At 38.9% G+C, this 144,179-nt stretch overlaps 4 protein-coding genes across 7 annotated transcripts; 2 read left to right on the top strand and 2 right to left on the bottom strand.

Moving 5' to 3' along the window:
• Positions 1 to 711: 711 nt before the first annotated feature.
• LOC117316071 (diacylglycerol kinase theta-like) lies at positions 712 to 70,284 on the top strand. Of its 4 annotated transcripts, XR_004529815.1 has the most exons (24): positions 712 to 1,081; positions 14,863 to 14,942; positions 15,490 to 15,592; positions 22,663 to 22,751; positions 26,005 to 26,136; positions 26,913 to 27,057; positions 27,541 to 27,549; positions 39,189 to 39,305; positions 39,822 to 39,992; positions 42,808 to 42,961; positions 43,421 to 43,511; positions 47,190 to 47,303; positions 47,729 to 47,879; positions 48,761 to 48,918; positions 49,401 to 49,552; positions 50,989 to 51,137; positions 51,649 to 51,757; positions 55,070 to 55,273; positions 55,945 to 56,100; positions 56,657 to 56,822; positions 60,323 to 60,421; positions 61,474 to 61,601; positions 62,216 to 64,516; positions 64,585 to 70,284. XR_004529815.1 is itself a non-coding variant. In XM_033870554.1 (23 exons), exons 1-22 carry the CDS (start codon positions 838 to 840, stop codon positions 61,594 to 61,596), a joined length of 2,916 nt encoding a protein of 971 aa, XP_033726445.1. In that variant the 5' UTR covers positions 712 to 837; the 3' UTR covers positions 61,597 to 61,601; positions 62,216 to 70,284. The 4 variants fall into 4 exon arrangements, 3 of the variants coding, with proteins under 3 accessions (XP_033726445.1, XP_033726447.1, XP_033726446.1); XM_033870554.1 differs by having other exon boundaries at positions 62,216 to 70,284; XM_033870556.1 differs by having other exon boundaries at positions 42,823 to 42,961; positions 62,216 to 70,284.
• A 13,062-nt stretch (positions 70,285 to 83,346) lies between these two features.
• On the top strand, positions 83,347 to 94,390 carry LOC117317075 (leucine-rich repeat protein SHOC-2-like). Its single transcript, XM_033871862.1, has 2 exons — positions 83,347 to 83,591; positions 89,961 to 94,390. Exon 2 carries the CDS (start codon positions 89,999 to 90,001, stop codon positions 92,333 to 92,335), a length of 2,337 nt encoding a protein of 778 aa, XP_033727753.1. The 5' UTR covers positions 83,347 to 83,591; positions 89,961 to 89,998; the 3' UTR covers positions 92,336 to 94,390.
• Positions 94,391 to 99,157: 4,767 nt separating this feature from the next.
• LOC117317076 (zinc finger protein 91-like) lies at positions 99,158 to 139,970 on the bottom strand. Its single transcript, XM_033871863.1, has 6 exons — positions 139,842 to 139,970; positions 119,781 to 120,036; positions 116,412 to 116,901; positions 115,245 to 115,387; positions 114,176 to 114,678; positions 99,158 to 107,786 (listed from the first exon to the last, which is right to left on the bottom strand). The coding sequence occupies exons 2-5, from the start codon at positions 120,032 to 120,034 to the stop codon at positions 114,192 to 114,194; spliced, it is 1,374 nt and encodes a 457-aa protein (XP_033727754.1). The 5' UTR covers positions 120,035 to 120,036; positions 139,842 to 139,970; the 3' UTR covers positions 99,158 to 107,786; positions 114,176 to 114,191.
• On the bottom strand, positions 121,257 to 123,191 carry LOC117316288. The gene has a single exon (XM_033870826.1). The coding sequence runs from the start codon at positions 123,189 to 123,191 to the stop codon at positions 121,257 to 121,259; it is 1,935 nt and encodes a 644-aa protein (XP_033726717.1).
• Positions 139,971 to 144,179: the final 4,209 nt, after the last annotated feature.

Consider the following 144,179-nt stretch of genomic DNA (forward strand, 5'->3'; position numbering starts at 1 on the left):
AATTATAAAGTCACAATCCAAACTGTCTTATTAACGCTTGGATGCTTTGTCACCACGCAATTTGAAAAAAAAAAATCAGTCTTCTTTACCGGATAAATCAGCACCAACTGAAAAGATCATCTTTCCTCTGTATATGTTTCAACCTAATTATATTAACAAAATAGTTTTTATTACTGATAATGAGACATTTGACTTTTGAATGGCATGACATACTTCACTGACAAGATGAAGATAAACATGTATTGAGAGATACTAAGTCGATACCGAGAAAACCAAAATTATAGATATAAAGACCAAATATGAATATGATAATAGTTACCACGTTATGTTACATCATAGACGTCCCTGGTTACACGTTTTAAAATATTGATAATATATGGATATACAGAGACATATATACATCTGTATATATGTATATATGTCTCTGGGATATATAATCATTCTTATCTAGATTCTAATTGGAAAAAAAAATATTTTGAATATTTTTGATTTTTTTTTTTGCGTTAAAAACACGCCGGGAACTATTTGCACAGTTGCCTGTGTGTCCGTGTACAGGGCCGAAGTCTGTACATATAGGCCTACATACGGCCGTGTAGGTGAGAGATGTACCATCGACCAGTCAGTCTCAGCAACCGGCATCGTAGAATCTCTCCGCGGATTCTCTCCGAGCCTCGTTCCCGAACACTTTCCCTCATTTCCGCACATGACAGATTTGGCAAATGGAAGTGATGTATAGTAGAAGTGGCGGAGAAGATACGATGGTTTTATCAGCTATGCTTGCCACCGTCTCTCCATCTCGTCCTAGCGTTTGTTGTGAATTCCCCAGTTTTCGTTCGGATGTTATGTCGGAGGTTAAATAGGACGAGGCGAGCACGCGACAGGAAATCTATAACACCAACACGAATAGCATCCATGGATGACTCTACCCTTGCGGAAAACAACATGTTACAGTGTGGAACAGATCCGGACGAGCATGGTCATGGACATTTCTTTATCAAGAAAACATTTCACAAACCAACATACTGCCATCACTGTACCGACATGTTGTGGGGACTCATTGGGCAGGGCTTTGTTTGTGAAGGTAGGTGATCTAGTCTCGCCCTATATCCGCCACTCGCTAATTTATGGTGAAAACGAAATGCGCTTATGTGTGTGTGTGTGTGTATTTTGTCCGGCCTTAACGTTTCGCCAGGGGGCCGGGGTGGGGATTAATGGTATGGGTTGTGGGGGTAGGGTGCAATGTGGGGTTGGCTTTAATTAATGCATGCGTACACAGCCCCGAGATGACGACAGGCGCTCTCCACATCGATCACGGCTACGGACACCCCATGTTAGCTGCGGCACTGAATGGCTGCTAGTATCGATCGACTCAATGCCGGGAAGTAGTCTTCCAACCACATAACGGGCACACATCTACTGTCATACTGGTCGTACACATCTACTGTCATACTGGTCCTACACATCTACTGTCATACCTACACATCTACTGTCATACCTACACATCTACTGTCATACTGGTCGTACACATCTACTGTCATACCTACACATCTACTGTCATACTGGTCGTACACATCTACTGTCATACCTACACATCTACTGTCATACCTACACATCTACTGTCATACTGGTCGTACACATCTACTGTCATACTGGTCGTACACATCTACTGTCATACTGGTCGTACACATCTACTGTCATACCTACACATCTACTGTCATACCTACACATCTACTGTCATACCTACACATCTACTGTCATACCTACACATCTACTGTCATACCTACACATCTACTGTCATACCTACACATCTACTGTCATACTGGTCGTACACATCTACTGTCATACTGGTCGTACACATCTACTGTCATACCTACACATCTACTGTCATACCTACACATCTACTGTCATACTGGTCGTACACATCTACTGTCATACCTACACATCTACTGTCATACCTACACATCTACTGTCATACTGGTCCTACACATCTACTGTCATACCTACACATCTACTGTCATACCTACACATCTACTGTCATACCTACACATCTACTGTCATACTGGTCCTACACATCTACTGTCATACCTACACATCTACTGTCATACTGGTCGTACACATCTACTGTCATACCTACACATCTACTGTCATACCTACACATCTACTGTCATACCTACACATCTACTGTCATACCTACACATCTACTGTCATACCTACACATCTACTGTCATACCTACACATCTACTGTCATACCTACACATCTACTGTCATACTGGTCGTACACATCTACTGTCATACTGGTCGTACACATCTACTGTCATACTGGTCGTACACATCTACTGTCATACTGGTCCTACACATCTACTGTCATACTGGTCCTACACATCTACTGTCATACCTACACATCTACTGTCATACTGGTCCTACACATCTACTGTCAATATGGTCCTACAAAATCCCCGTCATACCCAAACAAACACTGTATACTGGGCCTACACATCTACTGTTTTAAATTTGGGCCCCCCCATCTACGTCCAAATGGTCCCCACACATCTACGGTCCTACCCCCTTTTCACATCTACTGTCATAAAATTGGGCTAAACATCACTGTCTAATGGGCCTAAACATCTACTGTTTTACTGGTCGGACACATTACTGGTCCCATACTGGTTCCCCACACATCTACTGTATACCCCCTTTTTTCTACCCCCCATCTATTCTACTGGTTTTCCCACACATCTACTGTCATACTGGTCCTACACATCTAATGTCATACCTACACATCTTTTGTCAACCCCAAAAATATACTGGCCATAAATGGTCCTACACATTACTGTTATCCTTTCACATCTACTGTCATACCTACACCTCTACTGCATAACCTTCCTAACACCCACTGTCAAACCACAAATTACTTTTAACTGGTCCTCCCCATCTACTGTCATACCTACACATCTACTGTCATACCTACACATCTACTGTCATACTGGTCGTACACATCTACTGTCATACCTACACATCTACTGTCATACCCACACATCTACTGTCATACTGGTCGTACACATCTACTGTTATACCTACACATCTACTGTCATACCTACACATCTACTGTCATACCTACACATCTACTGTCATACCTACACATCTACTGTCATACCTACACATCTACTGTCATACCTACACATCTACTGTCATACTGGTCCTACACATCTACTGTCATACTGGTCCTACACATCTACTGTTATACCTACACATCTACTGTCATACCTACACATCTACTGTCATACCCACACATCTACTGTCATACTGGTCGTACACATCTACTGTCATACTGGTCGTACACATCTACTGTCATACCCACACATCTACTGTCATACCCACACATCTACTGTCATACCCACACATCTACTGTTTAAAAAAAACCCCCCTCTATTTTCTACCTACCCATGGGCATAAAAAATTTAGGGAAAAATTAAGGGGATAACTGGGGGAAACAAAGGTCCCAAGGAACAACTGGGGGGAAAAAAAAAAATTTAAGCAAGGGGGGTAAAATCCAAGGGGACATTAAATGGGCGGAAAAAATCCCAAAAAAAAGGGTAATACCTAAAAAATTACTGAACTGGGGGGGGTAAATCTATGCAACCTTAAAAAACCCCAATTTACTGGGGGGGCAAATGGGGTGTAACAAAAATTTTAAAAAATTTTCAAAATAAAAAAAATGGTAATGGGGCATGGCCTTTCAAAAAACTCCTGTAAGGGGCGTAAAAACATTAAACTGTAACTGGAAAAACACCAATTTTGTAACTGGTTTGGGAAAAAAGGGGGGTTATACAAACCCCAAAACTATGGTTTTAAAAAACCAAAAAAAACAAAAAACCAATGTCAGAAAAAATGGGGCTAAAAAACAAAGGGCCAAAAAACCCAATTACTTGTTAAACAATTTTTTAATTGGGGGGAACCAAAAAAATCTAAAAAAAAAGGGGGAAAAAAAATTTGGGCTTAAAAATCACTATAAAAACCAAAAATCAGGTTCCCAAAAGGTGGGGGGAAAAAAAAATTAGGGAAAAAGGGGTACCATTAAAAAATTGGGGGGGGGGAAAAAAAAATGGGGGGGGGCCCCCCCTCCCCCTTCCTTTTTCCCCCACCCCTACGTTCCATAATGGTCGTACACATCTACGGGATACGGTCGTACCACATCTTTACTGTCATTACCTACACATCTACTGTCATACTGGTCGTACACATCTACTGTCATACTGGTCGTACACATCTACTGTCATACCTACACATCTACTGTCATACCTACACATCTACTGTCATACCTACACATCTACTGTCATACCTACACATCTACTGTCATACCTACACATCTACTGTCATACTGGTCGTACACATCTACTGTCATACCTACACATCTACTGTCATACCTACACATCTACTGTCATACTGGTCGTACACATCTACTGTCATACCTACACATCTACTGTCATACCTACACATCTACTGTCATACCTACACATCTACTGTCATACCTACACATCTACTGTCATACTGGTCGTACACATCTACTGTCATACCTACACATCTACTGTCATACCTACACATCTACTGTCATACCTACACATCTACTGTCATACTGGTCGTACACATCTACTGTCATACCCTACACATCTACTGTCATACTGGTCGTACACATCTACTGTCATACCTACACATCTACTGTCATACCTACATCTACTGTCATACCCTACACATCTACTGTCATACCCTACACATCTACTGTCATACTGGTCGTACACATCTACTGTCATACCTACACATCTACTGTCATACTGGTCGTACACATCTACTGTCATACTGGTCGTACACATCTACTGTCATACCTACACATCTACTGTCATACCTACACATCTACTGTCATACTGTCCTAAAACCCCCTCTTTATTGTTTCATTAATGGGGCCTTTTCACATCTCTGTCATACCCACCATCTACTGTCATACTGGTCCTACACATCACTGTTTTAAAATGGTTCGGGACCCACATCTACGGTCAACTTCCAATCACTGTCATCCCTACCATCTACTGTATTCCACAACCACCCTTTTTTTACTGGTCCTACACATCTACTGTCATACCTACACATCTACTTTTCCTACCTACCCCATTTAATGTCCACCACACCCCTCCCATGGCTCCCCCGCCACACTTATACCTTTCCCCCCTTTCCTAACTTTTCCCCCACCTCCCCTCACCCGTCAAAACCCACACATCTATGTCATTTCTGGGCCTAAAACATCTCCCGTCATACCCCACACATTACTGTCCCCTACTTTTCCCACACATCTACTGTCCCTACCACCCCGTTCGGTCCTACCCACTAAATTAACCTCCCCATTTTTCCAACCTCCCCCCGGTCTACAACTACTGTCATACCTACACATCTACTGTCATACTGGTCCTACACATCTACTGTCATACCTAAACATCTACTGTCATACCTACACAGCTACTGTCATAAGTACCTACACATCTACTGTCATACCCTACACATCTACTGTCATACTGGTCCTACACATCTACTGTCATACGCTACACATCTACTGTCATACTGGTCTACACATCTACTGTCAGACCTACACATCTACTGTCTACCTACACATCTACTGTCATACTGGTCTACACATCTACTGTCATAACCTACACATCTACTGTCATACTGGTCTACACATCTACTGTCATACCTACACAATCTACTGTCATACTGGTCGTACAATCTACTGTCAGACCTACACATCTACTGTCATACTGGTCCTACACATCTACTGTCATACTGGTCGTACACATCTACTGTCATACTGGTCTTACACATCCTACTGTCATAGCCTACACAGCTACTGTCATACTGGTCCTACACATCTACTGTCATACTGGTCTTAAACTTACTTAATTTCTACACATCTCTTTTCCCTACGGTCCCCAAAACATCTAAAGTCATACTTCCACAATTTCGGGCTTTCTGGTTTCCCACCCATCTTTCTGGTTTATACCTACACAACCACTGTCATACCTACACATCTACTGTCATACTGGGCCGGAAAACACTACTGTTTCCCCTTTCTGTTTAACCACATCTACTGGCAAACCTACAAATCACTGTCATACCTACCAAACTACTGGGCATACTGGTTTTTACACATCTACTGGGCAACCTACAAAATCTCTGTTTCCCCCAAAAAAAGGTTCCCCACACATCATGTATACCCACACATTATGTTAAAACCTACACCCCTTTCGGGCATCTGGGCGTTTTTTAAACCTAAAAAACTGTCATACCTACACATTACTGTCATTTTGGGTTTTACACATCTCCGGGATACCTACACATCTTTCTGTCATACCTAAAACATCTTGTCCCCCACACAATTTTCTGTCATAATAACACACCTTCTGGGCATACCAACCTCTACGGGCCCTACTGGGCGTACACATCTACTGGCCTACACAATCTCGTCATACCTACACATCTACGTCAATACTGGTCGTACACACTACGGAATACCTTTCACATCTACTGTTAAACCCACACATCTACGGGCATACTGGTCCTCCCCATCTGTTAACCCCCATTACTGGTTTTTACCCACAAATCTACTGTCAAAACCTACACATCTACTGTCCCTACCTACAATCTACTTTTCCCCTTTTGGTTCGTTACACATCACTGTCATACTGGTCCACACCCCTACTGTTATAACCCACAAATTACTGTCATACCTAACTCTAATTCATACCCACAATTACTGTCATACTGGTTTTTACCATTACTGTTTATACTTTGGGCCTACACATCTTTCGGGATACCCAAAAATCCCACTGTCATACCCACACAAACTACTGTCATACCCCACAAACTACCTAATGGTTCCCTACTGTCATACACAATCTACTGTCATACCCCTACACATTCTACTGTCATACCTACACATCTACTGTCATACCTACACATCTTACTGCTCATACCTACACATCTACTGTCTTACTGTTCCTACACATCTACTGTCATACCCCTACACATCTACTGTCATCTAATGGTCCTATACATCTACTGTCATACTGGTCGTACACAATCTACTGTCATCATACCTACACATCTCCTGTCATACCTACACATCTACTGTCATACTGGTCGTACACATCTACTGTCATACTGTCGTACACATCACTGTCATACATGGCGTGACACCTGCTACTGTCCCCTATGGCGTACACATCTACTGTCATACTGTCCTACACATCGACTGTCATACTGTCCTACACATCTACTGTCATACTGGTCGTACACATCTACTGTCATACCTACACATCTACTGTCATAACACTCCACATCTACTGTCATACTTCCGTACACATCTACTGTCATACTGGTCCTACACATCTACTGTCATACCTACACATCTACTGTCATACTAGTCATATACATCTACTGTCATACCTACACATCTACTGTCATACTGGTCCTACACATCTACTGTCATACTGGTCCTACACATCTACTGTCATACTGGTCGTACACATCTACTGTCATACTGGTCCTACACATCTACTGTCATACTGGTCCTACACATCTACTGTCATACCTACACATCTACTGTCATACCTACACATCTACTGTCATACTAGTCGTACATCTACTGTCATACCTACACATCTACTGTCATACTGGTCCTACACATCTACTGTCATACCTACACATCTACTGTCATACTGGTCGTACACATCTACTGTCATACTGGTCCTACACATCTACTGTCATACCTACACATCTACTGTCATACCTACACATCTACTGTCATACTAGTCGTACACATCTACTGTCATACCTACACATCTACTGTCATACCTACACATCTACTGTCATACCTACACATCTACTGTCATACTGGTCCTACACATCTACTGTCTACTGGGGCCTACAATCTTGTATACTGGTTCCTTTCACATCTACTGTCATGGGGCCACCCAATCTACTGTCATACGGTTTTACACATCTACGCATTAACCCCACACATCTACTGTCATAACACACACTACTGCATCCCCTTAAACATCTACTGCCCTACCTAAGGTTTTTGTATTTGGTTTTTTATTTATTCCCATGGTTTGGGTGAAATTGAACCAAATTTTGCAAAAACCCCCCCCACCCTGCAACCCACAAATTTTGCAAAAACAATCCTGCCATAGTGGTCACCTCAAAAATTCCTTTAAAAACCCTTTTCTGGGATAACCAAAAACCCAAAACCCTATGCATGAATTATTTGGCGGAACGTAATTTCATATACCCCCCTTTCTGTTCCAAAAGGAAATACCTTAACCGATAATTTCCCAAAAACCTTAGAAAACTTCTTGTCTCCCAAATTAAAGGCCAGGCTAACAAAAAACCGTTATAAAACTGGGTTACCCCCAACAGTCCATTTCCCCCTTTTTTATAACCCCCACTAGTACTTTAAATTTTGAATAATTATTAAAACATATGTTAAAATAAATTTTCTGGTTAAATTATTTCCCAAATTTTGTTGGGTTTTTTTGTTTTTTTTTCTTCCCCCAAAATTATCCCCCTCAAAAGCCCAATAAACCCTGTAAAAATTGGGGAAATGAACCTAAAATTTTGATGGCAAATTAGTTACCTTTCCAATTGGGTTAAACCAATTTCCATTTAAAATCTATGGCCCAAGGGCCTACCCACTAATTACCCCTTTTTTTTTCCTTACATTAGGAAAAACCCCAAAATTTAACCACAATTAATTTTAAAATGGGTTTAAATTTTTATATACAAACATTAAAATTGCCTAATACCCAAATTTTTCCATTAAATTTAAATACTTGAAAAATCTTTTGTTTAAAACGGGTAATTAAAGTTAAAATTTTAACCAACAACATTCCGGCCCTAATCATTAAGTATTTTAAAACCATGTTATTTACCTCCTGGGGCGTAGTTAAAATTTTTTTTAAAACCAATTAAAAACCCAAATTTTCTGGTGGTAACCAAAAACCTTTTTCCTCAAGTAATTGGGGATTTACAATACTTTTATAAAAATTTTTGTTTACCAATTTAAAACCCTCCCACATCACGGTCCCTCGCGTAATTTGTGTTTACCCTAACCATGCCATCCCCATGCAATGGGAACTTATTTTTACACTTAAAAATGCCAACCCCCCCACACTTCATAGGCACCAATTTTTTTTACCTAACCATGGCCCCCCCTCCACAATTCTGGCCACCTAAATTTGTTTACCCCAACCATGCAAAAATCACACTACCCGGGCCATATTTTACCCTTACCAATGGCCAACACAGCTTAAAAGGCATAAGGGTTCCCTACCATTTCCAACCTCACACTACTTTTCCCAACCTTTTAAATTTTGTTACCCCAACCAATGCCAAAATTTTACACCCTGGACGTTAAAATTTTTTTACCCTTTCCCCGCAACCCCACACACATGGCTACCCCAATTTTGTTTTCCCCAAAAAACCCATCACGCAACCCCCACATTATTTTTTTTCCCAATTTTAAAAACCCCACACCTATGTTTATCCGCTAATTTTTTCCCCCCCCCCCCCCCCCCCCCCCCCCCAAAACCCCCCCCCCCCCCCCCCCCCCCCCCCCCCCCCCCCCCCACCCCCCCCCCCCCCCCCCCCCCCCCCCCCCCCCCCCCCCCCCCCTCCCTCCCACAACCCTCTCGTTTTTTTTTTTGTTTACCCTAAACCTGCCACTTCCGTACACATTTTTATTTTTTTACAAAACCCTCCCACAATCACGTCAAGGGCGTAATTTTGTTTCCCACCCTAAACCCTCCCCCCATCCCGCTAATGGGCCCTAATTTGTTACCCAACCATCCAAAAAATCCATACTGGGCGGAATTTGTTACCCCAACCATGCCAAAATCACTTTTGCTTAACACTATGGGTTTTAACCCCCCCCTAACCATGCAACCCCCACACATCAGGGGAAGGGTTTACCCTAAACCCTCCACATCCTTCTGGGTAAAAATCACGTTATATTTTTTTTTGGGCTTACCCTAAACCCTACCACAATTACCTTTTTGGTTTCCCCCACTATTATAAGGGTTACCCTAAAATGGCCACAACACATCTTCTTCAACCACCAAATTTTTTAATTGGTTCCCCAACCATTTTCCCCACACATCTTCTGGCATATAACCCCTTTGTTACCCTAAAACCAATGGCCCCCCATCAGTTCATGGCCACACCCCTTATAATTTGTCTACCCTAAACCTTTTCCCAAAATCACACTTGTTTTCCCCCGTATATGGTTTTCCCCAACCATGCCAAAAATCCACTATGCTTCTGGCCCCCCTCTATTTTTTTCCCAAACCCAATGGCCACACACTCTTCTTCCCTCACGTATATTTGGGTTTCTTTGTCCCCCAACCTGGCCACATTAAAAACCCCCCACAACTTTTCATCCCCTTAATGTTTGGGTTTTCCCTAAACCCCCACAATCACGCTACTGGAACGTTAATTTTGTTTTTACCCTGTTAAAATTGACACATCCAACTTCAATTGGGGGACCTTAAAAAAAGGGGACCCTAAACCCTCCCACACATCTTCTGGCAACTGGTTAAATTTGTTTACCCAACCATGCCCCTAAAGGTGTTTCATGGCAAGGCGAAATTTCTTTATTTCCCAACCAAAGCCCACACACTAATGCTTTGGCCCCGAGTTATAGGTTGTTAAAACTAACCCTCCACACACTACTTCATCCAACCTTATGTTTTACCCCAACCATGCCCCACATCTATGCTTTTCAATTATTGGGTTTTCCCAACATCCAAAATTTTACACACTTCAAGGTTATAAAATTTGTTTACCCCAACCAGCCCCCCAAAATCACGCTTCCCCCTCAACGTATTATGGTTTTTTTTTAACCTAAACATGCAAAATCCCCCCAAACTTCATCCCCCCCCTATTTTATAGTTCCCCCCAACTTTTAAAAACCCCCCCTTTTTTCCCTTGGCCACATCAACTTCATCCAACTTATTGTTTACCCAAAAACCATATCCCCCATCAAAGGGCCCCCACACATAGTTTGTTTACCCTAACCATGCCACATCACTATGCTTCATGGCAGCGTATAGTTTGTTTACCCTAACCATGCCACATCACTATGCTTACATGGCAGCGTATAGTTTGTTTACCCTAACCATGCCACATCATTATGCTTCATGGCAGCGTATAGTTTGTTTGTACCCTAACCATGCTGAAATTTGGCCCCAAATCGGCCCCAAAAAAGTCCTGTCCAGTATTCAGAAATCGTTTCTGAGATCTTTATATGTATTCCCCTAATCTATGATAACAAAGTATGTTCCAGTCATTGTATCTAAGGAAGTACCAACATATCAGTTTTTGCTCTGCTTGGAGACTCCTGCCCTGATCCAATCCGGATCCCTTTAAAACTGGAAAACTGGCGAGGCTTTTTCTGAGGGATTTTTGGGGCCGGTAATTGGCCCCATTCCCAATTGAAAGTATAAGCTCACCTTGAGCTTATATTTAATCCATACCGTCACGTGACGTCCAGCGACCGTCAGTCTGTCAACAATTTACTTTTTCTTCAGAACAACTAATTGGAATTAAACAAAATTTGACTGGTTGCATCATTATAGGGTGGGGATTCAAAACTGTACAAATGGTTGGGCTGTGTGGTAAATTTGAAACGTTGAGATCCTGACCACATAATTATATAACCTTATACAGCATTGCTGAGCATAATATAAAGAGATGTAAACATATATAGGCCCAGGGGTCTTTCTCCATGCCAAGGGACTCAGTTTCTTTAAACACAATCATGTAAAACGATCCCTGGGGTCTTTCCACACCCCTAGGGAGTCTGGACTTCGCTTCTGGGTTTATCTTTGAAGCAGTTGAGATCCCTTCCCCATAGCCACATATAGCATTGTTTGACATCAACAAATTAAATACAGCTATTAACAATTTGAACATGAACATATTTTGACGTTTGGTAAAATCCAACCAGGTGAGCGATACAGGCCCTCTGGGCCTATTGTTTCATATTAAAGCCAAATTCCTAAGATTTGCAGTTTACTCCTGAAAAAAATCTTTCCCAATTCACCCAAAGGTGGGGTCTCAAAATGGCCTTTGGGGAAAATACTACAATATCAATTCTTCATTTTTTTTGGAGAAAAATATAATAACATGTTAGATATAATATATGCAAAGCAAAAAGTTACAATTTTGAATACTTTAGATACAGAAGGTAAAAATGTGATGGATTTTGAGTAAGAACATGCTCTTTTTATATTAAGCGAAATTTTCTAAAGGTTGAAAATACAACTTTTCTTACTTATAATTATGTGCTAAATATATAGTTGTCCAAACAGTATAAAATTAATCACCCTAAAATAGTGATGAGGAGTTTTGTGCAAAAGTAATCAAGATTGATTGACAATATCGCTGTGATTTTTAAAGGAAAAACAAGCATGGGGAAATATGTTTTACTTTGAAATATTGTAAAGTGAACTTTAAATAAAATGTTTAGACTTGGTTTCGTTAGTACACAGGGACTGACACCTAAACTAATAACCAACTAAAGTGATATTTTCACTTTCAAAATGGCCACCATGTTTAACCACATGTACAAGTATAATATGTTCTTACAACTGCGCATGTTGAATCAATTATCTGACAAGAACGCTACATGATAGATTTATGTTGGTTTACACATTAAACCACCTAATCTGGAATCAAATATGGCTTCCTCGTCCTAGAATAATCTGATTGGCCATGTCGGTGTTGGTCTACATCGTAGTTCTAATTGTCCAAGTCGACCATATACACAATTCCTGGAAGATGACAGTTTGTAGCGAAATCTACATTACTTGAGGATTTTCTTTAAACCTTTTACTTTTGATTGCAACTTGGCTTACTGGTTCCCAAATGTGTCCTAAATCCTAAATATTATATGATACTGGCTGCATTGGCACATACATACCCCAATGGTTCGCTGTCCATTTGGTTCTTTATGGGCAAACTGTCATGCTCGATCCAAACATTGTATTTTACACTCCTCATATGCCTCGAGTGGCTCTGACATTGTACAATGTCCCTGAAAGCCAAGAGATCAGGATCTCATGGTCACCATCATCACTGAGGTACTCACTGATGTAGCCATGCCAGTTGCCAGTGATATTTGGTATGTGCCACAGGAGATTGTCTGAAGGTATTCCATGTCTAACTTTGGATAGTCACAATTATCCACAGTTGCATCTAGTTTGACAAATAGTGACTTTGCCCTTCTGGTAAGACCTGACTCATCTTTCACACGCTGAACTAATATAAGGTGTAGTGAACACTAAGGCACTTTCATTTGGTCAGCCAGTGTCCTATATATCCTTTGCTTCTCGTTCTGGTGTTCTAACATATATGGGTCCTCGTATTCCGTTCAGACAGACTGTTACTATTCTAACAAGGCTATGGCATCAATGAAACAGTTGGAGGCAAGTTGTGTTTTGAAAAACAGACATTGCTTAAAGCTTCTGTGATATGACTCCACAACCCATCTGGATTTAGTTATGGATCTATCAATGTTAGCTTGCAGGTCGTCATGTTGAGTCCGCCAGGTTTTAGATAAGATGGAATCATTTTTGTCAAACCATGTGATTCCAAATTCGGCAAAACATTCCTAAACCCTCAATCAACACCGACATTGTCATCTTTCTCAAGCCAGGGGAGATATAGCCATGATGGCTTTTGTAAACTTTCGCATCATTATTGCTTCCAGGAAAAGGTCCTACTCTATCCAGAATGTAACCATTAGGCAGGGCTAGCAATGCTCATGAACTTCAAATAGTTCCGCTTCTTCAGATGGCCACAGTAGGAGTTTCTCTGGAGCTTGTGATCACAACTCAGGAATAAAGATATATTTACCCTCAAGTATGACAGTCGCTAGCTTGCCAAAAAGTGCTTCGGATAACACTGTGTTGTGCTCAAGAATGTTTCTCTTGAAAGATTTCACTTCCATGGAAAAATGGAACAATAGTTATGTATATCTAGATCTAATGCTTTGCTTTTACTATGGAATGAAATATTTTCAATCTACTGGAAATTGATATGTTAAAAAGAGTTGAACACTGTTTTCAGGATATGTTTGTTTTCACTTTTACCCAAAACAACAGCAGTGCATCCTCGTTGTCTGGAGTGTAGATACCAGTGTCAATACAGGGGACGAACAATGTGGAAGAATTTCTTGAAACTGTGTTCTTGTCCAGCCTGTCCAGGCTTTACAATCTGCATCATCCAGAGAGGAGAAATGCGAAAGAACAACCTCTACTAATATCTCTAAAAGATCATTGTTCAGAATTCCCAAATTTTGTTCTGGAAATTTGTTTCCTGGTTTGACCTGGACAATTAAAGATGTTTGGTTATAAGGAGACCAGATCTGACAACAGTATTCTTACTGACTGCTGACAAGACTTGCCTATAAAGACCTTGTAACATATTTGTGTTAAACTTAAACATTCACATAGATTTGGAAACAGGATGTCTAATATGAGTTACTAATTGAACAGGCAATTCTCTTTCTGTAATTACCTTAACATCATCAGATTGTGGGCTATGTAAATTGTAGTCCGTGGTCCATCAGTAAACAATACTTGTTATCACTATTTTTCTAAACTTCACATGTAGGTTCTCCTTGGTCCCCAGCTAGTCGTGTTTGTTACAGATGAGTCTTCATTTTCCTGATTCAATGACTACTAGCTTTGTGTGGCTTCTGATAGAAATTTTGTCTGATTAAAGTATGAATTTCTTTGTTTTACTTTATTTCAGTCTGTAACTTTGTGGTACATGAACGCTGTCTGAAGACAGTTGTCTCCCCTTGCTCCAGCATTGCCACCAATCTGATCAAGGTATGTATATTTATGAAGCATAACTTATTCCTATTAAGAAGAAATATGTACTAAACAGCTTTGTGTTCATTATGTAAATGTTTTTGGATAAAGTTTAGAATCATATGAATTTTACAGGTATAGATGTAGATGAAAAACATTTGCAGAGCTTGTTTAATGGGTTATTACTACTCAACATTTTCTCTTTTCATTTTAATTTAGAGATTTATCAATAGCTCTGATTAACGATTTATAGTGTGTGTGTGTGTGTTATATACAGTAATTCTAATCTACTGTTAAGAATTTTGACCTCTGACCTACAACAAAGAAAGCGTTTGCCAATTATTGGGATTTTAATATGCCTAATTGTCTCATTGATTTTTAATGCCAAATGATTATTTGTTACCAATTGATCAAGTATTGATTATAATAGACTACAATAATATGCTGTTATTATTGTTTGGTATAGATTTGATACATTGCTGTCGATGTGTCCCTAGCTTATCATTACAGTATTATTCTGAGTGTTTCAGTGTCAACTGAGTATAACATATTTCATACATTCCAGAACCCTGTTGCCCACTGCTGGACAGAGCCGAGTCACTTCAAACGCAAGTTCTGCAATGTATGTCGCAAGCGCCTAGAAGACAGCCTCGCCATTAGATGTGAATGTGAGTGTGGTGTTCTGTTGGTGACCATGATGTCTTTCTCCACTCACATTTATTTTATATAATACAGTGATGGTCTGCCTCACCCTGACTTTATATAATACAGTGATGGTCTGCCCCACCTTGACTTTATATAATACAGTGATGGTCTGCCCCACCCTGACTTTATATAATACAGTGATGGTCTGCCCCACCCTGACTTTATATAATACAGTGATGGTCTGCCCAACCCTGACTTTATATATAATACTGTGATGGTCTGCCTCACCCTGACTTTATATAATACTGTGATGGTCTGCCTCACCCTGACTTTATATAATACAGTGATGGTGTGCCCCACCCTGACTTTATATAATACAGTGGTGGTCTGCCCCACCCTGACTTTATATAATACAGTGATGGTCTGCCCCACCCTGACTTTATATAATACAGTGATGGTCTGCCCCACCCTGACTTTATATAATACTGTGATGGTCTGCCCCACCCTGACTTTATATAATACTGTGATGGTCTGCCTCACCCTGACTTTATATAATACAGTGATGGTCTGCCTCACCCTGACTTTATATAATACTGTGATGGTCTGCCTCACCCTGACTTTATATAATACAGTGATGGTCTGCCTCACCCTGACTTTATATAATACAGTGATGGTCTGCCTCACCCTGACTTTATATAATACTGTGATGGTCTGCCCCACCCTGACTTTATATAATACAGTGATGGTCTGCCCCACCCTGACTTTATATAATACTGTGATGGTCTGCCCCACCCTGACTTTATATAATACTGTGATGGTCTGCCCCACCCTGACTTTATATAATACAGTGATGGTCTGCCCCACCCTGACTTTATATAATACAGTGGTGGTCTGCCCCACCCTGACTTTATATAATACAGTGATGGTCTGCCCCACCCTGACTTTATATAATACAGTGATGGTCTGCCCCACCCTGACTTTATATAATACTGTGATGGTCTGCCCCACCCTGACTTTATATAATACAGTGATGGTCTGCCCCACCTTGACTTTATATAATACTTTGATGGTCTGCCCCACCCTGACTTTATATAATACAGTGATGGTCTGCCCCACCTTGACTTTATATAATACAGTGATGGTTTGCCCCACCCTGACTTTATATAATACTGTGATGGTCTGCCCCACCCTGACTTTATATAATACTGTGATGGTCTGCCCCACCCTGACTTTATATAATACAGTGATGGTCTGCCCCACCCTGACTTTATATAATACTGTGATGGTCTGCCCCACCCTGACTTTATATAATACTGTGATGGTCTGCCCCACCCTGACTTTATATAATACTGTGATGGTCTGCCCCACCTTGACTTTAAATAATACAGTGATGGTCTACCCCACCCTGACTTTATATAATACTGTGATGGTCTGCCCCACCCTGACTTTATATAATACTGTGATGGTCTGCTCCACCCTGACTTTATATAATACAGTGATGGTTTACCCCACCCTGACTTTATATAATACTGTGATGGTCTGCCCCACCCTGACTTTACATAATACAGTGATGGTCTGCCCCACCCTGACTTTATATAATACTGTGATGGTCTGCCCCACCCTGACTTTATATAATACAGTGATGGTCTGCCCCACCCTGACTTTATATAATACAGTGATGGTCTGCCCCACCCTGACTTTATATAATACAGTGATGGTCTGCCCCACCCTGACTTTATATAATACAGTGATGGTTTACCCCACCCTGACTTTATATAATACTGTGATGTCTGCTGCACCTTGACTTTATATAATACAGTGATGGTCTGCCCCACCCTGACTTTATATATAATACAGTGATGGTCTGCCCCACCCTGACTTTATATAATACTTTGATGGTCTGCCCCACCCTGACTTTATATAATACAGTGATGGTCTGCCCCACCCTGACTTTATATAATACAGTGATGGTCTGCCCCACCCTGACTTTATATAATACTTTGATGGTCTGCCCCACCCTGACTTTATATAATACTGTGATGGTCTGCCCCACCCTGACTTTATATAATACTGTGATGGTCTGCCCCACCCTGACTTTATATAATACTTTGATGGTCTGCCCCACCCTGACTTTATATAATACAGTGATGGTCTGCCCCACCCTGACTTTATATAATACAGTGATGGTCTGCCCCACCCTGACTTTATATAATACAGTGATGGTCTGCCTCACCCTGACTTTATATATAATACTGTGATGGTCTGCCCCACCCTGACTTTATATAATACTGTGATGGTCTGCCCCACCCTGACTTTAGATAATACTGTGATGGTCTGCCTCACCCTGACTTTATATAATACTGTGATGGTCTGCCCCACCCTGACTTTATATAATACAGTGGTGGTCTGCCCCACCCTGACTTTATATAATACAGTGATGGTCTGCCCCACCCTGACTTTATATAATACAGTGATGGTCTGCCCCACCCTGACTTTATATAATACTGTGATGGTCTGCCCCACCCTGACTTTATATAATACTGTGATGGTCTGCCTCACCCTGACTTTATATAATACAGTGATGGTCTGCCCCACCCTGACTTTATATAATACAGTGATGGTCTGCCCCACCCTGACTTTATATAATACTGTGATGGTCTGCCCCACCCTGACTTTAGATAATACAGTGATGGTCTGCCTCACCCTGACTTTATATAATACAGTGATGGTCTGCCTCACCCTGACTTTATATAATACAGTGATGGTCTGCCCCACCCTGACATTAGAAAATACTGTGATGGTCTGCTCACCCTGACTTTATATAATACAGTGATGGTCTGCCTCACCCTGACTTTATATAATACAGTGATGGTCTGCCCCACCCTGACTTTATATAATACAGTGATGGTCTGCCCCACCCTGACATTAGAAAATACTGTGATGGTCTGCCCCACCCTGACTTTATATAATACAGTGATGGTCTGCCCCACCCTGACTTTATATAATACAGTGATGGTCTACCCCACCCTGACTTTATATAATACAGTGATGGTCTGCCTCACCCTGACTTTATATAATACTGTGATGGTCTGCTCCACCCTGACTTTATATAATACTTTGATGGTCTGCCCCACCCTGACATTAGAAAATACTGTGATGGTCTGCCCCACCCTGACTTTATATAATACTGTGATGGTCTGCCTCACCCTGACTTTATATAATACTTTGATGGTCTGCCCCACCCTGACTTTATATAATACAGTGATGGTCTGCCCCACCCTGACTTTATATAATACAGTGATGGTTTGCCCCACCCTGACTTTATATAATACTGTGATGTCTGCCCCACCCTGACTTTATATAATACTGTGATGGTCTGCCCCACCCTGACTTTATATAATACAGTGATGGTCTGCCCCACCCTGACTTTATATAATACAGTGATGGTCTGCCCCACCCTGACTTTATATAATACTGTGATGGTCTGCCCCACCCTGACTTTATATAATACAGTGATGGTCTGCCCCACCTTGACTTTATATAATACTTTGATGGTCTGCCCCACCCTGACTTTATATAATACAGTGATGGTCTGCCCCACCTTGACTTTATATAATACAGTGATGGTTTGCCCCACCCTGACTTTATATAATACTGTGATGGTCTGCCCCACCCTGACTTTATATAATACTGTGATGGTCTGCCCCACCCTGACTTTATATAATACAGTGATGGTCTGCCCCACCCTGACTTTATATAATACTGTGATGGTCTGCCCCACCCTGACTTTATATAATACTGTGATGGTCTGCCCCACCCTGACTTTATATAATACTGTGATGGTCTGCCCCACCTTGACTTTAAATAATACAGTGATGGTCTACCCCACCCTGACTTTATATAATACTGTGATGGTCTGCCCCACCCTGACTTTATATAATACTGTGATGGTCTGCTCCACCCTGACTTTATATAATACAGTGATGGTTTACCCCACCCTGACTTTATATAATACTGTGATGGTCTGCCCCACCCTGACTTTACATAATACAGTGATGGTCTGCCCCACCCTGACTTTATATAATACTGTGATGGTCTGCCCCACCCTGACTTTATATAATACAGTGATGGTCTGCCCCACCCTGACTTTATATAATACAGTGATGGTCTGCCCCACCCTGACTTTATATAATACAGTGATGGTCTGCCCCACCCTGACTTTATATAATACAGTGATGGTTTACCCCACCCTGACTTTATATAATACTGTGATGTCTGCTGCACCTTGACTTTATATAATACAGTGATGGTCTGCCCCACCCTGACTTTATATATAATACAGTGATGGTCTGCCCCACCCTGACTTTATATAATACTTTGATGGTCTGCCCCACCCTGACTTTATATAATACAGTGATGGTCTGCCCCACCCTGACTTTATATAATACAGTGATGGTCTGCCCCACCCTGACTTTATATAATACTTTGATGGTCTGCCCCACCCTGACTTTATATAATACTGTGATGGTCTGCCCCACCCTGACTTTATATAATACTGTGATGGTCTGCCCCACCCTGACTTTATATAATACTTTGATGGTCTGCCCCACCCTGACTTTATATAATACAGTGATGGTCTACCCCACCCTGACTTTATATAATACAGTGATGGTCTGCCCCACCCTGACTTTATATAATACAGTGATGGTCTGCCCCACCCTGACTTTATATAATACAGTGATGGTCTGCCCCACCCTGACTTTATATAATACAGTGATGGTCTGCCCCACCCTGACTTTATATAATACAGTGATGGTCTGCCTCACCCTGACTTTATATATAATACTGTGATGGTCTGCCCCACCCTGACTTTATATAATACTGTGATGGTCTGCCCCACCCTGACTTTAGATAATACTGTGATGGTCTGCCTCACCCTGACTTTATATAATACTGTGATGGTCTGCCCCACCCTGACTTTATATAATACAGTGGTGGTCTGCCCCACCCTGACTTTATATAATACAGTGATGGTCTGCCCCACCCTGACTTTATATAATACAGTGATGGTCTGCCCCACCCTGACTTTATATAATACTGTGATGGTCTGCCCCACCCTGACTTTATATAATACTGTGATGGTCTGCCTCACCCTGACTTTATATAATACAGTGATGGTCTGCCCCACCCTGACTTTATATAATACAGTGATGGTCTGCCCCACCCTGACTTTATATAATACTGTGATGGTCTGCCCCACCCTGACTTTAGATAATACAGTGATGGTCTGCCTCACCCTGACTTTATATAATACAGTGATGGTCTGCCTCACCCTGACTTTATATAATACAGTGATGGTCTGCCCCACCCTGACATTAGAAAATACTGTGATGGTCTGCTCACCCTGACTTTATATAATACAGTGATGGTCTGCCTCACCCTGACTTTATATAATACAGTGATGGTCTGCCCCACCCTGACTTTATATAATACAGTGATGGTCTTCCCCACCCTGACATTAGAAAATACTGTGATGGTCTGCCCCACCCTGACTTTATATAATACAGTGATGGTCTGCCCCACCCTGACTTTATATAATACAGTGATGGTCTACCCCACCCTGACTTTATATAATACAGTGATGGTCTGCCTCACCCTGACTTTATATAATACTGTGATGGTCTGCTCCACCCTGACTTTATATAATACTTTGATGGTCTGCCCCACCCTGACATTAGAAAATACTGTGATGGTCTGCCCCACCCTGACTTTATATAATACTGTGATGGTCTGCCTCACCCTGACTTTATATAATACTTTGATGGTCTGCCCCACCCTGACTTTATATAATACAGTGATGGTCTGCCCCACCCTGACTTTATATAATACAGTGATGGTTTGCCCCACCCTGACTTTATATAATACTGTGATGTCTGCCCCACCCTGACTTTATATAATACTGTGATGGTTTGCCCCACACTGACTTTATATATAATACATTTGTATTGTTGGAGTAGACTGACTTATGTCCATGTTTCAGGATGCTGACATCCTTGTTTTCCATGTGATGTGTCCTTGCATTGAATTGCTCGGATTGATTCAAAACTAACACAAAAAGTCTCTTATTCATGAATCAAATCCAGTAATCTGATTGGTTCCATAGAAAATTGCTACAGAATATCTGACCTACCAGCAATGTCGTTTGATATGTTCTTTGGTTTATTTGGCAAGATGTCTAACCATGCTGCCATGAATAATTTTAATTGGTCAATAAAAATATGAATGCTCACGTCAAATCAAATGTTTACAAGCCAGTGCTCCCAGTAAAATTATTGACAAGTAGAGAAAACTTGGTGTGGGCAAATAATGGTATGCTGATGGGCATGCATGGAATTTTTTTTTTTTGGGGTCTAACATTAATATATGATGGAGTTGGATTATGAAAAAAAAAATCAATTGGAATTTTCTGACATATTTTGATGTGAACTGCTTTTGAGACAAAATTTTAGAGAATTAGCATCAAAGGGGGAGGGATATATACTGTATATAACAAGTGTAGTAGGATGGTACTTAAATTGAATTTGTTGTATTTACTTTCACAATTCCTTATCACCCATGAAAAATGTGAGTGTTGTACAGTTTGTTTCACAAACATCTTTGGGAATATTATTTGGTGTGGCTATGGGAATATTATTTGGTGTTGCTATGGGAATATTATTTGGTTTGGCTATGGGAATATTATTTGGTGTGGCTATGGGAATATTATTTGGTGTGGCTGTGGGAATATTTGGTTTGGCTATGGGAATATTAGTTGGTTTGGCTATGGGAATATTATTTGGTGTTGCTATGGGAATATTATTTGATGTTGCTATGGGAATATTATTTGGTGTGGCTATGGGAATATTATTTGGTGTAGCTGTGGGAATATTTGGTTTGGGTATGGGAATATTATTTGGTTTGGCTATAGGAATATTATTTGTTGTGGCTATGGGAATATTTGGTGTGGCCATGGTATAAACTCATTGGCTATGACATGAAATGAAGAAAAAATAGTGTCCTAGCTTCTGTAAGTGGAAATGGTTTTAATTTACAGTGTGTGAGTATTATGCTCATTTGGACTGCCAGGACTTTGTTGTCAGTGACTGTAAGGAATGTGCTACCTATGTACCACACAAGGAGCTGGTGAGTATTGATAGGGTCAAGGTCATTATAGCCCCTGCAACGAAGTTAGGGGGTATACTGGAATCAGGTTGTCCCTCCGTCCGTCTGTCCGTCCGTCCGGCCGGCCGTCCGTCTGTAGACACAACGATGTACCGGCTACTCCTCATAAACTACTGAGGGAATTTCAACTAAACTTTATGGCAATAACCCTTATACATTGTAGATGTGTCTAATCTATATCATGTTGTAATTTTGTGGTTACCATGGTAACCAGGTTACTATACTTCATTTTTTGGGTGAGGGGGAATTTTGTCCAGTCAACTCCTCATAAACCTGTGAACTGCTTCAAGTCAAACTACATAGGAGTGATAGGGACCATGTGTAAATGTGCATGCATGATATTTCTCTACAGAATTTTTGGTTTCCATGGTTACCAGGTTTCAATACCCATATTCTTGAGGAAAACATTGTCAAGACAACTCGGACAACTCCTAACTAGCTATCAACCGATTTCATTTGAAATACACTGGAATGTTAGGGACTCATAATGTGTACACATGCATGCTGGTTTTTTCCCCACAAATTTAGGTTGCTGTGGTAACCCGTTCACTTAAAACAGGTTTTTGTTGAAAAATCTTCACCAGAGGGGAGGTGGAGGGGCGGGGGCTATGAGTTGGCCCTATGGACGACAGTTCTAGTTTATCAAGTGATGTGAGTGCCTATATGTTAAGGTCGCCTTGTATTTCAAGGTTAAATATTAAGTTACATGACTACAGATTGTGTCAATGTCACTTTGTATCTCAAAGATTGCTCAAGGTCATGTGTCAATGATCACAATGATATGTGAACACGTTATGAAGTGTTCACATCTAGATCTCCTGACAATAGAAATTGAATTCTCCAGCAAGTTATGTCAAAATTGTTTCTTAGTTGATGCTCTTCTTTTTATTAGGTCATCTGACCTGAAGGGTCAGGATGACCTATAGTCATTATGCTTCGTCCGTCGTCGTGCGCCGTCCGCCGTCCGCCGTCCGCCGTGCGTCGTGCGTAAACTTTTCACATTTCAAACTTCTTCTCAAGTTCCACCAGTGGGATTGAGCTGAAACTTGCCTGAAATGATGCTGAGATGGTCCTGACCAAGTGTTGTTATTTTTCGGGTAGGTCCGAAATCCAAGATGGCCGCCATAGCCGCCATTTTGAAAACACATTTTAAACTTCTTCTCATGTTCCATCAGTGCTATTGAGCTGAAACTTGCCTGAAATTATCCTGAGATGGTCCTGACCAAGTGTTGTTATTTTTCGGGTAGGTCCGAAATCCAAGATGGTCGCCATAGCCGCCATCTTGAAAAACACATTTTAAACTTCTTCTCAAGTTCCACCAGTGCGATAGGGCTGAAATTTGCCTGAAATGATCCTGATATGATGCCGACCAAGTGTTGTTATTTTTTGGGTCGGTCCGAAATCCAAGATGGCCGCCGTGGCCGCCATCTTGAAAAACACATTTTTAACTTCTTCTCCAGTTCCACCAGTGCTATTAAACTGAAACTTGCTTGAAATGATACTGAGATGGCCCTTACCAAGTGTTGTTATTTTTCGGGTCGGTCCGAAATCCAAGATGGCCGCCATAGCCGCCATTTTGAAAACACATTTTAAACTTCTTCTCATGTTCCACCAGTGCTATTGAGCTGAAACTTGCCTGAAATGATCCTGAGATGGTCCTGACCAAGTGTTGTTATTTTTCGGGTCGGTCCAAAATCCAAGATGGCCGCCATAGCCGCCATAGCCGCCATCTTGAAAAACACATTTTAAACTTCTTCTCAAGTTCCACCAGTGCTATTGGGCTGAAATTTGCCTGAAATGATCCTGATATGATGCCAACCAATTGTTGTTATTTTTTCGGGTCGGTCCGAAATCCAAGATGGCCGCCGTGGCCGCCATCTTGAAAAACACATTTTAAACTTCTTCTCCAGTTCAACCAGTGCTATTAAACTGAAACTTGCCCGAAATGATCCTTATATGATCCTGACAAAGTGTTGTTATTTTTCAGGTCAGTCCGATATCCAAGATGGCCGCCATAGCCGCCATCTTGAAAAACACATTTTAAACTTCTTCTCCAGTTCCACCAGTGCTATTAAGCTGAAACTTGCCTGAAATGATCCTGATATGATCCTGACCAAGTGTTGTTATTTTTCGGGTCGGTCCGAAATCCAAGATGGCCGCCGTGGCCGCCATCTTGAAAAACACATTTTAAACTTCTTCTCAAGTTCCACCAGTGCTATTGAGCTGAAACTTGCCTGAAATGATCCTGATATGATCCCGACCAAGTGTTGTTATTTTTTGGGTTGGTCTGAAATCCAAGATGGCCGCCATGGCCGCCATCTTGAAAAGCACATTTTAAACTTCTTCTCCAGTTCCACCAGTGCTATTAAGCTGAAACTTGCCTGAAATGATCCTGACCTAGTGTTTTTTTGTTTTTTTTTGGTTGGTCAGAAACTTCTTCTCCAGTTCCATTGGTGCCATTGAGCTGGAAATGGGTGAGGATGTCAAGGAAGGCGAGCCAACATAGTGTTGTTATTTTTTCGGCCTCGTAAAAAATTTGAAATGGCAGCAATGGGGGCCATTTTGTAACATGATTGTGCAATCATGGTTTTCCTGAACAACACCTATTTCAAACTTCTTCTCAAATTCCATCAGTGGGATTCAGCCCTAACTTACCAGAAATTATCCTGAGATGGCCCTTACCAAGTGTTGTTATTTATCGGGTCGGCCAGGAATCCATGATGGCCACCATGGCAACCATCTTGAAAAAACATTTTAAACTTCTTCTCCAGTTCCACTGGTGCCATTGAGTTGGAAATTGGTGAGGATTTTAAGGAAGGAGTGCCAACAAAGTGTTAATATTTTTCCGCCTCGTAAAATCATTGGCTTGGCAGCCATGGTGGCCATTTGTAACATGATTGTGCAATCAAGGTTTTCCTGAACAATGCCTATTTTAAACTTCTTCTCAAATTCCCCCAATGGAATTCAGCTGTAACTTACCAGAAATGATCCTGAGATGGTCCTTACCAAGTGTTGTTATTTATTGGGTCGGTCAGAAATCCAAGATGGCCACCTTGGCAAACGGCACCACTATATACTTGCTACAGAGAATACATACTACAATTATATAAGGTTTTTAATTTAGAGTCAGATGACCGTTAAGGCCCCTGGGCCTCTTGTCTTCCTGTAATATGCTCGTTTAAAATTACCAGTAATGCAAGTGTGTTGCTTACAGGTAAATGTTGTCCAGTATCATCAGTGGAGGGAGGGGAACTTACCAGCCAACTCCAAATGTGTGGCCTGCAAGAAAACCTGCTGGTCAGCTGAATGTTTAGCAGGCATGCGCTGCGAGTGGTGTGGGGTTACGGTAAGTGATGATGCATGTGACTAGCGCATGGTCAATGTATGTTGACGAGTAGAAATTTCAGCTGTCGGTTAGAACTTTTACTGTCATTTTATGTTAGTATAGGCCATTAGAAGTAGCTAGGGTGGTTGGATGACACATTGGCAAAAAACTTGCCTTTCACCAAGGCAGCTGGGGCTGTTCCCTAAATAGACATGAAAAGATACGGGGCCACCTTCGGTTTTCTCCGGGTTCCTCAGTTTCCTCCCATACTAAGACCCAAGCTTCCATTCATGCCAAAAAGCCTTATTAATACAAGGTGATATAACTTGTTTCACATTTATTGTTAAATAAAGTATACAGAAGAATCTATCTGTAGAAGATAATATCATTCCGGAATTTTACTCTGGAAGTTTTACAGACTACTGCAGATTACTGTTAGTGCCCATATCACGCCATATTGTAGTGATAATCTTACTTTAGCGATTTCGCTCTTGAAACATTCCACTAAATTATGATTACACTAATTGTAGTTTCTCTACATTCCCTTTTATAGCAAGCTTTGCTGGTGCACTAATTCATCATTCTGCTGTTCTGTTTTAATTTGGTTTTGACTAAAATTTGAGTGTGCCAAATAGCCTCCAAGTGCGTTGATGGTGTATCCTGAGTGACTGTGACAGTCTGTGGAAGGAGTATAACTTCTTTCCTAGTATTTTGCAATCCTACTTTCGAATTTTACATGATAACTTTGAGTTTTTAACAGTGTCAGAAAAGTATACCTGCTTTGCTGGTTTTTGCAGGCCCATGGTGGCTGTTACAAAAGCTTGCCGGTGGAATGTAACTTCGGGAGCCTGAGGAAGATTATGCTTCCTCCAAGTTGTCTGACAATTCCTAGAATGGATGTCAGCATGGAGACTATTCTTGGCTTCAACAAGAAGGGAGATTGTGAGTGTACTAGTATAACTTTGTTATATAGAGGGTATACATGTATAATGGTAAGCTATATAACCAACTCCACTGTACAACAGGGGAAAAAAATGTCTTCAACGTCCAGGACATAATTCCTGCATAAAGGATATAAAGGCTGGTTAATTTTGGGTGTTTTTGGGCGAATAATCTCACTCTACATTAACATTCCTAATTAAATATTTTCATATAAAAGCCTCATTTCCAAAATTTGCAATTTATTCCTGAAATATTTTTCCTTCGCAATTCACAAAATCTCCTCATAATGAGACAAATGCTTATAACTTGATCAAGGGAGATAATCAATGGATTTGGAATTTATATAACTCTATCAAGGGAGATAACCCTGTACACAATTATCTTCAAGTGTAAGATATCTGTTAAATCCTTAACCTGAGAACCCTGACATTACTTGATCTAGCCAATAAATATGTTTCTTTCTTTGTGCTGCCTGTGGATCAGCTGTTCCAGGTAGGTTGGACCATATAGTTTTTTAGCCCACCATCATCAGATGGTGGGCTATTCAAATCGCCCTGCGTCCGTGGTCCGTGGTCCGTCCGTCCGTCCCTCCGTCCGTAAACAATTCTTGTTATCGCTAATCCTCAGAAAGTACTGAAGGGATCTTTCTCAAATTTCATATGTGGGTTCCCCTTGGTGCCTAGTTATGCATATTGCATTTTGAGACCAATCGGAAAACAACATGGCCGACAGGCAGCCATCTTGGATTTTGACAATTGAAGTTTGTTATCGCTATTTCTGAGAAAGTACTGAAGGGATCTTTCTCAAATTTCATATGTAAGCTCCCCTTGGTGTTTAGTTATGCATATTGCATTTTGAGACCAATCGGAAAACAACATGGCCGACAGGCAGCCATCTTGGATTTTGACAATTGAAGTTTGTTATCGCTATTTCTGAGAAAGTGCTGAAGGGATCTTTCTCAAATTTCACATGTAGGTTCCCCTTGGTGCCTAGTTATGCATATTGCATTTTGAGACCAATCGGAAAACAACATGGCCGACAGGCAGCCATCTTGGATTTTGACAATTGAAGTTTGTTATCGCTATTTCTGAGAAAGTGCTGAAGGGATCTTTCTCAAATTTCACATGTATGTTCCCCTTGGTGCCTAGTTATGCATATTGCTTTTTGCGACCTATCGGAAAACAACATGGCCGACAGGCAGCTATCTTGGATTTTGACAATTGAAGTTTGTTATCGCTATTTCTGAGAAAGTACTGAAGGGATCTTTCTCAAATTTCATATGTAGGCTCCCCTTGGTGCCTAGTTATGCATATTGCATTTTGAGACCAATCGGAAAACAACATGGCCGACAGGCAGCCATCTTGGATTTTGACAATTGAAGTTTGTTATCGCTAATTCTGAGAAAGTACTAAAGGGATCTTTCTCAAATTTCATATGTAGGTTCCCTTGGTGTCTAGTTATGCATATTGCGTTTTGAGACCAATCTGAAAACAACATGGCCGACAGGCAGCCATCTTGGATTTTGACAATTGAAGTTTGTTATCACTATTTCTGAGAAAGTACTAAAGGGATCTTTCTCAAATTTCATATGTAGGCTCCCCTTGGTGCCTAGTTATGCATATTGCATTTTGAGACCAATCGGAAAACAACATGGCCGACAGGCAGCCATCTTGGATTTTGACAATTGAAGTTTGTTATCGCTAATTCTGAGAAAGTATTTAAGGGATCTTTCTCAAATTTCATATGTAGGTTTCCCTTGGTGCCTAGTTATGCATATAGCGTTTTGAGACCAATTGGAAAACAACATGGCCGACAGGCAGCCATCTTGGATTTTGACAATTGAAGTTTGTTATCACTATTTCATAGAAAGTATTTAAGGGATCTTTCTCAAATTTCATATGTAAGTTTCCCTTGGTGCCTAGTTATGCATATCGCATTTTGAGACCAATCTGAAAATAACATGGCCGACAGGCAGCCATCTTGGATTTTGACAATTGAAGTTTGTTATCGCTATTTTTGAGAAAGTACTGAAGGGATCTTTCTCAAATTTCATATGGAGGTTCCCCTTGGTGCCTCGTTATGCTTTTTGCATTTTGAGATCAATTGGAAAACAATATGGCCGACAGACCGCCATCTTGGATTTTGACAATTGAAGTTTGTTATCTCTATTTCTCAAAGTACTGAATGGATCTTTCTCAAATTTCATAAGTAGGTTCCCCTTGGTCCCTTGTATTGCATTTTTGGACCAGTCTGTCCTGAAAACAACCTGGCAAACAAACAGCCATTATCGTTAAATCTCAAATTTCTTATATAGCTAGGATTCCCTTGTTTGAAAAGTACTGGAGGGATGTCTCAATTTGCACAGATTAGTAAAATGAAGAGAAAAGTAGAGAAAAAATCAATCTGACATGGAACCTATGAAGATCATTCAATGGTGGGCACCAAGATCCCTCTGGGATCTCTTGTTCTTGGTGTTATGATTTGAATTTCATTTTTTTCCCACTGAACCCTCATTCATCAATACAAATGTGATAGTAACCCTCATTCATCAATACAGACATGATAGTGAACCCTCATTCATCAATACAGACGTGATAGTAACCCTCATTCATCAATACAGACGTGATAGTAACCCTCATTCATCAATACAGATGTGATAGTAACCCTCATTCATCAATACATACGTGATAGTAACCCTCATTCATCAATACAGACGTGATAGTAACCCTCATTCATCAATACAGACGTGATAGTAACCCTCATTCATCAATACAGATGTGATAGTAACCCTCATTCATCAATACAGACGTGATAGTAACCCTCATTCATCAATACAGATGTGATAGTAACCCTCATTCATCAATACTGACGTGATAGTAACCCTCATTCATCAATACAGACGTGATAGTAACCCTCATTCATCAATATAGACGTGATAGTAACCCTCATTCATCAATACAGACGTGCTAGTAACACTCATTCATCAATACAGACGTGCTAGTAACACTCATTCATCAATACAGACGTGATAGTAAACCCTCATTCATCAATACAGACATGATAGTGAACCCTCATTCATCAATACAGATGTGATAGTAACCCTCATTCAACAATACAGATGTGATAGTAACCCTCATTCATCAATACAGACGTGATAGTAAACCCTCATTCATCAATACAGACATGATAGTGAACCCTCATTCATCAATACAGACGTGATAGTAAACCCTCATTCATCAATACTGATGTGATAGTAACCCTCATTCATCAATACAGATGTGATAGTAACCTTCATTCATCAATACAGACGTGATAGTAACCCTCATTCATCAATACAGATGTGATAGTAACCCTCATTCATCAATACAGACGTGATAGTAAACCCTCATTCATCAATACAGACGTGATAGTAACCCTCATTCATCAATACAGACGTGATAGTAACCCTCATTCATCAATACAGACGTGATAGTAACCCTCATTCATCAATACAGACGTGATAGTAAACCCTCATTCATTAATACAGACATGATAGTGAACCCTCATTCATCAATACAGATGTGATAGTAACCCTCATTCATCAATACAGACGTGATAGTAACCCTCATTCATCAATAGTGATAGTAACCCTCATTCATCAATACAGACATGATAGTGAACCCTCATTCATCAATACAGACATGATAGTGAACCCTCATTCATCAATACAGACGTGATAGTAACCCTCATTCATCAATACATACGTGATAGTAACCCTCATTCATCAATACAGACGTGATAGTAACCCTCATTCATCAATACAGATGTGATAGTAACCCTCATTCATCAATACAGACGTGATAGTAACCCTCATTCATCAATACAGATGTGATAGTAACCCTCATTCATCAATACTGACGTGATAGTAACCCTCATTCATCAATACAGACGTGATAGTAACCCTCATTAAACCCTCATTCATCAATACAGACATGATAGTGAACCCTCATTCATCAATACAGATGTGATAGTAACCCTCATTCAACAATACAGATGTGATAGTAACCCTCATTCATCAATACAGACGTGATAGTAAACCCTCATTCATCAATACAGACATGATAGTGAACCCTCATTCATCAATACAGATGTGATAGTAACCCTCATTCATCAATACAGACATGATAGTGAACCCTCATTCATCAATACAGATGTGATAGTAACCCTCATTCATCAATACAGATGTGATAGTAACCCTCATTCATCAATACAGACGTGATAGTAAACCCTCATTCATCAATACAGACGTGATAGTAACCCTCATTCATCAATACAGACGTGATAGTAACCCTCATTCATCAATACAGACGTGATAGTAACCCTCATTCATCAATACAGACGTGATAGTAAACCCTCATTCATTAATACAGACATGATAGTGAACCCTCATTCATCAATACAGATGTGATAGTAACCCTCATTCATCAATACAGACGTGATAGTAACCCTCATTCATCAATAGTGATAGTAACCCTCATTCATCAATACAGACATGCTAGTAACCTTCATTCATTAATACAGATGTGATAGTAACCCTCATTCATCAATACAGATGTGATAGTAACCCTCATTCATCAATACAGACGTGATAGTAACCCTCATTCATCAATACAGACGTGATAGTAACCCTCATTCATCAATACAGACGTGATAGTAACCCTCATTCATCAATACAGACGTGATAGTAACCCTCATTCATCAATATAGATGTGATAGTAACCCTCATTCATCAATACAGATGTGATAGTAACCCTCATTCATCAATACGGACATGATAGTAACCCTCATTCATCAATACAGATGTGATAGTAACCTTCATTCACCAATACTGATGTGATAGTAACCCTCATTCATCAATAGTGATAGTAACCCTCATTCATCAATACAGACATGCTAGTAACCTTCATTCATTAATACAGATGTGATAGTAACCCTCATTCATCAATACAGACGTGATAGTATCCCTCATTCATCAATACAGATGTGATAGTAACCCTCATTCATCAATAGTGATAGTAACCCTCATTCATCAATAGTGATAGTAACCCTCATTCATCAATACAGACGTGATAGTAACCCTCATTCATCAATATAGATGTGATAGTAACCCTCATTCATCAATACAGATGTGATAGTAACCCTCATTCATCAATACAGACGTGATAGTAACCCTCATTCATCAATATAGACGTGATAGTAACCCTCATTCATTAATACTGATGTGATAGTATCCCTCATTCATCAATACAGATGTGATAGTAACCCTCATTCATCAATACGGACATGATAGTAACCCTCATTCATCAATACAGATGTGATAGTAACCCTCATTCATCAATACAGATGTGATAGTAACCCTCATTCATCAATACAGATGTGATAGTAACCCTCATTCATCAATACAGATGTGATAGTAACCTTCATTCATCAATACAGATGTGATAGTAACCCTCATTCATCAATACAGACGTGATAGTAACCCTCATTCATCAATAGAGACGTGATAGTAACCCTCATTCATCAATATAGACGTGATAGTAACCCTCATTCATCAATACAGATGTGATAGTAACCCTCATTCATCAATACAGATGTGATAGTAACTTTCATTCATCAATACAGATGTGATAGTAACCCTCATTCATCAATACAGACATGATAGTGACCCTCATTCATCAATACAGATGTGATAGTTACCCTCATTCATTAATATAGACGTGATAGTAACCCTCATTCATCAATACAGATGTGTTAGTAACCCTCATTCATCAATACAGATGTGATAGTAACCCTCATTCGTCAATACAGATGTGATAGTAACCCTCATTCATCAATACAGATGTGAAAGTAACCCTCATTCCTCAATACAGACGTTATAGTAACCCTCATTCATCAATACAGATGTGATAGTAACCCTCATTCATCAATACAGACGTGATAGTAACCCTCATTCATCAATACAGACGTGATAGTAACCCTCATTCATCAATACTGATGTGATAGTAACCCTCATTCATCAATACAGATGTGATAGTAACCTTCATTCATCAATACAGACGTGATAGTAACCCTCATTCATCTATACAGACATGATAGTGACCCTCATTCATCAATACAGATGTGATAGTAACCCTCATTCATCAATACTGATGTGATAGTAACCCTCATTCATCAATACAGATGTGATAGTAATCCTCATTCATCAATATAGACGTGATAGTAACCCTCATTCATCAATACAGACGTGATAGCAAACCTCATTCATCAATACATATGTGATAGTAATCCTCATTCATCAATATAGACGTGATAGTAACCCTCATTCATCAATAGACTTGATAGTAACCCTCATTCATCAATACAGATGTGATAGTAATCCTCATTCATCAATATAGACGTGATAGTAACCCTCATTCATCAATACAGATGTGATAGCAAACCTCATTCATCAATACTGATGTGATAGTAATACTCATTCATCAATACAGATGTGATAGTAACCCTCATTCATCAATACAGATGTGATAGTAATCCTCATTCATCAATATAGACGTGATAGTAACCCTCATTCATCAATACAGACGTGATAGCAAACCTCATTCATCAATACAGATGTGATAGTAATCCTCATTCATCAATATAGACGTGATAGTAACCCTCATTCATCAATAGACTTGATAGTAACCCTCATTCATCAATACAGATGTGATAGTAATCCTCATTCATCAATATAGACGTGATAGTAACCCTCATTCATCAATACAGATGTGATAGTAACCCTCATTCATCAATACAGACATGATAGTGACCCTCATTCATCAATATAGACGTGATAGTAACCCTCATTCATCAATACAAATGTGATAGTAACCCTCATTCATCAATACAGATGTGATAGTAACCCTCTTTCATCAATACAGACGTGATAGTAACCCTCATTCATCAATACAGATGTGATAGTAACCCTCATTCATCAATACAGACGTGATAGTAACCTTCATTCATCAATACTGATGTGATAGTAACCCTCATTCATCAATAGTGATAGTAACCCTCATTCATCAATACAGACATGCTAGTAACCTTCATTCATTAATACAGATGTGATAGTAACCCTCATTCATCAATACAGACGTGATAGTAACCCTCATTCATCAATACAGATGTGATAGTAACCCTCATTCATCAATAGTGATAGTAACCCTCATTCATCAATAGTGATAGTAACCCTCATTCATCAATACAGACGTGATAGTAACCCTCATTCATCAATACAGACATGATAGTAACCCTCATTCATCAATACAGACATGATAGTGACCCTCATTCATCAATACAGATGTGATAGTATCCCTCATTCATCAATACAGATGTGATAGTAACCCTCATTCATCAATACGGACATGATAGTAACCCTCATTCATCAATACAGATGTGATAGTAACCCTCATTCATCAATACAGATGTGATAGTAACCCTCATTCATCAATACAGATGTGATAGTAACCCTCATTCATCAATACAGATGTGATAGTAACCTTCATTCATCAATACAGATGTGATAGTAACCCTCATTCATCAATACAGACGTGATAGTAACCCTCATTCATCAATAGAGACGTGATAGTAACCCTCATTCATCAATATAGACGTGATAGTAACCCTCATTCATCAATACAGATGTGATAGTAACCCTCATTCATCAATACAGATGTGATAGTAACCTTCATTCATCAATACAGATGTGATAGTAACCCTCATTCATCAATACAGACATGATAGTAACCCTCATTCATCAATACAGATGTGATAGTAATCCTCATTCATCAATATAGACGTGATAGTAACCCTCATTCATCAATACAGACGTGATAGCAAACCTCATTCATCAATACATATGTGATAGTAATCCTCATTCATCAATATAGACGTGATAGTAACCCTCATTCATCAATAGACTTGATAGTAACCCTCATTCATCAATACAGATGTGATAGTAATCCTCATTCATCAATATAGACGTGATAGTAACCCTCATTCATCAATAGACTTGATAGTAACCCTCATTCATCAATATAGACGTGATAGTAAACCTCATTCATCAATAGACTTGATAGTAACCCTCATTCATCAATACAGATGTGATAGTAATCCTCATTCATCAATATAGACGTGATAGTAACCCTCATTCATCAATACAGATGTGATAGTAACCCTCATTCATCAATACAGACATGATAGTGACCCTCATTCATCAATATAGACGTGATAGTAACCCTCATTCATCAATACAAATGTGATAGTAACCCTCATTCATCAATACACATGTGATAGTAACCCTCTTTCATCAATACAGACGTGATAGTAACCCTCATTCATCAATACAGATGTGATAGTAACCCTCATTCATCAATACAGACGTGATAGTAACCTTCATTCATCAATACTGATATGATAGTAACCCTCATTCATCAATAGTGATAGTAACCCTCATTCATCAATACAGACATGATAGTGACCCTCATTCATCAATACAGATGTGATAGTAACCCTCATTCATCAATACAGATGTGATAGTAACCCTCATTCATCAATACAGATGTGATAGTAACCCTCATTCATCAATACAGATGTGATAGTAACCTTCATTCATCAATACAGACGTGATAGTAACCCTCATTCATCAATACAGACATGATAGTGACCCTCATTCATCAATACAGATGTGATAGTATCCCTCATTCATCAATACAGATGTGATAGTAACCCTCATTCATCAATACGGACATGATAGTAACCCTCATTCATCAATACAGATGTGATAGTAACCCTCATTCATCAATACAGATGTGATAGTAACCCTCATTCATCAATACAGATGTGATAGTAACCCTCATTCATCAATACAGATGTGATAGTAACCTTCATTCATCAATACAGATGTGATAGTAACCCTCATTCATCAATACAGACGTGATAGTAACCCTCATTCATCAATAGAGACGTGATAGTAACCCTCATTCATCAATATAGACGTGATAGTAACCCTCATTCATCAATACAGATGTGATAGTAACCCTCATTCATCAATACAGATGTGATAGTAACCTTCATTCATCAATACAGATGTGATAGTAACCCTCATTCATCAATACAGACATGATAGTAACCCTCATTCATCAATACAGATGTGATAGTAATCCTCATTCATCAATATAGACGTGATAGTAACCCTCATTCATCAATACAGACGTGATAGCAAACCTCATTCATCAATACATATGTGATAGTAATCCTCATTCATCAATATAGACGTGATAGTAACCCTCATTCATCAATAGACTTGATAGTAACCCTCATTCATCAATACAGATGTGATAGTAATCCTCATTCATCAATATAGACGTGATAGTAACCCTCATTCATCAATAGACTTGATAGTAACCCTCATTCATCAATATAGACGTGATAGTAAACCTCATTCATCAATAGACTTGATAGTAACCCTCATTCATCAATACAGATGTGATAGTAATCCTCATTCATCAATATAGACGTGATAGTAACCCTCATTCATCAATACAGATGTGATAGTAACCCTCATTCATCAATACAGACATGATAGTAACCCTCATTCATCAATACAAATGTGATAGTAACCCTCATTCATCAATATAGACGTGATAGTAACCCTCATTCATCAATACAAATGTGATAGTAACCCTCATTCATCAATACACATGTGATAGTAACCCTCTTTCATCAATACAGACGTGATAGTAACCCTCATTCATCAATACAGATGTGATAGTAACCCTCATTCATCAATACAGACGTGATAGTAACCTTCATTCATCAATACTGATATGATAGTAACCCTCATTCATCAATAGTGATAGTAACCCTCATTCATCAATACAGACATGATAGTGACCCTCATTCATCAATACAGATGTGATAGTAACCCTCATTCATCAATACAGATGTGATAGTAACCCTCATTCATCAATACAGATGTGATAGTAACCCTCATTCATCAATACAGATGTGATAGTAACCTTCATTCATCAATACAGACGTGATAGTAACCCTCATTCATCAATACATATGTGATAGTAACCCTCATTCATCAAAACAGATGTGATAGTAACCCTCATTCATCGATATAGATGTGATAGTAACCCTCATTCATCAATACAGATATGATAGTAACCTTCATTCATCAATACAGACGTGATAGTAACCCTCATTCATCAATACATATGTGATAGTAACCCTCATTCATCAATACAGATGTGATAGTAACCCTCATTCATCAATACAGATGTGATAGTAACCCTCATTCATCAATACAGATGTGATAGTAACCTTCATTCATCAATACAGATGTGATAGTAACCCTCATTCATCAATACAGACGTGATAGTAACCCTCATTCATCAATAGAGACGTGATAGTAACCCTCATTCATCAATATAGACGTGATAGTCACCCTCATTCATCAATACAGATGTGATAGTAACCCTCATTCATCAATACAGATGTGATAGTAACCTTCATTCATCAATACAGATGTGATAGTAACCCTCATTCATCAATACAGACATGATAGTGACCCTCATTCATCAATACAGATGTGATAGTAACCCTCATTCATTAATACAGATGTGATAGTAACCCTCATTCATCAATACAGATGTGTTAGTAACCCTCATTCATCAATACAGATGTGATAGTAACCCTCATTCGTCAATACAGATGTGATAGTAACCCTCATTCATCAATACAGATGTGATAGTAACCCTCATTCCTCAATACAGACGTTATAGTAACCCTCATTCATCAATACAGATGTGATAGTAGCCCTCATTCATCAATACAGATGTGATAGTAACCCTCATTCATCAATACAGACGTGATAGTAACCCTCATTCATCAATACTGATGTGATAGTAACCCTCATTCATCAATACAGATGTGATAGTAATCCTCATTCATCAATATAGACGTGATAGTAACCCTCATTCATCAATACAGACGTGATAGCAAACCTCATTCATCAATACATATGTGATAGTAACCTTCATTCATCAATACAGACGTGACAGTAACCTTCATTCATCAATACAGACGTGATAGTAACCCTCATTCATCAATACAGATGTGATAGTAACCCTCATTCATCAATATAGATGTGATAGTAACCCTCATTCATCAATACAGACGTGATAGTAACCCTCATTCATTAATACAGATGTTATAGTAACCCTCATTCATCAATACAGATGTGATAGTAACCCTCATTCATCAATATAGATGTGATAGTAACCCTCATTCATCAATACAGATGTGATAGTAACCCTCATTCATTAATACAGATGTTATAGTAACCCTCATTCATCAATATAGATGTGATAGTAACCCTCATTCATCAATACAGATGTGATAGTAACCCTCATTCCTCAATACAGACGTTATAGTAACCCTCATTCATCAATACAGATGTGATAGTAACCCTCATTTATCAATACCGACATGATAGTAACCCTCATTCATCAATATAGACGTGATAGTAACCCTCATTCATCAATACAGATGTGATAGTAACCCTCATTCATCAATACAGATGTGATAGTAACCTTCATTCATCAATACAGACATGATAGTAACCCTCATTCATCAATATAGATGTGATAGTAACCCTCATTCATCAATACAGATGTGATAGTAACCCTCATTCATCAATACAGACGTGATAGTAACCCTCATTCATCAATATAGATGTGATAGTAACCCTCATTCATCAATAGACGTGATAGTAACCCTCATTCATCAATACAGATGTGATAGTAACCCTCATTCATCAATACAGACGTGATAGTAACCCTCATTCATCAATACAGATGTGATAGTAACCCTCATTCATCAATACAGATGTGATAGTAACCTCTCATTCATCAATACAGACCTGATGTTGTATACTCATTGAACAGATTGAGGTCAATTATCTCAAAAGAGAATGTGAAGTTTTATGTTAACTTGAAATGTTATAAAGATTTTTTTGGACTTTAACAGATTTGGTTTGTTTTCAGTGAGAACTGTTTCTGAGGAATGGCCATCAAGTGGAGAGTCAAAGAATGATGATGAAGAGAAAGAGCGTCGCTCCCCAAGGGAGAAGGAGAGTCGCGACAAGGAGAGGGACCCAGAATGTAAGTCAGACTAAATATAATAAGGGGCTCCAATTGTATAGTAAGGCTACTTTCACCTATTCGGTTGGAACAGACCATATGAATTCAGAAGCAGGCCATTGTAATGGGTAGAATCTCTGCATCTTTCTGTTGCACTCACCTTTTACGTCACCTAATTGTCTTTCGTCAGTCATTGTCTTTTGTGCCTTGTCTGTCCGTAAACAATTCACATTTTCAGCTTTTTCTTCAGAACTCCTCAATGATCAAAAGGTCAACTAAAATTGTGAATTATATGGTCCCCATCCCCATTTGGCCTAAGAGGAGGGGCAAACGCGGATCAAATTGACTAAAATTTCAAAAATCTTCTTCGGAAGACCCAGATAATGCAGAATCAAATACTTTCCATAGATAGAAGGGTCTTTCTTTACCAAAATTGTTAATTTCATAACACAAATATTTAAGGTGGGGAAAGAATAATTCAAAAAATCATTGAAATGTGAGAAGAAAAAAAAGAATCACCTGGATGTTGTGTTTCAGCTGAGATAATCCGAGTGTTTGATGGGAATTCATCCATGAGGAAAAGGATGTACCGCACAATATCTGTTGCTAAGAATGCCCCAGCTCAGGCTATACTGGAGGCTGCCCTCAAAACATTCCACATATCTGATGACCCCAAGAATTACTATGTGTCAGAAGCTTCAGAGTTTGGTAAGTCTTTATGTAGTGATTCCCAGATCTTTGTCCTTCAGAGTTTGGTAAGTCTTTATGTAGTGATTCCCAGATCTTTGTCCTTCAGAGTTTGGTAAGTCTTTATGTGGTGATTCCCAGATCTTTGTCCTTCAGAGTTCTGCGTTTGGTCTGCATGGGGTCACCTGCCTGACCACATGGGTTTTTTCTGGTTTTCTCTCACAGTATGGCGGCCCTTCACTCATTTCCATCCAGGCAAACAACAGTGATAATATAACTTTGCAAATGTTGTAAAATCTGTTAAGTTCAATATATTTTTCATTCACGATAGAGAGAGTACTGTCCAAGTTCAGTTTATATAGATGAATGTTTTCTGTAGAATTCCAACAGAGAGTATTGTCTGAGTTCTGTATATAGATTTTGGGAATGTTTTCTGAAGTATTTACAATAAAGATTATTGTTTACAATAGAGCGTATTGTCTGAGTTTTTAACAGATTTTGGGAACATTTTCTGTAGATTTTAGCTCACCTGGTCCGAAGGACCAAGGTGAGCTTATGCCATACCGTTGCATCCGTTCGTTCGTCTATGGGATGTGGACTCAAAATTGTACAAATGGTGGGGCTGACCTCCCAGGGGTCTGAGGGGCGGGGCCAAAAGGGGTCAATTTGGCTCTACATTTGTATGGTAACATGGTCATGGGGTGGGGATTCAAAAACGGAACAAATTTTAGGGTTGACCCCACCAGGGGGCTGAGGGGTGGGGCCAAAAGGGGTCAATTTGGCTAAATTGATATGAACAACTTCTTCTTTGAAACAGCTCATATTTGACAGGTAGCATTCTTTTGGGTAAAGATTCAAAATTTTATAAAGGAAGGAACTGACCCCCCGGGTGCAGAGGGCGGGGTTAAAAGGGGTCAATGGGTTTAAACAACTTCTTTTCTGAAACTAAGCAATGGATATCACTCACATTTGTGTGGTAGCATCCCTAAGGGGTTGCGACAAAAGTCATTTTTTGGCATAAAAACCTCACGTACCCATATAAAATGCCTATGATATATTGACATAGCAATACCAGTGACAAATATACTTAATCATCATTCTTGTTTCATATATCATAAAATCCAGGGGAGCGATACAGGCCCTCTGGGCCTCTTGTACAATAAAGAATATTGTTTTACAATAGAGAGTATTGTCTGAGTTTTTAACTGATTTTGGGAACATTTTCTGTAGTTTTTACAATAAAGAGTATTGTTAACGTCAGGATGCCTTTTGGCACCTGCCGTTATAGTCGTGGTGAGTAAATTTTGTTAGGTACACTTTTGTTTCCGGCTAACAACTTCTCTTTTCTGTAATACAAGTGATATACACCCGCAGCCTAATATAGTTCCTATTTTGACAGCAATTATTGACATGATTTAACTTATGGTTCCCATGTTTACTGCAATTATTTAAAATGAAATATGAATGTTTAGTGTTTTAGACTATTTTAGATTATAAATATAAACATTTTCCTCATCAGTATATGCAATTTTGTTGGCGTAGGATTACGTAGTTCTGTCTCAATCCTGCCTTGAAACCGAAAGTAAAAAATTCAGTTAGATCGTTGTGGAAATTTACATGCGTTCACAGAGAAACTATCCACATGTCTTAGACTCATGTGTTCATCCCGAGTTCATATGCAGAAAAATTTCATATAAGCCTAAAACCAATCGTGTTTATGTAGTCAAATGTTTACATTTCTATAAATAGCTTTGCAGCCAAACATTCCACAGAATAACTTCAGCTGTCACGTGACTAATCACGTGATCATCACTTATCGACCAAAATGGCGGTTATGTCTAATGTAACCGTAATGCGACCGTTCGCAGTTTCATATTTATTTTTATGTCGCTAGAATACGCAAGAAATATCAACAGGAATTGAAGGCAAGTTGTAACACACTTCATTGCCGTTTGTCATGAGGATTTTATTAAATAAGATTATTATTTGTTTATTTGAAAAGAATCTAACGATTATGATACGTGACTGATGTACTTGTTGAAACTGTAGGCCTATATATGTCTCGTCAGACAGCGCGACCGCAGTTCTCTATCGGAGGTAAAATATTTACATTTTCAATATTGCTAGGGGTCATAAAATAGATGTTTGCTAGGCCTAATCTACATCTTATAGTATAGATAAAAAAGAACTTAGGACGTGTACATCTTGGATTTATCTCTGGTTGTACATGTAACTGTTAATAGACCGATTTGTCCTTCAGTTGATTTTTTTTATCAAAGTTTACAAGCAGCTTTACTGATTCAGATGTCAATCAATAATCTTCCACAAGCATTAAAGAAATAGGAAAGAACTATACTCAGCTATTGTAAAGTTGTCAGCAGATAAATATGTTATACATGCTTTCTTGAATATATATAGAATAGGAATAACCAGATTAAGACATTTCATCTGATACAAATGTAGCTGTCTGACTATAAAATCCAATTTTAAATTTCTTATTATATGACCTCAGACCCTGACGTTTCTCAGGGCCTTTGGCCCTTTGATTTACAATAGAGGGTATTGTGTGAGTTCTGTACATAGACTTTGGGAACGTTTTCTGTAGTTTTTACAATAAAGAGTATTGTTCACAATAGAGTGTATTGTCCGAGTTCGTTATATAGGTTTTGAGAATGGTTTCTGATATTTTACATATAGTCATATTGCCTGCCACAAAGTGATGGGGGGATAAATAAATCTTATTAATGTGTGAAGAATTTCTCACTTGTTTGAATTTGTATGTCTACAACTGGTGTAGATTAGGAATGTCAGGAGGATGTGTTCAAATGGTGAGCAGCCCTTCATGTTTCAGGTGAGCGAGAGCTGGAGGAAAATAGCCCTATAAGGCAACAACTCAAGACACCAGATGGCAAGCGCCCCTCTATTTTCCTGAGATACAAGGATCGTGACCCAGAGAAGGGCCATCTGAGGATCTACCCTGGCGGCCTCAGGTGAGTCTAGCTCATGAGGAAATGAAGAATAAAACTGGGATAGTAAAATTGTTATAGAAGATAAAAAGTGATGGTGATGGTTATAACACAAGTTATCATGGGAGAGAAGGTATCATATGTTTAGGTTCAATTTCTTTTTCAGGGTGTCTGGGCTATGTAAGTGATGATGTGTATATAATATAAATTTGGTTTCTATTTCTGGGTGTCTACTTCATAAAAGTGATAATATGTATATACAGTGTAATATAAATTTGGTTTCTATTTCTGGGTATCTACTTCATAAAAGTGATAATATGTATATACAATGTAATATAAATTTGGTTTTTGTTTCAGGGTTTCTGCTCCATATAAGATTATTGAAGTTACAATGTAATATAAATTTGGTTTTTGTTTCAGGGTTTCTGCTCCATATAAGATTATTGAAGTTACAATGTAATATAAATTTGGTTTTTGTTTCAGGGTTTCTGCTCCATATAAGATTATTGAAGTTACAAAGGATACCACCTCTGAGGATGTCATCAAAATTGCTCTCAGAAAATTTGGACTTCATGTAAGTATAGATATGTTGTTTAACTTAAATTTTTCTTTTCAAAAAATCTTTTGAACTCAGTTGTTTGACACATATGGCATGGAATGTCTCTATCAGATGATGTCTTTAAAAAAAACATTCAATTTAGTGGCCTTTGAATTGGAGGGTTCTATCTTGCATATTATCTTTTGGAATACATGTGAAACAAAATCTAACACTCTGCATGTTCCATGTAGTGGATGCCTCGATTGACTAGTCAGGAAAGTCTGAATACTTTTGATCTCTATGATAATAATAGAAGGAATTACACAATTTGAAGTTACCATGATATAGCCAAGGGGAACAGAAAAGAATTTTATATTGAGAGCATTTTTAGCTCACCTAGTCCAAAGGAGGGCAGGGCCCAATATGAGAAAATGAAGTAAACCCTTTAAATCCCTACTTATCCTGAATGCCTGAATGGATTTAAGAAATGTGGTCTGGAGTATTATTCGGCCTATAGCCATCGTGTTCCGTCCGTCATCGTCCGCCGTGCGTAAGACTTTTTCTTTCAAAATGCTACTCCTCCTTAACCCTTAGGTGGATTACTTCCAAATTGGTTTGAAGCATTGTTGTGGGAGGGCAATCATTATTTTTTATAAATGAGGCTGGTCTGACCCCTAGGGCCCGAGGGGCATGGCCCCAAAAGGGGAACTTTGGTGAATGTTACTTTGCTATAAAATCCTACTCCTCCCTTACTTACCCTTTGGTGGATTACAACTAAATTTGGTGTGAAACATTATTGGGGGAGGGCGGTCATATTTGATATAAATGAGGCTGGTGTGAGCCCTGGGGTCTGAGGGGCGGGGCCCCATAAAGGGAGCTTTGGTGAATTTTTGCTTTAAAATCTCACTCCTCCTTAACCCTTCGGTGGATTTCATCCAAATTAGGTGTGAAATATCATTGGGGGAGGGCAATCATTATTTATATAAATGAGGCTGGTCTGACCCCTAGGGCCCAAGGGGCGGGGGCCCCAAAAGGGGAACTTTGGTGAATTTTTGCTTTAAAATCCTATTCCTCCTTAACCCTTAGGTGGATTTCATCCAAATTAGGTGTGAAATATCATTGGGGGAGGGCAATCATAATTTATATAAATGAGGCTGGTTTGACCCCTAGGGCCCAAGGGACGGGGCCCCAAAAGGGGAACTTTGGTGAATTTTTCCTTTAAATCCTACTTCTCCTTTACCCTTGGGTGGATTACAACTAAATTTGGTGTGAACCATCATTGGGGGAGGGTGGCCATATTTCATATAAATGAGGCTGGTGTGAGCCCTGGGGCCCGAGGGGCGGGGCCCCAAAAAGGGAACTTTGGTAAATTATTGCTTTAAAACACAACTCTTTTTTAACCCTTGGTTGCATTACATCCAAATTTGGTTTGAAACATTATAAGAGGATGGCAATCACAATTTTTATAAATGATGCTTGTGGAGCCCCTGAGGACAGAAGGGTGAGGCCCCAAAAGGAGAACTTAACAAAACTTTTGCTTTAAAATCGTATTCCTTCTTAATGCCTTTATTGATTACAGCCAAATTTGGTTTGAAACATTTTAAGGGAACAGCAATCATAACTTATATAAATGAGACAGGTCTGAGCCCTGGGGAAAGAAGGGTGGGGCACCCAAAAGGAGCACTTGGGTTAAATATTGCTTTAAAATGCTACTCCTCATTAATGCCTTAAATGATTACAACAATATTTAGTATGAAACATCATTGGGGAAGGGAAATCCCTAATTGATATAAATGAGGCTTGTCCGACCCATTAGGACACAGGGACATGCCCCAAAATTGGGAACTTGGCTGGAATTTTTACTTTAAGATGCTGCTCCTCCTTTCAGCCAAAAAGGATAAAAACCAGATTTGATCTGATACATAACTGCCTGCGTATAAATAATTTATGGTAATGATGCTGGATTGAGGGGTGTGTCCCTGCTGTAAGTGTTTGTCAGATGACCGTTACGGCCCATGAGCATCTTGTTACTACAGTGTTCCCATTCACATAGAATCCTGCGTGAATCACACCATTTCAATTTTTATCATAAAAAAAAAACATTGCTTTGCGTGCATTCATGCAAAAAATCAAATTTTAATCAGATGTTAAAAACTGGTTTTACATATCAAGAAGTGATGCTTGTATGCCTAAAATAAAAGTTAGATTTAACGATACATGAGCGAAGGCCTTGCACATCATAAATCCGTTCGCGTGAAACCCCATTACTATCAAATCCTAACACTCAAGGTTTCAAACGCTATTAAGACCCTGATGTACTATATATCATAAAGGTTTCAAACGCTATCAAGACATTGATTCATGGAACAAAAATGGCGGTTAAACAAAACATGCTGCTTCAGATGTGGGGGAAAAAAACTGATGAAACTAGACTTTTGTCAAAGAAACTTCGGATTTGATTTTGATCGCCGTTTCAGCATGTTCGTTTGAAGCATTTTCAGTCGAGTCGGCTGGAATTTCCATGGCTAGGATTATATGCAATATGATATAGCTTAGGGATGCAGGGATGAATTTATATTGAGAGCAGTTTGCTATGATATAGCTTAGGGATGCAATGATGAATTTATATTGAGAGTTTTACTATGATATAGCTTAGGGATGCAATGATGAATTTATATTGAGAGCAGTTTACTATGATATAGCTTAGGGATGCAACGATGAATTTATATTGAGAGCAGTTTACTATGATATAGCTTAGGGATGCAACGATGAATTTATATTGAGAGTTTTACTATGATATAGCTTAGGGATGCAATGATGAATTTATATTGAGAGCAGTTTACTATGATATAGCTTAGGGATGCAATGATGAATTTATATTGAGAGTTTTACTATGATATAGCTTAGGGATGCAATGATGAATTTATATTGAGAGCAGTTTACTATGATATAGCTTAGGGATGCAACGATGAATTTATATTGAGAGCAGTTTACTATGATATAGCTTAGGGATGCAACGATGAATTTATATTGAGAGCAGTTTACTATGATATGGCTTAGGGATGCAATGATGAATTTATATTGAGAGCAGTTTACTATGATATAGCTTAGGGATGCAACGATGAATTTATATTGAGAGCAGTTTACTATGATATAGCTTAGGGATGCAATGATGAATTTATATTGAGAGTTTTACTATGATATAGCTTAGGGATGCAATGATGAATTTATATTGAGAGCAGTTTACTATGATATAGCTTAGGGATGCAATGATGAATTTATATTGAGAGTTTTACTATGATATAGCTTAGGGATGCAGTGATGAATTTATATTGAGAGTTTTACTATGATATAGCTTAGGGATGCAATGATGAATTTATATTGAGAGTTTTACTATGATATAGCTTAGGGATGCAATGATGAATTTATATTGAGAGTTTTACCATGATTAAGCAAAGAGGAGCAGTATACACTTTGGTTTTGAAACATTCATTTGTTTATCAGACTATCAGGCCTAGCCAACTGAATTTAAACTGTTAAAGCATAAAAACCTGTAAGGAATGTTACCTGTTTAAGAGAAAGTTCTTTTCCCCTCTTAAATGTTCAAGATTACAACATTATCTGGATATTTTACTTACCTCCTCGATTTGTAATTGTCATCAACTACATCAATTCACTGACACGAAAATCATAGGTATTTTTTTATGTTGATAGGATGTGTATCCAGAAAATTTCAGTCTGATTGAGGTTCTCTTGGACAAAGGCGTCTCGGAGAAACATCTGGAAAAGTCGGAAAAACCATGGCAACTCATACAACAAAGTAGAAAGGTGAGTGTCATCATGTCCCATTAACATAATGACACTGTATTAAAGGTAGCTGTTGATCTCGTATACATTACCTTTAATGCATGATCAGATAAAGAATTTATCTCTTTCCTAAATCGTGGTCTTGTATTTACAATTGTCTAGTTTAGATAATATTCTTACATAAGTAGACTTCCAACTTCCGGTAAAAGTTGCGCTATGGTGATAGTTATAAAGAGAAATGTTTGGGGCAATATTTCAGAAAAGATCTGGAACAGACAATAAATAAGGTCTCGTTAACAACCATGAAAACAAGGGTAAAAAGTAATTGTTTGCAAGTACCAGTTAACTCCCCTGAAGAAGTTTCACGCTTGGTTAGTTGTAGTTTACAGTCGCTAACGGAATTGTAGCATTGTAGTACTGATCAATCATGTGACACTTGATTTCAGGACTCACTGAGACAGAACCGTATGACACGGTTCTACCTTCAGCAGAGGGAGGACCCCCATGGACCTGCCATATCCATGTTTGTTGGAAACCTTCCAACTGGGCTGTCACAGCGGCAGTACGAAAAGATCCTTCTGGATATAGTGGGCAAAGGTAAGTTTAATTCCCTTTATCTGAAATATAAAGCTTCTGACAGTTATAATATACATATAATTTTTAGCTCACCTGGCCTGAAAGGGGGGGGGGGGACTGGGCCAAATAGGGAAAATTCATTCAGGTAGATCATGTATATCCCAACTAGTCTTTAACACCTGAATGTATTTTGTCTGGAGTATTATTGGTCAAATTAAAGTTGTTTAAATGAAGGATCTTTCACTCTTGGGGTGGGAGAAAGGGGGTCCAATAATGAATAACAGCAAAAAAAAAAAAAACCTTAAAAAATCCTTTTGTTTTCATGAATGAAACAATTGTTAGGAGAGACAGTTTAAAAGCAGGAAATTAAGTATCATTAAAATTTAATTCGAGTATTTTGCCATAATTCCTTGAATATCCAGGTGAGCGATGCAGGCCCTCTGCACCTTTTTTTATGAATATTAAAAAAAAATCAATATAAGATTTAAAAAAAAATGTTCAGTGTAAATATATGCCACATCTTGTACTCCAAAAAGTAATTATTAATTAAGACAATCAGATTGATTAAGAATGAAAACTTTTTTCCATATTTCTGGGTAACTTTTTATACCCCCACCGTAAATTGGGGGACATATAGTGTTTCCCATGTCTGTCGAGTCAAATCCCGTCATGTCATGTCCAGTCAAGTGGCAGTAGGGGGAATTTGTCTTAAATGCTAACACTAATTGATTAAAGAAAAAGCAATGGTTTTCTAGATGTTTCAGGTTATACAGACAGAAATGCTTCATTAAAAGTTTCTCCAAAATTAATTTTCAAAGCAAGAACAAGTTAGGTTTAGGAAGAAGATAAAAGGAAAATATCAAAAACGAAAATGAACTGAATCTTTATTGACTTTTGTACAGGAAATAAATGGAACCAGTTTGATGTGATCTACTATGAATATGGAGCCCTGGTTCTGGTGTACACCAACTCGGAAAAAGCTTCCCGTGTGTTTAACATTCTACAGGACTCCGTATTCGATGAAAAGCCACTTCTTGTGCTATTACTTCCTAACATTCAGGTAAATAAAAGACTTGTCCATGATTTTGTGCTGTTTTCAAATGGCCACCTAGTGATCTTGCGTTGCCTTCATATGGCCACCTAGTGATCTTGTGTTGCCTTCAAATGGCCACCTAGTGATCTTGTGTTGCCTTCAAATGACCACCTTGCAATCTTGTTTTGTTTGCCTTCAAATGGCCACCTAGTGATCTTGTGTTGCCTTCAAATGGCCACCTAGCAATCTTGTTTTGTTTGCCTTCAAATGGCCACCTAGTGATGTTATATCTCTATTTCTTTAACATCTTCGGGCCTGTGTTGACATCTCTAGTTTTGTGTTCATGGTAAGGTTTTTTCCTGAAATCTTTCATTTTAACTGGTTTGTTTGCATAAATGAAAGAGTCCCAGCAGTTCTTTCGATCATAACCAGAAGTCTGTATTGTGAAATCACTGTATCATTATTATAGGTTGGTATTGTTTGATGCTAAGACATTGTTCTTGTTGCAGTCACACATGATCCCGGAGAACTTTAACCCCCTGCTCGTCTTCGTCAACGTAAAGAGTGGTGGTTGTCAGGGCCTAGAACTCATTACTTCCTTTCGCAAACTTTTAAATCCTCACCAAGTTTTTAATCTGGAGACTGGTGGCCCACTGCCTGGGTAAGTAAATTAACAGCAATCAGTGCAACGCACAACCACATGTCCGAATGTGACATATCCAAATGTGACATATCCAAAGTCTGAATATCCAAACACTCTTATTCCTGTTGTAAAAAGTTTGAAAGGGGGGGGGGGGGGGGGGGGGGGGGGGGGGGGGGGGGGGGGGGGGGGAGATAAGGTACATTTTAAAATTGATGACTTTGCATAAAGGATGGGGGCTTATTGCTGAAGGTTTTATTTAATGGCTTATTTGCAGATAATTATGAGTATTTGTTACTATGGAACCTTGTATCCAAACATCTACATATAACTATCTCCCCCGAGTGTTAGGTATATAAAATGGTACACTAATAACAGCATGCATCATACAGGTATTATATAGGTACAGTATATTGTTATACCTCATACAGGTATTATATAGGTACAGTATATTGTATACCTCATACAGGTATTATATAGGTACAGTATATTGTATACCTCATACAGGTATTATATAGGTACAGTATATTGTATACCTCATACAGGTATTATATAGGTACAGTATATTGTATACCTCATACAGGTATTATATAGGTACAGTATATTGTATACCTCATACAGGTATTATATAGGTACAGTATATTGTATACCTCATACAGGTATTATATAGGTACAGTATATTGTATACCTCATACAGGTATTATATAGGTACAGTATATTGTATACCTCATACAGGTATTATATAGGTACAGTATATTGTATACCTCATACAGGTATTATATAGGTACAGTATATTGTATACCTCATACAGGTATTATATAGGTACAGTATATTGTATACCTCATACAGGTATTATATAGGTACAGTATATTGTATACCTCATACAGGTATTATATAGGTACAGTATATTGTATACCTCATACAGGTATTATATAGGTACAGTATATTATATACCTCATACAGGTATTATATAGGTACAGTATATTGTATACCTCATACAGGTATTATATAGGTACAGTATATTGTATACCTCATACAGGTATTATATAGGTACAGTATATTGTATACCTCATACAGGTATTATATAGGTACAGTATATTGTATACCTCATACAGGTATTATATAGGTACAGTATATTGTATACCTCATACAGGTATTATATAGGTACAGTATATTATATACCTCATACAGGTATTATATAGGTACAGTATATTGTATACCTCATACAGGTATTATATAGGTACAATATATTCAATGGGAGAAACCATTCAGTATCCTACAGGTATTATATAGGTATAGTATATTGTATACCTCATACAGGTATTATATAGGTACAGGATAGTATATACCTCATACAAGTATTATATAGGTACCAGGTACAATATACAGGTATAAGATGTATGCACAGTATATTGGTATACTAAATACAACAATGTAGAATTGTTTGTGTTTTGCAGGTTATATGTGTTCCGTAATATACCTTACTACAAAATCCTGGCCTGTGGGGGTGACGGTACCGTGGGCTGGGCCCTCTCTTGTCTCGATAATGTGGGACAGGATGCTGTGTGTCAGTCACCACCCTTGGCCATTGTACCCCTGGGCACAGGTAAGAAATAGTGACACAAGGACAGTGGAAATGTTTAGAGTTTTCATGCAGATGAGATAGTGCACACTCAACCTTTATGAAGATTTATTTATAGACTTCCTTTTACCCTTGTTCAATGTGTCATTCACGTCTTCGGTAGATATATTTATAGACTTCATTTTACCCTTGTTCAATGTGACTTTCACGTCTTCGGTAGATATATTTATAGACTTCCTTTTACCCTTGTTCAATGTAACTTTTACGTCTTAGGTAGATATATTTATAGACTTCCTTTTACCCTTGTTCAATGTAACTCTCACGACTTACGTAGATTTATTTATAGACTTCATTTTACCCTTGCTCAATGTAACTGTCGCGCCTTAGGAAGATTCAATTGAATTTTTAAATTTTTTTAAAATTTATAATTTATGTAGATTATGTAGGTCAAGAATAAAATGATGAACAGTTATGAATTAGATATTAAGTAAATGTACAATGTTTTTTGTGACTTTGTATTGTTTATTATTTTCAGGCAATGACCTTGCCCGCGTGCTTAGATGGGGGCCTGGCTATACTGGGGGCGAGGACCCACTTAACCTCCTCAGGGATGTTATTGATGCTGAGGAGATCAAGTTAGACAGGTGAAACCTATATACAGCTGAAAAACAAAGGCTGTTAAAGGCCATAACAATACTTAAACAATGGCCATAACAATACTTATACAATGGCTGTAACAATACTTATACAATGGCTGTAACAATACCTAACAAAGGATGTAACAATACTTATACAATGGCCATAACAATACTTATACAATGGCTGTAACAATACTTATACAATGGCTGTAACAATACCTAACAAAGGATGTAACAATACTTAAACAATGGATGTAACAATACCTAAACAAAGGATGTAACAATACCTAAACAAAGGATGTAACAATACTTAAACAAAGGAAGTAACAATACTTTAACAAATCATGTAACAATACTTAGATAAAGGCTGTAACAATACTTAGATAAAGGCCGTAACAATACTTAAACAAAGGATGTAACAATACTTAGATAAAGGCTGTAACAATACTTAAACAAAGGATTTAACAATACTTAGTTAAAGGATGTAACAATACTTAGTTAAAGGCCGTAACAATACTTAAACAAAGGATGTAACAATACCTAACAAAGGATGTAACAATACTTAAACAAAGGATGTAACAATACTTTAACAAATCATGTAACAATACCTAAACAAAGGATGTAACAATACTTAGATAAAGGCCGTAACAATACCTAAACGAAGTCTGTAACAATACCTAAACAAGGATGTAACAATGCCTAAACAAAGGATGTAACAATACTTTAACAAATCATGTAACAATACTTTAACAAAAGATGTAACAATACTTAAACAAAGGCTGTAACAATACTTAAACAAAGGCTGTAACAATACTTAAACAAAAGATTTAACAATACTTTAACAAAAGATGTAACAATACTTAAACAAAGGATGTAACAATACTTAAACAAAAGATTTAACAATACTTAAACAAAGGATGTAACAATACTTAAACAAAGGATGTAACAATATTTAAACAAAGGATGTAACAAAACCTAAACAAAGGATGTAACAATACTTAAACAATGGCTGTAACAATACTTAAACAAAGGATGTAACAATACTTAAACAAAGGATGTAACAATACTTAAACAAAGGCTGTAACAATACCTAAACAAAGGATGTAACAATACTTAAACAAAGGATGTAACAATACTTAGATAAAGGATGTAACAATACTTAAACAAAGGATGTAACAATACCTAAACAAAGGCTGTAACAATACTTTAAAAAAGGCTGTAACAATACTTTAAAAAAGGCTGTAACAATACCTAAACGAAGTATGTAACAATACTTAAACAAAGGATGTAACAATACTTAAACAAAGGTGTAACAATACTTAGATAAAGGATGTAACAATACTTAAACAAAGGATGTAACAATACCTAAACAAAGGCTGTATCAATACTTTAAAAAAGGCTGTAACAATACTTTAAAAAAGGCTGTAACAATACCTAAACGAAGTATGTAACAATACTTAAACAAAGGATGTAACAATACTTAAACAAAGGATGTAACAATACTTAGACAAAGGATGTAACAATACCTAAACAAAGGCTGTAACAATACTTGGATAAAGGATGTAACAATACTTAAACAAAGGCTGTAACAATACTTAAACAAAGGATGTAACAATACTTAAACAAAGGATGTAACAATACTTGGATAAAGGATGTAACAATACTTAAACAAAGGCTGTAACAATACTTAAACAAAGGATGTAACAATACTTAAACAAAGGATGTAACAATACTTAAACAAAGGATGTAACAATACTTATACAAAGGATGTAACAATACTTAAACAAAGGATGTAACAATACTTATACAAAGGATGTAACAATACTTAAACAAAGGATGTAACAATACTTAAACAAAGGATGTAACAATACTTATACAAAGGATGTAACAATACTTAAACAAAGGATGTAACAATACTTAGACAAAGGATGTAACAATACCTAAACAAAGGATGTAACAATACCTTAACAAAAGATGTAACAATACCTAAACAAAGGATGTAACAATACCTAAACAAAGGATGTAACAATACCTAAACAAAGGATGTAACAATACTTAAACAAAGGATGTAACAATACCTAAACAAAGGATGTAACAATACTTAAACAAAGGATGTAACAATACTTAAACAAAGGATGTAACAATACTTAAACAATGGCTGTAACAATACCTAAACAAAGGATGTAACAATACCTAACAAATCATGTAACAATACCTAACAAAGGCTGTAACAATACTTAAACAAAGGCTGTAACAATACTTAAACAAAGGACGTAACAATACTTAAACAAAGGCTGTAACAATACTTAAACAAAGGATGTAACAATACCTAAACAAAGGATGTAACAATACCTAAACAAAGGATGTAACAATACTTAAACAAATCATGTAACAATACCTAAACAAAGGATGTAACAATACATAAACAATGGATGTAACAATACTTAAACAAAGGATGTAACAATACCTAAACAAAGGATGTAACAATACCTAAACAAAGGATGTAACAATACTTAAACAAATGATGTAACAATACTTTAACAAATGATGTAACAATACTTAGATAAAGGCTGTAACAATACTTAAACAAAGGATGTAACAATACTTAGATAAAGGATGTAACAATACTTAAACAAAGGATGTAACAATACTTAAACAAATGATGTAACAATACTTTAACAAATGATGTAACAATACTTAGATAAAGGCTGTAACAATACTTAAACAAAGGATGTAACAATACTTAGATAAAGGATGTAACAATACCTAAACAAAGGATGTAACAATACTTTAACAAATGATGTAACAATACCTAAACAAAGGATGTAACAATACCTAAACAAAGGATGTAACAATACTTTAACAAATGATGTAACAATACCTAAACAAAGGATGTAACAATACCTAAACAAAGGATGTAACAATACTTTAACAAATGATGTAACAATACCTAAACAAAGGATGTAACAATACCTAAAAAAAGGATGTAACAATACCTAAACAAAGGATGTAACAATATTTTAACAAATGATGTAACAATACTTTAACAAAAGATGTAACAATACTTAAACAAATTATGTAACAATACTTTAACAAAAGATGTAACAATATTTTAACAAAGAGTTATTCCCCCTGAAGAATAACTTGCCAAACACAATAAGTTATCCCCATTTTGTACATTGCATTTTCAACTTTGTAATCTTATGGTAATAATTTACATATTACTACTATCTTAGAGTACTGACTGTGACCTTCCTTTACACAGATGGACAGTGATTTACTATCTTAGCATACTGACTTTGATCTTCCTTTACACAGATGGACAGTGATTTTTCACCCCAATGAGAAGGAGCAGAATGACACGAGAGTAGCCATCGCCAATGACACCAACTCTGCAAACACAAATGAAGACACGACAACCATCTTTGTGATGAATAATTACTTTGGTATCGGGATTGATGCTGACCTCTGTCTCGACTTCCACATTGCACGTGAGGAAAAACCAGACAAATTCAATAGCAGGTACTAGCAAGTTTCTTTCACTTTTCTTTCCATTAGGAAAATATGAGAAAAATCGCCAAATATACAGAACAAGAAATTTGATTTTGGCAACATTGGTCCTTTAAGCTAGTTATAGATGTCCTAAAGAACTTGGTCCGGTCCAATCTAACTCAATCAGTAGCATCTAATTTCCTCTTTTAGTTCTTGTCTTGGGCCATTGGGCCGGTTATTTTCTTACTCTGAGATGAGAAATAATGTTTTAGGTCTAGAATAATCAATTCATACACATCAAGTTATCCAGTTCTGACTATCCCAGCATTGTCACCCTCAACATACTCATCAAGTTATCAAGTTCTGACTATCCAAGCAAGGGGCCATGGTGGCTGCGTGGTTGAGGTGCCCCGATACTTTATCACTAGCCCTCCACCTCTGGGTCACAAGTTCCAAACCCAGGTGGGGCAATTGCCAGGTACTGACCGTAGGTCGGTAGTTTTTCTCTGAGTACTCTGGCTTTCCTCCACCTCCAAAACAATGATTCTGGCTGTTAAAAGAATACATAATAAACCAAATCAACCAAACTATCCCAGCATTCTCATTCAACATACACATCAAGTTATCCAGTCCTGATCATCCAGACATTGTTGTCCTGAATCACAGCACATACCCATTTTTTCACTTCTTGATTTTTTCAGATTACATAATAAGGGAATGTATTTGAAAATTGGTTTACGGAAGATGGTGAACAGGAAAGCTTGTAAAGACCTACATCGTCACATGAGACTAGAGGTGGATGGTAAACCTGTGGAGCTTCCTCCAGTAGAGGGCATTATTATACTCAATATACTCAGGTATGTCTCAACCGAGGGCATGGGATCCTCACAAATACATTGTCCATCTTAATCGATAAAACTTTATAATATGTAATAAAAAAAAAGTGTATGAAAGTTGACCTTATCTTGATACGCAAAAAAAGCAGTGTTTGCATGTTGGAAATATATAGGTAATTATTATCAGTAGGATAATAAGGAGTTGGAAGAACACGATTATCAAATATCTCTTTAATCATGATTATGACAGTGAAAACAAAATATGGTGTGTTTTGAGAGTGATTTCCCTGAAAACTGGACATGTATTTTATGTAAATATCATAGAGCCAAAGACTTTAAAAAACCCCATAGTTAACCATGTTTGTCAGACTGTTTTATAACTTGCGTCAGTCTTTCAGGCCTGATGAAATTATGACCTTAGTAATACTGATTTTTAGAAATTAATTAATTTGTTCATTTGAGAAAATAAATTCTCTTGTAATCAAATGACTATTATTTTATCCAAATGAACCTGATATTTTGAGTTATGTTATTGTCAAATGTGTGTACTGTATGTGATTTTGTATATTTGATACAGTTGGGGGTCTGGATCCAATCCTTGGGGCCCTGAGAGAGAAGACCATTTTTCTAAACCAAACCATTATGATGGTAATCTTGAAGTCGTGGGAGTCACAGGCGTGGTACACATGGGGCAGATACAGGGTGGCCTACGTTCGGGGATACGCATAGCACAGGGGGGACATGTAAGTATCACATGATCTATGCTTAGGATGCGCATAGCACAGGGGGAGAGGCCAGGGGCATGTTAGTGTCACATGACCTACACTCGGATAGACATAGTAGGGAGGACGGTGGGGGGCCGTGTTAGTGTCACATGACCTATGCTTAGGATATGCATAGCACAGGGGGAGAGTCCAGGGGCATGTTAGTGTCACATGACCTACACTCGGATAGACATAGCAGGGAGGACGGTGGGGGCATGTTAGTGTCACATGGCCTACACTTGGATAGACATAGCAGGGAGGACGGTGGGGGCATGTTAGTGTCACATGGCCTACACTTGGATAGACATAGCAGGGAGGACGGTGGGGGGTATGTTAGTGTCATATGGCCTACACTCGGATAGACATAGCAGGGAGGACGGTGGGGGGCGTGTTAGTGTCACATGACCTACACTCAGATAGACATAGCAGGGAGGACGGTGCGGGCATGTTAGTGTCACATGACCTACACTCAGATAGACATAGCAGGGAGGACGGTGGGGGGCATGCTAGTGTCACATGACCAACACTCGGAAAGACATAGCAGGGAGGACGGTGGGGGGTATGTTAGTGTCATATGGCCTACACTCAGATAGACATAGCAGGGAGGACGGTGGGGGCATGTTAGTGTCACATGACCTACACTCGGATAGACATAGCAGGGAGGACGGTGGGGGCATGTTAGTGTCACATGACCTACACTTGGATAGACATAGCAGGGAGGACGGTGGGGGGGCGTGTTAGTGTCACATGACCTACACTCGGATAGACATAGCAGGGAGGACGGTGGGGGGCGTGTTTAGTGTCATATGGCCTACACTCGGATAGACATAGCAGGGAGGACGGTGGGGGGCGTGTTTAGTGTCATATGACCTACACTCAGATAAACATAGTAGGGAGGACGGTGGGGGGAGTGTTTAGTGTCATATGGCCTACACTCGGATAGACATAGCAGGGAGGACGATGGGGGGCGTGTTAGTGTCACATGACCTACACTCAGATAGACATAGCAGGGAGGACGGTGCGGGCATGTTAGTGTCACATGACCTACACTCAGATAGACATAGCAGGGAGGACGGTGGGGGGCATGCTAGTGTCACATGACCAACACTCGGATAGACATAGCAGGGAGGACGGTGGGGGGTATGTTAGTGTCATATGGCCTACACTCAGATAGACATAGCAGGGAGGACGGTGGGGGCATGTTAGTGTCACATGACCTACACTCGGATAGACATAGCAGGGAGGACGGTGGGGGCATGTTAGTGTCACATGACCTACACTTGGATAGACATAGCAGGGAGGACGGTGGGGGGCGTGTTAGTGTCACATGACCTACACTCGGATAGACATAGCAGGGAGGACGGTGGGGGGCGTGTTTAGTGTCATATGGCCTACACTCGGATAGACATAGCAGGGAGGACGGTGGGGGGCGTGTTTAGTGTCATATGACCTACACTCAGATAAACATAGTAGGGAGGACGGTGGGGGGAGTGTTTAGTGTCATATGGCCTACCCTCGGATAGACATAGCAGGGAGGACGATGGGGGGCGTGTTAGTGTCACATGACCTACACTCGGATAGACATAGCAGGGAGGACGGTGGGGGGCGTGTTTAGTGTCATATGGCCTACACTCGGATAGACATAGCAGGGAGGACGGTGGGGGGCGTGTTTAGTGTCATATGGCCTACACTCGGATAGACATAGCAGGGAGGACGGTGGGGGGCGTGTTTAGTGTCATATGGCCTACACTCGGATAGACATAGCAGGGAGGACGATGGGGGGCGTGTTAGTGTCACATGACCTACACTCGGATAGACATAGCAGGGAGGACGGTGGGGGGCGTGTTTAGTGTCATATGGCCTACACTCGGATAGACATAGCAGGGAGGACGGTGGGGGGCGTGTTAGTGTCATATGGCCTACACTCGGATAGACATAGCAGGGAGGACGGTGGGGGCGTGTTAGTGTCACATGACCTACACTCGGATAGACATAGCAGGGAGGACCATGGGGGGCGTGTTTAGTGTCATATGGCCTACACTCGGATAGACATAGCAGGGAGGACGGTGGGGGGCGTGTTTAGTGTCATATGGCCTACACTCGGATAGACATAGCAGGGAGGACGGTGGGGGGCGTGTTTAGTGTCATATGGCCTACACTCGGATAGACATAGCAGGAAGGACGGTGGGGGGCGTGTTTAGTGTCATATGGCCTACACTCGGATAGACATAGCAGGGAGGACGATGGGGGGCGTGTTAGTGTCACATGACCTACACTCGGATAGACATAGCAGGGAGGACGGTGGGGGGCGTGTTTAGTGTCATATGGCCTACACTCGGATAGACATAGCAGGGAGGACGGTGGGGGGCGTGTTAGTGTCATATGGCCTACACTCGGATAGACATAGCAGGGAGGACGATGGGGGGCGTGTTAGTGTCACATGACCTACACTCGGATAGACATAGCAGGGAGGACCATGGGGGGCGTGTTTAGTGTCATATGGCCTACACTCGGATAGACATAGCAGGGAGGATGGTGGGGGGCGTGTTAGTGTCATATGGCCTACACTCGGATAGACATAGCAGGGAGGATGGTTGGGGGCGTGTTAGTGTCACATGGCCTATGCTGGGGAAAGCATAGAGTAGGAAATATAAGTATGATTTAAGACATAACATAAGGAAGCCTCGTTGTACATTAAAGATAAAGTGGATCCACTGATTAGTCCCCTACCGGTCAAACCGGCGGGACTATAGATTTATGGCTCGTGTCAAACCGGCGGGACTATAGATTTATGGCTCGTGTATCTACGTAATGTCAAACCAGGGCGGCTATCTATCTACAAAACGTCAAAGCTTGTCAGTACTCTAGTGGCTTCATTCCTGTAGGGATTTTGATGGAACTTCACACAATGATAAAGAACCATAATATCTCAGACAGGTTCTAGTTTCAGAGATTTTGGGTCAAGGTCACTGTTAGTTGGTAGGGGACATGTATTGCTTTAGCATTACCCAGTGTGCTTGTTACAGTATTTTACTTTCCAGAGAAAAATAGAAGTGGGATATTATAATATCCGATATTATGTTGTAATCTATGGTAACACCACTGATGCATTGATCTAAACTAAAGAGGAACCAGCTGTCTCCATTCATTTTGCAGACTGTGAGAGAATGATTGGACTAGATTATCTATTAATACTTAAAACATGTCACTTAAAGTGTATGTCCTGATGATAAAGTCATTGTATTGTTCTTTTGAAAAATAATAATAATCTATTGTATGATTGTTTTTCAGTTTAAGTCATTGTTTTCATAATGTTATAAACTATTGTGTTTTAGATTAGATATTGTTTTTTCAAATAATAATAAACTATTGTATTTTAGATTAAGTCATGCTTTTCTTTTCAAAATGTTATTATCTATTGTATGTTAGATTAAATAATGTTGTTCATTTTAAGAATATAATAAACTATTGTATTTTAGTTACGGATAACATTGCTAGCAGACATACCGGTCCAAGTTGATGGTGAACCTTGGGTTCAGCCAGCCGGCCAAGTCGTAGTACTTCGATCAGCATTAAAGGTATTGACATATCCCCACTCACATCACTCTTACAACTGTGATTTTCACAAATCTGATAATAAGAATTTGTTTTTAGCTCACCTTCCTAAAGGACATGTGTGCTTATACCTTGTGCAGCATCCATTGTCCAACTGTCTGGCATCAACTCTTCCTTTAAACATCTTCTCAATAACCAAGAGACGCAGAGACCTGATATTTGGCCTTTAGCATGTTAGGGTGTAGGGCTACAAATTTTGTGAATTTTGATTTAATGAATGACCTTTACCTACATTCAAGGTCACAGGGGTCAAATAGACTCAAATCTTTTTAACAGCTTCTTCTCAATAACCTAGAGGCCAATAGACCAGTTTTTGGGTCTGCAGTATGCAGGGGTGAAGGGCTACCAAATGTTTAAATGAATGACTTTGACCTACATTCAAGGTGTCGGGGGTTAAATGATTTCTTGGTGACCAAGAGACACAGAGACCTGGTATAGGGTCAATAGCATCCTGGAAGGAAGGACTACAATGTTACTGAATAAACCTATTCTACTTGATATCTAAATGAAGTGGTAATCAGTTTAGTATCTGCATAAATGACCTAGATCAACTTCAAAGTTGCTTTAGAAGCAAGTGAGCATTACAGGCCCATTAGGCCTCTTGTTAAGATTGTAGAATGGGACAAATCTATTTGTCCAACCTGGTAGTGCATCAGTTTCTCGTTTAGTTGAGGTCACTGGCCTTTCTGTGCTGCAGTGGTTGTGCCCTGCGACATTTTACTCCAATTCTTCTGGATTGAGGAGCTTCCCGTACATTGTTCAGTGAAGTAGCCACCTTCTACTACTAAGAAAGCGTTCACTCAAAATGACCCTAAATGTTAATTTAACAATTAAACTATTATTAGATTGTATTTATTGTCAAAATAAATGCAATCTGGGTGACGAATAAATAGAATGGTGCCGGTAACAATCACATCACCTGATCTTGACTGCGATACACAGACACTCGTCAAATGCATGGAGGCTATGTGATTAAAATTTACAATATGTTCAATACATTTTGTTTTGTTTTCAGGCAACAATGTTGAAAAAAAGCAAAAATAAGATAAAGCGGCGAAACACAGAACCCAGTATATTTTTCCCTGATAATGAACAGCTACGGTTACAGTCGCCTACAGAGGAGAATGAGCCACTCTAATTCAAGTAGGTTGTCACACCCTGTATAGTTTAGATAATTTCTAATTGTTATTCACGCTGCTGGTGTAGTGAATTTCCACAGGAAGGGTTGTTACCACCATTTCTCAGAATTAAAGTTAGGATCTTGTAACAACCCTAGGGACAAGTTCAGCATGAGTCAAGATGTGAATAACCAAATTTTAGCATGGTAAGATATATTCAAGATCACCTCATGCCACCTGGTTAGATTTTGACATTTGAAATTTGTTATTGTTATTTTTCAAGAACAAAGAGATTTTTCATGAAACTTTAGGGAGATGTGTTTTACAAGATATAGTCAGTCAAATTTTAACATGATCAGATATTAAAGATGGCTGACTGCAGCCATTTGTGACTTTTAACATTAAAACTCATGCTAATGCTCAAGATCTGCTCCGAGGATCTTCCTGAAAATTTATATTTGCATATATGTCCATATGCCAAATCGTAAGGATATTCAAGATGCCTGAAAGTGGCTATTGAAGTTTGACAAATGAAGTTTTGTACTGCTGTTTTTTAAGAACTAATGATTATCTAGCAATTTCAGTTAAAGTTTGAATTCACTATTCTAGATTGAATGATAGGATTGTTTTGTGTTGCAGGTGTTGTTTAACCCTATAGACACGAAGCTAGTGATAGACAGGGGAACTGAGGACCAACTCTGGGGAGTGTCATGTCTGTGATGTAACAAACATTCTTCATGGGCACACTGCTGTCAGACATTACTGTTGATGGTCGCCAGGGATACCAATCTTATTATCCTAAATTACTGTTGTTGGTCACCGGGGATATGGACAGTACTGGTGTTGGTAACCAGGGATATAGACAGTACTGGTGTTGGTAACCAGAGATATAGACAGTACTGGTGTTGGTAACCAGGGATATAGACAGTACTGTTATTGGTAACCAGGGATATAGACAGTACTGTTGTTGGTAACCAGGGATATAGACAGTACTGGTGTTGGTAACCAAGGATAGGGACAGTACTGTTGTTGGTTACCAGGGATATAGACAGTACTGTTGTTGGTAACCAGGGATATAGACAGTACTGGTGTTGGTAACCAGGGATAGGGGCGGTACTGTTGTTGGTTACCAGGGATATAGACAGTACTGTTGTTGGTAACCAGGGATATAGACAGTACTGGTGTTGGTAACCAGGGATAGGGGCGGTACTGTTGTTGGTAACCAGGGATAGGGACAGTACTATTGTTGGTTACCAGGGATATAGACAGTACTCTTGTTGGTAACCAGGGATATAGACAGTACTGGTGTTGGTAACCAGGGATATAGACAGTACTGTTATTGGTAACCAGGGATATAGACAGTACTGTTGTTGGTAACCAGGGATAGGGGCGGTACTGTTGGTCACCAGGGATATAGACAGTACTCTTGTTGGTAACCAGGGATATAGACAGTACTGGTGTTGGTAACCAGGGATATAGACAGTACTGTTGTTGGTAACCAGGGATAGGGGCGGTACTGTTGGTCACCAGGGATATAGACAGTACTCTTGTTGGTAACCAGGGATATAGACAGTACTGTTGTTGGTAACCAGGGATATAGACAGTACTGGTGTTGGTAACCAGGGATATAGACAGTACTGTTGTTGGTCACCAGGAATATAGACAGTACTGTTGTTGGTCACCAGGAATAGGGACGGTACTGCCCTAAATTTCTGTTGTTTGCCAGGGAAAGGGATGTAATTGTCCTTCATTAGTGATACTGCTTGCCACAGAAATCTACATTTTACCCCACTGTCCTGCATAATTGATGCTTTAGTATACGTAGTCGGTTACCCTCATCAAGGTGTGGAATTTACTGATTTCTTCAGTAGTATTTGGTCACAAAGGGTCACTGTCCTATTTTATTGACAACAAATAAAATCCCTTAGTAACTTGCGACGTCAGGCTAAGACTGTTGATTCAGTTATTTCGTTAGAGTATCTGAACCCATTACACAATATGCTGAATATAATATATCTCTGTGCACTGCTTAATTTAGCAGTCCTGAGTTTCAACTGTCATACTGTGGCCCTGGGTTACCACAGTTGTGCAATGTTTCCTGAGCTGTCGGTTACCACTGTGCTACTGTTGTCCAAGATTACCACAGGTGACCAATGTGACCTGAGCTGTCTGCTCCACTGTTTACCTTGGCTACCATGGGTTACAACTGTTTCCTTAGCTGTCACTTTCTCACTGTTGCCCTTGGTAACCATGAGGCTAGCACTGTTGCCCTCGGTAACCATGGGGTTACCACTGTCACTGTCCAACTGTTGCCCTCGGTAACCAGGGGGATTACCACTGTCGCTGTCTCATTGTTGCCCTTGGTGACTATGGGGTTACCACTGTTTCCCTTGGTAACCATGGTGTTACTACTGTCACTATACCACGTTTGCCCTTGGTAACTATGGTGTTAATGCTGTGTCCTGTGCTGTCACTGTCCCACTTACGTCCTATGAGCATCACTTTGTCACTACCAAATACATTGTACATTTGTACAAATAAGAAAATGTGAATGATGTTGTTACCAGGGACCGAGGAAGGACCGTTTGTGGTCTAACTTATATGAGCTTAAATGTTATCCATCATGATTTCCAGCTATTGATCTAGTGACAGGCCTCTAGTACCTGTTTTCTGCTGAAGAGGCCCGAGTTAGCACTGCCTTACTTGGTGTGGACAAAGTCAGATGTTGGCACCTATAGATAGTGGATGAAGTATTGATTCATACCAGATCAGTATGAAAAGCTCTGAAACTCCTGCAAAATAAACAGTGTTTTCACTGCCTAGATAGACGGAGCTATATTTTAGGTTGTATACAGGTGTTTGCTGTTGAGTTGTGGGTTAGCAAGGACTGATGACATCACTTAGTGGTAGGTTAGCAAGGACGACTGATGACATCACCAGGTTGTGGGTAGATGTCGACTGATGACATCACCAGGTTGTGGGTAGATGTCGACTGATGACATCATTAGGTTGTGGGTAGGTGAGGACTGATGACATCACCAGGTTTTAGGTAGATGACAACTGATGACATCACCAGGTTGTGGGTAGATGACGACTGATGACATCACCAGGTTGTGGGTAGATGTCGACTGATGACATCACCAGGTTGTGGGTAGATATCGACTGATCACATCTCCAGGTTGTAGGTTAGCATGGAATTATGACATCACTAGGTTGTGGGTTAGCAAGGAATTATGACATCACTAGGTTGTGGGTTAACAAGGACTGATGATATCACTAGGTTGTGAGCCGCTGAGGACTGATGACATCACTAGAGTGTTGGTTAGTGAAGTCATTGAAGTGAACATCATGACATACCATTGTGACACCCATGTGAAGTAAACATGACATAACAAAAGGGAGTGATTCCCCATTGTTTCATTCCCTAGAACTTGAGAGGCACCTAAAACCAATGTGGCAAGCAGTTTGTGACATCCTTCATCCTTAATGTGGCAACAACTGTGGAAGGCTGTTTGTGACACAGGTACACCACTCTGACAGGTTGTGACCCCCTAACACTAATGTGGCAACAACTATGGAAGGCTGTTTGTGACACAGGTACACCACTCTGACAGGTTGTGACCCCCTTACACTAATGTGGCAAAGTGTGGCAACCTAGCACCACAGTGGATGCGTTTCTGGCACCTAACACCACAGTGGCAGGCTGCGGCACCTTACACTGCTGAAGCAGTCCATGGCGACCACAGTGGCAGGCTGCGGCACCTTACACTGCTGAAGCAGTCCTTGGCGACCAGAGTGGCAGGCTGCGGCACCTTACACTGCTGTGGCAGTCCTTGGCGACCACAGTGGCAGGCTGCGGCACCTTACACTACTGTAGCAGTCTGTGGCGACCACAGTGGCAGGCCTTTGGTTGTAAATCTGGAACACTTTGGATTGGCCTCCCCATCTTATAGGCATGACAGACCCCTGGGTAGTTGATATTTTGTATATTTTGATGGCGGGGAATATTCGCCTGTGACTAGGATTAGTGTGTGTGTTCGTGCGCGTGTGTGTATGTGTGTGTGTAGGTGAATTTTGGGTGTAAGTAGTTGTTTGTGTATATATAGGGGTGAAAGAGAGTTTATTTGTAGTGCTGTATATTATATACATAATTATATATGTTTCAAACATTTCCTCTTTTCAGTCTTTAAGATAAGTATAAGACTGGCTGCTATCAAAATAATGTATATTTTCTTTTCAAAAAAAAAAAAAACCGGCGATGTGGAACGGTTTGCAATTTTTTGTTTATTATGACAAAGAAACATTATACCAATGATCTGATTATAATGTCCATATGATATATGTAATATGCTGAAGCTCCCCTGTAGCTGTACGGTGACTATATGGGACTGTGTGTGGACACATTTTGTAGGTCTTGAGCCAGTATCTTGTGGCACCTGTCGTCATGGCCACAAGGCTTTGTTGGGTAAAACCAAAGGACCATGGCAGGTTGTAGTACCAATTAAAACAGGTTATACGGTATTACCAACATGACAAATTATCATACAGTACATTGGACTTTATGTAAAGTAGGATTGAACAGATGAAAACCTACATGTATCCCATCTCACACACACTATTCTAGAAAAGCTAGCAACGTTTAATATTTGATTAATTTAAGACAAGAGATTTCAAATATCTTTACATACATGGCAAGACAAATCCAAGTCGCAACAGATACCAATTATATATACTAGGTATAGCATAGCATTCGAACAAAACCACTGGAAACAAGGAAAACATGATATAAATAGAAATGTGATGAAAAGTGAAATCTAACTTAGAAAACAACTTTACATTAAAAGGAGTGTTCTATAAAGTGGAATCTACTGTATCACATTTACACTTGACTGTGGTATATACTCCTGATTCATAGACATATTTCTCATGTTTAAATGATCAGGGCAAGACTGTCTCCAAAATTTGAAAGAGGAATGTGACACTTTTTGTAAACTGAAAAGTTAAACTGGGCCAGAACAGTTACTGATACATTTAACTACCAAATAAGAGATTTAATTGTGACACTCACATAGTCCCTGTACATGGCGAGTTGGTGAACATGGTTTATCAATGTACATTGTGAGTCATATACACTCAACTCAATGTACATTGTGAGTCATATACACTCAACTCAATGTACATTGCAAGTCACTATCCAATCAACTCAATGTACACTGTGAGTCATATACACTCAACTCAATGTACATTGTGAGTCATTATACACTCAACTCAATGTACACTGTGAGTCATATACACTCAACTCAATGTACACTGTGAGTCATTATACACTCAACTCAATGTACATTGTGAGTCATATACAGTCAACTCAATGTACATTGCAAGTCACTATCCAATCAACTCAATGTACATTGTGAGTCATATACACTCAACTCAATGTACATTGTGAGTCATTATACACTCAACTCAATGTACATTGTGAGTCATTATACTTGGCTACTATACACTCAGTTGGCTACATTAGGCCTCCACATTCATGATAATTCATGATCAGTGTACACAGCAAGTCAATTTACATGGATGAGAGTCCATATACATGGTGAATCCATATACATGGTGAGTCCATATACATGGTGAGCTTATATAGATGTTGAGTCACTATACAGTCAATTCAATGTACATAGGCCTCCACATTTGTGATAATTTAGTGTACTCGGCAATTCAGCGTACATAGTGAGTCAATGTACATTATGAGTCAATATACATTGTGAGTCAATATACATGGTGAGCTAACGTACATGACGAGTCACTTTACAGTCAAGTCTATGTACATAAGGCCTCCACATTTATGATAATTTGATGTACATGGCAAGCCAGTGTATGGTAAGTCAATGTATATGGTACTACTGTATGTTATACATGGTTATGGTCCCACAGTAACATATCTCTGTACATGGTAACACTTGTGATATTATTTATGACAGCAGGGTTCTCTTCTAGTTTATTTAGTTGTTAGAATTAAGGGTTGTGCAATCATCTTTAATGTTTTCTCAGTTGATTTTACTGAAAATTTAGTCATTTTTATTATTTATAAAATATATATATATATTACTGACTGGTTGTTTTTGTTTTTTGCTCTTTATGATTTAATTAAACACTACAGTTTATATGAACTAGAGTTTATTGTCCGTTATGTGGACAAACTGGTATTCCTTCAAGGTAGATCAAAAATATTCTCAATCAAAAGATAGAGAAAAAAATCAATATGAATCTGTTTAACAATAGGGAGGGTGATTATGACTCCTCAACTGTTAATGGGACTAATAGTACATTTGTACAAAAGAAAAAAAATAGACTGGAATTGCGGACCATATTTTGGTAGGACATCCAAGTATCAAAACTCTAGTGCAGTCATTTACAATGGACAGGTAGCTTAGTCCAATTCTCACGTTAGAATCTCATTTAAATTTTATTTTTAAGATATATTTTACCTTTTTTATATAGATTTTGCTTCTATTGACGGGATAACTACCGTATCTATCCTCAAATAAGCCCCCTCCCCTAGTGTAAAAGTTTAGTATTAAAGTTTTGGGAGGGCTTATTTGTGAACCAATTTTAGCTTCCTATATGTATTTTAAATTTTATAATTCTATAAAAATGAAGAAGGGGGCTTACTTGTGGATAAATACAGCATTAATGCGGTACTCGTCTGATAATGAACCTCAGTGTACACATGTGCTGACTAAGTCTTAAGATACAATGTCAGGATTTTTTTTACATGTGTGTGTACACATGCTGGTGTATATGTCTGCTGACCTAAGTCTAAGATGTAAAGTTAAAGATTTTACATATGTGTGTACACATGCTGATATGCACATCGGCGGACTAAGTCTGAGATGTGCAGTAATTCATTGCATAGTAATTAAGATACATTAGTTTTGTCATGTGGTTTCCACACACATATATATAAATATATAGACTATCTACCAGTACCCACTAACTATTGGGACCCATTACCAACCAGTACCCAAAATATAGTACTACCTGTACCCCCTACCAAGTACTACCTGTACCCACTACCTAGTACTACCTGTACCCACTACCCAATACTACCAGTACCCACTACCCAGTACTACCTGTACCCACTACCCAGTACTACCTGTACCCACTACCCTTTACTACCAGTACCCAGTACTACCAGTACCCACTTCTTAGTGCTTCATGTACCCACTACCCAGTACTACCTGTACCCACTACCCAGTACTACATGTACCCACTACCCAGTACTACCTGTACCCACTACCCAGTACTACCTGTACCCACTACCCAGTAATACCTGTACCCACTACCCAGTAATACCTGTACCCACTACCCAGTACTACCTGTACCCACTACCCAATACTACATGTACCCACTACCCAGTAATACCTGTACCCACTACCCAGTACTACATGAACCCACTACCCAGTACTACATGTACCCACTACCCAGTACTACATGTACCCACTACCCAGTACTACATGTACCACTACCAGTACTACATGTACCCACTACCCAGTAATACCTGTACCCACTACCCAGTACTACCAGTACCCACTACCCAGTAATACCTGTACCCACTACCCAGTACTACCTGTACCCACTACCCAGTACTACCAGTACCCACTACCCAGTAATACCTGTACCCACTACCCAGTAATACATGTACCCACTACCCAGTAATACCTGTACCCACTACCCAGTACTACCTGTACCCACTACCCAGTAGTACCTGTACCCACTACCCAGTACTACATGTACCCACTACTAAGTACTACCTGTACCCACTACCCACTACCAAGTACTACCAGTACCCACTACCCAGTACTACATATACCCACTACCTACAAGTTTGCTGGATGCACAGATACAGATACTAGCAAATTTTGGTTGTAGCAATAATACATACATAGTTTTGCTGTCAACACAGTTTCTAGTGATTTGTTGCTGTATCACTGACATAAGGTCTGATACTGTATAGAACTACACACAGGTTATACAATGGTACGTATGTAGAGTGTCAATCTGATTAAAATTAGACTTCCATTAATTAATTTCCACTCCTCTACGATACTCTACCATACACTGCAATACTTGCAATACAGGAGTGGAAATTACAAGTCTAATTTTAGATTGGTAGAGTGTGTACTGGTACATGGAATGTATTTATCATTATATGTGTGAAACACCGCCTGGTTTTACCGCCAGGACGGCGTACAGCTTACACACAGACATAGATATTTGTGTTACCTCTTTGGCCATGAAATTAATTGTGATATGTTTACCACTGCATTGTTGTGGTAAAGTTTTACCACTGCGTTGTCATGGCAATGTTTACCACTGCGTTGTCATGGTAAAGTTTTACTACAGCGTTGTCATGGTAATGTTTACCACTGCAATGTCATGGTAATATTTACCACTGCGTTGTCATGGTAATGTTTACCATTGTGTTGTCATGGTAATATTTACCTCTTTGTTGTCATGGTAATGTTTACCAATGCATTATCAAGGTAATGTTTACCACTGCGTTTTCATGGTAAAGTTTACCATTGCGTTGTCATGGTTCCATCAGTCTTTGGTTTCCTTATATGGTGTCAGATTTCATGGCTTATTTGATAAATAGATTATTGTTAAGGAATCAGAAGAAGAATAAAGATAAAAGTTTTCAATTGTACTTGTGTTGCTTATTTCTTTACAACATTACACCGACAGTAATTTGAGAATGGCTTGATGTCATTGTATTATTAGCCCACCAGCCCAAAGTAGGTAAGCTTATACAGTGTTGAGGAGTCTGCTGTCAACTCCGACATTCGTCAAAGTTTCCTTTAAATTCCTGCTAGTCCTGAATGGTTAATTGGTTGGAATTTGATGAAATTTAGTCTGGAGCATTATTTTGTGAAGGAGAGGCAATGTTGTATAAACTGAGGGTAAGGGGAATCCGAGGCAAGTCCTTTTTCACAATGGCTCGATTGATTCTGATTAAAATCGTTTTTTAAGCATTCCTTGTAGAAGGAGATTTTATGTAAACAGGATGTGTGACTCCCAAGGGAGCCACAACGTAGGGCCCCATAGATATCCAGTCCTTTGCTTTCATTAGAATTACTGAGCCAGATAAAATGGTGACTTGGTTCCTCAGTTGGCCTCAATTGTAGGAGTAGGTAGAGGAAATACGGCAAATGGAATGACTTCTTCCTTCTTTCGTAAAAGGAACCGATATTGTATAATTTAAGAGTGAAATGATCACTAAAATATCAAGGCAAGTGATGCAGGCCCTTTGGGCTCTTTGTTTCAACGGTCCAATGTCAGTGAACTGGAATGAATACTTCAGCTTCAAGATGATAAAGATCTTCATGTGTTAAAATCTTTTTAAAAATCAATATCACAGAGCCACAGGGTTATGAGATTGGGCCAGTAGCATGCTGTGGCGAAGACTACCAAGTTTTGTTCAAATTAATGCCCTTAACCTACTTGAAAGGTCACAGGGGGTTAAATGTGTAAACAACTGTTGACGACTTTCCCCCAACAAAGACATCTTGATCTATCCAGAGTCCAGATAGTTGGACAGTGATACTGGGATAACCCATCTTGATCTAATCAATCCTGGAAATCATGTGAACGACCAATGCTAACTATGAAAGTAGCATTAATAAATCATTCCAACAATATTGGCTTTTTTTTCTTCGTGTGCGATGTTTAGCTCGGCAGACGGATGACAAGTGAGCTCCTACCATGGCCCAGTGTCCATCTGGAACCATCTTTCCTTTTAGGCCTAAGCAGCTTCTTAATCACCAAAAACTCGATGGTCGTGGGCCAGTAGAATGTTGGGATGAAGAGGTTTCAAGGCCACAGGTGTCAAAAATGTTGCCGCTAAAACGACTTCTCAGTAACCATGGGGTCCATGGTAGTAATGTGGGGCTAGTGACATGCGGATAAGAAGGCTATCAAGTTCTTTCAAATGAATGACCGACGTGGAGTTGAAGGATTCCGGGGTCAAATATATATCGTCGTTTTTGTATGTTTGTGTTTTTGTGTTTTTTTTGTTTTTGTAAATGCTTTTAACAGAAGTCTAATGGTAAAATACACATTCTGTTCTAGGGGAGTTATACTTCCATTCGTTTTAGTTTGTCGGCTGTAAAATCTAATGTCTAGAAGACATTGTGCTTTCTGTAAAACCCCGCTTCTCAAACAAGCTCTACCCGAACACCGGAAGCTCTGTTAGACATGGACTTCCGTCATCAAAACCGGCACGTGCTAAATACATGATAATGCCTAAATAGACTGGATAGATGTTTTTGCGCTGTCTAGGCAATAACAAGCAACAAACTATCATAAATATATACCATATACGCATGGTCTACTGTATATTGTAAATAAATACTGTAAATATATTAATGAATATTTTTAGGTCACCTGAGACAAAGTCTCAAGTGACCTATTCTAATCCCCTTTTGTCCGTCGTCGTGCGTCGTCCGTCGTCCGTCGTGCGTCCGTAAACAATTTACATTTTCAACTTCTTCTCCAAAACCCACAAACCAAATTCTATGAAATTTAGCAGGAAGCTTCTATGGCTAAAGTTCAACCAAAATTGTAAATTATATGGTCCCCACCCCCCAGGGGCCTGAGGGGCGGGGCCAAAAAGGGTCAAATTGACTAAAACTTCAAAAATCTTCTTCTCTACTCTCAGATATGCTGGAATCAAACACTCTTCATAGATGGAAGGGCCTTAAGGTGCTTTACCAAAATTGTAAATTTCATGACCCAGGGGTTTCACGTTTGCCTCTGGGGAGGGGCTATACTTTACTATAGTTTATATAGGGAAATCACATTTTTGACTTTAATTTATTTTATTTCTATTGGAATTCATTCTAATTTTGTAAACATTGTCAGCATGGGATGACACTTTGATGGCATGCACATGTTGGCCATGACTGACCCCCAGGGGCTGATGGGCGGGGCTAAAAAGGGCCAAATTGACTGAAATTTCAAAAATCTTCTTCTCTACTCTTAGATATGCTGGAATCAAACACTCTTCATAGATGGAAGGGTCTTAAGGTGCTTTACCAAAATTGTAAATTTCATGACCCAGGGGTTTCACATTTGCCCCTGGGGAGGGGCTAAACTTTACTATAGTTTATATAGGGAAATCACATTTTTGACTTTAATTTATTTTATTTCTATTGGAATTCATTCTAATTTTTGTAAACATTGTCAGCATGGGATGACAGTTTGATGGCATGCACATGTTGGCCCTGACTGACCCCCAGGGGCTGATGGGCGGGGCTAAAAAGGGCCAAATTGACTGAAATTTCACAAATCTTCTTCTCTACTCTCAGATATCATAGAATCAAATACACTTCATAGATGGCTCGGTTTGAAGGTTCTTTACCAAAATTGTGAATTTCATGACCCTGGGGTCTCAAGTTTGCCCCTGGGGCGGGGCTAAACTTTACTATAGTTTATATAGGGAAATAACATTTTTGACTTTTATTTGTTTTATTTCTATTGGAATTCATTCTAATTTTGTAAACATTGTCAGCATGGGATGACAGTTTGATGGCATGCACATGTTGGCCCTGACTGACCCCCAGGGGCTGATGGACGGGGGCTAAAACGGGTCAAATTGACTGAAATTTCAAAAATCTTCTTCTCAAGACTGAAATAAGGTGGAATCAAATACTCTTTATAGTTTGAAGGGTCTTATGGTGCTTTATTGAAATTTTAAATTTCATGACCCGGGGGTCACAAGTTTGCCCCTGGGGAGGGGGTAAATTTTACTATAGTTTATATATGGAAATCACATTTTTGACTGATTTGTTTTGATTTCTATTGGAATTCATTCTGGTTAACATTTTCAGCATGGAATGAAAGTTTGATAATATGCATATGTTGGCCCTGACTGACCCTAGGGGCTGATAGGTGGGGGGGGGGGGGGGGGGGGGGGGGGGGGGGGGGCAAAAGCAAAAAGGGTCAATTAAATAAACTGAAATATTTCAAATCTCAGGTGACCGTTAAGGCCCATGGGCCTCTTGTTTAGCTCACCTGGTCCGAAGGACCAAGGTGAGCTTATGCCATACCGTTGCGTCCGTCGTCCGTCGTCCGTCCGTCAACAATTGACTTCTTCTTCATAACTGCACATCAGAATTTGACCAAATTTGGTCAGAAGCATCCCTATGGGTAGGGGACTCAAAATTGTACAAATGATGGGGCTGACCCCCTGGGGGCCCCTGGGGCGGGGCCAAAAGGGGTCATTTTTGCGCAACTGATATAAACGACTTCTTCTCTGAAACCAAGCAATGGCTATCACTCATATTTGCCTGGTAGCATCACTATGGGGTGGGGATTCAAAATTGTACAAATGATGGGGCTGACCCCCCAGGGGCCTGAGGGGCGGGGCCAAATGTGGTCTATCTGGCTATATTGATATAAACGACTTCTTCTCTGAAACCAAGCAATGGCTATCGCTCATATTTGCCTGGTAGCATCATTATGGGGTGGGGATTCAAAATTGTACAAATGATGGGGCTGACCCCCCAGGAGCCTGAGGGGTGGGGCCGAATGTGGTCAATTTGGCTATATTGATATAAACGACTTCTTCTCTGAAACCGAGCAATGCCTGTCACTCATATTTGCCTGGTAGCATCACTATGGGGTTGGGATTCAAAATTGTACAAATGATGGGACTGACCCCCCCAGGGGCCTGAGGGGCGGGGCCAAATGTGGTCAATCGGGCTATATTCATATTGACTTCTTCTCTGGAACCAAACAATGGATATCTCTCATATTTTACTGGTAGCATCACCTTGGGGTAGAAATTTGAAATTATACAAATGACGGGGCTGACCCCCTGGGGTCTGAGGGGGGGGGGGGGGCAAAAGGGGTCAGTTTTACAGAATTGATATAAACGACTTCTGCTCTGAAACTAAGCGATGGATATCGCTCATATTTGCCTGGTAGCATCACTATTGGGTGGGGATTTAAAATTGTACAAATGATGGAGCTGACCCCCCAGGGGCCTGAGGGGCGGGGCCAAGAGGGGTCAATTTGGCTATATTGATATTAGCGACTTCTTCTCTGAAACCAAGCAATGGATATTGCTCATATTTGCCTGGTAGCATCACTATTGAGTGGGCCTTCAAAATTGTACAAATGATGAGGCTGACCCCCCAGGGGCCTGAGGGGCGGGGCCAAGAGGGGTCAATTTGGCTGAATTGATATGAACAACTTCTTCTCTGGAACTAAGCAAGGGATATCGCTCATATTTGCCTGGTAGCATCCTTTTGGGTAGGGATTCAAAATTTTATAAAGGAAGGAACTGACCCCCACTTCCCCCGGGGTGCAGAGGGTGGGTTCAAAAGGGGTCATTTGGTTTAAACAACTTCTTTTCTGAAACTAAGCAATGGATATCACTCACATTTGTGTGGTAGCATCCCTATGGGGTTGTGCCAAAAGTTAATTTTATTTCATGGATTAATGCATTTTTTGACATAAAATCCTCACGTACCCATATAAAATGCCTATGATATATTGACATAGCAATACCAGTGACAAATATACTTAATCATCATTCTTGTTTCATATCTCATGAAATCCAGGTGAGCGATACAGGCCCTCTGGGCCTCTTGTTTTTCTTCGTGTGCGATGTTTAGCTCGGCAGACGGATGACAAGTGAGCTCCTACCATGGCCCAGTGTCCATCTGGAACCATCTTTCCTTTTAGGCCTAAGCAGCTTCTTAATCACCAAAAACTCGATGGTCGTGGGCCAGTAGAATGTTGGGATGAAGAGGTTTCAAGGCCACAGGTGTCTAAAATGTTGCCTCTAAAACGACTTATCAGTAACCATGGGGTCCATGGTAGTAATGTGGGGCTAGTGACATGCGGATAAGAAGGCTATCAAGTTCTTTCAAATGAATGACCGACGTAGAGTTGAAGGATTCCGGGGTCAAATTTATCGTCGTTTTGTGTTTGTTTTTTTTCTTTTGTTTATTTTTGTAAATGCTTTTAACAGAAGTCTAAGGGTAAAATACACATTCTGTTCTAGGGGAGTTATACTTCCATTCGTTTTAGTTTGTCGGCTGTAAAATCTAATGTCTAGAAGACATTGTGCTTTCTGTAAAACCCCGCTTCTCAAACAAGCTCTACCCGAACACCGGAAGCTCTGTTAGACATGGACTTCCGTCTTCAAAACCGGCACGTGCTAAATACATGATAAGGCCTAAATAGACTGGATATGTGTTTTTGAGCCGAGATACAGGTAGATCTAGGCAATGACAAGCAACAAACTATCATAAATATATACCATATACGCATGGTCTACTGTATATTGTAAATAAATACTGTAAATATATTAATGAATACAAATTTGAGGAATAAACTCAGCCAAACATGCGCACTATTAGCCTTACTTAGTCTTGAATGTTTCTATCTGTATGTGATATGCCTATCGTTAGGCATCCGATAGAAATTCTTATTTTGCATGTATACTAGTATTTTTATTTTTTAGTGATATGATACAAATACCGAAAACAGTACTGTAACACTGTAGTCGGTCTGTCAACATACAATTCATACAAAACGTTACCTTTGTAGTATACGTATATGTAACGGCCGTGTTAATAGTTCCAATAATGTATTTAATGGTCACTAGTTTGTGACTTTCACATAAAATTGGAAATGATTTTAGGATGGGGTCCTCACCGCCGCCACTTGATGCACTCACAGCTGCTGTGTAATCGTCCCGCTAATCGAGAGTGCCTTCCTCCTCCCTGGCAGGTATTGCAAGGGAGAAGGGGCGTCAACTCCACAGAGATTGCCATGAGGACTGTTGATATTTCAAACTACATCAATGTAATTTAAGATATTTATTTATTTCTCTATATAAAGAAATAATTAAAACAATGAAAACAATAGTGTAAAAATAATTCCATATAAAAAAAATTGATGTGACGCAGCGATGGAAGCTGCGGGTATATCTTACTAGACGATTGGGTATAGTAGCTCGTGAGTTCGAGGCCCGGTCAGGACACGAGTCATAAAGTTGTCTTCCTTCGTCATTTGTGCTACTATATGTTATATATAAATAAAAGTTTGTATCTTAAAGGTTGAAGGGAATCTATCCTGATGTGTGAATAATAATGAATACTAATGTGTAAAAATAATCAAATATGTCATTTTATAGTATGAAATAAAAACGAACACACACACACACACATAGTATATATATATATATATATCTTTATTTTGTATTGTGAAAGAACGGCATGACGAAGTGTGTCGGCTACTATTTGTTATGTGACTTTGTTAATGTAGCATCGACTTCTTGATGGGCCTCACTGACAGTGAGCTCGACTCCACTGATCAGACATCTTCGACCTCGGTGTCATTCACAGAGCCGCTACCCATCTCGACTCGCCCGGCCCCTAGACGACCGCCCACTTCGACCTCCGTACCATGTCGTACCGGCACAGGAACCCCTGAAGAAGACAGCCTCAGACTGGCGATTTTGAAGGAGGAATTACTTAACTTGAAAGTTAAAAAATGATTTGCTGCTATCAGAGATTGAGGAAAAGAAAAAACACATTATTTAAAAACTTCATAGATCAATTTCATTTCAAAGCCCGAGTAAAAATAACCCTGCTCAGGTATGGACGAAACATACGGGACACAAACTGAATACCAAAAGAATTCATCCTATAACGGGCGATCAAATCCTTATCCTCGTACAGCTGTAGCGGGTCCTTCCTCTCTTGAAATACGCGTTGTCGATTTCGCATAGCCATCTTTCTTCTGAGTTGTTAAGTATTTACTTAAGTATTTTAAAGGAAGTTAAACATCCTCGTGACGTTACTTAATAAGTAAAAACTTAAGTAATACTTAGCTTATGTAGTTACTTCTTGTGGGTTGCCTCCCTTCGTCTATCTTTTCGTGTTGAGTGTTTCCTCTGTAATAAAATGGTTCAGACAAGGTTGTGTCGGGTATTTTTATATGGATTATTCTTTATTCATATCGATAGAACGTCATCAAAATAAAGAAAAGCATCACAAAATTCAGATGTACTTAAACCAAATGCGAAGGACAGTTCTCCTTTTTATTCTCCGAAACAACAAACGTCGATTTTCAGGTCGAATGTTTCTGTGAACCTGTCCTTCGAAACCCTCATAAAATCTTTATATTCATTTTCCAGACCCCTCACCTGGGCTTACACATTTTTGTTGGCCTAGCTACATGTACGCCCCTGACCAGGTACCCTAGCTTCCGGACTCGTCGCTGTCGGTTATACAGTAAAATTCTGGTTTTATTTTCAATTCAACCACACATCATTTAATTACCGTTACGGACCACAGAAAAAAATGAAAATATAGTAGTTCATTTGAATTCGCGTGGCAGCTAGGCGTCTGGATACCCAGTACATTCTTAACATACATAATGTACACCCATCAAAATGGGTCAAAATTACTTATCACACTTTGTCGTACATAGAATAATCAATATTATATAGAGGATATTGAATGGTTTCCCGTTTAATATAACATATATTTCACGGGTATGACAGAATATCGATATTTTCACGAGTGAAAAAAATCGAAATATTCTGTCATACGAGTGAAATATATATTATATTTAACGGGAAACCATTCAATTTCCTTTTTATTGTATTTCATAAACTTAAAAACAAAATTTAAAATATCGAAAAATCAATAGTCAAAAAGTGCTGGAATCAGTAATGACGTCATCTCTTTATATTTACATTCTGTGTTGCATTTGCCCTATATGTCGTTAGTAAGCCAAATTGTATTCATGAGACTCTATACTACAACTTACAGTGATTCGGTCAGTGTAGGAATACAGCTTCAGGTGTTGTAGGTTAAAATGGCCGCCAGTTACATTCGGCCTAGGGAGCTTTCGAATGCTGGCGTTTATCTACATAAACCACCACAAAAAATAAAGCAACACGAGTTATGAGAGTAATTTAATAATAAAAAAAATGAAGTCGACACAAAATTATTATAAGCGCTATTCTTGATCTATACGAAGTAATCAAATTGTCAATGTCATCACACACACAGGGGCTCGTTGCCGAATTTTAAGAAATGCTAAACACGACATTAAAAGTCCAGCATTTATAAAAAAAATCTTGTGAAAAATCGGCAGTATCGACATGGTTTCCGGTTGTGTATGCATACTGAATTATATTGATGTGGTTATTCACTGATGTCAAAGGCCTACCTTACTCCGACATCGAGCCCCTGTGAAGTTGAACGTCTGCTAGATATTTCTAAGTAGACTAGTTTAAGTAAGCGACTCTGATGCGACGGGTTAGACTGGAATCGGGTTCGAAAGAAATATCCTTGGAATCGTTTTCACCTACTGTCAAGACGACTTTCATTTAGAATTTAAAAGCTGATATTTCTCCAAAAATAACGTAAATCCAGTCGATAGAAACACAAGTGTTTCCGAGGAATCGAGTCTGTCCTGTCAGGGACATATATATAGAGGGATTCGTAACTCCCTCTTTCTACTAGTAACGACGTAGCGAGAGTTACATCGAGTTAACTCCCCTGTTTTTGAAGCGACACCTACATATATCTGCATGGCTTCCACACCGCTTCGATGAACCAGAAAATTGACGTGTAAACAAACCATTTGAAGTAAGTATTACGTCATCATTAGCCCACATTATTGATACAGACTGTTTTGATAACATGTTATATGTTTAATTTATTGTGAAATTGGAATTGATGTATGTGATTTTTGTCGTATTTTTGTTTTTGCCGACGGTCGTGTTGAGTGAAAAGCATACTGGTTCAAATATGACGTACCTTGTTTGTAGTTAAATACTACCTTTTTGTGTGCACATTTTCTCAAAAAATACTTGTCCAATCCTTTCCATTTTTAATTATAATAATTTTCTTATTATACGTCCCTGGTCCTGTGCATATACCGGTTCAACGCCGCATCACTTCTAAATGTTAACCGTATATCATTGCGCCGAAAAACGGCTTTATTTTTAAACAATTAGAAATTATGCAATTGTTAACAATTTGACGATATCTACAAACGTATATGAAATATAACATTACGCCAAATTTGTTCAAAAACCATTTTATGTGATTGCTATTAATAACGACATGAGGGACTATATTATTCGTTCTGGATATTTCGGCTGTTCCGGTATTTGAACTTCATGACGTCAGTAATAGGGAAAGCGGCAAATTTAAACGCGTCTTAAGCTACAGTAAATAAAAAAATATGAATGTAAATATAAGCATTGAACTCTTACCAAATGGTAGTATACAGTCGATATGAATACAATTTGGGTGACAGATAAATATTTCATTCTATTTATCTGTCACCCAAATTGTATTCATATCGACTGTATACTACCATTTGGTAACAGTTCAATGCTTAAGTGAACTTACTCCATGTCAACTTAACCTCGCTATTTTGAAAGGACTGATCAACGCAATTTCAGCGTTTTCTGCTGTTATATGAGAGTCTGTGCATGAATAGCTAACGTCAAGTGAATATTTTGTCAAAAACTAGTCTGAAAATTTCAGAAATACAGCAAAACAACCCATTTATCTATCTCCGCTTCGATTGGAAAAGTCGTCAAGTTTCAACGAGGTGAATACAAAGGTCCATTCTGATTGGTCAAAAACGAAAAACTTATATTTTCACTGCAAAATCTTTTTTATTAGTTTGATAGACTTCTATATTTCACTGGCAAAAATGCAATAAATATATATATTTAAGAACGCCTATGTGGCGCAGCGGTATAAGATGCGGGTATTTCTGGCTAGGCGATTGTGTGCCGTAGATCGTGAGTTCAAAGTCCGGTCAGGGCACGAGTCATTAAGCTGTCTTCCATCGTCAATTTTGTTACTATGTTATATATTTTAAAATGTGGGACAAAGAAGTAATTCCAACAGTGTGGACAATGGAAAATGTCAATTTCTTCGAGGCAATCCGCGCCTTCATGAAGACACAAAGAAAACTAATACCATCGCATGATATATAAACAATAATAGAAAAAAGAATAAGATGTATATATGGCATAAATGCTTGATTGTGCTGTATCAATATATAAACGTTTGGGACCAAACGTCTGTTAACACTTCGCAATCCACAATTTCCGTCTAAGATTAACTATGGTTGTCGAGCATAGTGTGTATTGACACAGAGTTAGTAGGCTATAGCAATGTATAGTGATGTGGTCAAATGTTCTCTAGGAACTGTACACTTTAGCCATTTGTTGTTAGCTTTCCTCGTGAAGAAGTTATGTACACATTTCCGCAATATTAAGTTTAGTTCTTGGCAAAATACTCACTTGACCATTGCTTTTTTGCAGAGATTATCGGGTTTACAACAGGAGAAAATGCTAAAATTGCGTTGACCAGTCCTTTCAAAATGGCGCCGTCTATAGTTGACGTTCCGGTAACGTCACAAATAGACGTCATAATTATGCTACCGATTCCCGCGCTTATTGACCTGCTGAGCCTTTTTTTTGGCTGCGTATGTACTAAGCTGAAGAAGGGAGAGATGTACATAGTTACATACCCAAAGACACGTGCGGATGGTATAGATAAGATGTGAATAGACACTAACGGTAGTGTTGTGTATCATAATTTGTGTAATTGATTTATTTATCACGAACCCTAAGTAAATGTGATACATTTGGATATTTGGTAAGTTTCCTGTATATAAAAATAGGTTCGTAACATCTGAACCAATCCACCGTTTCTAAGTGTAAACATGCCTTGCAGAGTTGCGGCAAACCTTTGGGGCTGAAAGTACACAGCCATTGGAACAACATACACCCGGCACACACTCGAGTCATTCGACCAACAAGACAGTCATCAGTGGCAGTGATGCCAGGGACCAAAAGTGGATGATTCGGTAAGAGTCCGGAAAATCTTAATCGGCATTAATCAATTATTATGAAAGATATATAGGATAATGGAGTGCGCTAATCCAGTACGATGCTAAATTAGAGGTAAAGCCTTGGTTAACTGAAGTTGATAATGATTTTAGCCCCCATCATCTGTTGGTATTCAAATCTTCCTACGTCTCTGGTCCGTCCGGTCGTCCGTAAATAATCTTCTCTTTTTTTTTCTTTTTTTTTCTATTTCTGGAGAAGTCCTGGGAGGATTTTTTTTCAACTTGGTATATAGTTTCCATTGGTTCCTAATTGTACCGATTCAATTCCGATCCGATTCGGAAAACAATATGGCCGACTGACAGACATCTTTGATTTTGACAGTTGAAGTTTGTTGTCGCTATTTCTGAAGTACTGCAAGGAATTTTTTCAGAACTTGACATTCAAATCTGTTATTAATTTTGGCTTTACGTTAAATCATTTATAGATATGTAGGTTACCCCTAATCCATTGTTATGGCCATTACAGGCTGATTTGATAGCTAAATAGTTTTATTGGCTTTTCACCTTTCGGCTTCATGACATGAACATATTATACAACACAAAATACAGTATAAATTGAGTAAGTGATTCAGGTAATTCATCATAGAGGATGAATATTATTGACATTTGATCTTAGCTAGCTTAGTAACAACAACGAGGAATTTAGAAAGGTTATTCAGTTTCTTCTTTTGAACTGTATGTTACATGTATATGACGAACAGAGTACAGACCTCGGTTGGTCCTTGTTCGACCACAGACTTCACTAATATTCTGATATACGTCCAAGGTCCGACTAATTGAACCCTTCGAATACTAGGGGTTGAGAAAAAGACATTTCAGTCTTAAGAAAATATCCTTAAGATAACTAACACGAGGTTTGACGAATGGTAAGCAACTTAGAATCTTGCCCCAGCAGTACTCCCTCTTTCGTATCAAAAATGGATGAATGATGATTTGCGTAGGAAAACCCACTCTTTTTTTTCAAATGTGTTTTTTTTTAATCTTGACGTCATGGCATTGTCACCGTGACGTCATACAGTTGTTATGACTGGAACAACCACAGTCTCGTCATAAAACACATTCTGGCCCCGGGATCATGAAACAGTCTTAAGTCTAAACTTAGACTTTAAAAGACTGTTTAATGATTCCGGAGCCTGTAGTTGGACTTTTCAGTAACGAAGAGGCCAAAATTCACACTGGGGCTTTTAACATTTTTTTGAAAGTGTAAAAATGGAGGAGCATGTTTTCTAAATACGAATAACAAAAGAAAAGAAAAAAGACACGGAAAGAAATAGAAAGAAAGGACATTGTCATCAGCAACGGAACAAGATATCCTATACAGAACCTACAAAGTCGGGTAGTTCGGCTGATCCATAAAGCACATCAGGACCTTTGGTCTGCCCCTTTGCCAACTTACAATTGCGGTGGGATGTTTAAGGGTGTATGCCACGATAATATAAATTTACCTCCTTTTCTAAAGAGTTCCAACTCTAAGAATTTTTCAAATTCCATTGTCACTTTACTCTACAACAATGTTATACACAATAACACGTATCGATGATTTTGAACTTTCAATCATAATTATTAACAGGTCTTACCTCCGCGCGCTCGGTTGATAGACAGGGAGATATTATATCGATCACCTTTTATCGTGTTGACAGAACTAGTAAGTAAACATCGCGTTATTTACTTAGGACACCTACGGCATTCAAAGAGCTCTCGCTACTTGCCCTTTATCTACTCTCAATTAGTAGCTACCTGTAATGAACCCTAACCATATAAAGGTTTTGTCATTCGTCCCCGGCCACGCCCCAGCGAACACTAACAGCTGGGCGTAAGGAACTCTTTGGTGAATGGAGATTTCACCAATCTTAGCAACGTGGATTATGGGCCTTGTTTCCAAGGCCGCTATACCTGGGTAAGGAGTATTGCACAACTATAAATACACGTCTGTGGCTGCTGAATGGGGAGATAGAGTTTCCAGACTCCTCGCCGAACTGCCTCCTCAACAGGTTATTACAGGGACCTAGTTAACACCACCTGACATCTCAAAACCTACTGTCAGGTAAGTCACACCCCAGAATACCTACCCCAGGGCAACCGGGCACCTGGGCTATAAAGTTTTCAAACTTTTTGTCACTGTTCTCCAAAAGTATCTACCTGAACACATACTTACTCTATACCAGCCAATATCCCTGTAATTTTAATGAAGGTATAATTAATAAATATGTGAGTTTATAATATTGACCGAGATTTCTGTGGGTATATGTGCTATATGCGGCTGTGTCGCGACACTGGCTATATAATAGCGTTAAAACGTCACGCGTCGTAATCACGACTTAGCCTACATTTAAATACACATAACTCACGTATACACCCGCCAGGTCATATCGTTACATTGCGTTTTGTAGGATACTGCAAATCTATTTATAGATTAAATTACAATAGTGTAAGACCGTGTATTAAATGCCGTTTTGTAGATCTATATAGTATATCATCTTTAATATATCTAGAAATGCATATGCAAATTACATTTTACCAGAATGTACGTAATATATCAGGATGATTCCTCGATTTAAGGTGGTATAAAGTGGTCAGATAAAACCACACCAAACTAGTTGGAGTTGTGAAGCTAGTTTATTCCTTAAAACGTTCCACAATGAATTCATTTTTTTCTAGCAGGTTTTCCCTCTCTCGGATTACAGAATATTGTATATCATATTTTATTCTTCTATATTATATGATCAATGAAGTAATAAACAAAAGTGATAGTGATCTTTATTCACTCAGGAAAATTCTAAATATAAGTACAGGACGAATATAGGAGTATCTACTTTTAAAAAATTATTTAACTATAAAATTATTTGTTAATTCATGTACCTAGATATATATATATATATATGTGTCCGTGGTTAAACTAACTAAAATATGTCAAGTGCGTTAGTTCTCTATCTGCCGTGCGTTAGTCCGAATACTAAAACCTGACAAACTCCCTCGGCAGTTTCCGTACATCATCCTGTTAATGACTGAGCCAATCAGGTGAGAGGAAGGCGGGGATTGTCCTAGCCTCAGCTCTCCATATCGCGTGATAGTATTTCCTATTCTTTTAATCATTTTTTAAAATCCTGTATGTTTTGTGTCGGTGTAATAATAAAAACGTCAAGTAAGATACATGCGCGAAGTATATTGCTTGTTCGCCTCAAAGAGACCCACACAGGTCGCCGTCCCACTTATCCAGGGGTTTTCCCTGTGGTTTAGGTCCGTCAATCTCGATACAATCCCCGTGTAGTGTAAGTAGTTACAGCACAGGAAGTCAATTGAAAATATCCTCATCATTTAGGGACGTCTATATATCTCCCTTCCAATAACATAGCACTGTGATATCTTCACTGTACATTCAAATATTACAGTACATTATTTTGTAGTATTTTCTGGTACGGAAAAACATTTATAATATCAATAGTATAACGCTGTTATTATAATAGTACAGTGTTATTTTTTCTGGTTCGATAATATCTGTAATATTGTTATCCATGAATGCATTGGCATTTGTAATGGGTATTTTATCATAGACCCCATTCACTCAACAACGAAGTCATCACCGACCGATTGACCAATATATTGGTCAGTAATCACCGACCGATTGACCGATATATTGGTCAGTAATCACCGACCGATTGATCAATGTATTGGTCAGTCATCACCAACCGATTGACCAATGTATTGGTCAGTAATCACCGACCGATTGACCAATGTATTGGTCAGTAATCACCGACCGATTGACCAATGTATTGGTCAGTAATCACCGACCGATTGACCAATGTATTGGTCAGTAATCACCGACCGATTGACCAATGTATTGGTCAGTAATCACCGACCGATTGATCAATGTATTGGTCAGTCATCACCGACCGATTGACCAATGTATTGGTCAGTAATCACCGACCGATTGACCAATGTATTGGTCAGTAATCACCGACCGATTGACCAATGTATTGGTCAGTAATCACCGACCGATAGACCAATGTATTGGTCAGTAATCACCGACCGATTGACCAATGTATTGGTCAGTCATCACCGACCGATTGACCAATGTATTGGTCAGTAATCACCGACCGATTGACCAATGTATTTGTGTTCCCTCCGCCAGCAGGTGACTCATGGCAAATATAAGACAGATTAAAAAGCTGAATTTAATTTACCCACGTTAAATGAAGCAACGACGTCATATAATACTGCAAAGGCTTTATTTATTAGCTCCATTAATTGAATAAGAACGGGAGGGTTTTGAAACCATTTTCCAGTTTCAATTTACTCTGTGTAACGACTATAAGGCATGTATAGACCTCATACAATTATATCGAATTTTTTATCGAATTTTTCGCCCCAACCTGCAGCACCGTTAATTAAACACACACCGGAAGTGTGACCTATCTACCTATAGAAGGCATCAGTTGGGGACGGAAAGGGACCAAGCAGCGAGGGCGTTGTCATGGTGATAAATCCTAACCTGATTCATACCCCGCGTCCAACCATGAGTTACTGTGTACAGATCCCGCGGTATCGACCGGGAGATACTATGAAGACACCCGACGCTCCACAAAGACAGACAATGAAGTTATTTTAAACTATAGAGAACTACTAGTATATACATTTATAAACTTGTAATGCTAAACTCTGTACCAAAAATCAATCAAAACGCACGCAGTCTCTTGTATTTCAATTAAACGTTGATATAAGCTACAGTAACCGTTGATATAAGCTACAGTAACCGTTGATAGTATCTACAGTAACCGTTGTTAGTAGCTACAGTAACCGTTGATAGTATCTACAGTAACCGTTGTTAGTAGCTACAGTAACCGTTGATAGTAGCTACAGTAACCGTTGATAGTAGCTACACTAACCATTTATAGTAGCTACAGTAACCGTTGATAGTAGCTACAGTAACCGTTGATAGTAGCTACAGTAACCGTTGTTAGTAGCTACAGTAACCGTTGATAGTAGCTACAGTAACCGTTGCTGGTAACCACAGTAACCGTTGATAGTAACCACAGTAACCGTTGATAGTAGCTACAGTCACCGTTGCTGGTAAACATAGTAACCGTTGCTGGTAACCACAGTAACCGTTGATAGTAGCTACAGTAACCGTTGTTAGTAGCTACAGTAACCGTTGATAGTAGCTACTGTAACCGTTGATAGTAGCTACACTAACCATTTATAGTAGCTACAGTAACCGTTGATAGTAGCTACAGTAACCGTTGATAGTAGCTACAGTAACCGTTGTTAGTAGCTACAGTAACCGTTGTTAGTAGCTACAGTAACCGTTGATAGTAGCTACAGTAACCGTTGCTGGTAACCACAGTAACCGTTGATAGTAACCACAGTAACCGTTGATAGTAGCTACAGTAACCGTTGATAGTAGCTACAGTCACCGTTGCTGGTAACCACAGTAACCGTTGCTGGTAACCACAGTAACCGTTGATAGTAGCTACAGTAACCGTTGATATAAGCTACAGTAACCGTTGATAGTAGCTACAGTAACCGTTGTTATAAGCTACAGTAACCGGTGATAGTAGCTACAGTAACCGTTGATATAAGCTACAGTAACCGTTGATAGTAGCTACAGTAACCGTTGATAGTAGCTACAGTAACCGTTGATATAAGCTCCAGTAACCGTTGTTAGTAGCTACAGTAACCGTTGATAGTAGCTACAGTAACCGTTGATAGTATCTACAGTAACCGTTGTTAGTAGCTACAGTAACCGTTGATAGTAGCTACAGTAACCGTTGATAGTAGCTACAGTAACCGTTGTTAGTAGCTACAGTAACCGTTGATAGTAGCTACAGTAACAATTTATAGTAGCTACAGTAACCGTTGATAGTAGCTACAGTAACCGTTGATAGTAGCTACAGTAACCGTTGATAGTAGCTACAGTAACAATTTATAGTAGCTACAGTAACCGTTGATAGTAGCTACAGTAACCGTTGATAGTAGCTACAGTAACCGTTGATAGTAGCTACAGTAACCGTTGTTAGTAGCTACAGTAACCGTTGATAGTAGCTACAGTAACCGTTGATAGTAGCTACAGTAACCGTTGTTATAAGCTACAGTAACCGGTGATAGTAGCTACAGTAACCGTTGATATAAGCTACAGTAACCGGTGATAGTAGCTACAGTAACCGTTGATATAAGCTACGGTAACCGTTGATAGTAGCTACAGTAACCGTTGATAGTAGCTACAGTAACCGTTGATAGTAGCTACAGTAACCGTTGATAGTAGCTACAGTAACCGTTGTTAGTAGCTACAGTAACCGTTGATAGTAGCTACAGTAACCGTTGTTAGTAGCCACAGTAACCGTTGATAGAAGCTACAGTAACCGTTGATAGTAGCTACAGTAACCGTTGATAGTAGCTACAATAACCGTTGATAGTAGCTACAGTAACCGTTGATAGTAGCTACAGTAACCGTTGCTGGTAACCACAGTAACCGTTGATAGTAACCACAGTAACCGTTGATAGTAGCTACAGTAACCGTTGATAGTAGCTACAGTCACCGTTGCTGGTAACCACAGTAACCGTTGCTGGTAACCACAGTAACCGTTGATAGTAGCTACAGTAACCGTTGATATAAGCTACAGTAACCGTTGATAGTAGCTACAGTAACCGTTGTTATAAGCTACAGTAACCGGTGATAGTAGCTACAGTAACCGGTGATAGTAGCTACAGTAACCGTTGATAGTAGCTACAGTAACCGTTGATAGTAGCTACAGTAACCGTTGATATAAGCTCCAGTAACCGTTGTTAGTAGCTACAGTAACCGTTGATAGTAGCTACAGTAACCGTTGATAGTATCTACAGTAACCGTTGTTAGTAGCTACAGTAACCGTTGATAGTAGCTACAGTAACCGTTGATAGTAGCTACAGTAACCGTTGTTAGTAGCTACAGTAACCGTTGATAGTAGCTACAGTAACAATTTATAGTAGCTACAGTAACCGTTGATAGTAGCTACAGTAACCGTTGATAGTAGCTACAGTAACCGTTGATAGTAGCTACAGTAACAATTTATAGTAGCTACAGTAACCGTTGATAGTAGCTACAGTAACCGTTGATAGTAGCTACAGTAACCGTTGATAGTAGCTACAGTAACCGTTGTTAGTAGCTACAGTAACCGTTGATAGTAGCTACAGTAACCGTTGATAGTAGCTACAGTAACCGTTGTTATAAGCTACAGTAACCGGTGATAGTAGCTACAGTAACCGTTGATATAAGCTACAGTAACCGGTGATAGTAGCTACAGTAACCGTTGATATAAGCTACAGTAACCGTTGATAGTAGCTACAGTAACCGTTGTTAGTAGCCACAGTAACCGTTGATAGAAGCTACAGTAACCGTTGATAGTAGCTACAGTAACCGTTGATAGTAGCTACAATAACCGTTGATAGTAGCTACAGTAACCGTTGTTAGTAGCTACAGTAACCGTTGATAGTAGCCACAGTAACCGTTGATAGTAGCTACAATAACCGTTTATATATAGTATCTACAGTAACCGTTGTTAGTAGCTACAGTAACCGTTGATAGTAGCTACAGTAACCGTTGATAGTATCTACAGTAACCGTTGTTAGTAGCTACAGTAACCGTTGATAGTAGCTACAGTAACCATTTATAGTAGCTACAGTAACCGTTGATAGTAGCTACAGTAACCGTTGTTAGTAGCTACAGTAACCGTTGATATAAGCTACAGTAACCGTTGTTAGTAGCTACAGTAACCGTTGTTAGTAGCTACAGTAACCGTTGATAGTAGCTACAGTAACCGTTGCTGGTAACCACAGTAACCGTTGATAGTAGCTACAGTAACCGTTGATATAAGCTACAGTAACCGTTGATAGTAGCTACAATAACCGTTGATAGTAGCTACAGCAACCGTTGTTAGTAGCTACAGTAACCGTTGATAGTAGCTACAGTAACCGTTGATAGTAGCCACAGTAACCGTTGATAGTAGCTACAATAACCGTTTATATATAGTAGCTACAGTAAACGTTGATAGTAGCTACAGTAACCGTTGCTGGTAACCACAGTAACCGTTGATAGAAGCTACAGTAACCGTTGATATAAGCTACAGTAACCGTTTATAGTAGCTACAGTAACCGTTGGCGTTGATAGTAGCTACAGTAACCATTTATAGTAGCTACAGTAACCGTTGATAGTAGCTACAGTAACCGTTGCTGGTAACCACAGTAACTATTGAGGATGACATTATCTATCCTAGATTTTTAGAATTGTTTAAAGATCCATGTCCAAAACCTGGCACGTCCTTAAATGACCCTGGCTGTTAATAGGACGTTAAACAAAAACAAACCAAATTAAAGATCCGTGTTTATTTTTCCGGTTTCTCACAAGAATGAATGGCTGATTTTTTCTTTTATTTATTTACAGGAAACTGTTGATGAAGTCATCCTAATAGCAGCGTTACCATGAGTAAGGAAGGGGAAGTAATACCCCTGGCGGGCCCGGGGAGTAAAATCATCGCCCTGGCGCCTCCTCTGAGGAAACACTTTCCTCGCGAGGGAAAAGCTGTGATCGTCGACTTTTCTACAAACAGTCTCAAACAACTGCCTATCGAGATATGGAAATGTGAAGAGATCATGCTCAATGCCACGAGATTTCTGGCAGAGAACAATCGTCTTAAAAAACTACCAAAGTCCATCTCTGACCTGGAAGTATTATCATTTGTTGACTTGCGCAATAACGCACTGACCGCGATACCTGCTACGATCTTTAAAATAAAAACACTGGAGATACTGGACATGACAAACAACGTCGTCAAAAGTCTCCCAGCCACCATCAACAAGGCACAATCCATGCACACGCTCCATGCGTCAAACAATAAAATCAAGGCCTTGCCCAAAACCATCAACAAGTGCCCGGCTCTAACGCACATAGATGTCTCCTATAACGTGATCCGATCCATTAAGAAGACGGTGTACGAATTGGGAGCTCACATTATACTCAAACAGAATAAACTTGTGGAGCTTCCCGATGCCAGTATAAAGGCTCCGGCTCTTAAGTCCCTAGATGTGTCCTACAATCAGATATCCGTAATACCTGACAATATTCACATGGTGACAACTCTGACATGGCTTGACTTGTCACACAACGAACTGGCAGATATTCCTCGGGAGTTGGGATTCCTCAAATACCTTAGCTTCTTGGACATTTCGAACAACAAGATTGTATCACTACCGGAGGAGTTGGTGAGTCTGCAATTTGCTCTGACGACTCTGAAGGCGTCAAATAATCAGATCCGGGCCCTACCTGAGGATATCCATAAACTACAAAGATTGACAATTCTAGAGGTGGCGGACAACCAACTGGAGAGCCTTCCGCCAAAGTTCTATGAGCTCAAGGGTCTAAAGACCCTGGATTTATCCGGCAACAAACTCACTACGGCAGTCGGCATAACGAAACTGAAAGCCGCCGAGACTGTTAAAATTGCACGCAATGCTCTCACAACCCTTCCTGAAGATCTACCAAGCATGAAATGCCTCGTCACGCTGGACATATCAGGAAACCACCTCAAGATTTTACCAGAGAATATCTGCCGTGTTGCATCACTGAAGGACTTGGCGGCTGCCGATAACAAAATAACTGCGATTCCAGAATCACTAGGGGACAACCAGCTCCTTAGGGATGTCGACCTCAGCCGGAATCGCATTCAAGGGCTTCCACAGGACCTCAAGAAGCTACGTAGTCTGGAAAGTCTGAAAATAGGACATAATCAAGTCTCGGCCTTACCAAAAACGTTGGACGTTCTCAAATTCCTCCGTACGTTGGATGTCAGTGGAAATTCACTTACTGAAATACAGCTGCCAAAAGCCATTACACATCTCAACATATCTCAAAACCCTGTATTTTTACCAGCACAGGATCCCAAATCGGTGCTTGTACAACTGGGCGAGAAGACTTACGCCAAACAGATCACCTTCCTCGACCTGTCAAATATTAAACTCGACGAAGTTCCTGTCAGTATTGGTCACATGAAGCTACTTAGAACCCTCAAACTAGCCCACAATCTCTTGAAAGCGATTCCCGACTACCTTTGTCGTCTGCGTTGCCTTGAGGAGTTCGATCTGTGTAATAACGAAATATCGGAGGTTCCGGACGCCATTAAGAACTTGCAGAATCTGAGGCGTTTGGACGTGTCTCAGAACAAGATCGGAGAATTCTGTGAAGGCATGACTAAGCTTCACCAACTCGAATTCCTCAATATATGTTATAACAATATAGTCAACCTTCCAGAAGACTTCGGCGAGCTGCATAAACTCATCTTTTTAGATCTTTCCAACAACGAGCTAATGGGGCTTCCTGAAGACCGTTGGGACGTTCTTGCATCAATGACCGAGCTTAATGTCAACAAAAATCACATCAACATGGTACCTAACGACTTACCGTACTTGTACCGAATCCGAATACTTAGAGCTGCCGGAAATGACCTCACAAGTATACCTGCTGATGTAGGCAAGATGCTCGGCCTTGAAATACTAGACCTGTCAGACAATCTCCTAGAGTCTCTCCCTGATTCTGTATGTAAACTTCCTGTACTCTCCGATCTCAATATATCGGACAACAAGATCAAGGAACCCCCTCGGCGGTTGGAAAGCCTTAAACAGCACGGCTGCAATGTCAACATCGAGAGCCAGTCGCCGTACAAAGCGCGGGAACCTCCAGATATGCTTCAGCCGGGCGAGGTACAAACAGATGACGACGGACCAGACGGCGGCAAGAAAGGTACGATTAAGTCGGACGACTAGCAGAACGACCACAGCGGCGACCTTCACCCCATCAACTCGACAAACGTGAAGATAGACAAACTTTTTAAGGCAGATCTAATATCACGCGATTCCAGAAATGGATAGAAGTTTGTCGTAAATTTAAGCATGTAAATCTATACATTGGCGGACAGATGTGTAAAACACGTGCAAATTCAATACGTACCTATAGCGCAAGGAACTGAACGCTGTCCGAGCTCAGCCATCAGCGTTATAATCATGATAATGAGACATATGTTAATTACATAAGAATGGGATTATAGGTGCAAAAAATATCTCATCCGGAACTCCTCGGGAACCTACAATACTGTATTTCAGCGACAATACCCCATGACTTCAGGATGGGTGTTATCTTAGATACCGAGGAAGATCGTATACTCTCAATATTCAAGATCTTGATTTCATTTATCGCTGGTGATAGTGACGTCATAAATTACGGAGGAGACCACAATCATCACAACCAAACGAAGGGGTCTGATCTGTTACCAGAGTAACACGCTTATTACCAACGAAATGAGACATTAATTTTCATTTGAAAGTTGGTAACCCGTCAATTTTCATTTACATTATATATATTAATGCTGTTTTTCATTACATGTGGCCTATCTGAGTTATGCAAACATTAGCTGTTGACGCTTCTCGAAGCTTGCACTAGTAGTAATATATTCAATGTAGCATGCACCTCAGCGATATCCTGTTACATGGTTGCTATGGTTACGGGTTCCACATACTCTATATTACCCTTAATGGATGAGGAGTTGGTACTCAAAATATTTACTTACGTTGCACGTTTCATACATTGATCATTTTATACAATCAAACTTTTTTTTGTAGTTTTAAATCAAATCATGTACAGCTCGGACTCGGGATTTACCGGTCGTATATTGATGATACACATTTATTCAATCATTATAACGAGCGACTTTGATCATCAACCATTGGCTATTATCAGACTCTAATGTTACATATAAACATATCGATAAACAAATAAGCATGATCCATGGAACGGTAGACACGGTATACTGCTTGAGATTCGTCTAGACATGCGCAATGAAGCTTCCTGTTTCTGCACAGTTAAGATCTTGCGCAGGAGTATAGTGGGAGATTCCTGACATTCGAACGAAACTTTAGTTCTAATTCAAAATCGACAAAATGAAGTGAAAATATGAACTCTTCGTAGATTTACAAGATTGAAGATCAAGGCCATGCGTTCCGGAAGATTAAGGTCATGTGTTCCGGAAGATTAAGGTCATGTGTTCCGGAAGATTAAGGCCATGTGTTCCGGAAGATTAAGGCCATGTGTTCCGGAAGATTAAGGTCATGTGTTCCGGAAGATTAATGTCATATGTTCCGGAAGATAAAGGCCATGTGTTCCGGAAGATTAATGTCATATGTTCCGGAAGATAAAGGTCATGTGTTCCGGAAGATTAATGTCATATGTTCCGGAAGACAAAGGTCATGTGTTCCGGAAGATTAATGTCATGTGTTCCGGAAGATAAAGGCCATGTGTTCCGGAAGATTAATGTCATATGTTCCGGAAGATAAAGGCCATGTGTTCCGGAAGATTAAGGCCATGTGTTCCGGAAGATTAATGCCATTTGTTCCGGAAGATTAAGTCCATGTATTCCGAAATATTAAGGCCTTGTGTTCCGGAAGATTAATGCCATGTGTTCCGGAAGATTAAGCGTCACACAGGTTGATGATCCAAGTCGTTCTACGCACACATATATATACCGTTTGCGTTCGCTGTATATTGGTTAAATTATCTTTACAATTTTATTTTTACAATGTTTATACATTTATTGTTTGTAAACCAATCAAAACCTTTACAATACAGCCTTACTAGAATAACTCTCTAACTTATCATTACTTGTCAAAAGTCATTATACCAATACAGTCGTGATGTCATTTCCCTAAGTATGATTTGGCCAAAAGTTGTATTACGGCATCAAACTTCTGTCAACGAGACTTGGAGGCAAATGACTGCTTCTTTTGTTTTAATAAATCTTACAGTTATAAAGTTGTGTTGACTATCAATTCAGCTAGAGTTTAAATGTTGATTTCTATAAGATACGAGGAAGCGGAAAGTCACCACAAATTCTTTATCTTTATATGGAAATTACACGAAAGTCGAGCTTAATATTCCGCGCGAATTTGGAATTTGGCGCGACTTTCTAGGTGATGGGGAGGGTTGTATCGTATAGAAGGGAGACAATTCAAGAGGAATTGAGGCCGGTTGCAAAGTCTTAAAATTTTGAATTTCGACATAGAAGGAATCCTTATTTATCAATTAAGTGACTGATAGTGTCAACCAGAACTATGGCGGATGACGAGGGACACTGGACAACGGATTAAGAACGATTTAAACAAAATTACCAAACAAAAGGCCTATTGGGCCAGTATCGCTAACCTGCTACTAAAGCAAGATTTACTACCGATCTAGGTCACTTAAATGTGAACTAGTATGATATGCTGAATACCCCTTCATTCCGATGTGAGAGTAGGTAAAGTGTATACATCTGAACACTTTGTAGCCCTTGATCTCGGCTCGTTACGTTTGACCTGTGACCTTGAAAGTTCATTTGAATAATTTTTGTACAGTAGCCCTCATCCCAGCATGTTACTGGCTCAGTTATTCCCCGGGACCGTTTGGCTACTTTTTAGAATTCATCTAAATATTTGAACACCTTTGACCCTCGAGACCTTGGAAGTAGGTCAATATCAATCCTTTGGAGAACGACGATACCTTGACATGCCAGCATGCTACTGGCACATAAACGGCCATCTGCCTTTGTTCATTGAAATGTCGTTTAATGATTTTAACACATTTCACCCGCGTGACCTAGAATAAGGATAAAGGCCGTTTATACCAGCATGCTACTGACCCAATATGGCTCTTGGCTATTTTGAATATTTTAACACAGTTGACCCTGACCTAGAAGGTAGGCCAAGGTCATTCATCTCAACAAACGTATTAACCCTTTATTTCAGCATGCTTCTGGCCGTCTAATATCACGAACCGAGAAGTTGAAATCGTTTAATACACTTGACACATGTGTCATTGAAAGTTGTTCTTGTACAACTGAAACAGGAAGTCAATAACAACAAACACAGAATCTGGGTTTAACAATGTAATGATCTCTATGGCAACTATACGATTTTAGTATACATAATATATATATAATATATAGGACATTGATAATATATATTGAGGTAATCAGATATAATGTAGAAACAGCTGAGTGGAGGTGTCGGGTATTGACAGACCGCTCTGGCATTAGGGTTCTCGTGACAGGAATCTCGCGTCATTACACGACACGGATTAGCACACAGCGGAACCTCAGATGTCCGCACAAATCATTTCTACACAATACCTACTTTTTTATGTAGGTCACTTTCATTTCATTGATCCTTTTGTTTAGTTTTAAACACAATATCTTGGCGATAATCCATGTTATCGTTTTAAGGAACAGATTTCCTCAATTTCTTCGATAAATCAGACCAACTTTCAGTGGAGTTTTGCATTTTCCCCTCAATTTCTTTGATAAATCAGACCAACTTTCAGTGGAGATTTGATATCCATGGTTATAAAATCGACATTCTCTCTTTGTTAAACTTGAAGTGTACTTACTACTGAGGTTCTACTGTACATATTCTATTCATTACTTATATAAATATGTCAAAGTAAGTTGGACTGAATTCAGTATCAAAAATATTTTCAGAAATTTACAGAAAATTAATTTAAGTATTCATTCATTTTTTGTTCGTTTGGTGCAATACCACTGACAAAAGATACAGAGGGGGCCGTCAACACACCGTAGGTCCTTCATCCCCTACCCCCGACCCTACAAACCCAAGGGTCATATAGCTCATCACTCCCACACCTTCACTCCCCCCCCCCCCCCCCCCCCCCAAGTCACCCAATCTGGACTCCCTAAGATTACAGACCTTCATCCCCTAACCTGTACCTTCAGACTTCATCACCATGGGGCCTACACTAATGAATGATGCCCCCCCCCCCCCCCCTCTACTGGTAAAACACTGCCCCATCCATGGTATGTGTTGACATCAAGATAATTTTTTGAAAGTTCACTTATTTTTCTACTTGTTAAAATGTCTACCCTTTATTATAACTTCATCAAAAGCACTTCACTTTACTTTGCCTCTGAAAATACTCTTTTTCCCTTTCAATTACAAGAAACCTCTAAAAATATATTTTATCCCACTAAAAGTTGCCAACAATGTTACTAAAATCTAATTCATCACTAACCCCTACATCCACCCCACCATTTATATTCAGGCCCCATGGTAACAACAACTTTCTGAAGGTGACATCCACACTGGTTCCCCAGGGGAGGGGACATCAACACAAATGCTCCAGGGGCGGGATTCACTGGTGCCCTAGGGGAAGGACAGCCACAATGGTGTCATAAAGGAGGAACATACACATTGGTACCCCAGGGCCAGGGGAGTGACATCCACATTGGTACCCCAGGGGAGTGACATCCACATTGGTACCCCAGGGGAGTGACATCCACATTGGTACCCCAGGGGAGTGACATCCACATTGGTACCCCAGGGGAGTGACATCAACATCCTGGGGAGGGGATGTAGTGGGGGGGGTGGTATTACACAAATGCGGGTATCCCGTGAAACGCCCTTTACACAATGACACTAAGACGACAAAGTTTACTTCTGACTATACATCAATGTACTTTGATTTGTCACCTATTACAGAAAGGTTTCGTTGTCATTGTTACCATGGTAAGAGATCCGAGTCAAACAAGATCTCTCCTCCTACACTAGCTATAGGAATTGTAGGTGACCTCCCTCCACAATTAAGTTCCAGTCACCCCTAACCTTGTGACCTTTTAACCTTAGTCATTAACACCGATTCACTCTTTATCAACCAATTCAATTTTCGCCATTTTCACGACAAACATTTTCCTGACCAGACATAGTGATTTACCTTATCATTAATCTTTGTGCTGATCAACCATTACGATTTGTTAGAGATCTGCTGATTGTCCTCTTGAATAAACAACAAGAGGTCACCTACAATTCCTCTATATATACACACCGGCGTCCACAAGTGAAAAATCAATCTATCCCAGGGTTCCCTGCACAGGCTTCCAGGGTTCCCTGCTCAAGCTCCCAGGGTTCCCTGCTTGTTCTAATACATTTTGTAATGGAGGGGACCTTGATGCATTCTGGGAAAGATCGGTGAAAAATGTGATGAGTAAATGTCACAATACAAGCTAAATGTAAATACTTGTTTAAAAAATATCATTACAATATTACGTACCAGTCCACCTCATTAGGCGGTCACTCCCGGCCTCTCTATCACCTCACACATACACACACATATATATAGTACTTGTTGGGCGCGTGAAACACTTGTTTTGCATCTCCCTGGATTAGTCTGGACTTCTGAGAAGTCTACTCGCAACGCGCCCTCCCTCCCTTCCCACATTGCATACAAATATCTCCTCCGAGAGGCTCTCTTACTGGTAAAACTAATGAAGCAACAGAGGTCACAACTCAGCTCAGACTTCATAAAACCATGTCCAACCAGGTCACCCTGACACAATAATATCTTCCTCACCTAACACACTGTTAAAAATAATCTACCTTTCAGTAAACTTCCCAGCAGCCTTGAAAAGATGGGGCCTGTTCGTTTATGCAGACAAGCCAGTTTGTCAATTTTTCAATGTAACATTTCAGACATAAAACTCAAAGGCCTTCTGATGTTGATACAGGTCTTGAATGTCTTTGTCAAGGCTCATCAGAAAGCAACATCAAATTATTACGTCTGGTGTTATTTCATAAACGGTGTTATTTCATAAACGAACAACTCCGGTCCTACTGTTTGGCCCACGATACAGGAATTGGGCCCTTTACCTAACAAAGGAATACTCTGCACAATGTTTAACAGGAATCCATGTCCAAAATAAAATGGTAATTATGTCCGAGCTGTGTTGTGCTGTCTCTTGATGATTACAGTGATGACAGAACACGAGAAAAGTTAAAAATGATGCCACACATTTAGATAGCATGCTACACAAACCGCCAAACATTCCAGACCATCTCTCACACTGGCAGTCTGCCCTCACACACCCATTTTGATTTGAGTAAGTTTCCATTCTATCTACTATATTTTACCTGCTATAAGCCGAAGTGATAGATCTCAACATCATTTTTTATTTCACCCAGTCACAAAGACATGTGTTACTCTGGTAAATATTGGCTGCAATACATTGCTTGGCTAGAGAGAACTTTTTAGCTTGATCAGTTGAGCTTAAGACAAGTAATCCAGAGGGAGAGTACGTTCCCTAGCGAAGGCAATGATTTAAATCTAATTAATCACGCGCTCTGGTACACAAGCAACCAAGCTTGCATGTGTGACTGTGTGGTAGAGAGGGGGTTACATTTATAAATGGTGGAAATTAGGATTTCTTGAAAACAATTCTTTAAACTGGAAGAATAAGACTGTAGAGATTATACCAGAAATGTCCTATAACTCGTGATCAGTATGGTTAAATACATTTCAAAAGTTTCCTCTTGTATGTATACAAATTGTTGTACGATAGAACTTGATATAATATGGCATAGTAAAAACTGTGAGATGTGACTTACTACTGAGCATGGCTTATAATAGGTAAAATACAGCACTATCCTCAACAGTACAGCCTGCTGACGTAAGATAGTTCTCTTGCTGTTACAAGTCAGTGCGATCTCTGCGATTCTATGAGAATATTTCAATGATATTCAAAAAAGACATAAAATCCATGAAAACTTTGAAAATCACACTCAGAAAAGCTGTAGTACGAGTAGCTTCCCTTTGAACAAGACAACATCTATAGATTACAGTGGGCACATCTACATAAACCTATGGCAGCTTCAAGCTGTAGAAACCAGTCATCAGGTGGTGACCGTCCGCAGCGGTCATGCAAATGCTGACCACTACTGTTGATGGGAACCAGATGGTATGGTGTAATTTCACCATCTGGTGCCCGCCACAGTGGCCAAGTATACCCCCAACAGGAACCAGATGCTGGTCCAGTTAAGGCGGAGAGGACCAGTTTACAAACAGTGACCATTGGCCAATCTTATCTGATATTTATATATATATAAATCTTATAAAGTGAAAAAAAAAGAAAAAAAAAATTCAGAACTTTTTCTTCAGGAATAATTTTGATTGTATACTGGTATCCTCCTTAGCTTGTAGTTACCAAAGAAACTGGTTATTATCCCAAAATGCTGTGGGATTTCAATATTACAAAAAATATATTAAAACATTATGTTTAGAAGATAGAAATACAACATAGTTTCAACATTGCTTGTTAGAATTTACATTTTCACATTGCTATTTCCAAATCAAACACATTTTCCAACTTTTTATGACACAAACAATAATATGAAGGCAGATTTGACAACTCAGAGGTAGATTATGCTGTATGTAAACAGCATCCAAAATAATGATTACAAATGTGAAACATTTGACAGATTGAGTGAGGCCGACATTATCAGACCTCTCTCTTTAAACCAGGAATTGCATCATCACAGGACATCTACTGTCTGTACCATAATGTAACGGTCCTCTATCTGGGTAAAATTGTACAGCAACTAAGCTAGAAACTTGTTAATACTTTAAAACAAAAGGGAGACAACTGCAGAGATTTTTGTTTGTTTGTTTGTTTTTTTCAGACAAAACAAAACTATATATTACCCAGGTAATTATTAGGTCTAATAATTCTGTTTCATACTGTTCTTAAAAATAATTTTTGATATTCTGAAATTCATACATTTACAATTTTTCAATATTAAACAAATTTTAACCCTTCAAAATCAAGAAAAGCAACATAGTATACATTATGGAGCAGACAGCAGCGTTCTCAATTCTCCATGCTGCACTTCCTTTACAACTCATTAAGAAATATTACAAAATTCAACAGCAAACGTCATAATAACAATTCTGGTTGTAAGCCAGTTGCATATTCAATGATTATCATAAACCCCGGCACTGAATACACTAAATGGCAGGAGAAAGGTCCTGTAGCGCGACAGGAATGTTAGCAGGCACATATAGTACACACGAGGGTGTGCCCCCACACCATCGCCCACAACGGCCCGTTCATTGAGGTAGCCATGTTAATTTACAATATCAAAAGTATAACCCAATCTAAAACGGCCAAGTGGCAATGGAAAAATTTGGATGGTCTGTATATAATAATGGCTTTCGAGGTAGTTTAAATCTAAGGCATCTGTGAAAAATAGTCAACAATTGAGCTTAAAGTACTCAAAATATTGCATTTGTCAGCAAACAATTGTCAAAATACGTAGTTGGAGGAAGGCAGAGACAGAGAGAAGTCAGTAATACAATATGGACGTCATCATTTTCTGCGCAAGGTATTTTTAAGGTCGTATAAGACCTGATTAAGACAAAAGAATGTCAAGGTCACTGTGTGACCCGAAGAACAAGAGGTCAATATTACTTGACCTTAACTATACAAAATAATGTTATTCATATTAGTAAAGTCTAAATTTCTCTATTACATACACATCCTATATAGATGAACTTCAAAATCATACGTTGCTTTTGTATTAGGCTAGTACATAATAAAACACACAATAAAATATAGCAAATGTACAAGAAAACATTGCTAGGCTGGCCTTATCACAACCTACAGATACCTGTACAGAAACACAATATCAGGGGTAACAAAATCTTTGGTAGGTTAGGAGAGTGTATCTACTACACTAAGTCATATACAACAAAATGTCATCTCCCGGGTAACAAGGGGAAATAACCGCGTAGAAACAAAAAACTAAAGAAAAGTAACAAAAAAGAATTAACAAAGCAATGAGCAAAAAGGCTGTTCCAACCCACCGACTATATTAAGGTTAAAAAGGCAGCATTTGTCATGCCAACTCACCTTATCCAGGGGTCATGTAAGGTCAACGTCACATCCATAGGTCATGTGAGGTCATAGGTTATTTGTGTCAAAGGTCATGTAAGTTCACCTCAGTCTTAAATAACCTACCTTAAATAAAAAAAATGTCTTTACCAATTCAACTAAAATTACTCCAAATTTAACTTTGTAATACAACTAAAAAGGAGGCCAACCCAGGGTAACTTCTTAAACATTATAGTAAGGGAAATACTTATCTTAGTAAACCGGTATTTCATTAAACAAAACAACAGTACTGTATTCTAATGTGGAATCAACTGGATCCCTTCAAAAATCATGAAAAAATTAACAAAATCAACAGAAATAAATCACCTGTGTTCACAGGAAAATATATAAAATCAGTAAAATTTTAACATCCCAACCGGACTTACCTAGGAAACTTTACCATCATAACACCTAATTACAGACAAGAAATAAGTACGCACATATAGAAGTTAATTAAGAGTAACGAACAGTAAACCCTTTTGTAAATTGACTTCAATGTTTCCTCTTCTTTCTATCTTCTCTTTTATACCACTTTCTAAGTCCCTCGATATAATTAAACCACATAATAACATGGAAATCCTGTCACAGGACAGCAGTATTTTAAGGCTTTACTCAACTTTTCTCGGCTTTTTAAAACAACTTCTTACAGCTTTCTTCATGTTTACAGGGTAAGTTTAACAGGTAAACCATCAGAGGTATTCAACATAGCATGTATAATTACATGTAAAGAGGTATTTTACCATGAAAAACACATTTCTATCAAATACAGTTACAGAGAATGTTAATCTTGAAAGAATATATATAGATTTGAACATGAGCTATATATAAAAATGTCCTGATTTATTAATACAGAAACTGATGAACAAAAAATGTATCATATTTAATATACATAAAATTTTATCTCACATTTTACCTCACACATACACTGTACTTAATGAACAGGTAAATGTCACAGTTAATCAGCAGGTAGGTTTGAACAGTGCACAGTGTTTTCCTGTGTGCAGGAATGAACTGATTTTAAAGTAAGTGTGGCATGTTTTTACATTTTAGTTTCGCAGAAATTATGTCAAATTCTACAGAAAAAAATACTAAGTTGTTACAATGGTAACTCATTCATAGCAGTAATTCAAAACCTGATAGGTCATTATCATAACAAGCAAAATGGATTACGTAAATATTTAATATTTACAGACATTTGTAAATCTGTACAGTTAAAAAGAGGTACATATTTTGTATTTTTAAGTTCCAATTTGACTGGTCAAAGTCAATCTGTTCTGAGGTATCTGCTTTGCAGCAGTTGGTAAAGGTAATGGATTTATTGATAACTAAAACAGGTAGAACAGGTACTCGTTTTACAGGTAAATTTTTGTACAGATAAATATTCTACAGGTAAATTTTGTACAGGTAATTGTTGTACAGGTAATTCTTTGTAAAGATAAATATTGTACAGGTAATTGTTGTACAGGTAATTCTTTGTAAAGATAAATATTGTACAGGTAATTGTTGTACAGGTTATTGTTCTACAAGTAAATTTTGTACAGGTAAATGTAATCTGATGCCCACATAGTCTCCACATACACAAAGAGAAGAATGTAGATTGAGGAGAAAGGGGGGCATGGCATCACCACCTGTGACAAGACATGTCCCTCTCAAGCCTGACAACTCTACAAAAAGACTGTAATCATGTGATGAGCTTTTATATAGATTTGTGCAAATGTGCTGAATATATAAAGATATTTATATAGAATATATATAACTATAATAATATAAAGGATGATGAGAAAAATAAGCATGTTGATGCAACACAGCACTAGCGAGATATGTACAAGTACTGCATGGTAGCTTGAGGTAGATTCCAATAGTTGCCGTGTAATACTACCCACTATAGGCGGCAACATCTCCTGAGTCATCATGGTAATTATCCAATCAAAAAGCTTTTCAAGAAAATCAATACCAACAAAAAATAGTTTTAAAAATCTTACAAAGATACTCCTGAGGTAATAATAGTGGACCACGACCAAAAAATGTATGTGATATTAACACCTCCAAGCTCCTCGAACTGTCGGGGCTTACCAAGGGCTCAAAGTGCCTATAACATGATTAACAGAGCTTCCAAGCTCCCCGAACAGCCAGACCTTACCAAGGGCTCAAAGTGCCTATAACATGATTTACAGAGCTTCCAAGCTCCCCGAACAGCCAGACCTTACCAAGGACTAAGCTCCCCAAATTGACATCTATTATCAAGGGCTACAGTCCCCATAACCCAAATTTACCGTCTAGGCTCTCCCATCTGCGGTGCCTTATTAAGGGCACAAGATTTCCCACACTCAAAACTTTCAGAGTCTAGAATGATACATATACCTTACTGTGACACTGACAGCTGACATTTGGAGACATTTGGACCCTAAATAATAACTTCTAGACAAGTGGAGAGATTCGTATACATCTCTAGTAACTTATACAGACGAGTTGAGAGATTCTTATACATCTCTAGTAACTTATACAGACGAGTTGAGAGATTCTTATACATCTCTGGTAACTTTTACAGACGAGTTGAGAGATTCTTATACATCTCTAGTAACTTTTACAGACGAGTTGAGAGATTCTTATACATCTCTAGTAACTTATACAGACGAGTTGAGAGATTCTTATACATCTCTAGTAACTTTTACAGACGAGTTGAGAGATTCTTATACATCTCTGGTAACTTATACAGACGAGTTGAGAGATTCTTATACATCTCTGGTAACTTTTACAGAAGAGTTGAGAGATTCTTATACATCTCTAGTAACTTTTACAGACGAGTTGAGAGATTCTTATACATCTCTAGTAACTTTTTCTGTGAGGATACAATTTACACCAAATACAAGGAAGCAAATTAAGAATTTGTCTAAAGTCTCTTTTGCCAGCTTGTATAGCAGAGTATTTATTGTAGATCAAACAATCTTATCTTTATCCTAAAAAACAAACTACTGTTTTACTGTCAAAACCAAAGTTTCTCTCCCTGTAGGAAAAAAGACTGAATAGCGATCAACAAAATCTTCCAAAGATAAACATGTCACATCCCAAACATGACCTCGAAGTCACTGATAGCTCCCACCTTTAATTGGCAATACAGACGGCTGTCTGTTAAACATCGACTTGGAGGAGCTTGGAGGTGATAGAGTGATCTCCCCTGAATTGTATTTCATTACTTTAAATAGATCACCAATTTTGCTCTATGAAACATGAAGATGAGTACATATATACCTTTTTTTTTACAATTTTTTTTTTCATGATTATAAATCACCCGTGTCGTGAACAATCATATAACACATATATAGCATAAGAAAATCTTAACTTCTGACAATATAAACAAAGCTCAGTGTATACATGGGACAGTGGGGTTGAATGGCTTATATACAAGAACTACAAGCTAACTCACAGGGGAGCTAACTCTGTCAGGCTTGTGATAATGATGAAGAGAAAAGAACACAATGGATGGGAAATCACCGGGTATAATGATAAAAAAAAAAAATTATGTTTAACATTTCAACCTAAAATTAGAAATGTTTTATTTATACAAAAGGAAAATACTATTTCTTCTCTGAATCACCGGTTAATTCACTGGAATATGTTGAAGGTTTTAAAAAACATTGATGGAAGATTACTAAAGCACACAACAATTATTGATCATTAGAAAGCGTACAAAAATAATATCAAACCCAGGCCCCTTAATTAGTGTCAACAATGATCTGTACTCAAAATGTCGAGATTCGAAACGAGATTCATTTCAGTTTATTAAGATTCTAGGATATTACTCTATTGTTTTGATTTGGTTGATTTTATTCAAGTTTAAGGGAACTCAAGTTTCAAGTACAAGATCATGCTCCTCACAGGAGCTGGCTTGTGACTTTCTAACGGTTTAATATGTGACAGGTCCAATACATAGGACCAAGTACGTTATTATGCAAATAATACAACATAGAATTCATTGCAAAATTTGAAAATTGAAATAAGATAACATATCAATAAAATGAGAATTGTGTGAGATGAATACAACATTATACCGCAGCACATGAACGTTCGAACACAAAGCTGGTATTCAGGTCTCTACAATAATAACAAAACATCATATAAAAGATTTTTATGAAAAAAGAAACAAGTCAAAAAAGTTTGGTGAAAGTAGATTTGATAATGACATGGTGACTGTACTCTATGAATGTTATCTTAATATTTATTCACAAGATGTGAATTACTGTTAAGATTTTCCTGAAATTCAATTCTAAATTCAAATTTGTGATTTTTACATCAAATAGAGATATATTAAATTAGTGTATGATCTCCTAAGATCAAATTTGTCTTAATGTTAAACAAATTCACATCATCAATCAATCACAAATTAAAACAGGTATTTTAAAACACTCTAATTTATCAATACCATCAAAATCATGACAAAAAATTGACTTTTTGATATATTTCAGTCATTTTATATAAAAAAAAAAATTAAAAAAAAAATTGTCATTTAATATATTTAGAAATTATTTAACCAATTTGATTAATAAAAACAAAAAATATTTAAAAATACTGTATCCCAGTTTATGAATAAAACCTAAAACTGCAGTCTGTAGTGTATGATGGTGAACTCGTGTGTCTACTAGGGCTGGCACACCTGTGTAGATGAAGTCATTTTTCTGGTAAATAATGTCACTATGATTTTTTCAAACAATTATTTAAAACACAATACAACAAACAGTATTGAAAATTAAAGGGTATATTTGACAAAATATAACACAACATTTTGTGTAAGATGAAACAAATACCGACACATTTTCATAGCTAAATTTTTGACATAAAATGTTTTATATCAATAACCAATACTTAAAAGTAAAATTCCATCCATATCGCAGGAAAGAGGAGCAAAGTTCTTCTGTTCCACTAATAAAATATCTGTCTTGGAAAAATCTTTCAATAAAAACAAAATCAGCACTTGTTATGAAGATAAATATCCTACGTCTTGATGAAAGAGTTAAGAATATTTGGCAATAAACTGAATACATTGTTGGATAAATAAGATCAGCAATCTTAACTTTCAAAGTCCAGCACAACTATTAGATATGTTTTGGTTGTTTTGGTATGTTTGACTGTCCAGCAGGTGTCCAGCCCTTGTATGGAGTTCAATGTTATTCCAGAACATAGTGTTCCGGTACCTATACTCCATTATGCTTAATGTTATACAAATATTCTAGTTTTGACGAAACATTATTGTGTTGTATGGCACATACTTATGAAGAACACATATTTTGGTAAAAGCACCAAGTGTAGTAGTTCACCAATCATTTGAGTTAAGGGGATAAAAATAAAGAGGAAAGTGTCGGTAGAGAGATTTAAACTGACTCTTAAACAAAAAATATAGATTTAGGTAAAAAATTGAAAAAGTATACTTGCGGTAATAATACAAACGAAGCCTGAACTACCATTAACTGTTAATCTTACGTAAAACTTCTCCAACCTTTAAAGGGTATCAGAAATTATTCCACTGCTAAGAGTCCAACTTTGTAACAGTCTATATCTGAAGAGTAAAATTTTAAGCAAAAGTTATCTTAATGCTCAAAATTAAATTAAATTCTAACCAAGTAAATTATATTAAGATGAGCATGGACTCCTTAAAAACTTAAGACTCATTCAAGGTGTGACAAGATCAATACAAATTATGTTAACTTATGGTTTTAATTATATCCATGTTTAAAGAATGGACAGACTGACAGTTGCATGATTGAAATACAAATAAATCCCCCCAAAGCACTGGGTCAAATATGGAGAAAACAAATACTCGTTTAACAGTCTATATATATCATATTTACAATGTTCAATACTTAACAGATCATTGAGAAGCCTAAAGATCGGCTTAAATCTACAGTACATTTATGAACCGGTATTAAGGATCTCCATTCCTGCATATTATTCCAATATCAACATTAGACATAAAAAATAAACCAACCATTGTATAAATGAATATGAGTGGACGATGCCCATCTCTGTTAGAACGCTTCAACAAGTTATGTGTTCCATCATTATCTCTAGAATTGTCATGGTTTACTAAAAAAAAAAAAAAATGGTTGTTCCCCTTTTTGAAGAGGTGTCGAGTAAGTTACCGGGATATTCATTATAAATGGCAGTGTGTGTTGATTCTGATATATATCTATATCTGTACGTTCATATAAATCAACAAATTAAAGCAATTAATATACATTGATGAGATAAAAACTCGCAGTATATTTGTCTGCTGTAAGTTCAGGGGACAATATCCCCTGTCACCCCACGTCAGATCGACGAGGAACTTAATAATACCCGCTAATCATCATCAATAAGAGGTAGCTTTGGCCTCCTGCACACCGCCCCTTTATCAGCGGACAGGAGCGTGGTGTAGCACTAAATGTGTCGCCAGTCCAACATATGTCCAGGTTGTCCCCCTTATAGCTGATTTCTGTCAGCTCCTGTAAATAAAGATTAAATGTTATTAATTAAAATGCTTTACATCAATAAGTGCCTTGTAACTGATCATTAGAGTTATCCTACTTGGTGCTATGTACATCATTAACTGTATTTCGGAGTTGTTATTTTATCTATTTTAAGTTTGTTGTTTGAGAGCCATCTGGATCCTGATTAGATAAAGGATTATTACAACATGTACAAAAGGTTAAAGGTTAAAGTTCAATCGGGTAACTACACAACAACACAACAACGTACATTGTATATAAGGGGGGGGGATACAGGATGGACACTATTGACTACCAGTACTAAGTACTTAGTACTTACAAGGATGGATAGTATTGCAACAGCAATACAAAGTCCCCTGCCTGACCTAGGAGTGCACCTATTCATTTCCCATTTTTTAAACTACATGTTATACTGATACTGTATACCAAGTTTAGTTAAAATCGAAGTAGTACTTTAGGAGGCGTTGTCCGGACACGCCTTAACCAATGAGAAGCCGGCGGCCGTTTTGAAAAATGTTTTTTTTAGAAAAATAAATGTGGGATGCACAACTACAAGTTATACTGATCATGTATACCAAGTTTTGTTAAAATCGAAGTAGTACTTTAGGAGGCATTGTCCGGACACGCCTTAACCAATGAGAAGCCGGCAGCCGTTTTGAAAAATGTTTTTTAGAAAAATAAATGTGAGATGCACAACTACATGTTATACTGATCATGTATACCAAGTTTCGTTAAAATCGGAGTAGTACTTTAGAAGGAGTTGTCCGGACAAGCCTCAACCAATGAGAAGCCGGTGGCCGTTTTGAAAAATGTTTTTTAGAAAAATAAATGTTGGATGCACAACTACATGTTATGCTGATCATGTATACCAAGTTTCGTTAAAATCGGAGTAGTACTTTAGGAGTAGTTGTCCGGACAAGCCTTAACCAATGAGAAGGCGGTGGCCATTTTGAAAATTGGTTTTTCGAAGAAAAAAATGTGGGATGCACAACTACATGTTATGCTGATCATGTATACCCAGTTTAGTTAAAATTGGAGTAGTACTTTAGAAGGAGTTGTCCGGACAACTATTGCGTAACTAGTACTTAGAAGGAGTTGTCCGGACAACTATTGCGTAACAGACAGACAGACGGACGGACGGAGGGAGGGTAAACCTATAGTCCCCCCGTCTGATACAAACATGGACGAACTACTGTAACTGATACAAAGATAGAGGAACTACAGTGACAATTTTAAGCATTGTTTCCATAGAGACTGGTGCAAATATTTGTTAGCACAGATTATGATTTGGAGGCAAAAGGGGACTGAAAACCTCAATTAAATTTCTTTAATACTCTTAAACTATTTTAAAAGAATTCCAGATATCTAGCTATTCTGCAGTAATGTTTATAATCGGCTGACAATAAAGATGGTTAGATCATATTTACTGACTCTATATGTTTATAATCGGCTGACAATAAAGATGGTTAGATCATATTTACTGACTCTATATGTTTATAATCGACTGACAATAAAGATGATTAGATCATATTTACTAACTCTATATGTTTATAATCGGCTGACAATAAAGATGGTTAGATCATATGTACTGACTCTATATGATGTTTTGTGGAATGAAAATAATGGTGGCACTCTCAAATTTCCTAAGGGTTGATAGCTTTATACTAAAGATACATTTTCGTATTTCACCTTCATATCACCATCAAGTTGTTTTTCCACAAAGTTTATTGCATTTTTTTTTTATATCTTACAATTTGGTACAGAGACAAATAAAACCAGAAAGAAAATCTCTCTATATAATGAATGCTCATTATTTCATGGTTTTCTTTATACGTTTTTTATAATGGTTAATGATGTACGTACTTCTCCTTATCAATGATGTCTTCTCAGTCGAAAATGAAGGGTAAATAGGATCAAGATACAATACTCTCTAGGAGAGAAGGAGCAACAGTCGAACCACATTGTCTGGGTAAGATGTGACAAGTTGCCTGAGGTGTCAAACAAGCCTGTCTGATGGCACCGACACAGACAAAGGACATCCAATGGTCAGTCTCTGAGGTGGGCTTACAGGTTGTCATGGCAACCTGTGTCTGATCTAACACCACACATAAAACAAGGAGGCTCAAGTCTGTCTCTGTGGTGTCAAGTTACACTGACATAGTACAGGCAGGTGGAATGCCTCTGTAGACTCACCGATAATGGCAAAAATGTCTTACATCACAAACCCACACACCACAGGAGAGAACTGTCTTACCTAATCAAACATGTGAGATGAGAAAACTATAACCTAATCAAACATGTGAGATGAGAAAACTACATGTATAACCTAATCAAACATGTGAGATGAGAAAACTGTCTCACCTGATCCAATATGTTCATTTTCACTCACTTGTAACTATCTGTGAGCCATGACCTACTCACTCACCTGTAACTATCTGTGACACATGACCTTTTCACTCATCTGTAACTACTAGTGAGCCATGACATATACTCACTCAACTACAGCTACTAGTGAGCCATGACATATACTCACTCAACTACAGCTACTAGTGAGCCATGACATATACTCACTCATCTACAGCTACTAGTGAGCCATGACATATACTCACTCATCTACAGCTACTAGTGAGCCATGACATATACTCACTCAACTACAGCTACTAGTGAGCCATGACATATACTCACTCATCTACAGCTACTAGTGAGCCATGACATATACTCACTCAACTACAGCTACTAGTGAGCCATGACATATACTCACTCAACTACAGCTACTAGTGAGCCATGACATATACTCACTCAACTACAGCTACTAGTGAGCCATGACATATACTCACTCAACTACAGCTACTAGTGAGCCATGTCATATACTCATTCATCTACAGCTACTAGTGAGCCATGACATATACTCATTCATCTACAGCTACTAGTGAGCCATGACCTATACTCACTCATCCACAGCTACTAGTGAGCCATGACATATACTCACTCAACTACAGCTACTAGTGAGCCATGACATATACTCACTCATCTACAGCTACTAGTGAGCCATGACATATACTCACTCAACTACAGCTACTAGTGAGCCATGACATATACTCACTCAACTACAGCTACTAGTGAGCCATGTCATATACTCACTCAACTAGAGTTACTAGTGAGCCATGACATATACTCACTCAACTAGAGTTACTAGTGAGCCATGACATATACTCACTCATCTACAGCTACTAGTGAGCCATGACATATACTCACTCAACTACAGCTACTAGTGAGCCATGACATATACTCACTCAACTACAGCTACTAGTGAGCCTGGACATATACTCACTCAACTACAGCTACTAGTGAGTCATGACATATACTCACTCATCTGTAACTGCTTGTGAGTCATGACATATACTCACTCATCTACAGCTACTAGTGAGTCATGACATATACTCACTCATCTACAGCTACTAGTGAGCCATGACATATACTCACTCAACTACAGCTACTAGTGAGCCATGACATATACTCACTCATCTACAGCTACTAGTGAGCCATGACATATACTCATTCATCTACAGCTACTAGTGAGCCATGACCACCAATAGGACATCTGACCTTCCACCACCAATATGATATTTGACCTTCCATTTCCAATGACATCTGACCTTCAAACCCCAATATGACATTTGACCTTCCACCCCAATTACATCTGACCTCCCTACTCCAATATGACATTTGACATTTCATTGCCAACGTAACATCTCACCTCTCACTCCAATATGACATTTGACCTTCCACCACAAAATGACATTTGACCTTTCACTCCCAATGACAGTTGACCTTTCACCCCTAAAATAACATTGGACCTTCCACTCCCAATATGACATTTGACCTATGGTTGTTCAATATGAAAGAATTGCTATTTTGTCTACCAACCATGAGATTGATAGTGTGGGGGTAAGCCTGTGACCTTTTCTGCGATGAATTGCCTGACTACGAGTGGTCAGTAAGGAACCCTTTGAGATGTATGACCCCTCTCTGGACTGTCTACTGACCTCATCCTTCAGAATGACACAGCTAGACTTCGGCCCTAAGAGAGGCGCTAACTACCTCACTCTCACTCTGTCTGGAGTTGGCCAGCTCAGAGGCCATACACGAACAAATTTATGTGACTGCATGGCTATATGTATCCCCAATATCACCGAGACTGTCTGGCCATATTAATTAGGCTATTGATTGCGGGTCAGGTCAGTAGGGGCTCTGGCCAGTATGGATCAATACAGGCAGACACGCCGCAGGCTTCCTCACTGTCGGTCAGTACAATGGTCAATATTACACACCCCACACCACACAACAATCTTAATTGAGTCATTAATTATTTAATTTTAAATCACACATTCTTCAGCTTAGTAGTGCAGATCTCTTCAATGTAAAAAAACCTTTTTTTTATAACCAAATAGTGTCATTAAGAATCATTCAACGTTTTCTGAATTTGAAATCAAATTTAATATACCTAATGATTAATTATCTGCTAATCAGCTAGATCTCTCCTCAACCTTCTTTAGTTGTAGATCTATCATTTTTTTCATCATCAGTTAAAGACAACATATTTATGTATCTCCTAAGAATTCACTCATTACTTTTTTTAATCCCAACACCAAAGAATGTTACCAGCTTAATTTGATGAACTTCTGTCATCAAATTAAGCTAGAAGCATTCTTTGGCTGTTAGTGCTTTGATGAACTTTTGTTCAGCTGTTCAATAGTCAATTAAATGGAATTTTGACAGATGCAGATTGGTCAACTTGAAGTGGTCAAATATCTAGATGGCTTTCAAATTACGTTTCACGAAATTACTAAATAAAAAAAGTCTTATAATGAATTTGAATACATTATTATCACATTTGTATGCATTTCAGCTACACAAAATCATCTATAAAATTTTACTTATGTTAAAAAGTACTGGTAAAGAAAAACAGCAGCTGATATGAGCAGTTGTTAACAATCTCCGAGATCATAATCTGACAATACTAGACAAATTTGTGGATGTTCTTCGAGATCATAAGCTGACAAGATCAGACAAGACTGTGGATGTAGATGACAGTCATTCAGAAAGGTTAACAGTATAAATTCACATTATAGGATGGTACTTAAGCAAGGGGCTTCTGATTAAGTGAGGTAGCTCTCCTTGAAGGGATGGTGAGTGGGTACTTACAGTGAGGGACTTTTGATTAAGTGAGGTAGCTCTTATTGAAGGGATGGTGAGTGGGTACTTGGAGCAGGGGACTTTTGATTAAGTGAGGTAGCTCTCATTGAAGGGATGGTGAGTAGGTACTTGGAGCAGGGGACTTTTGATTAAGTGAGGTAGCTCTCATTGAAGGGATGGTGAGTGGGTACTTGGAGCAGGGGACTTTTGATTAAGTGAGGTAGCTCTCATTGAAGGGATGGTGAGTAGGTACTTGGAGCAGGGGACTTTTGATTAAGTGAGGTAGCTCTCATTGAAGGGATGGTGAGTAGGTACTTGGAGCAGGGGACTTTTGATTAAGTGAGGTAGCTTTCATTGAAGGGATGGTGAGTAGGTACTTGGAGCAGGGGACTTTTGATTAAGTGAGGTAGCTCTCATTGAAGGGATGGTGAGTAGGTACTTGGAGCAGGGGACTTTTGATTAAGTGAGGTAGCTCTTATTGAAGGGATGGTGAGTAGGTACTTGGAGCAGGGGACTTTTGATTAAGTGAGGTAGCTCTCATTGAAGGGATGGTGAGTAGGTACTTGGAGCAGGGGACTTTTGATTAAGTGATGTAGCTCTCATTGAAGGGATGGTGAGTAGGTACTTGGAGCAGGGGACTTTTGATTAAGTGAGGTAGCTCTCATTGAAGGGATGGTGAGTAGGTACTTGGAGCAGGGGACTTTTGATTAAGTGAGGTAGCTCTCATTGAAGGGATGGTGAGTAGGTACTTGGAGCAGGGGACTTTTGATTAAGTGATGTAGCTCTCATTGAAGGGATGGTGAGTAGGTACTTGGAGCAGGGGACTTTTGATTAAGTGAGGTAGCTCTTATTGAAGGGATGGTGAGTGGGTACTTACAGTGATCAGGGACTTTTGATTAAGTGAGGTAGCTGTTATTGAAGGGATGGTGAGTGGGTACTTACAGTGAGGGACTTTTGATTAAGTGAGGTAGCTCTCATTGAAGGGATGGTGAGTGGGTACTTGGAGCAGGGGACTTTTGATTAATTGAGGAAGCTCTTATTGAAGGGATGGTGAGTGGGTACTTGGAGCAGGGGACTTTTGATTAAGTGAGGTAGCTGTTATTGAAGGGATGGTGAGTGGGTACTTGGAGCAGGGGACTTTTGATTAAGTGAGGAAGCTCTCCTTGAAGAGATGTTGAGTTGGTACTTACAGTGAGGGACTTTTGATTAAGTGAGGTAGCTCTCCTTGAAGGGCTGGTAGTTCGGGATGGTGTGTGGATACTTGACATGCCACACAATGTGGAACATGAACTCGATGCGGTCCTGACAGCACTTCTGACAGCTTGGACACCTAAAAGGATCGTGGTCCAATGGGTGTAGAGACTGATGCAGGTGGAACATAGTGAAATCCTGAAAGAACAGGTTACAATGCGGACAGTGATGGATTCCAGAGTCTACTGTTGGGGTTTCAGAAGTCGTTGTCACATCACGCTTCTCCTCGCTTTCAGTCTCGGACATCTGTGGAGATTTAGATACGAAGGAAGAGTTGCCTCCTTTCCAGTCGCCGTCATCGGAGTCCCCACTGCTGATGGACTTGTTCATGCTGAGGTCTATGACACGGTCGGCACGATCTGAGGTAGATGTCTGAACCCCATAGATTGAGGAGATGGGAGGGAGAGGAACTGGCTGAGGTAGAGTGGTCATTCCTGATATACTGTAATAAAATGTCATCTTCTGTTAGAGTGACAACAAAACACTCTGAAAAATACCTTAAGAACAGAAGATACCAAAAGGTTCACAAAAGCCATCTGGTTCACACCTGTGTCAACACTCTAGTTGACTTCTATAATTGTATACTCTAGCCGCAAAAAACAACAGTATTTTGAGCAAATATCGATATTTCACATGTATGCATAATAATACAGTGGTTCAATGAATTTTCAAATTTTCCTTGTTGAGCATTTACAAGTCTATTTATAAAGTAGATCTTCTTTGAATTCATGAACAAAGGATTTGGATTGCAAGGATATTTGGCCATATTCTCTGGTTTCTATGTAATTACATGACTGTAAGTTATAACTGTATATGAAATACAGAATAGCATGCGCATCAAGGACTTTTCATGACAACAGACCAGGATTCAACGAGTATTCAAGGCCAAATCATAATTCAAGGTCTTTTTTCAAAGACACACAGCAAAACACATGGACTTTTCAAGACTATGCATGCACCCTGATATTAAAATAGGTTGGTTTTTTTTTTAATTTGAGATCCGCATACCTAGGACAGTGAGAGTGTGGAGATACCAGTCCGTTCTTGTGAGGACTAGCTCCGTCAGATGTGTGACTACGTTGACTGAGGTATGTGGATGAGGATAGTGCTGGAGGCGAGTGGATCACACTGCTGCTTGTCGTCAAGGAGATCTGAAGTGACCAATCAAATGCTGGTTACTAACAATACATTATTGATGTGACCAATTAATATACCGATGACAAACAACAGGAAATACAATGTACTGATGACAAACAACAGGTAATACAATGTACCGATGACAAACAATAGGAAATACTATGTACCGATGACAACTAACAGGTAATACTATGTACTGATGACAAAATAAACAACAGGTAATACAATGTACCGATGACAAACAACAGGTACTACAATGTACTGATGACAAACAACAGGTAATACAATGTATTGATGACAAAATAAACAGGTAATACAATATACTGATGACAAAAAACAGGTAATACAATGTACCGATGACAAACAACAGGTAATACAATGTACTGATGACAAACAACAGGTTATACAATGTACCGATGACAAACAACAGGTAATACAATGTACTGATGACAAACAACAGGTAATACAATGTACTGATGACAAACAACAGGTTATACAATGTACCGATGACAAACAACAGGTAATACAATGTACCGATGACAAACAACAGGTAATACAATGTACCGATGACAATCAACAGGTAATACAATGTACTGATGACAAACAACAGGTAATACAATGTACTGATGACAAACAACAGGTAATACAATGTACTGATGACAAACAACAGGTAATACAATGTACCGATGACAAACAACAGGTAATACAATGTACTGATGACAAACAACAGGTTATACAATGTACCGATGACAAACAACAGGTAATACAATGTACTGATGACAATCTTCAAGTAGCAAAACCAAAGACTGTTTGCTACCTGTAAAATAGATAAAATGACATAGTTTTCAGATATGACTGATTAAATTCCAAAAATGTATGTAAACTACCGGTATATAGGTTTATTATTGAGATTGTGTATGTCCAAATGCCTTTAAAGGTATAAACAGTATCTGGGTATAAATCACTGTAAATTAGTGATTATTGACAATGAACCATCACATCATTATAACCTTACACGATACTAAATAGTTAACTTACCTTGCCATATTCATTTGACATCTGCCTCTGAAGGTTCCTAAGTTCGGAGTCAGAAGAGTTTTGATTGGATAGTGGGCGACTGTTCTGGCCATCTGATTGATGGACCTCGTCACCAGGTGTTGATGGAGGAGTGACCTGTTCAAGCTTGATTGGACTGGGAGTTTTATGAGAGCGATACATACTGTCGGTTGAGGTAGACACGGCCAGGTCACACTGGTCTCGTTTTGGGGCGGGCAGAATGGACGAGTCAGAAGGAGGCCCCATATAGTGGCTCTGGGTGACGGCTGCAGCACTGTGCATTATCGTTTCGTATGTAAGAGCATGCTGTAGTAGGGCACGCTGCTGCATGGCAAATGCCTGATAGGCAGCCATGTTCACCTGTCCGGAACTGCTCGCCGCTCTGGCCCCGGTTGATCGGTAGTTAACAAGTTTACCTCGCATGTGAACATTTCTCTCATGACGACGTAAGTCATTGGATTGTGTGAAACATCTGTAAAAAGTATAAGAAACTCTCAGAAAAATTCACATCAATATACTGAAAATTTTACCAGTACATTATTGTGCAAAGATTTCAACCACATTAAAATACTGAGCATATATATTTTGTTCTTCAAAATCAAATACTTTGTATTGCATAACGAAATAAAAATAAAAAATTCAAAGTTTGATATTAATGGTCTGACAAGGTTTGGGGTTCTATCTGAAAAGTTGTGAAGGACTTGGGGTACAATTTGAAGAGTTGGTAAGGTATAGGGGTACAATATGAAGAGTTCTAAAGGTTTGGGGGTACAATATGAAGAGTTCTAAAGGTTTGGGGGCACAATATGAAGAGTTCTAAAGGTTTGGGGGTACAATATGAAGAGTTTGGAAGGTTTGTGGGTACAATATGAAGAGTTCGGAAGGTATGGGGGTACAATCTAATGAGTTGTGAAGGTCTAGGGGAACATTCTCATGAGCTGTGAAGGTCAAGGGGAACAATCTAATGAGTTGTGAAGGTCTAGGTGAACATTCTAATGAGTTGTGAAGGTCAAGGGGAACATTCTCATGAGTTGTGAAGGTCAAGGGGAACATTCTCATGAGTTGTGAAGGTCAAGGGGAACATTCTCATGAGTTGTGAAGGTCTAGGGGAACATTCTAATGAGTTGATTGTCTAGGGGAACAATCTAATGAGTTGTGAAGGTCTAGGGGAACATTCTAATGAGCTGTGAAAGTCAAGGGGAACATTCTAATGAGTTGTGAAGGTCAAGGGGAAAATTCTAATGAGTTGATTATCTAGGGGAAAATTCTAATGAGGTGATTGTCTAGGGAAACATTCTAATGAGTTGATTGTCTAGGGGAAAATTCTAATGAGTTGATTGTCTAGGGGAAAATTATAATGAGTTGATTGTCTAGGGGAAAATTCTAATGAGGTGATTGTCTAGGGGAACATTCTAATGAGTTGATTGTCTAGGGTAACATTCTAATGAGTTGATTGTCTAGGGGAACATTCTAATGAGTTGATTGTCTAGGGAACATTCTAATGAGTTGATTGTCTAGGGGAACATTCTAATGAGTTGATTGTCTAGGGGAAAATTCTAATGAGTTGATTGTCTAGGGGAACATTCTAATGAGTTGATTGTCTAGGGAACATTCTAATGAGTTGATTGTCTAGGGTAACATTCTAATGAGTTGATTGTCTAGGGGAACATTCTAATGAGTTGATTGTCTAGGGAAAATTCTAATGAGTTGTAGGTCTAGTGGAATATTCTAATGAGTTGATGGTCTAGGTGAACATTCTAATGAGTTGTGAAGGTCTAGGGGATCATTCTCATGAGTTGTGAAGGTCTAGGAGATCATTCTCATGAGTTGTGAAGGTCTAGGGGATCATTCTAATGAGTTGATTGTCTAGGGGAACAATCTAATGAGTTGATTGTCTAGGGAAAATTCTAATGAGTTGATGGTCTAGGTGAACATTCTAATGAGTTGATTGTCTAGGGGAACATTCTCATGAGTTGTGAAGGTCAAGGGGATCATTCTCATGAGTTGTGAAGGTCTAGGGGAACATTCTAATGAGTTGATTGTCTAGGGGAACATTCTAATGAGTTGATTGTCTAGGGGAACATTCTAATGAGGTGATTGTCTAGGGGAAAATTCTAATGAGTTGATTGTCTAGGGAAACATTCTAATGAGTTAATTGTCTAGGGTAACAATCTAATGAGTTGATTGTCTAGGGGAACATTCTAATGAGTTGATTGTCAAGGGGAACATTCTAATGAGTTGATTGTCAAGGGGAACATTCTAATGAGTTGATTGTCTAGGGGAACATTCTAATGAGTTGATTGTCTAGGGTAACATTCTAATGAGTTGATTGTCTAGGGTAACATTCTAATGAGTTGATTGTCTAGGGTAACATTCTAATGAGTTGATTGTCTAGGGGAACATTCTAATGAGTTGATTGTCTAGGGGAACATTCTCATGAGTTGATTGTCTAGGGTAACATTCTAATGAGTTGATTGTCTAGGGTAACATTCTAATGAGTTAATTGTCTAGGGGAACATTCTAATGAGTTGATTGTCTAGGGGAACATTCTAATGAGTTGATTGTCTAGGGAAACATTCTAATGAGTTGATTATCTAGGGTAACATTCTAATGAGTTGATTATCTAGGGGAACATTCTAATGAGTTAATTGTCTAGGGGAAAATTCTAATGAGTTGATTGTCTAGGGGAACATTCTAATGAGTTGATTGTCTGGGGAACATTCTAATGAGTTGATTGTCTGGGGAAAATTCTAATGAGTTAATTGTCTAGGGGAACATTCTAATGAGTTAATTGTCTATGGGAACATTCTAATGAGTTGATTGTCTAGGGGAAAATTCTAATGAGTTGATTGTCAAGGGGATCATTCTAATGAGTTGATTGTCAAGGGGATCATTCTAATGAGTTGATTGTCTAGGTGAACATTCTAATGAGTTGATTGTCAAGGGGATCATTCTCATGAGTTGATTGTCAAGGGGATCATTCTCATGAGTTGATTGTCTAGGGGAACATTCTAATGAGTTGATTGTCTAGGGGAACAATCTAATGAGTTGATTGTCTAGGGAAAATTCTAATGAGTTGTAGGTCTAGTGGAATATTCTAATGAGTTGATGGTCTAGGTGAACATTCTAATGAGTTGTGAAGGTCTAGGGGATCATTCTCATGAGTTGTGAAGGTCTAGGGGATCATTCTCATGAGTTGTGAAGGTCTAGGGGAACATTCTAATGAGTTGTGAAGGTCTAGGGGATCATTCTCATGAGTTGTGAAGGTCTAGGGGAACATTCTAATGAATTGTAAGGTCTGAGAGTGTGCTGTGATAAGCCAATAGATTTACTCATAACAGAGATACCTACCTGTGACATATTTTGCACTTATACGGCCTTTCTCCAGTATGGACACGTTCATGGACTTTCAAGTTAGACGACCATAGGAAAGACTTCCCACATGTTGTACAGACATATGGCCGGTCAGCACGGTGCAACTGTTCATGTTTACGTAATGTTGCTATCTCTCGAAATTGTCTAGAACACACCTCACACTTGTGTGGACGTGAGTTAGATGATGCTGGTAAACGCACAATCTCTTTCTCCCTCCCATCCTCATCCATCTCTGTAATGGAGAAACACAAATGTCAGACAAGAATTACACATAAGTCGTCATAATATCTCACCTTCCCCACTTTGTCAGTATAGTCGTCATAACATCTCACTTTTCCCACTTTGTCAGTATAGTTGTCATTACATCTCACCTTTCCCACTTTGTCAGTATAGTTGTCATTACATCTCACCTTTCCCACTTTGTCAGTATAGTTGTCATAGCGTCTCACCTTTCCCACTTTGTCAGTATAGTTGTCATAGCGTCTCACCTTTCCCACTTTGTCAGTATAGTCGACATAATATCTCACCTTTCCCACTTTGTCAGTATAGTCGACATAATATCTCGCCTTTCCCACTTTGTCAGTATAGTCGACATAATATCTCGCCTTTCCCACTTTGTCAGTATAGTTGTCATTACATCTCACCTTTCCCACTTTGTCAGTATAGTTGTCATAGCGTCTCACCTTTCCCACTTTGTCAGTATAGTTGTCATAGCGTCTCACCTTTCCCACTTTGTCAGTATAGTCGTCATAACATCTCACCTTTCCCACTTTGTCAGTATAGTTGTCACAATTTTCACCTTTCCCACTTTGTCAGTATAGTTGTCACAATATCTCACATTTCCCACTTTGTCAGTATAGTTGTCATAATGTATCACCTTTCCCACTTTGTCAGTATAGTTGTCACAATATCTCACATTTCCCACTTTGTCAGTATAGTTGTCACAATATCTCACCTTTCCCACTTTGTCAGTATAGTTGTCACAATATCTCACATTTCCCACTTTGTCAGTATAGTTGTCATAATGTTTCACCTTTCCCACTTTGTCAGTATATATAGTCGTCATAACATCTCACTTTTCCCACTTTGTCAGTATAGTCGTCATAATATCTCACCTTTCCCACTTTGTCAGTATAGTCATCATAACATCTCACTTTTCCCACTTTGTCAGTATAGTCATCATAACATCTCACCTTTCCTACTTTGTCAGTATATATAGTCGTCATAACATCTCACTTTTCCCACTTTGTCAGTATAGTCATCATAACATCTCACCTTTCCCACTTTGTCAGTATATATAGTCGTCATAACATCTCACTTTTCCCACTTTGTCAGTATAGTCATCATAACATCTCACCTTTCCCACTTTGTCAGTATATATAGTCGTCATAACATCTCACTTTTCCCACTTTGTCAGTATAGTCATCATAACATCTCACCTTTCCCACTTTGTCAGTATATATAGTCGTCATAACATCTCACTTTTCCCACTTTGTCAGTATAGTTGTCATAACATCTCACTTTTCCCACTTTGTCAGTATAGTCGTCATAACATCTCACTTTTCCCACTTTGTCAGTATAGTTGTCATAATATCTCACTTTTCCCACTTTGTCAGTATAGTTGTCACAATATCTCACCTTCCCCACTTTGTCAGTATAGTTGTCATAATATCTCACCTTCCCCACTTTGTCAGTATAGTCGTCATAACATCTCACCTTTCCCACTTTGTCAGTATAGTTGTCATTACATCTCACCTTTCCCACTTTGTCAGTATAGTCGTCATAACATCTCACCTTTCCCACTTTGTCAGTATAGTTGTCATTACATCTCACCTTTCCCACTTTGTCAGTATAGTTGTCATAGCGTCTCACCTTTCCCACTTTGTCAGTATAGTTGTCATAGCGTCTCACCTTTCCCACTTTGTCAGTATAGTCGACATAATATCTCACCTTTCCCACTTTGTCAGTATAGTCGACATAATATCTCGCCTTTCCCACTTTGTCATTATAGTCGACATAATATCTCGCCTTTCCCACTTTGTCAGTATAGTCGTCATAATATCTCACCTTTCCCACTTTGTCAGTATAGTCATCATAACATCTCACCTTTCCCACTTTGTCAGTATAGTTGTCATAGCGTCTCACCTTTCCCACTTTGTCAGTATAGTCGACATAATATCTCACCTTTCCCACTTTGTCAGTATAGTCGACATAATATCTCGCCTTTCCCACTTTGTCATTATAGTCGACATAATATCTCGCCTTTCCCACTTTGTCAGTATAGTCGTCATAATATCTCACCTTTCCCACTTTGTCAGTATAGTCATCATAACATCTCACTTTTCCCACTTTGTCAGTATAGTTGTCATAGCGTCTCACCTTTCCCACTTTGTCAGTATAGTTGTCATAACATCTCACTTTTCCCACTTTGTCAGTATAGTTGTCATAGCGTCTCACCTTTCCCACTTTGTCAGTATAGTTGTCATAATATCTCACCTTTCCCACTTTGTCAGTATAGTCATCATAACATCTCACTTTTCCCACTTTGTCAGTATAGTTGTCAAAGCGTCTCACCTTTCCCACTTTGTCAGTATAGTTGTCATAATGTCTCACCTTTCCCACTTTGTCAATATAGTCGTCATAACATCTCACCTTTCCCACTTTGTCAGTATAGTTGTCACAATATCTCACCTTTCCCACTTTGTCAGTATAGTTGTCACAATATCTCACCTTTCCCACTTTGTCAGTATAGTCGTCATAATGTCTCACCTTTCCCACTTTGTCAGTATAGTTGTCATAATGTCTCACCTTCCCCACTTTGTCAGTATAGTTGTCACAATATCTCACCTTTCCCACTTTGTCAGTATAGTCGTCATAATGTCTCACCTTTCCCACTTTGTCAGTATAGTTGTCATTATGTCTCACCTTTCCCACTTTGTCAGTATAGTCGACATAATATCTCACCTTTCCCACTTTGTCAGTATAGTTGTCATAATATCTCACCTTTCCCACTTTGTCAGTATAGTTGTCATAATATCTCACCTTTCCCACTTTGTCAGTATAGTTGTCATTACATCTCACATTTCTCACTTTGTCAATATAGTTGTCACAATATCTCACATTTCTCACTTTGTCAGTATAGTCGTCATAATGTCTCACCTTTCCCACTTTGTCAATATAGTCGTCATAACATCTCACCTTTCCCACTTTGTCAGTATAGTTGTCACAATATCTCACCTTTCCCACTTTGTCAGTATAGTCGTCATAATGTCTCACCTTTCCCACTTTGTCAGTATAGTTGTCATTATGTCTCACCTTTCCCACTTTGTCAGTATAGTCGACATAATATCTCACCTTTCCCACTTTGTCAGTATATATAGTCGACATAATATCTCACCTTTCCCACTTTGTCAGTATAGTCATCATAATATCTCACCTTTCCCACTTTGTCAGTATAGTTGTCATTATGTCTCACTTTTCCCACTTTGTCAGTATAGTCGTCATAACATCTCACCTTTCCCACTTTGTCAGTATAGTCTTCATAACATCTCACTTTTCCCACTTTGTCAGTATAGTCGTCATAACATCTCACTTTTCCCACTTTGTCAGTATAGTTGTCATAATATCTCACCTTTCCCACTTTGTCAGTATAGTTGTCATTACATCTCACCTTTCCCACTTTGTCAATATAGTTGTCACAATATCTCACATTTCTTACTTTGTCAGTATAGTCGTCATAATGTCTCACCTTTCCCACTTTGTCAATATAGTCGTCATAACATCTCACCTTTCCCACTTTGTCAGTATAGTCGTCATAATATCTCACCTTTCCCACTTTGTCAGTATAGTCATCACAATGTCTCACTTTCCCTGGACTTTGTCAGTATAGTCGTCATAATGTCTCACCTTTCCCACTTTGTCAGTATAGTCGTCATAATGTCTCACCTTTCCCACTTTGTCAGTATAGTTGTCACAATATCTCACCTTTCCCACTTTGTCAGTATAGTCGTCATAATGTCTCATCTTTCCCACTTTGTCAGTATAGTTGTCATTATGTCTCACCTTTCCCACTTTGTCAGTATAGTCGACATAATATCTCACCTTTCCCACTTTGTCAGTATAGTTGAAATAATATCTCACTTTTCCCACTTTGTCAGTATAGTTGTCATAATATCTCACCTTTCCCACTTTGTCAGTATAGTTGTCATTACATCTCACCTTTCCCACTTTGTCAATATAGTTGTCACAATATCTCACCTTTCCCACTTTGTCAGTATAGTCGTCATAATGTCTCACCTTTCCCACTTTGTCAGTATAGTTGTCATTATGTCTCACCTTTCCCACTTTGTCAGTATAGTCGACATAATATCTCACCTTTCCCACTTTGTCAGTATAGTTGACATAATATCTCACTTTTCCCACTTTGTCAGCATAGTTGTCATAATATCTCACCTTTCCCACTTTGTCAGTATAGTTGTCATTACATCTCACCTTTCCCACTTTGTCAATATAGTTGTCACAATATCTCACATTTCTCACTTTGTCAGTATAGTCGTCATAATGTCTCACCTTTCCCACTTTGTCAGTATAGTCATCACAATGTCTCATCTTTCCCACTTTGTCAGTATAGTCATCACAATGTCTCACCTTTCCCACTTTGTCAGTATAGTCATCACAATGTCTCACCTTTCCCACTTTGTCAGTATAGTCGTCATAATGTCTCACCTTTCCCACTTTGTCAGTATAGTTGTCATTATGTCTCACCTTTCCCACTTTGTCAGTATAGTCGACATAATATCTCGCCTTTCCCACTTTGTCAGTATAGTCGACATAATATCTCGCCTTTCCCACTTTGTCAGTATATAGTTGTCACAATATCTCACTTTTCCCACTTTGCCAGTATAGTCATCACAATGTCTCACTTTTCCCACTTTGTCAGTATAGTTGTCACAATATCTCACCTTTCCCACTTTGCCAGTATAGTCATCACAATGTCTCACTTTTCCCACTTTGTCAGTATAGAAAGTTTTAAGCAAATTTCAATATCCACAAAAATTTCTTATCTACACATAAAACATAGAAAGTCCAGTTTGCTAGCATCCCTAATTTACAGAGGTAGTTGATCATAAATTCTGGGTGATATTTCCTAAATGAAGGGTTTGTTGAGATGGCCACTTTGTGATGTACATAATTATTATATATACCGTTAGAATTCACACTTTCTGAGCAGTACTGGATTTTAATGCAAAATTTAGAAATAGAAATCACATCTTGACAATGACAACATAATCAATGCTTGAAAAGTAATCACCACAGTCTCATTTCACAACTTTGTGTGGCAGAGAAGACTAATCCTAGGTATAATGTCCAACATTCGGGAGCCTCCAATGCCTCCCATGTAGTTCAGTCATAAAACTTAAATTCAAATAAATGTTTGTTTTTGTTTAATGTCCTATTAACAGCCATGGCCATTTAAGGATGTGCCCGTTTGTGAAGGTGGAGGAAAGTAGGAGTACCCGGAGAAAAACCACCGGCCTACGGTCAGTACCTGGCAACTGCCCCACATAGGTTTTGAATTTGCAAATAAGATTCAAAATCTTTTTTCTTTCTTAAAATACATGAAGAATCAAAAATATCTTGAATACGTACAAACCATGCTTCATTCTTCGTACAACAATTTTTACCAAAAGTCATTGCTCTGGATAACATTTCCCATCAAATTGACCAATCAGACAGCAGCATATTACTGTTCTGGGTAGCATTTCACAAAAAAAGTGACCAAATCAGAAAGCAGTATATTTTTGCTCCAAGTATCACTTCCCATCAAAACAACCAATCACACAGCAGAATATTACTGCCCAAGTATCACTTCCCATCAAAACAACCAATCACACAGCTGAATATTACTGCCCAAATATCACTTCCCATCAAACGGACTAATCACACAGCAGAGATGGACACGTTCATGGACTTTCAAATTAGAAAGATTGCTTCAAGTAACATTTCCCATCAAACCGACTTATCACACAACAGCATATTTGTTTAAGGTCACAAAACCTCAGTGTTATTGCTCCAGAAAGCATTTTACCTGTATTTTCATTATAGTTATTCGCAGTATTTTTCCTTAACTTCTGTACACATTTTACATCGTCAGGTGTTGTTCATTAACTATTCATTGTCAAAGTCATGGTATATCTCGTGGGTTCTTGTTTAATAATGTATGAGAGAATATACCAATACTTTTACCTGTGTAAAACACAACATTTTAACAACCTAAAATACCTATGTTTTGTCAAACAGGTGAATTATGCATGATATTCAGCAAAGAATTTTAAAAGGCACATTATCAGAAATGTACTCTTATCAATGATGAATGGATGATATTGGACTGGGAAACATATATGTTGTCAATGACAACCAATAGATTGGTAAATGGATGTTGGAAAGAAATAGGGACACTTTTACAATTACATCTTTCAGGTAAACAATTTTCGAAAAAAATTCCTGTACTAAATAAAATTTTGCTTTCCATATCATTTTTTCCACATTTAGTGCATTACCTGTTTTTATATAGATTTTATTTAACAAGTCTGACACATTTTTACACCCTGATTGGAAAATCAAACCACGGCCACCAAAGTCAGGTGGATTACCACGTGCACTGTTACGCTTTGACAAATAATTTAATAGCTCATTAGGAACATTGCTTATATATAGACGTCACCACAGCTAGGAGTCTGACTATTCAAGCTAAAATGTAATTACTCTCTAGACAACGGGGATAACATCCAACCATGGGGACATAGGTATAGGTATTAATGAAATTGACTGTATATATCATTCTACATGTATTTTGGTATTAAATACAGTTAACTCTTGTCTGGACCTCACATTATGTGTAAAGATAGCGTCATAACAGCAAATATCAAGATTTCATTTCACTTTAAAGTAATGTAGTGCCCTAAGTGGTCAAGTTTTTTGTCCTTCTTTATCCGTTAGCTATAGACTGATATCATAACATTCACATGTTCAAGGACATAATTTGGAAATTGAAATACTTCTCTACACCATCAAACAAGTGGAAAATCTTCATAAAATCATACATTTGTATCTAAACAGTTCCTTTCTCCTGCCTCGTAGGACACTTAATAGCTCAAACTCAATGTCCATATGAATTCTTACTGAATATCTAAAGCTGAATTGTTCTAGATGTTGATCTTCCCAAAACAAAACTATTCCACAATAATCTGTGGCCTCAAATTTTAGTCAAGGTAATTTAATTCAACAAACTTGGATTACCCAAACAATAACTAGAAGGCGTTTGATTCTAAGGAAATGGTTTAGAAGAAGAGACTGCCAAATGGTAAATTAAAACTGCATAAATTTCCAGCAGGCACATGAGAATTGAGCTAGAAAAGTAAAGAAACCATACAGTGACAGATACCTAATGTCAGAAAGCTGACAAAAAAGGAAAATTATATTAACCATTTAAGGAGCTTAATCAATTCCATCAAAATTTTCATTACATATATCTATGAAAATAAGTAAAAAGTCTCAAATATATTTTCCTAACATAAGATGGGCACAATTTTGTACTTCCTGTAGTTTTTTTTTACTATACAGAGACAATTTTGTGATGTCATAAAGTCAGTCACAATGTATGTACTAAACAAATGTAAGATTCTATTCATCATTTAACTTACAATTCTTACACTTAATTACATTATTTATGACGTGACAAAATATACCAGTTATGTGATGTATGTACTTAACAAGTTTAAGATTCTATTCATCATTTAACTTATTATCCACAATTCTTACACATAATTACAATATTTATGACATGACAAAATATACCAGTTATGTGATGTATGTACTTAACAAGTTTAAGATTCTATTTATCATTTAACTTTAGATAGGTTATACATGTAGTTACAGTTCAAAAGGTATGATTTCCATCTACTGAAACAATTCTATGACAAAATCACGACAACATTATTTATCTATCTATATGACATCATTTATCAATGACCAGATATGTGATGACTAAACATGGACAACAACAATATTTACCGTCTGTGGAAGGAGACAACATCCGAGGAGTATGAAGTTTATCGTTTTGTATGCTAGATTGTAGTAAGATCATAATAGTAACAAGAACTGCCCACACACCGACAGTATCACAATGTGACAGCTGAAAGATTAAGGTGAATCTCACATCAAGGGTACTCCTGGATATGCACAGTCAGGCTTTGACACCCTGCATACAAATTAAACTAAACCACAATTTATAAGTTTGTATTAAGTTCTATATGTCAAGAGCAGCTAGCCCACGACCTGCTCATAGAACGCTGCCAGCCTATACTGCCCTGTACCGCCTTTATCAGCAGTCACACAATGAGCCTGGACTGATGAGGCATGTCCTGGGCAGGTCACTGGCCATGGTCTAGATTACTTGCTGTGGAATGTGGGTCGAGGTCACCACTACCAGTCACACACCAATGAATGCTCTTCACATGTAACCCCTACAACAACAGCTGTTTGCCCCCCTGGAAGACCGGATAGCCTGCATATATTGCATGCATGATATGCCACTGTAATCCTACGTAAGGATTCCCTTAGAGGCAGCCTTACCTGTAGGTCAGAGTACAGCGGCCTATGTAGGGCAAACCAGGTTAGCCTCCACTACTGCCAGGTTAGGCGCTCATCGGCCAACGACCTGCCTTCCTTCTTGTCTCTTCCCCAGCTATCAGGCTACTGAACGGCAAACAACACACACTGCCCACATGGGGAGTAATTACGTTGGACAGAAGCTGGTGGAGATGGATCAATATCTATACTTCTACCTGGACACATAGCCTACAACTCCCATCGCTCCTTTTTTTCTCACTGATAATCAATGACACTAACAACTGTAGTCTTTGTGTTTTGTATTTGATCTGTCCATGTTGTAGTATGTTTTGTTCAAGGACACGTGTTGAAGGTCATACATGTACACCAGCCCTATATATTGGACCAACTGACATGTACCTGGACCACAGCCCTTATACAGGTTTTTAACCACAAATATGCAACAGGACGTTCCCCTATATATTCCCTCGATCTAGTCATGTTTGTGTAGATTAGAGACGCACACCAGAACAGAGACGTATATATCACTACATCTCTGATCAGAATAATATCCGTTAAAAGATAAAATGTAAAATTTAACATGATTATCATTCAGTATCTTTATCCAGGAAATGATTGATATGGGTGGTCGGGTGGTGCAGTGATATATATACACCTTACCTTGGTAATCAGGGTTTGATTACCTGATTGGACACAAACAGGTATATATGGGTATTCTGACTACGCGGTTCACCTCAGGTATCCTGGTTTCCTCCCATAAGAAGGCCTTTTTCAAGTTTCCATCCAGACCAACAACTCTTATGAGATTTGCAAAAGTTCATATAACTATTTTGACATTGTTGTAAAGTAAAAATAAAGTTTATGCAAATACCATATTAATAATAGGTGAGAAAAAAATCTTATCCCAATGTTACACATTTAATTGTGAACTTCTATGCAAAGGCCACAAGATTCTTGCCCTAATGTTACATATTTCATTATGAACCTCTTCATAAAGACCTCATAATTCTGATCCCATGGTTAAACATTTCATTTATATTGTTGTGAACCTCCTTTTGAAGGCAACATAATTCTGATCCCAATGTTACACAATTTATTTCAAACCTCTATATAAAGGCGACTTGGCTGTATAAAAGCTATTTTTCTCCACTCCCTTGACATGGCCGTTATAGACAGGTTCAAATATATACATTTAATAAGAATGACCTGTTTTAAAAATCTGACAAATATAGCCCCCGAAGTCACGAGTAGAAACTGTATGCCTAATGCATTGCCCATTCCACGCCTACATTCATGACCTAGATAAAATATATAGAATTCATGTTTCACTAGAGTACTTAGCATGGAACCCATATCCACACCTTATTCGTACAACTACCGGTATTCATGCATGTTAAAATCCCACAGGTAAGTTATAAACAGTTGGAATTTGTTTTCGTGGTTCAATGAACATGTAATGCGATATGCTACATGAACATACATTGACACACATCAATTATGCATGCAAGAAAATCTACTTTTTCTCCTCTACATAAAACATGTCAATTCTTTTCCCATTTCCAGAATAAAAAGCATACAAATATATGTATATTTTTCTGCTCCATAGATAAATAAAATATATTGTCGTTCCACCTCCGGTACTTTCTGTCGTTTTGTATGCAAGCTTTTTAAGTAATTGATGATTCTCCTACAGCTTTTGACCCACTGTATTTAGCTAGTGCAGAGCCAGTCAACAAATAAAGCATAAGTACAGAGGTACTAGACAACACGTCATATCACAGCATACAAAATTTACTGAATATACATGTGAACAATTCTTTTAAAATGTAATATCCAAATTTATTACACTAGAATATAATTTGGCTAAAGCGGAAAAAAAGTGAAATTATGCTGTATTTCAATTAGCTAAGTACATGTAAACTATACCCCCTCCCAATAGACACAATCAAGACAGCTTGATACTTAGCATTGCAAAAGATGATATCCAAAAAAAATTGTCATATTAAAGACTCATTTTTTGGCCACTTTTTTAACAGATTATTTTATATCCCTTTCCATCTCCTAACTTTGTGCTTATATGATCAGATCAAGGAAACTGGAAACATGTTTTGGGTATAATATTAGTAAAAATATGTTACAGAAAAGAAATATTCAATTTGATCAATTCTGCATCTCTCACCCCATTTACAATTATCTGGCTGGTACAGGTTAAATCTGCAAAGTTTTGATCAAATTATAAATGAACAAGATGAAATTTCCCCATCAAGATGCTGTCAAGTCTTCCACTACATATACAGTTGATACATATACAGAGCCCAATGGCCACACGCAGGATCAACCTATCTGACCTGGCTAGGTCGTGATGCAGTATTTTTTAGGAAAGCCTCACATCGCTGCCCAATCTGTTGGAGATTAGAGAGAGAAGCACAGAGAAGGCTAGCAGGCCAACAGATCTAGGAGCCATGCCAATTCTGATAACTAACATGTTTTTTGGTGTATTATTAGAAAAATGTGACCTCTGACATCACCACACCAATCCTGTATCCAGAGCAGGTACATGGGGCCTTACACAAGGCTCTGTATAACTACAGCACTACATTACAGACAGAAACACACACATTAAAGTAACTCATATATCTACAGAAACACATGTTATAGTAACTCATATATCTACAGAAACACACACGATATAGTAACTCATATATCTACAGAAACACACACGTTAAAGTAACTCACATATCTACAGAAACACACACGATATAGTAACTCATATATCTACAAAAACATGTGTTATAGTAACTCATATATCTACAGAAACACATGTTATAGTAACTCATATATCTACAGAAACACACACGTTATAGTAACTCATATATCTACAGAAACACACGTGTTATATAGTAACTCATATATCTACAGAAACATGTGTTATAGTAACTCATATATCTACAGAAACACACACGATATAGTAACTCATATATCTACAGAAACACATGTTATAGTAACTCATATATCTACAGAAACACGCACATTATAGTAACTCATATATCTACAGAAACACGCACATTATAGTAACTCATATATCTACAGAAACACACATGTTATAGTAACTCATATATCTACAGAAACACACGTTATAGTAACTCATATATCTACAGAAACACACGTTATAGTAACTCATATATCTACAGAAACACATGTGTTATAGTAACTCATATATCTACAGAAACACATGTGTTATAGTAACTCATATATCTACAGAAACACACGTTATAGTAACTCATATATCTACAGAAACACACACGATATAGTAACTCATATATCTACAGAAACACACGTTATAGTAACTCATATATCTACAGAAACATGTGTTATAGTAACTCATATATCTACAGAAACACACGTTATAGTAACTCATATATCTACAGAAACACATGTGTTATAGTAACTCATATATCTACAGAAACACATGTGTTATAGTAACTCATATATCTACAGAAACACACGTTATAGTAACTCATATATCTACAGAAACACACACGATATAGTAACTCATATATCTACAGAAACACACACGTTATAGTAACTCATATATCTACAGAAACACATGTTATAGTAACTCATATATCTACAGAAACACACACGATATAGTAACTCATATATCTACAGAAACACACACGTTAAAGTAACTCATATATCTACAGAAACACACACGATATAGTAACTCATATATCTACAGAAACATGTGTTATAGTAACTCATATATCTACAGAAACATGTGTTATAGTAACTCATATCTACAGAAACATGTGTTATAGTAACTCATATATCTACAGAAACACATGTTATAGTAACTCATATATCTACAGAAACACACACGATATAGTAACTCATATATCTACAGAAACACACGTTATAGTAACTCATATATCTACAGAAACACATGTGTTATAGTAACTCATATATCTACAGAAACACACACGATATAGTAACTCATATATCTACAGAAACACACACGTTAAAGTAACTCATATATCTACAGAAACACACACGATATAGTAACTCATATATCTACAGAAACATGTGTTATAGTAACTCATATATCTACAGAAACATGTGTTATAGTAACTCATATATCTACAGAAACACATGTTATAGTAACTCATATATCTACAGAAACACACACGTTATAGTAACTCATATATCTACAGAAACACACGTGTTATATAGTAACTCATATATCTACAGAAACATGTGTTATAGTAACTCATATATCTACAGAAACACATGTGTTATAGTAACTCATATATCTACAGAAACACACACGATATAGTAACTCATATATCTACAGAAACACATGTGTTATAGTAACTCATATATCTACAGAAACACACGTTATAGTAACTCATATATCTACAGAAACACACACGTTATAGTAACTCATATATCTACAGAAACACACACGATATAGTAACTCATATATCTACAGAAACACATGTTATAGTAACTCATATATCTACAGAAACACGCACATTATAGTAACTCATATATCTACAGAAACACGCACATTATAGTAACTCATATATCTACAGAAACACACACGTTAAAGTAACTCATATATCTACAGAAACACACATGTTATAGTAACTCATATATCTACAGAAACACACGTTATAGTAACTCATATATCTACAGAAACACACGTTATAGTAACTCATATATCTACAGAAACACATGTGTTATAGTAACTCATATATCTACAGAAACACATGTGTTATAGTAACTCACAGATTCCCTGTTCTGTACTGTGACAGACAGTAGGACAGTCCTCAAAGAGAGATTCCCTGTTCTGTACTGTGACAGACAGTAGGACAGTCCTCCAGGAGAGATTCCCTGTTCTGTACTGTGACAGACAGTAGGACAGTCCTCCAGGAGAGATCCCCTGTTCTGTACTGTGACAGACAGTAGGACAGTCCTCCAGGAGAGATCCCCTGTTCTGTACTGTGACAGACAGTAGGACAGTCCTCCAGGAGAGATTCCCTGTTCTGTACTGCGACAGACAGCAGGACAGTCCTCAAAGAGAGATTCCCTGTTCTGTACTGTGACAGACAGTAGGACAGTCCTCCAGGAGAGATTCCCTGTTCTGTACTGTGACAGACAGTAGGACAGTCCTCCAGGAGAGATTCCCTGTTTTGTACTGTGACAGACAGTAGGACAGTCCTCCAGGAGAGATTCCCTGTTCTGTACTGTGACAGACAGTAGGACAGTCCTCAAAGAGAGATCCCCTGTTCTGTACTGTGACAGACAGTAGGACAGTCCTCAAAGAGAGATTCCCTGTTCTGTACTGTGACAGACAGTAAGACAGTCCTCCAGGAGAGATTCTCTGTTCTGTACTGTGACAGACAGTATGACAGTCCTCCAGGAGAGATTCCCTGTTCTGTACTGTGACAGACAGTAGGACAGTCCTCCAGGAGAGATTCCCTGTTCCGTACTGTGACAGACAGTAGGACAGTCCTCCAGGAGAGATTCCCTGTTCTGTACTGTGACAGACAGTAGGACAGTCCTCCAGGAGAGATTCCCTGTTCTGTAGTGTGACAGACAGTAGGACAGTCCTCCAGGGGAGATTCCCTGTTCTGTACTGTGACAGACAGTAGGACAGTCCTCCAGGAGAGATTCCCTGTTCTGTACTGTGACAGACAGTAGGACAGTCCTCAAAGAGAGATCCCCTGTTCTGTACTGTGACAGACAGTAGGACAGTCCTCCAGGAGAGATTCTCTGTTCTGTACTGTGACAGACAGTATGACAGTCCTCCAGGAGAGATTCCCTGTTCTGTACTGTGACAGACAGTAGGACAGTCCTCCAGGAGAGATTCCCTGTTCTGTACTGTGACAGACAGTAGGACAGTCCTCAAAGAGAGATCCCCTGTTCTGTACTGTGACAGACAGTAGGACAGTCCTCCAGGAGAGATTCCCTGTTCTGTACTGTGACAGACAGTAGGACAGTCCTCCAGGAGAGATTCCCTGTTCTGTACTGTGACAGACAGTAGGACAGTCCTCAAAGAGAGATTCCCTGTTCTGTACTGTGACAGACAGTAGGACAGCCCTCCAGGAGAGATTCCCTGATCTGTACTGTGACAGACAGTAGGACAGTCCTCCAGGAGAGATTCCCTGTTCTGTACTGTGACAGACAGTAGGACAGTCCTCAAAGAGAGATTCCCTGTTCTGTACTGTGACAGACAGTAGGACAGTCCTCCAGGAGAGATTCCCTGTTCTGTACTGTGACAGACAGCAGGACAGTCCTCAAAGAGAGATTCCATGTTCTGTACTGTGACAGACAGTAGGACAGTCCTCCAGGAGAGATTCCATGTTCTGTACTGGGACAGACAGTAGGACAGTCCTCCAGGAGAGATTCCCTGTTCTGTACTGTGACAGACAGTAGGACAGTCCTCCAGGAGAGATTCCATGTTCTGTACTGTGACAGACAGTAGGACAGTCCTCCAGGAGAGATTCCATGTTCTGTACTGGGACAGGCAGTAGGACAGTCCTCCAGGAGAGATTCCATGTTCTGTACTGTGACAGACAGTAGGACAGTCCTCCAGGAGAGATTCCCTGTTCTGTACTGTGATAGACAGTAGGACAGTCCTCCAGGAGAGATTCCCTGTTCTGTACTGTGACAGTAGGAGAGTCCTCCAGGAGAGATTCCCTGTTCTGTACTGTGACAGACAGTAGGACAGTCCTCCAGGAGAGATTCCATGTTCTGTACTGTGACAGACAGTAGGACAGTCCTCCAGGAGAGATCCCCTGTTCTGTACTGTGACAGACAGTAGGACAGTCCTCCAGGAGAGATTCCATGTTCTGTACTGTGACAGACAGTAGGACAGTCCTCCAGGAGAGATCCCCTAGGAGAGATTCCCTGTTCTGTACTGTGACAGACAGTAGGACAGTCCTCCAGGAGAGATTCCCTGTTCTGTACTGTAACAGACATTAGGACAGTCCTCAAAGAGAGATTCCCTGTTCTGTACTGTGACAGACAGTAGGACAGTCCTCAAAGAGAGATCCCCTGTTCTGTACTGTGACAGACAGTAGGACAGTCCTCCAGGAGAGATTCCCTGTTCTGTACTGTGACAGACAATAGGACAGTCCTCAAAGAGAGATTCCCTGTTCTGTACTGTGACAAGACAGTAGGACAGTCCTCAAAGAGAGATTCCCTGTTCTGTACTGTGACAGACAGTAGGACAGTCCTCAAAGAGAGATTCCCTGTTCTGTACTGTGACAGACAGTAAGACAGTCCTCCAGGAGAGATTCCCTGTTCTGTACTGTGACAGACAGTAGGATAGTCCTCCAGGAGAGATTCCCTGTTCTGTACTGTGACAGACAGTAGGACAGTCCTCAAAGAGAGATTCCCTGTTCTGTACTGTGACAGACAGTAGGACAGTCCTCCAGGAGAGATTCCCTGTTCTGTACTGTGACAGACAGTAGGACAGTCCTCCAGGAGAGATTCCTTGTTCTGTACTGTGACAGACAGTAGGAGAGTCCTCCAGGAGAGATTCCCTGTTCTATACTGTGACAGACAGTAGGACAGTCCTCAAAGAGAGATTCCCTGTTCTGTACTGTGACAGACAGTAGGACAGTCCTCAAAGAGAGATTCCCTGTTCTGTACTGTGACAGACATTAGGACAGTCCTCAAAGAGATTCCCTGTTCTGTACTGTGACAGACAGTAGGACAGTCCTCCAGGAGAGATTCCCTGTTCTGTACTGTGACAGACAGTAGGATAGTCCTCCAGGAGAGATTCCCTGTTCTGTACTGTGACAGACAGTAGGACAGTCCTCAAGAGAGATTCCCTGTTCTGTACTGTGACAGACAGTAGGACAGTCCTCAAAGAGAGATTCCCTGTTCTGTACTGTGACAGACAGTAGGACAGTCCTCCAGGAGAGATTCCCTGTTCTGTACTGTGACAGACAGTAGGACAGTCCTCCAGGAGAGATTCCCTGTTCTGTACTGTGACAGACAGTAGGATAGTCCTCCAGGAGAGATTCCCTGTTCTGTACTGTGACAGACAGTATGACAGTCCTCCAGGAGAGATTCCCTGTTCTGTACTGTGACAGACAGTAGGACAGTCCTCCAGGAGAGATTTCCTGTTCTGTACTGTGACAGACAGTTGGACAGTCCTGAAAGAGAGATTCCCTGTTCTGTACTGTGACAGACAGTAGGACAGTCCTCCAGGAGAGATTCCCTGTTCTGTACTGTGACAGACAGTAGGACAGTCCTCCAGGAGAGATTCCATGTTCTGTACTGTGACAGACAGTAGGACAGCCCTCCAGGAGAGATTCCCTGTTCTGTACTGTGACAGACAGTAGGACAGTCTTCCAGGAGAGATTCCTTGTTCTGTACTGTGACAGACAGTAGGAGAGTCCTCCAGGAGAGATTCCCTGTTCTGTACTGTGACAGACAGTAGGACAGTCCTCAAAGAGAGATTCCCTGTTCTGTACTGTGACAGACAGTAGGACAGTCCTCAAAGAGAGATTCCCTGTTCTGTACTGTGACAGACAGTAGGACAGTCCTCAAAGAGAGATTCCCTGTTCTGTACTGTGACAGACAGTAGGACAGTCCTCAAAGAGAGATTCCCTGTTCTGTACTGTGACAGACAGTAAGACAGTCCTCAAAGAGAGATTCCCTGTTCTGTACTGTGACAGACAGTAGGACAGTCCTCCAGGAGAGATTCTCTGTTCTGTACTGTGACAGACAGTAGGACAGTCCTCCAGGAGAGATTCCCTGTTCTGTACTGTGACAGACAGTAGGACAGTCCTCAAAGAGAGATTCCCTGTTCTGTACTGTGACAGACAGTAGGACAGTCCTCCAGGAGAGATTCCCTGTTCTGTACTGTGACAGACAGTAGGACAGTCCTCCAGGAGAGATTCCTTGTTCTGTACTGTGACAGACAGTAGGAGAGTCCTCCAGGAGAGATTCCCTGTTCTGTACTGTGACAGACAGTAGGACAGTCCTCAAAGAGAGATTCCCTGTTCTGTACTGTGACAGACAGTAGGACAGTCCTCAAAGAGAGATTCCCTGTTCTGTACTGTGACAGACAGTAAGACAGTCCTCAAAGAGAGATTCCCTGTTCTGTACTGTGACAGACAGTAGGACAGTCCTCCAGGAGAGATTCTCTGTTCTGTACTGTGACAGACAGTAGGACAGTCCTCCAGGAGAGATTCCCTGTTCTGTACTGTGACAGACAGTAGGACAGTCCTCAAAGAGAGATTCCCTGTTCTGTACTGTGACAGACAGTAGGACAGTCCTCCAGGAGAGATTCCCTGTTCTGTACTGTGACAGACAGTAGGACAGTCCTCCAGGAGAGATTCCTTGTTCTGTACTGTGACAGACAGTAGGAGAGTCCTCCAGGAGAGATTCCCTGTTCTGTACTGTGACAGACAGTAGGACAGTCCTCAAAGAGAGATCCCCTGTTCTGTACTGTGACAGACAGTAGGACAGTCCTCCAGGAGAGATTCCCTGTTCTGTACTGTGACAGACAGTAGGACAGTCCTCCAGGAGAGATTCCCTGTTCTGTACTGTGACAGTAGGACAGTCCTCAAAGAGAGATTCCCTGTTCTGTACTGTGACAGACAGTAGGCTAGGAGAGTCCTACAGGACTACTATTCCTTGGAAGTGAAAGGACTCATCGTAATCAAATCATAGCGATCTACTGCCATATGAGACTAATATTTAGAGTGATGCAAGGGAGATGATATTAAGGATCTGCATGTTGTTGTACATGACCCTTGAGTGGATTTATGAGCTCAAATATTTCAATGTCATAGTGAGTAAAGCCTTAATTTCCTCCATTTTATTGAGATGGTAATAAAGATAGCAGTGCAAAGTACCTACTACACATAACACATCAAAGTAAAAAAAAGATTATATTCCAAAAAAATAAATGTAACAAGGTCATAAAATTTTCAAGGTTTCTGCTCAAGATAAAATCTGGTATGTCCTGTTTTATTAATCAGACACTTAACTCGAAGAGCTTATGAAAAAATCCCTGTAACCCAAGTGGATAGGAAGGAACAGCTAGCTAGGCTACAAGTATTTTACCAAGACATGCATTCCAAAGATGGAGTTTATATATTGAATAACAGCAAAGAGATGGCCTGCTTAGTGCCCATCAGTTAAAACCCTATTACGAAGTCTTTCATCGTCGTGTACATAGTGCAACACCATCATAACTTCTAGCTACAACTGCTGTTCGGTTACGTGTGTTATTTACAGTTAAACTAGTGTGAAAGGGTTTCTGATTATCTAACTACATTTTGTCTCCATAGCAGGCGGTAATTGATGGTCAGAATAAGCTCCCATTATATAATAGCTGAAAGTTTCAGTAATCTGTGCATGGCTCGGCAATCAGCCAATGCATATAATTTACGAATATTAGCAGTTATGATTTGAAAATCAATGGAATAAGCATGTATATCCACCCATTTTCTCTGACAAGGTCAATGTCTTGTGTCTTTTTATTTATTTATTTTTCTAAAAAAAACTAGTTCAATTTTTCAGCAACAATTTCATTGTATAGAAACACAGGGACATATATTACATATTTAATGTCCCAGAGAAACATTTTCCTAAAAATGATGCCATTAAGCACACCTGTTTTTGTAAACCCACTGTGCACTTACAAAGACAGAATAGACTATTTACAAGTTAACGACCTGAAATTTCCTTCACAGAAATAATCATAAGTAATTTTATTAGCTAGCAATTCATTAGTTTGTCATTTCAAATCTTGGTTATAAATCTGTTAAATGTACTAAAACTATGTTACAATTGTGAGACAATGAAATTGTTTTGTGGGGGAAGTAGAATGCATAAAAAAAAAATCTGCGTTTTTAACCAATCCGCCATTGTGAATACAGTGGGCCTATTAACTGATTAAGTGTAAACAACCTTCCTTTTTTTTTCACGGTGAGCAGGCACCTGCCCTTATGCTGTAACATATCGCGGTGACCCATATTATGTCCCCGCTTCAACTCTGAATGCGCTCGGTATGATAATTATACACACGCTCATTAAATAAATGTTATTTACATCTTTTCCTTTACAGTTTATAACTCTTGTTTTCTAAACAAAATAAAGGACCTTCGATAACGTGTGCCTATAAGTCACCGCGGTATTTCAGAATATGAGAGACAAAGACCCACAAGTTACAGAGCGAGTGATTATGCAGGATTCGCAAACAACAAAATGTCGACATGTTCTCTGTGCATTAGCTAACACACGTGATAGTCTCGGACCACCTGCTCTCGGTATACTGCACGCGGCCTCCTCGCGCTGCCGTTCTGGGCAAAAAAGTGTCATGAATACCTGTCTACCGGTCAAACCAACTGGACAGTGAACTGAGGTAATGATACTTACCGTGGAGGACCGCTGGCTTCCCTCTTGGAATACATAAATTTGTAAATATATGGCGTCTACGCTGTTTCACACCTTCCAACACAGAGAGTTACTCTGACCCGAATACCGAGGCGAATGACCTAGTTTCACAGCAAGCATGTAGCGGGCTAGCCAATAGACACTCACCGCACTATCGCAATCAAATGCAAGGGGGAAATCGACATGGCACTGGGTTATTCTAGGTCAAGCCAGTGGCCTTATTATTATAGAGCGCGTGACGCACAAATGAGAGTAGGGCTACTGACCACCAGGACAATGAACCTGCTTTTATATATAGGGACAAAAACAGGAATTATCCAGATATTGATGCAGCTATTCCAGGCCTTTACTTGTAGAATTGATCGCAAACAGCAGTATTTATTTCAGTACAGTATAGGTCAATGGTACCTGGTACATGGCGTGGCCCATTCATAAGAGTAGCCTTGAATTACAGTCCAATTAAAACCCGGCTCGTCACACGTTGACATCAAAGGCGCCTCCCTGCCCCCGTCGGAGGATACGCATACTCACTTACAATGAAGCGTTTACAATTCTTTTATTGATTTTTCCCTTTATAAAAGTTTAAAATGATGACATTGATCTGTTTTATAATTGTATCACTCCACTCGCTGAACTTGATCCCAGTACAACGAAAAAAGAACCTGTATAGAATTCATGGTAAAACATTTTGGACTAACCACAAACAAAACATGCAATTGATTATTTTCGTGTTTTCCATTTAATAGTTCTCCTATTGTATTGGATGAGACTGTTTCATATTGATGAATAATTAAAACCCTCCAGTAATGTACACGTGTATCCCCCTTTGAACTATATTAGACATGTTTAAAATCGATTTTTTCACGTATGTTTTCCCCATTGATAATAGTATCGCTATGGAATTGATGGAAACGTGGAAATTTACGCGAGGGGGGGGGGGGGGGGGGGGGGGGGGGGGGGGGGGATTTACGCTAATTACGCGGATCCCTTTTATCGCGAAAATTCCCCCGCGTGTATTTTTTTTATATTAATTTTAGTAAACTCGAACTTCAAACGAAGGTGGGTCAATCGCGAAAACTACCCCGCGCGTATAGTTTACGTATCGAAATCGCGAAATTAGTCACCCGCGAAAATTAACCACGTTTACAGTGGTCCAATTGGCCAATTGAGCAATTCACAGTCATATAATAATACGCGTTATTTTCGCGTAATAACGCGTTATTTTCGCGTAATAACGCAAAAGTTTCGCGTAATAACGCAAAAGTTTTGCGATATAACGCGAAAAAATATTATTTTCTTCTACGAAAATGGTCCCAACCGGCTTTCGTAACCCCAAAATTTTGACATGTTTTAAATGAATTTTCCCACGTAGGAAATGAGGAATAAAATTGTGTATTTATAAGATTCGTGTAATTTAACCTGAAAATATCATTTAATGATGTAATCATGCTTTATAAATCTTTAGGCAATGCGCATGATTATATCCAGAATACACACACATACACTTGACCAAAGTTCGCAGATGACTACTGGAAAAGAAAAAAAATCGCAAAGCAAAATACGAAAAACAAAACCGTGCCAATGACATAAAGACGAAATCCCGCCAAAGCGAAAACACGAAAAGTCGAAACCTCATAAAAGTGTAAAATAGAGTGACATTTTTTAAACTTCAGTACGGTATATATTTTACGTCTGAACTATTAGATAAACCTAGGCCACGGACTCTAAACAGCCCCAGTACATATATTTACTCTATTATGGCCAAGTTGCCATTTATTTATGGAGCAAGTATAGACCAGTATTTAACCAAATTATATAAGATATAAAATATCTAAGATAACTAATAAAGTATATCAAATATCTTGGATTACCATACTCTATATTTTTACTAAAAACATCTCACAATAATGGTCCCTGACTGTCAGAATCAGCACCTTGAACACTATAAGGTGTGTCAGTACCGCGAATGTTAGAATATTCCATGATGGCTACTGTCTCTAACAATTATAGACTTAAAACATGAAAATCGATTATTGTTATCAGTTTTTGTTTATTCAAGAAAGAGTTACTTGAATTCAAACCTAATAGTTCCGTCAAATGTATAATCTACACGTTTTCATCAGCAAATAAAGATTTCTTGTTTTAACAAAATGTATTGTTTTAAGACGAATACATTTAACGCGGTACACATGCAATCCTGGAGCCAGATGGTACCATTCAAAAAACGAATGAAGCAAATAGGTTCTGGTACGATTCGTATCGGTACAACGTAGGTGTATGTCAAGGGTTAGTTTTCTGGTTCCTGTCTCCAGACTTGGACATTCTGACAGGTGTAGGGCCCTGACACCAGACTTGGACATTCTAACAGATAGATGTCTGGTGTAGGGCCCTGACACCAGACTTGGACATTCTGACAGACAGATGTCCGGTGTACGGGCCCTGACACCAGACTTGGACATTCTGACAGATATATGTCTGGTGTAGGGGCCCTGACACCAGACTTGGACATTCTAACAGATAGATGTCTGGTGTAGGGGCCCTGACACCAGACTTGGACATTCTGACAGATAGATATCTGGTGTACGGGCCCTGACACCAGACTTGGACATTCTGACAGATAGATGTCTGGTGTACGGGCCCTGACACCAGACTTGGACATACTGACAGATAGATGTCTGGTGTGGGGACCCTGACACCGGACTTGGACATTATGACGGATAGAGGCTGGTGTACAGGCCCGGACACAGGGACTTGCGAATTTGTAACAGTCTACATGTATTTGGACCTTCCCTAGTATGTATAGACTGGCCCCCTGTCTCTAGAATATTAAAATTATAAATAAAATTGAGCTTTATGATTTTGGTCCCTAGGATATATCTGATTCTAGAGTTTCAAACTAGGGGCAGATAATCTAGTATTATAATTGTTTGGCAATTCTTAAAAAAAAAAAAAATCCCTGTGGGCGAGACGTACCAATAAAATCCTGACTCGTATTTTGACCACCAGTATCGATCAGGACTCCATCAAGTTGAATGGATTTAACATATTCTCTTCAATTTAAAAGACAGAAACAAACTATCTCGATATCAGAGCACAAATTTCGCAACATTAGGAGCCTTAACTCGTCTTCTATAGTTTCAGGACAATGCTTTATTTTCTACGTTCTATCAACAGCTAAGGTAAATTAATTTAAGGATGCCCTCCCCTCTGTTAGAGACGCGAGCGGGTGTGTTTTGGGATGTTGTGGTCTAGTTGTGCTTGTCTCCTTGTGTGGCAGAAACGGTGAGGCAGTATCGAGGGATATATTAGGAAAACTATATATAAAGGTGCAAGAAAGGAAGAAAACAAATCAGATTTCAAATTAAGTCGCCCCTTTCGATCATACAATGGGGCAGCAGGTAATTTCTAACGCCCTACCTGCAGGACAGTGTATACCAATGGGAAGCAAGTGACATCAGATACCAAGACAATTAACCGTGTCTCCTAGTATAGAGGAATTGCACAAAATACTCACAAGATACTAGCACCTTTCAAAACAAACAGGTATACATGTATATTCAGTAAAGCTAAGATGAATTAAACTGCAACATATGTATGTTACGTCCTTCTAGGACTCGTCAGTGATGTTAGGGATACCATATATAGCTGTTCCGTCCTTCTAGGACACGTCAGTGATGTTAGGGACATCATACAGTTGTTCAGTCCTTCTAGGACACGTCAGTGATGTTAGGGACATCATACACCTGTTTCGTCCCTATGACTCGTCAGTGATGTTAGGAACACCATACAGCTGTTCCGTCCTTCTAGGACTCGTCAGTGATGTTAATGACAGCATACAGCTGTTCCGTCCTTCTAGGACTCGTCAGTGATGTTAGGGACATCATACAGCTGTTCCGTCCTTCTACGACTCGTCAGTGATGTTAGGGACATCATACAGCTGTTCCGTCCTTCTAGGACTCGTCAGTGATGTTAGGGACAGCATACAGCTGTTCCGTCCTTCTAGGACTCGTCAGTGATGTGAGGGACATCATACAGCTGTTTGGTCATTCTAGCCCAGGACTCGTCAGTGATGTGAGGGACATCATACAGCTGTTTGGTCATTCTAGCCTAGGACTCGTCAGAGATGTGAGGGACATCATACAGCTGTTTCCTCATTCTAGCCCAGGACTCGTCAGTGATGTTGGGGACATCATAACCTGTTCCGTCCTTCTAAAGGACTCGTCAGTCATGTGAGGGACATCATACAGCTGTTCCGTCCTTCTAGGACTCGTCAGTGATGTTAATGACAGCATACAGCTGTTCCGTCCTTCTAGGACTCGT

This window comes from Pecten maximus, chromosome 18 (genome assembly GCF_902652985.1).
Source record: "Pecten maximus chromosome 18, xPecMax1.1, whole genome shotgun sequence".
Classification (NCBI taxonomy): domain Eukaryota; kingdom Metazoa; phylum Mollusca; class Bivalvia; order Pectinida; family Pectinidae; genus Pecten; species Pecten maximus.

Coding starts and splice junctions, on each gene's coding strand:
- LOC117316071 (XM_033870554.1), top strand. CDS start 838: ATGTTATGTCGGAGGTTAAATAGGACGAGGCGAGCACGCGACAGGAAA. Junction 39,306..39,821: donor CAAGGAGAGGGACCCAGAAT/GTAAGTCAGACT, acceptor GTTGTGTTTCAG/CTGAGATAATCCGAGTGTTT. Junction 48,919..49,400: donor TATTACTTCCTAACATTCAG/GTAAATAAAAGA, acceptor TTCTTGTTGCAG/TCACACATGATCCCGGAGAA.
- LOC117317075 (XM_033871862.1), top strand. CDS start 89,999: ATGAGTAAGGAAGGGGAAGTAATACCCCTGGCGGGCCCGGGGAGTAAA.
- LOC117317076 (XM_033871863.1), bottom strand. CDS start 120,034: ATGGATGAGGATGGGAGGGAGAAAGAGATTGTGCGTTTACCAGCATCA. Junction 116,902..119,780: donor AAGTGCAAAATATGTCACAG/GTAGGTATCTCT, acceptor TACTTTTTACAG/ATGTTTCACACAATCCAATG. Junction 115,388..116,411: donor TGTCAAATGAATATGGCAAG/GTAAGTTAACTA, acceptor TGGTCACTTCAG/ATCTCCTTGACGACAAGCAG.
- LOC117316288 (XM_033870826.1), bottom strand. CDS start 123,191: ATGTCGACTATATATACTGACAAAGTGGGAAAGGTGAGATATTATGTC.